The sequence below is a fragment of the Leuciscus leuciscus genome (assembly GCF_965113295.1).
Source record: "Leuciscus leuciscus genome assembly, chromosome: 2".
Lineage (NCBI taxonomy): Eukaryota > Metazoa > Chordata > Actinopteri > Cypriniformes > Leuciscidae > Leuciscus > Leuciscus leuciscus.
The window spans coordinates 25,708,875-25,823,567 of NC_138726.1; the positions used below are offsets into that span (position 1 = coordinate 25,708,875).

The 114,693-nt window shown below is 38.9% G+C and overlaps 1 protein-coding gene and 1 long non-coding RNA gene across 6 annotated transcripts; one reads left to right on the forward strand and one right to left on the reverse strand.

Annotated features, from left to right (window-relative positions):
- Window positions 1-977: 977 nt before the first annotated feature.
- Window positions 978-113,513, reverse strand: tcf12 (transcription factor 12). Of its 5 annotated transcripts, none has more exons than XM_082161870.1 (21): window positions 113,270-113,512; window positions 112,252-112,344; window positions 111,292-111,364; window positions 86,999-87,072; window positions 74,937-75,039; window positions 48,604-48,665; window positions 39,915-40,047; window positions 39,594-39,646; window positions 22,234-22,333; window positions 20,494-20,633; window positions 20,232-20,376; window positions 19,658-19,728; window positions 16,004-16,106; window positions 11,104-11,177; window positions 10,318-10,389; window positions 9,714-9,905; window positions 6,095-6,209; window positions 5,749-5,914; window positions 5,250-5,482; window positions 4,458-4,608; window positions 978-3,627 (listed from the first exon to the last, which is right to left on the reverse strand). In XM_082161870.1, exons 2-20 carry the CDS (start codon window positions 112,321-112,323, stop codon window positions 4,466-4,468), a joined length of 2,124 nt encoding a protein of 707 aa, XP_082017996.1. In that variant the 5' UTR covers window positions 112,324-112,344; window positions 113,270-113,512; the 3' UTR covers window positions 978-3,627; window positions 4,458-4,465. The 5 variants fall into 5 exon arrangements, with proteins under 5 accessions (XP_082017996.1, XP_082017995.1, XP_082017998.1 ...); XM_082161869.1 differs by having other exon boundaries at window positions 15,965-16,106; XM_082161872.1 differs by lacking the exon at window positions 112,252-112,344 and having other exon boundaries at window positions 15,965-16,106; window positions 113,270-113,513.
- LOC309492890 lies at window positions 48,680-55,023 on the forward strand. Its single transcript, XR_014203750.1, has 2 exons — window positions 48,680-52,888; window positions 53,057-55,023. It is a non-coding gene; the product is annotated as an uncharacterized lncRNA (long non-coding RNA).
- Window positions 113,514-114,693: the final 1,180 nt, after the last annotated feature.

Sequence of the window (114,693 nt, forward strand, 5' to 3'; positions counted from 1 at the left end):
AGTTTAGTCTTTTAATTGGACAGCCAGGACTGATGTCATTGCATAAAAATGTATGGATGAGATGAAAAATGAGAAATAAACAGAGCGAACTGTTATTAGAGTTTCATTAGGAAAGTTGCATTGTGAAGAAAGACTCTGGCCGTAAACCATTCACCACTACTGGGACAAAACAGGTGCTCCCATATTTCGTAACTGACATTTAATGGCAAAAACAAATCATTTAATTAGGAAGTAAAGTCAATTAACAGTGGGAATACGTGGGAATATGGACACACCCTGCAATGTAAGAGTGACAGTCAAGAGTCTTACACTCCAGTGTAATTTTCCCATGATCATTCACAAGAGACGCAAAGTATGTTTGTCTTTCAGTGAAGTTAAGACAGATGTTGAACTCCGATAACAGAAATATGAATTACTCTCAGAAGAAAAGGTTTTCATTCAGTGCAAAGACAATTCTTCTGAAACAAAAGGAAAAAAGCCAAATAGAGGCAAAATAATACTTTTTTTTGGTGTGTTTTCACACTAAATTGAAAATTAAAAAGGGCTCTGTAATGCTTTTGAAGAAAAACTGAAAATATGATAAGGAACACAGTGTTTGAATGGACTATTTCACCCAAAAATTATAATTCTTTCATAATTTACCCACCATCATGTTGTTCCAAAAGCTTCAGTTGCAGTTTATACTCAAACAATGGAAGTCAATGTTCTTTCAAGACACATTCTTGAAAATATCTTCTATGTTCCACAGAAGAAAGTAAGTTTTAGGTGAACTGAACCTATAAAGTTTGTACTGTATATGTATAAAATCCTTTGAAAGTCCCAGCACACTTATGCCAAGCTTTTGTTCAGTAATTTAGATATTGGTACAATTGATATATATATATATTTTTTTGTTATATTTTTATCCAGATTTGCTGCGTGAAGACAAATGCTGAGACGAATGCTGCAAAAGGGAAATAAAGGAACATACAATTGAGTTAAAAAAGATGGCACATTTATTGCTACATAAATGTTATATACATATTGTGTTTTCTGTTACAGAGACAGAAAAAAAAGAAAAAGAATTCAACTTCTTGCTGCTGGTTTTCTGATGTGCATTGACAATACCTTGAATTTTGACATGGGTACAAATCGTTCATCAACCAACAATGCAGACTCGAGACATCGAGCTCGTACAATACCCCATACGTACTAGACTGCGAGCTACAATCCTACTTATGTTCTTAAGATGCTATCGATAATCTTTTTTTTATAATAATGGACAGGTCATGGTAAATAACCGTACATTTTTTTTTACTATCTAATATAGTAAAATAAAGTAAGAAACTTTTTACTCAAAACTTTTGATTTCAAAAATCTAGAAAGAGTAATATTTAGAATTCAAGAAATGTTCTTACAATATTATTGTATAAAAGACTAACTATAGTGAAAAATAAGCCAAATGTTTTTTTTTTTATCCTTTTCATAGATTTTTTTTTTGTTATGAGGGAAAGCATCAGGGCATACAGCAAAATCTAACATATCCAACAGAGGAAAAACAGAACACAGAAAAAAAGAAAAGAAAAAGGAAAACAAAACAACAGACAAAGAGATGACTCAAAACCTCGATTCATTTTCAGCCGGCAAAAATACAAGCTCTTGAATACTGAAATGTATAACAAGGCCACAAAGACTAATGGATTTCACGATCATTTTGTTAAGGAAGGAAACTCTCCACAAAGCAAAGAAAGAGAAAAAAAAAAGAAAAAAAAACACAGAAGGAAAATAATGCTGATATTCTGAAACGTATATCTTTCCTTAAGTTTTTGTTCTTTTGACTTCGTCATGGAGAGAGTGATTCATATGAGAATGTGGCAGTCTAGTTTCAATGGCGTGAACGCATGGAAGACAACAGACAGGCTAGAAAAAGAAATCCAAAGCAAGAAAACAAAACATTTTTGGTCTTAAAGAAAAAACGCATACATTATAAAACAAAAGTGGTGAGTGACTGCTGCTCTCTTCAGATTTAAAAACAAAACGAATAACGGCAGAGAAAATCCTGATCCAAACCGGCTTTGTTCATCATTTCCACTGTTTGCTGATTTTGATGCTTCACAGCGTTTGAATTCATAGAGCTTCTCTTTTTCGAACAGACATTGCGCTCACATTCTGCTGATCAAGTATCAAGTACTTCAATGCATGAGGGGAAAGACAGAGCCATTCTAAGTAACTTAGAACATCCTTCTATTTTCACACGACAGAAATACGCTTTACTATGAAGCCTAGAGAGATGCTTTGTATACAATTACAAATAAACATATAACATGTGGTTACTTTGAGTACTTTTTTTTTCTCTTTTTTTTTAATTGTTAATGGTTTTAGAAAAACAAAAGAACATAAAACAAAACTTCAATTCAGGCCAGGTGAATTAATGGTCTTCGTTGTAAATCCAACAGTGCCATGTCTCGCGGTATAACAGAGATTCCTCAGTACAGATGCCCTCGGCATAACCACGGCTGTTCCACCAAATAATGTAATGTCTGAATACAAATCAACTGTATCGGAAATACGTCTTCCTCTTTACCCATAATAACACTATATGGCAAAGGAATCAAAAGGACGAGGCCGCGTCCCTTTTCCCGTTTAAGACACTAAGAAATATGCAGGGAATGCTGGGGTTTTGTAACGTTCTGCTTTCCGTATCTGCACTGCTCACGAATGAGTATAAACATGCCAGCTTGTGTTTGACCTTTGGCCTTTCAGTAAAGCCAGAGTTTGCCGTTCCACCATCGTCCTGGTCAAAAAAAACGCACAGGATGATCCCATCTCGCCTCACCCGTAACTTTCTGTCCGTGACGAGGACTCTGAGCTACACTATCAACATAGAATTAGGTAGTTTTGGTTTCTCATGCTGTCATTTGCGGAATGAATGTACGATAAATATAAATAATATATTACTTTTTTTTTAAAAACTTTTTCTTTTTTAGACACAGGGATCCTTGAGTCTTTGAACGTTCAAACACCATCAGATTCTTTTACAAAGGGCACGGAATTTGATCCGAATATATTAATCTCATGTTTGAGCCGAGCGGCCCATCCACAGAGCGACAGGAGAGAGGCTCACGACTCTGATGTGAAGGACAAACTGCAGATCTACTGAAACGCCACCAGATTCTCATAGCAATGTCAGAACTTTTCCCTTTAAACATAGACTTACAGCTCAGTAACATAATAAATAGGAAAAAAAACAAACAAACAAAGAAAAGAAAGAAAAATTGCTGTTACAATGCATTCGTCAATTCAGTTTAGGCACAAGGCAACTTCCACGTACAGGGTGGAGGGGGTGTCGACAGTCTCTGATTGTACAGCTGCGGCACACGGCTTGCAGACAGCGATATGTGCTGAGGGGATTTTATGCTTGATTTTGTTTTTTCTCTGGTGGGCAGAAAGTTGCTTATCGATATGGGATGTCTTCACAGGGAGCTGGGCACTTGCCAGTTTTCTTCTATCTCAGGATTGCTTAACGGTGGAATTTTGCTTCGAGTGGTCTGTCTTTTCAAATTTGTGTCACAAACTGTGAGTCCTGTCCGCCCGTGGAAAGCAAGGTCACCGACTCTGTCTAACACACGCCATCGGGATCCATTTGATCTGAAAAGTGAGGGAAAGTTAAGGACATTGCTTATGACGCACTGTGCTGACACTCAAATCGCATTCTCATGTGTATCGTGTATTAAAAAAGATATGTTTTCCAAAACTTAGGTTAAAGGGATAGTTCACCCCAAAATGAAAATTCTATCATCATTTTACTCACCCTCATGTCAATCCAAACCCATGAGACTTTCGTTCATCTTTGAAACACAAATGAAGAGATTTTTAATGAAGCCCTCCATTAAAAGTCTATTACGCCAAAACTTTAATGCTACAAAAAGTTTATAAAGACATCATAAACGTAATCCATGTGAATCAAGCAGCTTAATCCAAGTTTTCTGAAGAGACGTGATCGCTTTATATAGTGAACAGATCAACACTCATACATAGTGCACATCAAATATGCTTGAAGTGCCTTTTACTATTTTGGATGTTCTATATATATGTGTGTTGATCAGTGACTACTTTAACAATGTATTTAGGAACTTTTTGAAGTGTCAAAGTTTTGGTGGAATGGACTTTCAACAGAGGGACAAAAATCTCTCAGGTTTCATTAAAAATATCTTTGTGTTTTGAAAATAAACAAAAGTCTAACAGGTTTGGAGTCAATAATGACAGAATTTTCCTTTTTGGATGAACTAACCCTTTAAGACATCGGGTGCTTTCACAATATAAATACTGTTCCAAAAGGAAGGTAGGCAAGGATGCAGCTCACTAGGGTTTGGAACAGAGCTTGTGTCTAAGCAATAGCAAAGAAAAATCTTGCTTGTGGTGTCGTGTTTTAACCACCTGCCCGTTTTACATCTCTGTGTGGAGCTGATCGTGCTCACCTGGCTGTTCACAGATGGCCCATGGGGTTGGATGTGTCTGTGAGGCTCGGGTGCACAGGCGGGTGGGTTTGCTGGGGGTCACCTGAAACCCCTGACACCTTCTCCTCCTCCCTCCTCTTAAGGCAGGCTGCTTTGGGGTTTAGGTTCCTCTCTGCACACAGGAGAATTCAAATTTTTGTTGAGTTTGTAAAGCAATAATATGTAGCTTTTATTGCCTTATAAAACCAGCTATTCTGCTGAACTGATTAACATTATTTAGCACTGTTGCCAAGGGCCCAAGTAAAATATTACTGATAAATCCTTGTCTGACAGTGGAGATTACAGTGGAGAATCATTTCCCCTGATAATATTGAAGTAATCATGTCTTGTGTGTTTTCGATCAGATGTTTAAATGCCAGATTTGGATGATGAATGAGGTGGATATTTACAGTACCAACAATGCACTGTATGAAAAAAACAAAACTTGTCTTCAATCATTTGTCAACGATGAAGCAGCTCTTTATTGTGTGTGTAGCTTGTGAACAACTCTGTACTGCAGTTAAAGACAATATATCCACATATAATACTGTCAAAAAAAGTACCAAAATATGGGACACTTTTTTTGCTTCTGATAAAAGGCAAGAAATGCTCCTGGATGTTGTGTAGAATTAATTGCATTTGTTTAACGCTGTTGTATTTTTTTTACAGTTAATTTAGATGAATTTCCTAGATGAATCATGATTACGTATTTTAATTGACTGACAGGCCTTATATAAACATGACATAATTGCATTATGCAGGACGGCGTCTGACCTCTAACTTGCTGTTCGAGGCTGAGAATGACGGCGACGGCCTGGTGAAGAATGAGCAGTTTGGTCTGGGGCTTCTCGCTCTTCAAGTGCAGCTGACACATGCGGCCCAGCTCTTTGAACGCCTCGTTGATGTCCCGGACTCGCAGCCTCTCACGGGCGTTGTTGGCCATCCTCCGCTCGCGCTCGCGCTCCGCCTTCTGCTCGGGGTTCAGGTCCTCGTCTTCATTTACACTGCTGCAGAACAATTCACAGCTGTCAAGACGAGATGGCGGGAACAATGTGGCCTCAACACCTGAACACTGCGTGTTTGGTGTAACATTAAATTTAAAATCTTCAAGCATTAAGGAGTAAAACTTCAGGCATAAAAAGTAAATCTAAGTGGTGTTCTATACTAATATTTAATGACACTAGCTTATCTGAATATTCACTGTCTCTAAGGTCAATGCTGAAGTGTTGAAGGACACTTTTAGAGGGAGTGCTTTGATGAACGGTTGCCTTGCCTTGGTCGAGTGCTTCCCCGATTCTGTTTCATATCCCTTTTATCACTCTCGTCATCTGATTTGAGGTCGTCTGAGGATTGGTTATCGTTCATGTCATCCTTTTCTTGATTTTCAACCTTCAGGTCCAGAGAAGGGGCAATGTGAGCGGCCAGAGCGCTAGCGATTCCTGTCACACACACATGCACCGATTGGGTAAACACTTGTTTTAATACTTGTATATAAATCATAACTGAAGAAGCATAGATTCTGAAACTGGTAAATATGACCAATACATGTTAACGAGTGCCAAATGGACATTGAGCTGACAAAAACAAAACAATAAAGTGGTGCAAAAAAGCTTCCCAACCTCTGAACGTCTCTGCCTGGTGGTTGAGCTCCGAGCTGGAGGTGGGCCCAGCGCTGGCCTGCAGGCCGCCGTGGTTGTTGTTCAGGCTGACGGACTCTTCGCGGTGAACAGAGCCCTGTCAGAACAGATCGCCATAAATACATGAGGCAGAGAACAGAGCAAAACATCAAGAGTCCCTCTGATCATGAAGCCATCTGATCAGTGCCGAGAAAACAAAAGTGATTTACATTAAATCGGGGAAGAGACAGATCTTGGACTTCAAAGCTGAGAGAGTCTCTGTTCCTACTGTAGAGTGTGACCTCCCCTCTGAAGAACTGAGTGGTGTTCACACTACAAAGAATGACCTTCACAGCCCCAAATTTTTGCTCAGAGACACGAGGCACTTCAGTCCTGAGTTCTGAATCTGTTCCACCAAAAAACACTCTCATGTTGTTTTCAATTTGGAAGCGTGTGTCTATATACTTTGAGAGGCAGGTTGATTGTAACATAGCAGCGGACTGGATGCTGCACCATTTCAGACAAGATTTCATGGGTAGTGGTAGAAGGGAAGCGGCAAACGTCAGGTCATCAACATGAAGCACATACAGCATATGTATATTGTATACTCTATTGTTTTGAACACTGTTTGTATACACTGTTTTTATAGTATGCAATGTTTATAAAAAAATAATTAATTAATTTTAACTTTCTTTTTATAAAACAAAAACAATAAAAGTGGCATTCTGCTGGGATCTGAAGGTCAAGTTTTACACTTGACATGAACTAGCCATTTTCAAATCTATCATTATTTGCTATTATTGTTGTAAACAATTATTACATTAATATTTACTACATATTAAATTACTACTTTAACTATTGGCAAGAATTGAGGAAGGCTGCAAAACAGTACAACCGTAGCCTAAAACAATGTCTACACTACCATTTAAAAGTTTGGGTTTGAAAATACTTTTTTAAATGTTTTTGAAAGAAGTCTCTTATGCTTACCAAGGCGGCATTTATTTAATCAAATATGCATTAAAAAAGTAATATTGTGAAATTTCATTTCAATTTAAAATAATAAAATTTTCCATTTTAATACAAGTTAAAATGTAATTTAGAGATGGAATAATTTATTTTTTTAAATGGACACTCAACGAAATGGCTTATTCACATGTGGATATGGCAACAAACAATCTGCCCTTTCATGCTGAACATCAAATGACAGTTTGACCAGAATTCGTCACTGGTGGCTTCCAAACACATCTGGATTTGATCAACGTCTTGCCATGCGATTAGCGACGCAGTGGAGTTGAAACCGCCGCACCCCCCTCTAAATCTCTTCCTTCCACCCCTGCCACAGTAGGCAGGAGCACATGTTCGCCCACGATCTAGGATCCACGGGATTGGGAGTCATGGAGAAGGAAGAGAAAGGAGCAGGGTCTTTTCCTTCAGGAATGCGTTCCTAAGTCACTGTTGGCCTCTGTTAACCTCCATGCCAGGCCTGAACCCCTTCCCCCACTCTCTAATCTCAGCGCCACTCTCAACAGGTGTCCAAACAACTCTTTGTCTGTGGCAGAAGAGGGGCGGAGGAGGAGGGGTGCCACCCAAAGAAGGCGGCCATTTTCCTGTCTGGGCTTGATTACCATACAGCTGAGGAGCTCAGACACACACGACTAAAGCGTCAGATTTCCTGAGTTGTTAAGAAAGACGAGGGGAGGAAAAAGAAAAGAGGGGTGACAGAAAGAGAAAAGAGTGCGCCAAAATAAAGGCATGCTGGCTGTGCTGAATCAGGACCTTGTCTGGGTGTGTGTTTGGGTCGAGCCTGGAGCACAGAGCTCTGTTTGTGTGTGTATGAACACATAGTCCACTGACAGCAGTGTGACAGCTCCCGCGCAGACGAGAGGCTCTGTCACTCCGCTGCAATCTCCTCTCTGCCTGAATAAAACGCACCACTGTTCATCATGACTGAAAACATAAGCTGTGGCGAGCCAAAAATTTGTGAACATCACTTTTGTCACTGTTGCAAACGAGAGCAATGAATTACTGCTTTAAATGCATAGTTCACCCAAAATGTTTTATTCTGTCATCATTTACTCCCACTCATGTTATTCCAAACCTGTATGACTTTCTACTGTGGAACATAAAAGAAGATATTTTGAAAACCAAACCATTTTCGTGACCATTGACTTCCACTGTGACATTTCTCAAAATATCTTCTGTCATGTTCCACAGAACATCATACAGGTTTGGTCTAAATACAATTTTCAGTGACACACATTGAGTTTGAAACTGCTGCATGATGTGACGCAATCACAGGCACAGGATATCTGATGTTTAAAAATCCTTTTTATGAATTACCATTGTGTCACATTACCTTGTCAATGCAAAACTGTTGAATGACATGACGCAATTACAGTAAACAAGATGATGTCTGATGTTTAATGTACAGTTGGAGCTGGATTTTGGACCAATGAGATTTCACAGTGGGCATTGCTACTTCATTGCAGAAATCAAACTAACAACTGACAGCATGTCCTAAAGATTGTTACAATCAGCTTGTTACGACAAACTTTTTTTTTTTTTAAATGAATTTACATGGAAATATAGCTTTTATTGTTTTAAGCCACACTAGGTTAGGAACCAGTCTTGAAGTCTGTTTCATTTAGATTTTTTAAATGTGTTCCTTTTAGATTGGGGCTATGAAAAATGATTGGCACACATTGGGCTTGTGTGAAGAGGGGAAGAAACTATAAAAAAGTTATTTATACAAAATGATTTTTGAGCCATCAATAAACAGTTCAATAAAAGCTTCACTAACATGTGATACAGCATTCCAGACATTTAATGCCTGTTTGAAACATTAAATGAGAACAGTGGATTGCTCATCAGGAAATGTAAGATCTTCGTGGTCAACTGGCCAAGGCTAAACTTTCCACTGTAGTGGTGGTCATTCACGAAAACAGTTTTGAGTGTTGCTTTACTTTGGACAAAAACAAAGAGGTCAGTGTCAGTTCATTTGAAAGTTGAAAGAAAATCCAAATGTTGTTTTGAATGAAGAAAAAAAGGCCATGATTATTTCCTATTATTGGGAAACCATAGGGAAACGCCTCCCTCGCTTGTTCCGTCCATTACAGCTGTGTGCAAATCTTTCTGTGAAAAGTGAATGAATGCCGTGGGATGGTGGGGGAGATACAGAACGCTTTAGTTTCAGCGGGTCTCACATCACACAGGTCCCCACAGCCCCAGCGAGCCACGGTGCGGAAATGTCTTCCAGACCGGCACTGATCTACTAGATTCTTCTGTGACTGCTTTTCTCATTCAGCCTGAGGAACGCAGCTCGAGGATGGAGAACGAGCTTCGCTCCAGCCATTACGCTTATGGAAAGTATGTGGGTTTAAGTTAAACTGCTCTCAGTGGAAAATAGTTCAGTTTCAACACATGGTCAGGCCTTCATTTTAAACAGGTGGCTTAACTCTGTTTATTAGCCTATTTGGAGAGGCACAATGAAAAAACACATGCACTTCTCTCCCTACCTCCTGTAATAACTGTAAGAGACTTTGACCTCTTAAGAAATGAGACATTCAGGAAGGGTCTGAAACACATAAGCTAGTTTCCTTTGTGACAGTGAAGTTTTCTTTACCATTTGTGCTGTTCGGTTGGTGACCAATCCAGAAGCGGGGAAACTGGTGCCGAGGGCTGAAATTGGCCCGTTGTGCGCTTGTCCCAACAGGCTGTGGATGTCGCTAGACAGGGCGGCAGTGGAGCCCACAGCGTGATTCCGCAGGACATGGATCGCATCGTCCAGCCTGTCCAGCCGGTCCTCCATCCGAGACTGGAATGAGCAATAAAGAACAAGAAGAGAGGGAGAGAAAGAGAAAACAACATAAGGTTCAATGAAAACAAACATAAACATAGACTTTGATGACATTCTCTTAAAGCAAAGGAACATTCCAAAACAAAGTAAAAAGGAAAAGAAGTAAGAAATTAAGAGAAAAAGTGAAGGCTAAGACAGTTAAACAACATCTGTTGGAATAAACAAAAAACAAAAAAAATCAATGACAGTTTTCCACTAACTAACCGCAATATGGTGATTTTCATGTATCATTATAATCAAAAGATCAATAAAAGATGAAATGGCAAAACAACAAAAGCACAAAACAGAAAAAGCATGGCCGAATCAAAGGAAAGCTGATGACTGAAAGGAAGAAAAGGACAGGAGATGATTGTCTGAAGAGCGGGAATACCTCGCAGACATCCTTTAAGAAGGACATGGCATCCTGCAGATGCTCATGAAGCTGCTGGTGCACACGATTTTTCTACAATCACACAGGAAGAGGAGAGACACGTACAGTGAGAGATGAGACCGAAAGAGAAGCAAGCAGAGTTTACGAGAGATTGGCAGAGAAAACCGGCAGAGCATCGAAGTGCAGCTTCAAGTGCCGAGATCATGGTACTTGCTCATGTAACTAATTATGATGAACCATGGTTCACTCTGGCGATCACAGCTCATTTCCTGTTTCCTGGAGGTGCCGCTGCTCATGGACGGTCAATAAAAATGCACTTGCAGCTGGCATTCAAAGCATTAGAGTAAATATTTATCTACACTCCATTATGTGAATGTATGACGTGGGAAGGAAAGTGTGTGTTTCTGTAAACTGATCTCCTGTTGTGGCTCAGTTCCCCAGTCAGCCCTGGAATCCCGCGGCAGTGGTTGAACGCAGCAGCTGCCAGCAACCCACCCCCCATCACACACCCTAACCAATCCCTAACCACCCCACCTTCACACACCCCGGCCAATCTCCATCCACCCCGGACAAGAAAGGACAGATGGCAGGAGACACGCCCCAAGGGATGGGTATTGTTCGGTCCACACGGCCCCCTCCCCGTCCCGCTTCTGACATTTGTCAGCCAGGAATGTCCATGTAAAGCTACCCCCTGCCCTCCAGGAGCAAGTCATCTACTGACACAGTGTCCATTAAAAAGTGCTCAGTGCCAGGGGGAGGGGAGGAAGAGATGGAGGGCACTCTTACCAAAGAGTGGAGGGAGTTCTCGTAGTTCGGGGAGGAAGGTGCTTGTCCAGCCGCGCGGGGCCACTGAGTTGTACCTGTGGATGGAGGCAGAGGAGCTTTTTAGTCACATGACACATAACAACAAGCAGGCTTCATTACAACAGGTGAAAAATGATCGTCTGAAATGAACGAGCAATGAACCACAGTTTTTCATGCAACGCACATGGTCTTTACCAATAGAGTCTGATTAATGAACAAATGACTCGTGATTTGATTCTTTTAATGAATTCACAGGTTATCATTTGAGAAGCACTTTTGCTGTAACAAATGGCATTTAAATAAAATGCATGTTTTAGCATTTTGTCCATTTAGCATGTAGTGCACATGGTACAATGTACTGATGCACATTCACAATAGACTAAAACTCATTTCCTATCCTGGCTGATTCCAGCTATTCTCTATGTGAGCTGTTTTCCTCTAGGTCTCCAGACACATCATTTCCTATGACTGGGTCATATCCTGCAATGTGAGAAGGGTATGAGGACGACCCTTACACGCATACATACACAAACCAGTGCTGAGGGACATCTCCTACTTCCTCTTATTAATGAAGTCATGACTAAAAAAGCTTGGGAGAACAATGCAGGACCCCGATAAAGGCGATGACTTGGACCCCGAGTGTCTTCCCTTGACTCTAATACTGCATGAGCTCAACAGAGGAGCTCGATATTCTAGACGTAACAGGATGAGACTGTGACACTCTCTTAGATCTCAACTCACACAAACAAACTACCGGACGGTGAGCAGAGATGTGACCAATCTCATGTCAGATGGTGTCAGGGAAAAGAAAAAGCACTGCTTTGCCACATTACTCAAGTAGCAGCAAAAGATTTAATTTGGCTTGGCCACATTCTCAGCCCCAGACTCAATGTTTCACTTTTTTTCTTTCAAAATTCACTCCATCACTGGAAGAATTCAGTGAATGTGTTTTTGTTCTGTGGAAGTGTGTGTGAGGCTGGAAAGGACTATAATGAGGATGTAAATGACTCTGGTCTGGTCTCGGTCTAAATGTGCTGATTTTGACTGGCCATAAATCAACACCGTTTCAAAAGAATGCACATCTGCTAATCACAAATCAAAACTCTGGTAGTGGGGGTCGCCTTCACTCCCAAGTCTACTTCACTCCAACTGGCAAACAATGCACTGCAAAAAGTCTTGCGTGAAGGCTATGGTGTGCAATAAAACAGGTCAAGTACTCTTAATGTAGCATGACCCAAAGGAAGCCTTTTGGCTTATTTACATTAATCAGTTCAGGAAGGAGATCAGCGGTCTCCGTCCTTCAATCTGACTCCACCAGGAACAGACCCAACCATTGACCCTAGCTGTTTTGTTGACATCATCAGAGATTTCCTATTTTTCCGGTTGTTATACTGTAAGTGTTGCGATGGACCAGGTGTGGTCACATACGTCTGGCTCTGCCTGCGTTACGAAAATCTTCGAAAGTCAGTGAATGCAAAGATAATTTTACCTATTGTGTTACTGGAAGTTGTTTGGGTAAAGAATTTCCAACCATTCGTCCTCCCTAAAGCAGCTCTAATTTGAAGGAATTCGCTTAAAACTCTCAGAAGCAGACTTTCATTAAGGGCCTATTAAAAATGACTTTGTGGCTACGTGAAGAAATTGCAGCGTTTAATAAGGCTTCCTCACCGGCGGCCAGCTTGACAAATGAGCGTGGGCCTGTGCGGCACTCCACACGTGGTGCTGGGGTCTAATTGGCTGGTGTGGGCAGAAGAGACCCGGCTATGAGCGGGTCTAATGGCTGAGTTTAAGTTTAATCCGGAGAAACAGATGGATGTGCTTTGGCTTAATCATAACATCATGAAACAATGTGCACCAACGTCTAAGAACAGCCTAATCAAAAAACTTAAATCAAAAAATAAATAAAAGGCCCCAGATATCAAAGGGGACTTTGACTGCCTGCTTGTGAGTGTAAATCAACTTAATGATGTGATAAAACTGCAGGCAGAGAGAATGACAATAAGTGTGCCAAATGTGACTAAATACTACCAAAATACCTATATTTTGGCCAGGCCAATTAATCAGTAAATATCTGAGGCCAGTTGCATAACCTTAGCCACTATGTTAAGAATGTGTCTTAAGAACTAGTTTGACCAACTAGCAGTCAGTTGACCAATAAGCCATTTATGCATCTGGCCACTGGTGAATGTGTTATATAATTTTTTTTTTTTTTTTTTTAACAAATTTCATAGATTTCTAATACTGAGTAAAATAAATTTTACATTTCCATTTAAATTATTTTATAAATACACTACAAATCACTACAAAGTTTGGGGTTAGATTTTTAAAGTTAATTCTTTTATTCAGCATAAACACATTCAATTGATAAAAAGTGACACTAAAGACTTTTAAATTGTAAAAAAAAAAAAATCTTTCAAATAAATGTGTTCTTTTGAACTTACTTTTCAACAAAGACTTCAGAAAACATCTATCGGTTTCTACAAAAAATATTCGGCAGCAAAACTGTTGTCAAAACTGCTAAGAAATGTTACTTTTTCAGCATATTGGAATGATTTCTGAAGGATCATGTGAAACTGAAAACTGGAGTAATGATGCTGATAATTCAGCTTTGCCATCACAAGAATAAATTATATTTTAAAATATTAAAAACAGTTATTTTAAATTGTAATAATATTTCACAGTATTACAGTTTTTACTGTATATATGATCAAATAAATGCAGCCTTGGTGAGCATAAGAAACGTCTTTCAAAAGCATTAAAAAAAATCTTACCAACCCTAAACATTTGAACTGTAATGTACATTAATAAAAAAAATACTAATAAAAAAAAACACATTAAAACAAAAAACAAGCACATTATTTACATATATAAATGGACTACATGTATATTATAATTGTTTTTTGGCAAAATATTAAGCAATTCTTTAAATAATAAAGCATAAGATAAGGTGTGCTAGGATAAGAGGAAGTGACATTGTAAGGTACAGGCTGCTAAGTGGAGATGAAGGCTGTCTCTGAGCTGAGTCATCCTCTCTCTCCCTTCCTCTCAGTCAGTCATGCTAATAAATGAGGATCTCTGCAGGCCGGTCTGTCATGGGCAACAGCTGTGTGAGGAACAGGGCAACAGCTGAAGCTAAGGAGCGGGACAGACACCGACACAGCTGTGACCACTATATCAATGAACACACACAACTGCCCACTCTCTTGAACAACCGGCGGCGAAACTGCCATTTGTAACAACTAGTATCTCCGTCTGTCTCTCTGAGCTTAAACATTTAATTTTTTTTTAATGTAAAATGACTGTGCATCAGTCTTGTAAGACGCAGATAAAATCTTCACAGTAGTTGGTTATCTATCCACCCCTAACCACGACACAATCTTTAATCTCTGCAGCTGAGGGACGGTGTGTTTATACTCATTTACGTGAAGAGAACGGAGCTCGTCGTGTGTGTAGCTACACCGCGCCAGTGTGACATTGAGAGAGAGAAGGAGCTGACAGAATTAATTGTTTGATATGGTTTTTCTTACAGTGAAGAACAGACCACTATAATTGTTCATTAGACAAGGGCTTATTCCAGAATCTCAGATCAATGTTTTTTTAACAGATCATGTTTACATATGCAATGTTTACATATACAAGACTACACTATTATGGTTGTCCATAAATGAAATCGAAATGACGGCCTTCTAGCCTAAATGATAAACCAAACAACATGTTAAGAATGTGAATTGTGTTGAGGGTCTGTCTAAATGTGCGAAATGAGTTTCAGCCTGTGCAGTGGCCCCAAAAAGAATATGACTTTTTGATGGATGTTTTACATAAACCAACAATTAGATTAATTAATAACAATTAATAAAAGAGCAGACAGAATACAAGAATGTGCCCTGTGTGAACTGCCCATTAGTATAATTCAGACTGACTGACAAACTCGACTTGTAAAATGTATTGCTGTGTAGACTGTAGGTCAGTGATAAGATTATGTCCAATGATATGGAAATACAACACAATATATTAAATAAAACAATACTTTTATAATGTACACTACCATTCAAATGTTTGGGGTCGATAAGATTTTTAAATGTTTTTGAAAGAAGTCTCTTTTGTTCATTAAGGCTGCATTTATTTGATCAAACATTACAACAGTAAAAACAGTAATACTGTGAAATATTAGAACTATTTAAAATAACTGTTTTCTATTTTATTATATTTTAAAATGTAATTTATTGATAACTGTCATGTTTGAAAAATGTTATGCATCCTTTCTGAATAAAAGTATACATTTCTTACTTAAAAATCTTACTGACCCCAAACTTACCACAAGCAGCCACAATAATGTATTTGCATTATCCTCATTCGACGGCTTCTCTCAGTAAATATTAATAAATGCAATTATACTAGATTTGATAAATCTGCATATACCATGTAATTAAATCTATTCCTGTAAAGATTAATAGATTCACAGCCCTATTAAAATATATGAATGCATTAGATGGGGGAAAAAAATAGCAAAACAAATAAGCATTTACTTTTGAAAATGTAGCAAAAGGACACTTACCAGCACAAAAAAAACATTATAGGTTTCAAATGATAAAACAAATTTATATTGTTGGTCAAATTATAATTACTGGTCAAATTTAATGGAAAATGTCCATTCTTGCTTTAAGACTAATTAAATGACAAGGAAATTACAAAAGTGATTTCAAGCACCAATTTGCTCACATATATTTTGTTATACGATCCACACATTCATACATTTTGAGGGTCACTGTGTGACGGCCCAGTGAGGGTGTGGTGTATGGAGTGGATGTGTGTGTGGGGTCAGAGAGGCAGACTGGTGCTCTACCTGCCCTTCCTGTGGGGCCGCTGGCTGTCACCACTGTACCTGCTGTGGCAGAGCCCGCCTGAGCCGTCAGAGGAGAGGGAGAGCCCACTGGAGTGGAGGGGTTTGAGGGGAAGCTACTGCTGGTGTGGTCAGGAGAATAAATCTGCAAACAAGAGCGAGAGAAAGAAAGAAAGAGATCAGTCTGTGAGGTAGCACACTCAACCTTTTAAACATGCAACCTGTCGTTTCCCTCTGCGGCTTTATGGCTGCGGTTAGCATCCCTCAGTCTGTGCTCAGCCAAAATGGGCTCATCAATTCTGCTGATTTTACAAGCAGAGCAGCAGTAAAAAAACAGAATACTCACAGAATACATATGGGCTTTTAACAGCCTATGCCTCCCTTTACAATGTCTGCAGAAAAAAACAACCCCTCCTGCACTATAAATGCTGTGTGACACCTGCAGTCCAGCCTGCGTTCTCTGGCTTTCTGACACATCTGTGGTTGTTATTAAGTCAAAGCCTGGGCCCACGCCACACACCCGCTGCATGTCGCACATCAAAAGTGAAACCACATGAGCACACAAGATCAGAAACCCTGCAAGAGAGCGGGAAAAACGGCTAAACAAACAGTGGTGGTAATAATTCACATTAGAGGTAGGCAAAATGTCCAAGCTCTTACAGCACTGTGACAGTATATCACAATTGTTTTATATCAAATGTTTTATATTTTACATAACCATGTAGTAATGTTTTATTTCATTATTTTTAACTTTATTTATACCTGAAATAAACCAAAACAGTGAGAGTATATGTCACAATAGTTTTATATCAAATGTTTTATTCATAACATAACCACGTAGTAACGTCTGTTTTATTATTTTATTTTATTTAATAATTGTACTGATATATAACTGGGTTGCAGATGTATACCAAAAGATAATATGATTCAGAAATTAGTTCTGTCTTTAAAAAATGCTTCACATTATGTCACACCTGCGTTAACAGATTCAAAGCAGTTGCATTAACACAAATCATGACTGGACGAGCAACATTAGAAGCCGTTGTAAAATCTGATATATAAAACATTGGTTAACACATTTCTATGAGAATACACTATCATACAGCCAGGCCCTAATTCAGATCACCCTCAAATTCTGCTTACATGGCGCCCGTAACGTCACTTCTTATACATAATAGGGAGGAGATGGAATAGAGAAAAGCAGCTGGATGATGCAGAGAAAGAGAGAGAAAAGACATGGTCATTAATCTCTCTTTTTGGAGCTCATTAGAGTGAATGAGTCTGGCCCGTGGCTGTGTGGAAAAGGGCGTCTCAGGCTCATCTTCAGTTATGGATGAGAGGTAATAAAGCCGCTCCCTGCCTGCCCAATAAACAGCGGCTGAGACGGGCACAGTCCTGCCCACATCACAATAAACTAACCGATGCCTTCGCCTCATTGTGCAACACTGCCGGTAGTTTTTCCACCCCCCACCTGACTGATGTTGTTTGAGCGAGCATCCTATCTTTTTCAGATATTTTTGTCTGAAAAGGGATTTTTTGGTTAAGCCAAATGTCAAATGAAAGTAAACATTCAAGCCATGCTCTGCATTCTGCTAAAATGGTTTTTGGTCCCATAATGGAAACCACTATGAAATATTCCGAGTTTTGATCCCAATTATCTGGAAGGATTTGAGAAAAACAGCTATAAAGTTGTGGGCCATCACTTGCTGGGGATCATGAAGTCCATTTGACTTAAAAACACATCAAAATGCGGATACTATCATTATTAATCTTCTTATTAAATCCTGAATGCCACACTTTTGTGTTTCAATCAACTCTGCAAATCCTGCCTGGGGCTTTAGTACATTCATCTCTCAGAGTAGACAGAGAGAGAGAAAGAGACAGAGGGGGCAAGTGATTATAGAGTGAGAGTGATATACAGAGAGATACAAAGAAAGAAATACTCTGTGATATTAACAGATATTGAAGATTCAAATGTGTGTAATATACAATGCTTTTACATAGCATTTTTATTATTCAGAGCACATTTATTCTTCACAAATTAAATGATCAGCATAATAATTTTAGTGAAAAGTTGACTAGGAAATGAATATGAATTTCATAATGTCTTCGTATTTGATTTGTCTATCTTCCACTTGAGCAGCATAAACACAAGTTAATTTAAAACCTGATGATCATGTTCTGCGTCTGCACAAAGAGTCACATGATCAGTGTCAAAAATGTACTTATTTAATTAGTGCCGCAGTGTTGAAACTGAAATATTAGCATTGCTTTGTTTTTAAGCTGTCAAAATCCTAAACTTTTTTTCCCCCATGTTATCTCTAGACTTTTGGATCAAACTGTATGTTTCATGAGAGTTGTGTCTAGATTATTCTTAACTGTTCACCAGTAAAACACAGAATCTGATCCATCATAATCGTGCCAGGCAAGCGTCCGTCCCCTCCTCCCTCGTGCTTCAAGACCTCTTACGGTTGCTGACCTAATGAGTGAAAGCGAGCCATTTGGAGTGTCCTGGCTGACTGCTGTATCTCTAGTGTAACACCACTCATTTTACAAACAACAAACGGATCTCCGCCCCCTCATCAGTCACGCTGCTCTCCGCCAGCGGGGGCCCAATGAGCACAAACCATCCAAAAGGAACCTAAACAAAAGTGGCACAATGGACGGCCTGCAGAGCTGAGCCGCAGCAGTTAGGTCGTTTCCCCCTCCCCTCGTCCCTCCACCCCAGCCCGACCGTGTCCGTTTCACCGCAGCTTTATCATGCTAATAGAATTGAGTCTGCAAATACAAAAAGACTTAATTTGTGATTATCTTTCAGCCGCACTGTCTTGTGTTTGTTTGTGTACCAGAGTGTGCTCTCGTAGCCTCACCCACGGTATCTTATTACATTTTTTCTTCTTTTCTTTCTTTTACCCAATCAAAGAGCAGCGATTTCAGGCATCTAATTCCACAGAAGATGAGGGCGCTATAACCGTTCCAACATTAAAAGGTTATAAAAAGCTCGTCCTTGTCCTCAGCCGAGAGGTGAGTCTACGGCTCCCGTCCAAAACAGTGCTGAATCAGTCCAGATGTGTTCCTACTTTTAAAAAAAGTCTTGTTGTGACTTACTGTAGGATAAGCAAGTCTGCAGGATTTTTAGGAGCTAAATAAGTCTTTAAGTTAAGCTCGGCAAGTTTTAGAGGTTATTGTAAGCTCCAGTTTCAGGGACACATTAGGAACTCGCACGAACGCCAGCACTCATTATCCAAACCAATGAATAATCCACAGGCTTTTATGTACAGCTCCTTTTCTTGTATACTGTGAGATTAAGAGCACAATTATCCGGGCTTAGGTCCAGAAACATCCACAAACAGATCCTCTGACCTTATTCAATCTCTTAACCTTCTGCACTGCTACTAATACCCAGCCTAAGAGCACAAGTCCTGTCCTTTAAAGAATTAACTGCACCATTATGTCGGGTAATCTCGCCCACGTCTACAACACGAAGATCCCGAAAGCAAGTTGGACAGCATGGGGTATGTTTACGATGCCTGAAACCGTATACCACTCAGTAGTTAAAACAATAACGCAATGTCTTTAATCCATTCCTCAGTCTGTGAAAGACGGAGGGATGTATATGGAGGGAAGGAAATCCCTGTTCTCTGAAATGGTTAATGCATGGATTAATCGGTCTGGTTGTATGGAGAAGGATCTCACCGAAGCCAGGGCTTTTCCCAGCGCGTCTCCAGTCTGAGAGCTTCCAGTGGCATTCCCTCGGTTGGCAGCAGCTACAAAGACCACACAGAGATACGGCATTCACATCAGAACAGAGCTGACAGAGACATTAGTGTCATGCATTCTTTATAGGCGAGTAGCAGCTGGTGCTAGGTGTGTGACCTGATCGATCTAAAAAAGTGCTGATATAAATAAGTGATAAATAACTTTTCAACAATCTTTGGGGATATTTCAAAAATATTTGGGTGAAGAAAATGACTGATGTAATGATGGCAAAAAAAAAAATATATATATATATATACACATATATATATACATACACACACACACACACACACATACACACACATATATGTATGTATGTATGTATATATGTTTTTTTATATATATATATATATATATATATATATATATATATATAGACACACAAGGATGCTTTTTTTGTGCAAAAGCAGAAATATTGTGAAATAAAAAGTAAATTATTCCTGTGAAATATTTCCTAAGAATGATAAATCAAGAGTAAAACTATAATTGTGATGTGTGCAGGACAACGTACCCATGACTCCCTCTGCGGTGTTGACAGGTGGGGTGTGAGACGCGGTGACGAAGGGTGAGCTGCTGGCACTGCTGCGGTGGAAGCTGGACATGGGTGGCAGGCTAGCGTTGATGTCTGTGGGAGACACCGAGTGTGACGGGTAGTTCTGTGACAGAGAGAGAACATGGGAACTTCAGAGGAAGAGCAACTTTTTTAGCTTTATGAACACGATTATACCACATAAAAGGGTTGCATTTGATCTGAACCCATAAAGCGTTCTCACCAGGCGGTCGTGTGAGTGCAGGTTGGTGTAGTTTCCAGACTGTGGCATGTGAGATGAAGATCCTCCCAGCATTCCCCCATAGCCTGGCTGGCTGATCCCATTGGACGAGTTCCAAGGGTCAGGGGAATTGTGGGTCCCATCTGATTATGCAACAAACGATCAAATTTGAACATTTTATCCCAATATCTTCGTTTTCTAGTTTTAATATGAGTTACTTTGTAACTTCTTGCTGAGGAAGGTTTAAACTGTGAGCGAGACCGAGGTGACAGTAATGTAATAAATAATGCTGATAAACAAGGACAAACACAACACACAGTTTGATATGTGAGCCGAAGCCTGACCCCCACACTCCTTATTTTGGATAGAGGATGTCAAACAGACCGGCCTCTCTTTAAGTCTGCTTTTACACTTGAATCTGAGCCAAGCGCTGAGCGCAGCTGAGATAACATTCAGCCAGCCGCTGCTCACTTGCTTCCGCCTCAATTTTTAAAGGAGAAATTCCTCACAGTCCGAAGCACACGGCTGGAAATGGCCACATAATTTTTATCTGTCCTGATTGGCAAAGCTGGAATACGCATGGTTGGTTTACTATTTAAGTCTGTGAAGTCAGTAGCATGATAGGCAGTGACTGAAATGTAAAGAGAAGGCTTCCCAATTGTGAAAAATAATAATAGAAATAAAAAAAATCAAGGTTTAATGTGTGGGTTAGAGGAAGGAACGTACCAGAAGTTGTTTAGTGTTTGAAAATATTATTGATAAAACTAAAGTAGACTGGAAGAAGATTTGGCGTGCGAGAATTACATATACGTGCGAGACCTGTTAATGAACTCAGTCCATATTACAACTCTGCATGACTAGAATACTATTTTCTAGGATGCATAGGATGCTCTAGTTTCTGTGACATCCTAGAAACTAGTCAATGTTTATTACAATTTTTTAATAAGGTTTATTCAGTCTTTGGCAAGAATACTCTATGCAAGTACATGAACGTAAATGCATCTAGCTATGAAAGCTCAATTTCATGCGTTATGAAATATGTCAGACCACAATGTAATGCTTTAGTGAGAATATCATTTCGTATTCTCTTTCAGTTCTCCTGCACCTGAAATATGCCTATTTCCCTACTATACAGTAGGTGAAAAACAATACATAAAAAGAGTAGTATGTCTGAATTCACAGTATTCATAAAACAGAAGGCAAAAGTACCTAGATCATGTACTATTTCCGCTGAGATTCTGAAGTGCGCATGTATTGAACACTTTACGATCCCAGTAAAGTGACGCTGTAGGTCACATGACAAAGCCAACATGGCAGATGTAGTACGTTCGAATTTCATTCATACTATATAGAACATAATTTTATGTTTGTTCCTCATCAAATGTAATATCTATTTAGACACAGTATGCAATTGTAGACACGCTGTTCAATTAAATGATGATAAAACAGTTTGTTAACAAGTTAGTTAAAATCAATATATGTATAGCTAGCAACCTGAATGATAACACAACTAGTTTGACAGCAAACACACATTTGAGGGTATCTCTATTGCCCACTTGGGGTTAATTACCGCCACAGTAATGCAAGAATGCATGCGATATACAACAAAACTGTGTGTTTGCAATGCTTTGGCCAAGCATTCATGTATGTACTTGCATATTTGTATAAAGTTTCTGGCCTTAAAAACAAACAAAAAAAGACTTCCTTAACAAAATCAAAACAAAGTAAATGATCGTGACTGACCGAAGAAAGTGCTTGCGAACATACTGCCGGGGGGTTTGGGGGACGGGTAGGATGGAGAGTCTCTGTTGAAGTCTTCTGAGCTGGGAGATGGTGCATACACCTGCAAAAAGCAAAACAAAATCAGGCATAATGACCGAGAACAACTGCTTACAGACAGGTGTGAGGGAACGAGGGCTGCTGTTTTCATATCTACTATAAACAGAGCGACTACCGTACAGACAAGCTCATGTCATGAAGCGTATCCTCATATCCTCGGCCTAATTCACACATACCACGAAACCTGACTGCATAATACAACACAAACAATGCGATGCAACGCAACGCATATGGCCAATTTACAAATTCTTTGTAGTAACAGATGGCTAATTTAGAAGTCTTCTAAAAAAAGGGAGGATTATCTGCTGTGTAGTGCGCGCTTCAGCGCTTAATTGTAATATAATGACGACGACATGCACGCCCGCCGAACAAAAGCATCAAAACAAATGAATTAATATGCAAGGGCGTTAGGGTGCATATGTGTTTGTGTTTACGCAAGTGTATTTTAGGAGCTTTGGGGTTGGACAGGGTCGGGCCAGCGGGGCAGTGGTTACAGCTGCAGAAGTGCCCATTCCAGCAGAGGAGGATCAAAGACATGAGGCTACAGCCCAGTAATGTGGCTCTCCCAGTTCATCTGCACCAGATGGGACAAAACCTCTCAGAGGGAGAGAGAAAACACTAGCATGTATGACATGGAAAAGAACGCTAGGTAAACATGTTGAAGAGAGTCTCGCTCATTGTCAGTCATTGAGTGAGACAGACTCTCTCAGGTCTTTACTGTCAGGTGTCCTCGTCACCTGCCGTTTAAATTCTGCACTGTCACGTCTGTAAGAACCAATCCTCGTAACGAAGAGCAGATGTGCAGCCCAATGTGTTTCAAGTTACTTCAAGTTAAACACAATCTCTCAACATCACAGCAACTTTTACTTTAAATAGAATAAAATCACACCACATGATATAATGTTAAAGCTCTGTAAGAAAGACTAGATCTTTTAAACAACGCAAAGAGGCGTAAAGTAAATTTATAAATATATAGGAAAATATAAAAATATTTGTTCTGACAATATAGTTGTATTACAATTTTTTACTAAATGACATAATACATAAAAACGTGAAATGAGTCTAAATTAGTTTAACTCATCTTTAATAATTAATTCATAATTAATTCATAATTATTTACACCAAATCCAATCAATGTGACTTTTATCTTTGTTGATGCTCACAGCATCTAACATTTAATAATTAAATCATAATCTGTGTGCCAAGATATAAATACAACTCTTTACTAAATGACATAATACATCATACAATCTGAAATTTGTCTAAATTCATTTTGATTTGATTACATTTATTTATTTATTATTTATTCATAATTAGTTACACTCTAGTTAAATATTGACCAAAACAACAGAATTCATTCTGATATTCATTCATTTATTCATTATTTTTATTAATTCATAATTATTTACCAAAACAACAGAATGGTAAATTAACCTGTACATTCATGACAACAAATTTGAATAAAAAATGTGCAATAATGTACTAACTTTATTAAGAAGTAAGAAATGAACATGAAATACACTGGAAATTATTGTAGGAGTAATTATAATCAAATATTAATTGCATTGAATTTCCATTGTCAGATCCCCCTACTCATTAATATTTCAGATGTACGCAAAGATCCCCTTCATCACACACACAAACACACGGCTGCAGCATGTCATGACACACTCTGCATTACGATCAACATCTAAAGCCTTTCAGTCAGCTTAGCCAGCTGTGTGCGGCCGGGCACCTTGCTGAGGCGGCAGTACGGGCCCATGTGATTGGCAGTGAGTGTGTTCATAAGCTGCGACGGGCTCCCGTGGGTGTGCAGGCGCACACATGTGACCCGGGTGCTGGAAGTCCCCTGGTGATCTCAGGTTAGGGCGGCGTGGGAGAGGGCCCTTTGTCTCCGCCTCACGGCTCAATGGGCAGCATATGGCAGCGGATAATGCTAATTGTCCGCTTTACCCCGAGCTAACCAGCCGACCCGTTAATAAACCTTCCAAAACACCGGCGCCCCGCTCCACCACCAGGATCGAGAATGAAAGAAAGCACGAGAGAAAGAGCAAAGGAAACGCTTCCTTTGACCAGAGCTTTAATTAGGAAGCTGTCAGTTATTCACGACCCTCTGATCTAAACACCCACGTTTACATCTTTTCCCTCACCGTACTTATTTTTTAAATACTGAACATGGAATTAAACAGTGGAAATAAATTAGTTAATAGAGGTGTATATTTGGAGTTCCCATACTTTATAGAAGACTATATTCACTTTTACATGACTCTATTTTTAAATTAATTATGTAGGGCAGGAACCCTGTATACATTTCCAAAATCACTGAATTCATTTTCATCTGTCATTAAAATGTAGTCACGAACAAAAAGCAATATAAATAGTTTTTTTTTTCAATTCCTGTGTGAGTAAATGGAGACGAAGGCTCACGCTGATGAGTGAAATGAGTTTTTCCTCTCCTTTCTTGCCTGTCACACCTTCCTTTGATCTGAAAACCACATCCATCACAACAACACACGGAAAAACCACTAAACTGTCAACATATGGATAAGCCCAATGACAACAGTGAGAGAGGCAGGGAATAGAGAGAAAGAGAGAAAGAAATGATTATAGAGGGAGGAAAAAAAGGCAGAACAACAGAATAACCCACAAGGACGGGTTCAGAGCAGAGGGACCGCGAGTGACAAGAAAATATCCTGCCTCTGCATGTCATTTGTTTGGAGTCGGATCGCAGCCCGAGGGCCTTCCTTTTCAACTCCCATCTAACACACTTATCAAGGCGAAAAGGCACGCTACTCGTGCACAATGAGCCCCTATTGAACACAGCAGCTCTGTCCTGAAGGGACACGTTTTGACTTTTAAAGCCAAGTCTGTCTACAAAGAGCAGACGGTAAAAGTTTGAAACTTAAAAGCATTTTGTTCCTTACAGATACAGGTGGAAGCCTTTCGAGAGGAGAAAAACAACACGATGGTCTGCTTTGAACAACTACAGACGGTGCTGACTCATTATGCAAACTTTCAACCAGAACAAAACCTTCAAAAAGGCGTAAGGAGTATGTATCTGGAAGAAAAAAAAGAGCACTAAGCACTTTTTTCAGCAGAAGGCCCTATAAATCTTAAAGGAAAAGCTACCACCTTAGACAAACACTTAGAAATACGTAAATTAAAGCGAGAACAGCAGAGAGGAAATAAAATACTTCACACGTCATAAAACTGACCCAATCAAAGCCGGGGAGGCCGCTTGCCCTCCAGGGCCCGGCCATAAAATTATTGGTACCAGCCTGACATTCAAACAAATGACTTTTATCTTTGTTGATGCTCACAGCATCTGACATTTAATAAATAAATGATATCTGTGTGCCAAAATATAAATAAAGCAACACAAGGAAGGGTTTATTGGGCATTTACCCACTGCTTTGGATCATAAAGCTCAACTCTGACCCGAGTGAGCCACATGCTCCTCATTTTCTCTTTCCTCCCAGCCTGCATTACAAGGCTGGAAATACTTAATATAAAAAGATCAAAGTGAGCTTTGTGGTGCAGGAACAAAGAGATCTGTCATAATGGCCTACGAGGAAAGCTAACTCTGGACTCTGTCAGGTGACCTCAAAAGAAGTGAAAACACAAGCTGGGGTCTCACTTTGTCCCCGGAAACGAGATTGGAAATTTAAGAAAGTTGTGCAAACATGATTGCTGCCGCCCTTGTGAAAAGCAGCATGAATAATGAGAACAACATCAAAAATTTAATAAGCAAGCTCTTATGAAGCGGGTAACGGATCATTCTTAAATCCAGCAAACAGATGGAGAAATCTCCAGAGCCCCACACAGACAGAGAGAGAAAGACATCAGGGAAATCTACTGGAAACTTTTTCCTCTCTACTTTGCATTGTCTGGGGAGAAGCGACTCACTTTTAAGGAACTAGGTAGAGCATTCTACCCCCCCCCCCCCCCCCCCCCCCCCCCCCACACTCATGTTTACTTGGCCATCTAAATAAGGGCACACCATAGATATTGTTTTCATATAGCTAATTATCTACTACAATCTGACCATAACCTGAATAATAATAAGAATTATTATTATTAAAAATACAATAATATTTAAATAATATTATTATAAATTATATAATAATAATAACAATAATAAAAGTAAAAAATAAAAATTTTTCCCCAAACGAGTAAATCCCCAAAAAGTTGTTTTTTTGTCATTTTTATCTATCATATTGGAATAAATTTGTCCCCAAACTATGTCCTATAAACTATAACTAAACCCACCCACACATCGTGTTATCTAGCTAAGCAAGGTCATACCAGACTTTCTTACAAATTATACAATTTTCTTTTTTTTATATACATTTCGAATTATTCTCATTCATTTTCTTGGGAGGTCATTCCTAAAGGTAAGCTTTATCAGATTTTGCCATCTTTTCAGAAACTATTTAAGGAAAGCCAGTCGTGAGAAACAAGTGCAGGTTCAAGTGTAACATCTCTTCTTTCTCGTTCACATTCACAGCTAGTGATAATTGATGTAGTTTTTCTAATTATATGTATCATTTTTACCTTTCAGGTCATTCCCAAAGAAAAGTTTAATCAGGTTTTTCTATCCTTTCCGAAACTATTCAAGTAAACCCAAACGCCCACTCATGAGGCACAAGTGCAGGTTCGAGTCGCCACCTCCTCTGTCTCATGAGCCCGTACCACCAATCCAATCATCAAGCACCTGACAAACGCTCAGCACATATGCACACGAGCGTTCACACGGACAGCCACACGCAGACAGGCAAACAGGCATCGTGAGAGGCACACAGAAATCAAAGGGCCTGTGGTGGAGAGCTTTAGGAGTCCCATCAGGATTCCTGTATTGAGAAGAATGCCTGGCTGATTAAAAACAGATGGAGGAACAGCGATGCTGCTGCTCTGAGCTCAATCTGCAAACAGGAAAGTCAAACCTCAACAGACAGACTCTCTTCCTTAATCACTCCCAGACTCCCACTTGTTATTATTGTGAGCCCGTCTCAGCGCTCAGCAAAGCGGACGCTCAGAGCTGACGGTGAGACACAAGCTCAGCATCAGTCACACACAACTTGCCAACACCAAATAATCTTCCAAAATAAGTGCTTTTTTATCAAGAAAATAGAGACTTGCTGATGTGACAGTTTGTCACTAAAACATTTATATTTCAGATACTCAGTCTATTTTTTAAACTCTCTATAGCAGTTAAAATCAGGGTAACAACTCACACTTCTTAAACAGCAAATGAAAGTAAATGTTGACCTAGCTCAGACTGAGGTAATGGAAACACAGTCACACACACACATACACGGGCAAAGCCGAGAGCAACGAGACCCTCAACTCAGTTTCAACACACTGAACTGACACGGCTCACCACTCCATTAAACCCGACAGCCCACCGTGCACATGAAAAACATGTTTACTTGCTCACATTTCCTCTAGGGAGAGAAGGCACTCACCGATTTTCCGTTGTAGTAATACATGCTGCCCATTCCAGGCACGGGGTAGGCGCAATACATGATAAAAGCCTCAGAGATGCTGGGAAAGACGTGGAGCCAGATACAGAGGATCTCTTTTCACCAACCCGCTCAGTGCACATACATCCACTCGCTGCACAAGGGACTAATTCCTTCAGTGCTGGCCCCCTACACATGGATCTACTCACAGACAACTTATGCAAAGCAGGACCGTACCAACTCAGCCGGCAGAGAGGGGGAAGGGCTTATGGGAAGAGGAGGAGGAGGAGGACAACGGACCAATACCCAGAGCTCGGCTCCCCTAAAGCCTCATAAGTGCTGAGGCTAAGAGAGGAGGGGGAGATGGAGGATAAAGAGCGAGGGAGGGCCAGAAAACAAATGAGTAAGTGGATTGACTTGTACTTTAAAAAAAGAGACAGAAAGGAAATTAGAATGGTGGATTTTTCGTGCGAATAAGGGCCGAGCAAAACACTGAAATGACTAGTTATGTTCATTTACCTGTTGATTCTTGTCTGTTCTTTTACAGAAAATGAAATAAAAAAACTAAACTGATATACTTTAGAGGTGCACACAAACACAGAAACAGAAACACACACTGGTTTAAATCCCTAGCTGATTAATCTTTTGTTTAGTGATTATTGTTTTTATTTTATGGAGGGGGTAGGATTGAGGATATGGAGAGGATTTCCACACTACATCAATAATCTTGTAAATGAAAAAAAAAAAGACGTTTTAGGGATAACCGTTTAATATAATATAATATATAAATATATATATTAATACTTAATACCATAAAAAGTGACAGTCCTGAAAAATGTATAACGGTTTCCACATATATTAAGCAGCACTGTTTTCTACTTTGATAATAATAAGAAATTCAGCTTTGCCATCACAGGAATAAATTGCATTTGAGTAGATAAGTTACAATAAATTGTAATAATATTTCAAAATATTACTGTATTTTCAATCAAATAAATGCAGCATTGGAGCATACGTGACTTTCACACAAAAAATCTTAATGACACCATACTTTTCAACAGTAAGTTTTATCTTATTCATCATAATATATTATATACTGATATTAATGTATGCTTTTGAGTTTCACGCCACGCACTTGTTTGCCCTTAACCAAGTCTGGTGCTGAAAGTTGCGACCTGTGGCTGTTGTTTTAATAGTCCCCCACAGTGGCGTGACAGCAAACACAGAGAGCTGTTGAACACATCCAACAGCTGCAGAGGGGCCGAGCCTGACGTCAAGACCCGAGAGCAATGACGCTCCATTTCCTCAGACGTCCCCTCCTCTCGCTCGCATTGTACCCAGCGCTCCCCTTCACGGGCCTCTTGCCCATAGACCAAGGCGGCGGTAGGGTACACAACCCAAATGACAGGCGCACTGGGGGTGGAAGAAGAAAATGAGGGGAAGGAAGGGAAATGCAAGGGTGGAAGTGGAAGGGAGGCAAAAGCAAAAGGCTGGACACAGTCATTGAGAATGAATGGACAGGGGTGCAAAAATAGACGGGGAGGCCAAGGTCGTCCACGTGCTGTGAACACGCTGACCTGTACTGGCATCGGTCTCTTTAAAGCCCACTCCACCACGGGCCCTTTCATGTCTGTCACTGCAGGCTTCCCAGTCCAAACACCATCCTCCATCGGACCATCCACAACATTATTGTTATGGAAAGATGAAAGCCTTCCCAGAAAACGATACTTTATTATGCTTTCCCCTCTAATTCTATTATTATTTATTCTCTTTTCTTCTCTGAGTGAGACTCTTTTAAATGTGTGCAAGGTGGTTGAGATCGACAGGCTGTTACCACTTTAAACCTGGAGCCGTTTCAATTCGATTCTTTAGGAGAGAGACGGCCATGATGGAGGAATGCTTGAAGGCTCCATAAAACAAATCCAGATAAAGAATGCACTGCTGGGAGGTAAAGATCACGGAAAAAATAATGAAAGAGACAAATGAAAAGGGACAGAAATGAAATCACAAATCACGGACACATGTCCGGAGAGTTCACAACGCATGTTTGCTTTGTTCTCACAAGATTTCCACACAGCTGCCACACATAACTTCATTATGGTCATCACCACTGTGAATATAACCAATCACGGGTGAGTTTCGTTGGACATTTACTTGAACATGGTTGGTCACGTTTAGTTACTAAGGCAAAGCGACTTTTGCCTTAACCAGCCAGAAGCGCAACAGGATGTCTTTGTCAGCCCTTATTTCAGTTTATATATAAATGTAAAAATAATACATATATATATATATATATATATATATATATATATAAACATTTTCATTATTTGTACATTTATTTGTTAAAAAAACCTACTTTAATCAATTAATTCAAGATAAACACTATCAAAAATACAGTATAAACAGCAACACTGTAAAATACTTACAATTTTAAATAACTGTTTTTCTATTTTAATATATTTTAAAATGTAATTTATTCCTATGATGGCAAAGCTGAATTTTCAGCATCTTTACTCCAGTCTTCAGTCTCACATGATCCTTCAGAAATCATTCTAATATGCTGATTTGATGCTCAAGAAACATTTCTTATTATTATCAATGTTGAAAACAGTTGTGCAGTTTAACAATGAAACCACAATACAATGTAAATGTCTTTACTGTCACTTTTGACCAATTTAATGCATCCATGCTGAGTAAAAGTATTAATTTCTTTCAGAAAAAAAAATCACGAAACAGTAGTGTATGTATTTTTCACTTGAAAATAATACAAAAATACTGATGAAACACACTTAAGAATATTTCTGCAGTATTTTTCTTTTAGGAAGGGCATAAAACTTACTGCTGGAAACTTAATGTATTACACTGATCTGTCAAGTCGCACCTGGTTGGGACATTGTTGAGCCAACCCAGTTCTTCAACACACTGTAGACGCAGGAGGTCTGGGATTCACCTGCACTGATTGTGTGGGATTACGGAGTTTAAATGTAATAGGTGCTGCAGACAGCCTGTCCCACTAATAAATCTGTAAACTAGACACTTCCACATCAACATCCCCACACACATCCCACGCCTGCAAATTAGAAACATGCAGAAAGCTCATCTCAGCCCATACAAGCTAATTTAACATCTTTGTGTTTCTATAAGGCCATTCATCACAACACATTAGGAGGAAAATATCTCTCCATGGGTCTCGTGGGCTTATGAGCATTCGGTTATGTGCTTGTAATGATTAATGTTTCCCTGCCTGAGGATAGCGCCTAGACAAAACACGCAAAAAAACGGCATAAACATTATATATGGAATAACACCAGTATTTAGCGAGCATCTCCTCCAGACATGATAAATCCACCAAGGCCCTTTCATCAAGGTTCAGGAGAGAGATTCAGGTTTAGAAGCCTTTTTGCATGTCTGGGCCACACACTAGTTGAGCAACAGGTCTTCATCCAATTACGATGTGCGTGACATCAATCGACAAGAAAGCGGCTCACCCACTTACCTGGCTTGCACCAACAGCCACAGCCCACAGTGAACACCTTCTCTACATGTGACATCTGCTGTCTACTGACCTACAACCAGCGTGTCTGGGGCTCACGTGCCGGCTTCACTCCAGCCAGGTAAATCACGGCAGTGCGGCTCAGATTAGCTGTGCTTTACACATCACATCTTAAGATAATCAGCTCTGACTGTTGACAGAGCACACTCTTAAAGGGACCACGGCTGCAAAATACAAACAAAATCTATTTAAGGATATCTGAAATCTGAATGCGCGTCGAACATATTCCTATGCGGTGTTCTTGCACTCTAACTGGAGTTGAAAGGCACACATGTATCTGCTGTTTGTGCTCTTCATGTTTAAGGGCTCTGAAGTCTGAGGAAACTTTCAGCAGCCCAAACAGATAAAGAGACTCGTTCCCTCGTCCTAAACTGATAAAGAGGTGGGCACGTCTCTGTTCAGCATCAGACACAAACCAGGAGCATCTATCTAATCACTTATCTGATGAGCTCATATCCTTTCAGACACACAAACACACACACACACACACACACACACACACACACACACACACACACACACACACACACACACACACACACACACACACACACACAACACACACACACACACGTTTACCAACCTATTTAAATGACATACTGTAGACAACTACTCTTTATTTATATGACTACAATTATGACTAATTTTGACAAAAGTCGATACTAAAATTAAGGTAATGATAGCAAAATATAAAAATTGCATGTATTTATGAGGTATACAGTAAATGCAATTTAAGTTAATGTATAAAATAATAAAATAAAATACAAATATTGTATCTGTGCTAAACATGCAATGCTAATGCACCCTATTGAACTGATGCTGTCATTATTAATCAAACATTTAATAATCAAACATAAATTTTTAAACTGATCAATCAAATAATAATCGAATCAAATAATATTGACGAGAAAAAATAAATCATTTATCATTTATTTGTCCATCATTTTATTAAAAGCTTTTTATTAAAGGCTTCCCTGGATAATTATTAGCAAAATAACTGAATGCTATAAGCCATTTGTTTTTTTTAATTTTTAAGATAAAAGTTATCAAACATATTATGTTCAATAGCATATTAGTTTTTGCTGTGGTACTGAAATTGTGAAATTGTTATTGTGACATTTCACTACTCAAATATTGTTATCGTGAAAACCCGTCTCCAAACACAATCCTCTATAAGATTTTTTTGGGGGGAATTTGTCTGGTTAAAAATGATTTCATTTTTTACAAATATTTATTTTATTCCTTTTTATCTGAGGACTACCAAAAGAGAGCTTTCAGATGCAGTTAATTTCTTCCAGTCAATTTTGTTCCTAAAGTACAGCTTACTAAACACAGACACAAAACATGAACACACACACACACACACACACACACACACACACACACACACACACACACACACACACACACACACACACACACACACACACACACACACACACACACACACACACACACACACACACTGACCCAGTGCACTGCCCTCTGGTGGCAGGATTATGGCCTGATGACCCAGAGGACAAACCTCAGACAGCCACATGGTTACAAGTGGGACATAATGAGCCTAAATATAAGATAAGTTTGGGAGGAAGTAGAATGTCTGAAGATCAAGAGAGCTATTAAAAGCCACAGGATTGTGTGGGTCTGATACCGTCTGATTGTATGGGTCATGTGAGAATACAGAATGACCCAGAATGAGAGCACAAGACTGTAAGCTCAGAGATCTCAAACCAAATATACATTTTAATCAATACATCTATCTGTAGAATATGCTCTTTAAAACAGAGATGTGAGACCATAAAAACCCAGCGCTGAGGAAACACAAAAGAAAAAGAGAACAGAGATTTTCTCCAGAACAAAGAGCAGTGGCCACATGAAAGACCTACATCAAACTGTACTGTTATTCTTTACAGGGCTTTAGTGGGCCTTTTATCCCAAGGCATGTCCAACTACACAGGGTCTTCACTGCCAGGTTGAGGTTGTGACCTTGCATTAGAGGCAGGGGGTTCAAAGAGAGTAGGGGAAAAAAGGAGATGGAAACAACCCAAAAGAACCACAAACTAAAAGCTCACTGTGGCATCGGTGACCTGCTTTAGCTTGCATGGCCTGTAGATGGCTGTCTAGTCAAAAATGCATGATGCATCTTCTGAATGGAGAAGCTCTAGTCAAGATGACATCCTCCAAGCTTTGGGCGCTAGTCTCGTGTCCTTGTCGGCACAGTGGATCATAACCGTCTTCTCACTTCTCTCCTGGTGCTCGTTTCCTCGCTAAGTGCAACTTCTGCCCGAGCGAGGGTGCCTGAGCGATCTGTCAAGAGCAAATGACAATCTTTTTTGTCATTCACAGCCAGTGTTCTCGCATGCAAAAGGCCCCGAAGGAAGGCGAATGCTCCCTGCTGCTTTCTCTCCTTGCCTCTCTCTCTCTCCTCCGATCATCTCTTCTGGGCTGAACATCGGCGCCCCGGTGCAGCCATTGTCACATCAAACAGTCGTGCCTGTGACAAGGGTGTTTAAAAAAAGCCTGGCTATTTACACACATAGGCTGCAGCTCCAGGCTCTTAGCCAAGTATAAATCTCCCACAAGACGTAGTTACTCGCCCAAAGTCATAGGGCCATCCATGACTCTTTTCTTTCTTTTTCTCCCGCAGTACAAGAACGGCTGTCAGGAGGGCTGGGGTCCTTCAGCAGGTGCCCACACAGCTGCCTGAAAGCATCGCTGCTCTGCTGCGCCAAACACACATGCAGAACACGCGTCTGCCACGCTCTTAGCTGCGAGCCGAGCACCCCACCTTCATCTGTGAGCAGAGATTCCTGAAAACACCACCAGCCAATAAAACAACTAGTTAACAAGGCATCATGTGGTAAAACTGCTAAGAATCGCATCCACAGGGGACCGTCTAGGGGTTGAACGATTAATTGAAATAAAATCGAAAGACAAAATCGAAAGACAAATTTTCTGTACTAAAATAACTAAAACTAAATAAACTAAAACTATATAGACATTTAAAAAAAAGACAAAAATTACTAAAAATTACAAAACACAACAATAATTAGCTAAAATGAAAAGAATTTATAAAAATATAATCTAATTCAAAATATTAAGAAAAACTATAATAGCATTTCAATGATACTAAAATAACACTGACGTACGCTGCACATTTTACAGTGAAGCGTGGCTATACGTAAACAGCTCATGATAACAGTGTTTTTAGTGTCCTAGAGTGGCTTGGTTCACAGTAAATGCTGATCCACACAAACTGCATCTGCTCTGAGTTTGGGTCGCTTATAACATGAATTTGGGAACGTGACGTATGCCACCCATTTCACTACATTGGTAATGATGAGAAGCATTTATAAACGTAGTCAACAAAGGAGAAGATTTAAAGGACAAGTTTGGTATTTTACACTTAAAGCCCTGTTTTCAGATCGTTTCTGATGCTTTCCAACAGGTTTTATCGTAGTTTTTCATCCAATACAAGTCAATGGAGTTGGACAAAAACTATGATAAAACCTGTTGGAAAGCATCTTTTGCAGCGATTTTTGTGTGAGCATATCAGTGAACACCGCTGACCACTCGGTGAGTTTCACGTCTTTGTAAACAAAAGTTTAATGCGTTTTAGGAAGGATTATTCCAGTGCACCTATGCAACCATTGTGGAGGTGGGGGGGGGTGCTGCCACAGAAACCTAAAATTCTCGGGCCAGCAGCATTTGTCCAAATTTCAATCTTAACCGTTCTATTTCATCAGAAACAATCTGAAAACAGGGCTTTAAGTGTAAAATACCGAACTTGTCCTTTAAGGTCTCCCTGCAGTTATCCGCCAAAATAAAAGTTTCATGGTTTAACATATAAAAAAAAAAAAAAAATTGAGATGAAAATATTAGGATTGTGTATTTTTTTTTATTGTGCAGTAAAATAAAATTATTCATTTTATTAAATGCTTGATTTTTTTATTTTACAATGAAATATTATTATTATAATAGTAATGTATGTAATGATAATCATAACAATTATTATTATTATATAAATCACAATATGATTTTTTTAGGCCAAATCTTATTTTAAACCCATTTAAACTCATTTTTTAAGCAACAAAATAAAAAATGCAGACCTATTTATGTCTAATCTCCAAGTGTTTAAAGGGATAGTTCACTTTGAAATTAATTTTTGGTATGTTTTAGCTTTGTGTGAGAAAACGAACAGTATTTATATCGTTTTTATCACTTATACACAGCCATGTCCAAGTGATCTGATCTGACGTGTGCGCAGACTGGTGCATAGACATATACACACTAGATGTCGCCTTGTCTACGGCAGTTCATTGGAACGAATGTCTTTAAGGCGACATCTAGTGTATATATCTATGCACCAGTCTGCGTACACGTCAGATCAGATCACTTGGACGTGGCTGTGTATAAGTGGTAAAAACGATATAAATACTGTTCGTTTTCTCACACAAACCGCTCGTTTCGTGTCTTAGGCCATCAATGTGTACTTACGATGGGGAATTGTTTAATTTGGACGACGGGGAATTGTTTTAATTTGGACTCTGTGCTTGTGTTTTGAGGTGGTGACCATAGACCTGCATTTTATGACTGACAGACAAGAACGGTTTGACCTAAAAATATCAAAATTGAAACTACTGCGGAAAAAAAGACACCTACATCTTGGATGCCCTTGAGGTAAGCTAAAACATACCAAAAATTAATTTCAAAGTGAACTATCCCTTTAAAGACTGTATAATAAACATCCGCTATCTTTCTTTAAACCATTTCCTGCAGTTCAAGGGTTAACAAGGTTTCCCTCAAGTACACAAATCAAACACGGTTATAAATATTTGTACGTCCTCAATCTGCTGCCATGTCTTCTTCTATGTTTTTCCATAAATATTTACAATCCATACATAAACTAGGCCGATCCATCAGTCGTGTTGCGTTTAAAAAAAAAGAAAAAAAGATGAGCTGGTAAGAGGTAAATAGTTAAAGTATTTTTAGGTGAGTTGGGGGTTGTATTCCCTGCAGAGGGTCTGATGATGGGAAGCATTGTGTTCATTTTGTTTATCAAGCAGCTCTACAGGCCTCTAGTGGGGCTCGTCTGCTTACACAAGCAAAAGCTTTCAGAGGCATCTGCAGCTGCAAGCCCACTGTACAGGTACCCTGCACACACACACACACACACACACACACACACACACACACACACACACACACACAGCTGCCCCAGCAACCCTACGTGGCTCTGCAGGTGCACCTGTGCCGCCGTGGCTACCAGAGCCCACATTTACAACTTTGGTTTTACGACTAGCCCTTCAACATCTCTCGACCAATGATGACTATTGTCACCAAAAGCACTACACTAAGCGGGTTAGATTTACATGAAAAAGTCAAGTGGCTGTGTTATATCTACAATAACTGGGTTTCTATCCATTTTAGTAGGGTATTGCATAAAAGCACATGAAAATCACAATAAACTCCATCATGCGGATCAAAAAATTCACTTACATTACTACTACTACTATTCGCTGTCTTTTTCAAGCCCAAAGTACACTCTGGTTGTTACACACACTTCAGAGGATGTGTACAGTGCCTGTGACACACATTTTATCATCAGAATAGAATGTGCATATTGTACGAATGCATCTACAATTTTTTTAACCGCCTGTACTCAGTACGCACCTGCGCCTTGAATTTTTCTGCACAAATTAGTTTGTCCACAAGGTAACAACACTGCCCTGCCCCATTGTTTTACAGTCGAAAAAGAAAATGATAAAACGGAACAATAACTATAACAAACTACTGGAGATTCAACAACATAGGTGCTTGTGTGAGGGGATTCGTTTTTCGGATTCGGACGAGTTTTTATCGTTTATAACTTCTGGAGAGAAATAGCGCAGACACTAGACAAGTATGAAACTTTCTATTGAGCGTGTGTTTGTGAACGCTATCAAATGGATTATTGAAAGGTTTTGCATTCGGCTTTACTCGTATGCTAAGCCCTCGGGTCAAAACTGAAGAGCACTTTGGCCACAAATTACTAATAAAGTTTTAATCCAGTTTATAAAACTCCTGACCAAATAAAAAAAAAGTCTAATGAAAAAAAATTGTTTTTTCTATGTGCTCTAAATCCATTACATTTAGTGCCTGTTTACACCTGGTTTTAAGATCAGTTTTGGTCGATTAGGTCACAAGTAGAGGAGGAAGACACCCGTTTACATCTGGTGTTTTAGTCCATCTCTTTTGTCCATTTTCAAACATTTCTGTCCTGATTTCTTTGAGGGGAGGGTCTAAGGGTGGATAAATGTACGGGCTTTTTCAGATCTTTCGATCTAATGGACAAAATAAGCTTGTGCAATTTACATATGAACGCAACCGGAGACGATGGAAAAATACGAAGCATCAGCTTTCGTTATTGCTCTGATAGTTGCAAGATCAAGCAAATGCTGTGAGTGCATGTTAGAGGAATGGCGAGAGAACATTGTGCTTGGTACGTTGTTTTTCGTCTTCAAACTTAAATTTGGATCTTCAGCCAACAAAGTTTAAATCCCATCTGGCTAGCGCACTTCCCATAATGTTAACGCATTAAGTCGGAGAGAAGGCATCCTTTTGTGGCTATACTACGATAGCAATCCGGTCGAATGCATTTTTGACTACTTCTTGAAGTGGTCGAAAGTGGAAAAGCTCAAAACATTTTAGACCCCGTTTCCACCTGTATTTAGCGTCGTCCACTTGTGATCCGATTGGCCAAAATGCAACTTACTGTAATACCAGGTGTTTAGGCCATAGAGGTTTCCACAGTAATTATAATTTACATTTCTGTTTTGCGTCAATTCCCCAAAAAGTGACGTTTTGTTCTCTTGAACACATGAGATGGAAAAGCTGCAAATTCGTGAAAATTCACAAATTATTTTTGCGATATTCAGATACAAGAGTACTGACATACAGGTTCATCTGCTGTGAGTGTGATTTTGAAGAGAATCCAGCCTTTTCTTACAAGAGCAGATTTCTATATTCCCGGTGCTCTTCCCTGCGCTGAATTGAGCTGCTTCGAGTTATGAGTCACACAAGTGCACCTGCGGCCATGTGTTAAGTAGTGACAAATAAAAGCCCTATGTCCATTTACACAACAAAGAGATGTACCCCACGAGGCCACCAATCTTTCCTCAACCCCCTTACCACCCCACCTCTCCATCTTTTTCTGTCTTCCCTCGTTTTTTCCTCTGGCATTAGTAGCTAAAAGTATCTTGCTCCCCATTACCCCCCCCCCCCCCCCCCGAGTCTCGTATCAACTGGAGCGACTCTGTTCCAGACAAGCAACGATTCAAACACAAATTTAAAGACAAAAGTGCGTTGCGCGACTTCTTATTCATGCCTCGTGGAAGAGTCGCGCTTGATTTCTCGCCTGCGTTGCGTGCGATTATTGAGAGCTCACGAAGACTAATCCTGCTGCCACGCGGCCCTCAAAGGCCTCGTTTTGTTCTGCGGGAGGAATCCGAATCCTGTTGTATTAACGTGAGGGGATCTCTGTGCTAAAGCTGCTGCATCTGGGGATGCATTCATTGCAGCCAGCACTGTGGTTTGAGGGCAAATCTAAAAGGAGGCTTTCACTATCTGCCCTCCGTTTTCCCACAATGACTGTTCGAATGTGCGATTTATGCATATAGAAAGGGTGGGAGGGAGTTGGGCGACCGGGGGTCACAGGCGGAGTCAAGCTGAGCTCCACACTTCCTCCGAATCCTAATGTCTGGTGCTCCACCGGGATTATCGCCCATGGAAATTTACCACCAATTCCACGTTATTAATCTCTGTCTGTCCTCCTGTTCTGGCTACATAATGACTAATTAAACATCAAAAGAGCTGTGGCGGGGATGCGGCATGACAGCTCATGTCCCTGAGCCCTTGTTCCCGCGGGAGAGGGGAGGAGAGGGAGGCGAGCGCTGACGGGGCGGCCTCACAAATCAATCAACCATCGTTACCGTGCACCTACACTCGCCGTGCTCCAAACGGTGGATTCGCAAATACAACAGAGCTGATTTGTGAGGCAGGTTTAGCCTCCCGTGTACATGCGCTTGACATGCGCACAGGTTCACTGTGCCACCATGTCAGAGGACGGCTTTGATAAGATGAAATTCAAAAATGAGTTTGCCACCGTACCAACGGCTTTCATTAAATGCCTCTGTTGGTGTCTGTTTGTGCGCTAGCATCTATTTTTAAAGCAAAGCGATGGCAGGAAGATGAAATGATGCTGTACTCACAGATGTAGGCAGGCCAGGAGGGGGCTTGCGCACTTTCTTTGTTTGCACAGGATCTGTGGAGAGGATACAAAAACAACTTTGAGACATTTGAGGGGGGAAAAGAATAAACAAGCATGAGGAGGCACTCAGTCAGATGTCTTTTTGATTACAGGTTTACAAATACAAATATGAGAGCATTGGTGTGGCAGAAATCGAGGAATTCTTAAATTCAGCATAATAAAAAATTATATTTCCATTATTGTCTGTTAGTGTTTATTATAAAAACATAATAATGACGCTTTAGTCATGCTTTTTCATTGAGGGCATTAGACAGGCACTGACCCAGTGAAGCCGAGTCCTGAAGGGAGCGTCTTCGTGGATTGGAGCCAGTAAAAGAGTAGAACGGAGTGGGCGACTTCCCAGAGGTGGTGACAGGCCCTGGGCTCGCCAGACCCATGTCCGACCTCAGACTGGGCTGTAGAGACAAAAGAAGACAGTTCAGGGCTGAAAGCCAACAGTAAATACACTAATGTAAATGAACAAAAAAGTCAATGTGTGCGTGCAAAACATAAACACTTTTAAATATAAAAAACAAACAAACAGTAATCAACTCTTTCCAATGGGAGGGAAGCATTGTCTCAAAAATGATGGAAATTTACCAATGTTAAAATTCTGTCAATACAGAAAAGATCATTATTTTCACATGAATGACAACCTATAAATAGCCAATATTAAAATTCTATACTATTTTGTCAAATAAGCTGAATAAAATAGCAAAAACTAAAATAATGTGCAGTATAAAAAAATATATATTTTAGCTATATACAAACATACATACACACACACGCACGCATATATACATGTACACACTGTATATAAATCATGGTTCTACATTTTATTTATATATCCAGTTGTCTTCTGTGCGATTTTAGTTTGTCTTGTGTGAAGTGGTGCAGTATAGTAGTCAACAACCGCTCTAATGCATGCTGGGTCTCCCAGTACGAGTCCTGTTACCTGATTCCTTCTATTCTCCGTCACGCTTTCATCCCCTCCACACACTGCTCTTTAACTCAGCAGACGATTAGGCTAATTGGGCTTTTTCTCTAATTGGCCTCTTAACCCAGTTTTCTGGGATGAGCAACAAGAGTGGATGTTGGTCAAGGGTGCGATAGCCTCCGGGAAAACCATTTATAAACCTGAAGCCTACGCTAATCTCCCGGTCATCAGAGGCGGGTTTTGGGGCCACTGTCTCTGCTCTCTCCTCACGTAATTGGCTGTCGGTCCACAGGCTAGTGGCCCTGTCGACTTCATGGGCTCTATACCGGGTGTTTTGTCAAGTTAAGCCGGCACAGTTTTTTTACAGGGTAGCTGACAGTTCCTGAGATCAGACAGATGGTTTAATGAGGCTTGAGCCGGCCACTATCGTATACCCCCCCCCTCCCCTGTTGGATCTCTCATCCTTCACTCTCCTGGGTCCGCTGCTCCTTTAAGTGAGGATGTGTCCCTGGCTGTGTGTGGATATGCCCTGGGGCCGTGATCAGGCCTGATCAATAGCAGTTCACCGTGAGCAGAAGGGGAGGGAATCACTAGGTCAGACTGATTGGATCGATTTCTCCTTGGACTTCACTGAGCTGCTGGCACTCTCACATCAATAACTGCACAATTGTGTTCAGTAAAGAGAGGAAAAAGGAGAAAAACTCTCAGGTTGTTTCTTTTTCTGTAACGAGGTCTGATTGTGTCCTTCTGTGAAGCAAAACCTCATTCATGGGCCACACAATATCTGAAATGATCATACATATTTTAATCTGTGATGCTTTTTTTCTTTTTAAATTTGACGGTACAAAAGTCCCCATAATAAAGAAGGCTTGTACGTAGCATTTTTGTAATTCAGTAATATTTTTCATTACAAATTATAAACAGTGTAGGGTCAAGGGCTTTTAGTTATGCTGCCCCTCATTTGTGGAACTCCCTTCCCCAGGACATTCGTAACAGCGTCAGTCTTGACACTTTTAAATCTCGTCTTAAAACTCTTTATATAAACAGGCTTATTTATGATTGCACATTGAGCAATATCTTATTCTTCAGTGTCTAATGTATATTATAATATGGTTTGTCTATTGTTGTCATATTGATGTTTTTAGGAAGATTTGTAAGGTGACCTTGAGTGTTGTGTTCTTGTGTAAGGTGCCTATAAATAAAATGTATATATAGTGGTGGACCGTCAGGGCCACCAAGGCCTTCTCTGCTGGCCTAAACACTATCAGAATCATTGACTTGTGCTTTAATATATTTTTTCCATTAATGTGTATTAAATTATTCCCAATAGTACATTCTCTTAATTCCATAGCTTTTCTCTTGGTTGTGCTGCTTCCAGTAGTGTATATTTATGTTAGAGCTTTTATCCAATCATATTTCAGCCATCATGTGTTGCCAGGGTCAAAGAAATCTGCCTTGAGGCCTTCAGAATTAATAGTGCGGGCGCCTGTAGCTTAAAATGAATGGTAATGAAACTGTTGCTTTAACCAATCAAATAATCAGTCAGATTTAATCAGCCAATCAGATTTCGATTTGACTGCACCGGGGCCATCTAGCAGGCGTACAATAACATCGGCATTTTCACATCCTTTGATTGGATGGTCAGAGCGTGAACTATTACTGGTAGTCAGAGCTAGCAAACCGCATCTATAGCGAACTGCATAAACTAAAATATATCCCTGTAGATTTAATAGTTTTTCAACCCACAAATGAATGTTTCTCTCCCTCCTTGACCCCCAGCAGTTTCAAACCTACCGGGGAAAAAATCCAGCTTAACGCAGAGTCACGGAACACTATTCGATCTGTCCCGGGTAAAAACAGAATTAACTGACTGTAATGTATGCCGTCTGATTTTGAAGGCAAAAGTCAAAAACTCATTGTTGGAACTGAAACGCACAGATAACCTGTACAAACAGAGTAATTGAAGTCTTCTTGAGGAAAGAAATAAGGATGGATTTTGTGTAAAAATAATCAGTAGTTTTGATGAGTATAATGCTTATTTTAGTCCTCGTTTTTTCCGTGCTGAATATGATTTTCTTCTTAATTTTTCTTGTAAATTTATGATCGAAGCTTTTTTTTTTCAAACATTCATACTTTTGTAACGTCTGAAGAACGACAGACAAGGGAGGCTTCATTTCTGAACTTTTTAATCGGAACGCAAAACAACATGAATTCACCAGCCTAACTTACTCGTTTCTCTCTTTCGAACTCACCGCATTAACCCTATAACTGCCGGTGCACAATAAAACAGCAATTTCACAATTATAAAGAGTCTGTGCGCTATTAAAAGCGTATTAAGAGGTGGATTAATTCAGGTACGACACCACTGAAGGCCTGTGTGAAATGCATTGCCCGTCACTGATATAGATATATTAACACTGATATATCATATTAATCGTTTGTGTGATTTTAGTTTGTATTATTTTTTATTTAGAATTACTTAAGTCGTTTTAAATATTATTTTAGGTTTTTATAAATTGAAAACAACAAACAGTGCACTTATTTTTTATTGGTCAGATCACTCTGTTTTGTATAGTTCTTAAAAATGAACACATTGTACACAGGAAATTTAACCGGTATCAAAGTCGGATAGAAGTCATAATCAAAGCCCTGGTCGTGGCTACAGAAGAAAGCAAAAATAGCTGCTACTCCTTAAATTTAGCCTATTAAAACAAGGGCCATCAGATCGTGTGAAAATCAGGTTGGCTTCTCCTTTACTGCAGGAGGAATGAGGGGGGACACGAGCTCTCCAAAGTGACAGGCTGTCAGGGAGGTGGCATCATTGACATTGACATGGCAAAACAGACTGACTAGTGTTGCCTTTGTTCAATGATATGAAATCCTCACAGCAATATTATCTTCTTAGTTTTTAGCCGCAATGCAAAAACAAGACGGGGGAAGCGCTGGGGTCAGATGAAAGAGCGATAGAATACTAATTTACTACTCGGGAGAGAGTGACTTTAAGGGGGATTTACTGTGGTTTATTATAGTGATGTGAAATTAGTTGAATCCTATTTAAAGATTACATTCAGAGAACTGGTGGTTCCATGAAACGAAAGGGGATTAGAGAGATCTTTGTTAAATTGAATATAGAATGAATGAGAAATGTGCATTTTCTGAAGAAAAATGCCAGGCCGTTGCTACATAAAAAAAAAAAAACGTAGTAATTTTCTGGTTTCTAGATAGGTCTCGGGTCTATGAGATATTTTTTCATCTGCCAAGTCTGATTGCTTAGAAAAGTAATAATACACCTCTCGTCAACAAACCACATAATTTGAGGTATCATTCATGTCCATTTTGGGATGAGTTACACATCAACGTTTAATACTTACGATTTGGACTGTGTTCAAATCCCTAATACTAAGTATGAGCGATATACTGACAAAAGCCCTGTTCACCTCCCGCCAGGGTATAAGTGTTTGTATGAACATGGCCGTGTGTTAGCGGGTGAGAGGAAAAAAACTGCCCACCACGGTTTAGCCTTTAAAACAAGTACTCAGCTTACATGACAGTCTGGTCAATCTTGCGGATACTGAGAAGTAGTGTTCATTATAAGAGCACTTGACAGAATCACAGGGGCTTCTGAGCCCGCTCACATCTGAACAATCATCTTCCTGAGTGAAATGTCAGGCAGATTGGTGGAGATAATAGCAGTCATCTGTCAACCGCATCCTGCCGCAACAATCAGAATAATCCTCCACACAGGGGACGGGCGCAGAGCTTACCTACAGCCATCGTGCCGCTGAACGCAGATCTCTACCGCTCACTTCTTATCGCTTCACTATTTTCACATTTCTCATGTTTGGATCATGGCATTTCCTGCTGCAAGGTTAAAGATGGCAACAGTAGTGCAGAGATATTGCAAAGCAAAGGCAAGCAAAGAATGAATCAAATTGATTATTTTAGGATGTATAATGTAAAAAACTGTTTAATGGTCAATAAAGCTTCTTTTTCCTAAGAAGAGATGCATACATTTGTATGAAGTGGGAAAAAGCATATTCCCTAGGACTACACTGGTCACGCAGTCCGGTTTTGATTCACCAAAAAGAATTGGCTTGTAATTAGTCAATCACTAAAAAAATTGTAATTTCTTCAAGAATCAAACTACACTGTTTTTAAAAATTAAAACTCTATGATTGTATACTTTACAGCTAAACACAAAACTTGATATTTTGAATAATATTGATAACCAAATAGATAAACCAATAAATGATGACAGAATTTTAGTATTTGGGTGAACTATTCCTTTTAGAGTCATTTGTTCGGGTATCTTGGTAGCACTGAATGGTTTTGATTCACTAAAAAACTGGTTCATAAGAGTCATTTGTTCGGGAAAAAAGCGACACGGTTTGAGCTGTATGTTTATGATATACTACAACAACAAAAAACGACTCGTAAAAGTCATTCGTTCGAAAATTGAACTACATAGGTTGCATTGTATGGTTTTGATTTACTAAAAAAAGCTGGTTCACATTTGTTTGGGAATCTGACTACGATATTCATAATGTATGTTTGTATTTAATAAGAAGAGAAACTGGTTCTTAAGAGTCACTTGTTTTGAAATCTACACTGGTTGTCATGTACGTTGTGCTGTAGATTAAGTATTAGTGTTGCGAAGCCACTGTATACTATTGCAAAAAAACACTGTCCGAATATGTTGTATGGTGTTTGGTCCACATCAGTGCAATAATGCACGTGCGAGAATTGTTAATGGTTCTAAACAAGCTTTTCTCGCTTCCCGAGCCAATGTGAAATCCACAGTTTTTTCAAAGAATTACTTGATGTAAAAGAAAGCAGCCAATGAGATGCTTGGCAGGCAGAGATACAGGGGCCACAGCTGGCTGAGACAGTTTGAATATTTAACTCAATAAAAGGTGTACAGTTCCACATCAGGTTCAAATGATGCAATAATACCTTGCTGAGGGAGAGGTTTAGCCTGCAAATGATGACAAACCTCATAAAAAGACAGGCTGTTTGCTTTTGTGAAAATCCTGTAACCGCTTCCCATCACTGCCAAACACTTGATAGATTACTACTGCAGATATTTCCATTCTTGGCACTCGCTGAACAAATAGGGCCTTTTATTAGGTTCCACAATGTGCATTGCTCAATTTTCGAAGCAGACTGGGTTATTAGGCGCCCGATTCGCGTATTAAAAACACTGCTTCTCCGATAATCTCTGCACCTGATAGTCATCTGTTTATATGCGCGCGGCAGACGCGATGGCCGTATTAACACGAGGGGTGCAGAATATTAATGCAGCCACCCTGCAGCCCGCATTCTTCCCACATTCGCTCAGGAACCGAACGGCTTTTTCACTCTTCCTGTTTTTCTTCGGCGACTAGACAAACTGAGTCTCTGCCAGGCTCTGATCTGTGCAGCTGCAGGCCAGCATAAATTCCCCAGTTCCCACACAAAATGTCTGAACTGGCATTCCCTTTCAGAAAGCTCTTTTATGAATGAGCGAACGCGCCAGAGAGCCAGCCGTGTTTTCATTCGTTCTGACTAGCGCTATTCACTGCTCGCAAAAAGCACGGTGCTTTAAAAGGTGTGCTTGTGTGTTTCTCTTCTCCTGAGGTGGACGCAGCGCTCAGAGGCCGAGGTTATTAAAGGGTCGTTCGGGTCGAGGGCTGCGCTGACCTCACACTTAAGCTGGAGAGGTAGTCTTCCTCTAATATCCTATTTTAGCCATGGCATTAATTCTAATCTAAGCCAAGACCCTGCATGCTAACTAAATCCTTCTGTTAATGACCATACACTGTAAAAAATGACTAATTTTAACTGTAAAAGACTGCTACGTTAAAAACTGTAATAGATCTAATCTGACATTTAATGTAATTTTACATTAAAATGTTACATTCTGATTTTCTCATAATTCCCTGTGTGACACTTCAAATTTGATGGTTTTCCATTTTAATTATAATGTTTTTTCTTAGATTTTGTTATTAGTTATGTAGATTTTATGTTATATCTTTTCCAACGTCTGGCTAAACATCGTCAGTTGTTGCCTGATGCATTTGAGTTTACAGACGGTATGTGATGTAAATAGCGACTGCGTTATGGATTTTTTATTTGTGTTTACGTCGCTCAAATTGCGCGCTTGGGCAGATACCGAGAAACTGATAGCCAGGCAACAGACAAGTGACCAATCCTGAGTGGCGACGTCACTCAACCGTGCTGAGACTTCCAGGCCGAGAACGGGTTGTAATCGTGCCGTGCAGAACCAAGCTCAAGTGGAAATATAACTGGAAGCATTCCTGACCATTCTTAGGACTATTCGGCCCGATGGTGAAAAAAACGGCTAATGTTTATTGCATTATTTTAGTGTTGTGATTTACCATGATGGTGTTTTGTACTTGTGTGCACCTTCTATTTATTAGTATTTCCCTCAGATTGTAGAAAAAGCTCATTGCGATGAACTTTGAATCCTCATGTGACTTTCTCTTAACCCAGTCTTATTGTGGTGGTTGTCAGTACAGTGTTTACAAAAAGAAAAGAAAAAATTTTTAGTAGCAGTATAGCCTTGCTAATTCAGCAGAAAAGGGCTGTTGGATTTTCCTGTTTAAAATGTTTTTTGTTTTTTTTTATGTGTGAAAAATAAGGTTGTTCTGTAAATATATTTACATTTTTACTAAATTACTCGGCAACCACAGCTGCCAAAAAATGTTCTATAAATACGACAGGATTTATTTTTTTCCAGTGTAAGTATAGCACTAATACGCAACACAATCTATCGAAGATTGCACTAGCATGGAAAAGAGTTTATTTCTTGGTTTCCCAGTAGTCATTACAACAGGTTGGAGAGGGGGGCGAACAAAATATAATCAGAGCAAAAGCGCAAGCCACAGACGATGTAGAGGTAAAAAAGGGTGGGGGGGTCTTCAAGTATATTCTCTCTGACTGACTGACGTCAACCGTGTCAGAGAGAATGAACGGGCAGGAGAGAGGGAGAGCGGGAGCGGGGTGGTGTGCTCACACAATCCTGTCTTTGTTTGGAACATCTGTGTGGCTGAGGGAGGAGAGCAGGGCTGGGCACTGTGACCCTGCTTTAATGGAAGTGCTGAAAGTCATGTTTCTGTGTGCTGAAGGCATGCTCCCTACACACAACACATTCATAAACTCTCCCTCTAAATCACAGAGCTGAGTCATATTAAAAGCTATTAAAAAGCATTCAGATTAAAAGCATCCAGACTCCACAAAACACTCTTTCAACATTGTCTGATGTGAAAAACTGACCAGAAACTATAAAACATGGTTCCCGTATCTTTAGACCAATGGATTTCTCAGAATCTTTGATGACTTTTCCCAGTTATTTGAGATTAGTAGATGATTTTTGGTACCGCTTTATACTTTTTTGTTAACATGCATTAGGTATCGCAAATTTAATACAATAACTAATACTTGTTTAAACTAAATTTATATAAATTTTTACAAATGTATTAGTATACACCACTGTTCAAAAGTTCAAAAGTGACAGTAAAAGCATTATCATGTGACAAAATATTTCTATTTCGAATAAATGCTGTTCTAAATGCTGTCTTTTGTATCCTGAATTTTTTTTATCACGGTTTAAAAAATATTAAGCAGTCTGTTTTCAACATTGATAAATAAGAAATGATATTTCAGCAGCAAATCAGCATATTAGAATGATTTCTGAAGGATCATGTGACACTGAAGACTGGAGTAATGATGCTGAAAATTCAGCTTTGCCATCACAGGAATATATTACATTTTAAAATATATTATTACAAATATATTATAAGATATATTTTACATTTTAATAGTATTTCACAACATTTTTACTGTATTTTATTATCTAAATATAGCCTTAAGATCTTAAGATTCACAACCAATTAGCCATGTGTTGGAGTATTTGGCATGTTCACTTTCAGCACTTTGGTAGTTGTGATGAATCAGGGTCTAAGTGAGAAACCTGCAAGATTCACACAAAAGCAAAAACTACATAAAACATGTTAATAAAAGTTGTGGTTGTTACCTGGCATCCAGAGACGCCTGGCTCTCTCCCATAGCCAGAGAATGGAGGCCTCTCAGACTTGCCTATGGATAAACAAAGACACAAACAATAAGAAAAGCACCATACGCATTAAACAAAAACATTAATCATGTGAAAAACAGGATAACTGAAACAATAACTGCCAAAACTCACACATTCTGTGAGAGTTTTGGCACTTGAAGGTCAGGAAAGCCTAACTTATATTTCATATTTCATCAATAAGGTGTGATTTATTTCTGTGTGTACGTTCTCTAGCTGCCCGTCAGGCAGGGCATGTCTAACAGTAAACTACAGGGTCATTCGGGTCTCAGTCAACGATACTAATCCATCTTGATCCTTTTCCTATCGCAGAAACGGCCCGTGAGCTTCCAAGGGGCAAATAAAAGTGCACAGCGCACAGCCGTATGAATCATGCACTTCACAATATCTAAACTCAGCAGTTTCAAACTCTCTGCGAGAAAAAAACACGAGACTCCTAAAGGAAAATGATAAACAACTCTAAAAACATCATATATTATCCTTGTCAGACTTTCAAACATTAGAACAAACACAGCAGTGAAGCTAAATTCTGTTTACTCCAGGGAAAAGGTAAATATTTTCGTAACTTAAATTGGAATGCCGAAAAGTATTTGTTACACCTTTAGGCTTACGCGCTTCAGGTTCGGTTCTGCTGCGCTCAGGCGCACACGAGGCCATGTGTTTTTGAGCGTGCGAGTTCCTGCGCTGGCGTAGCCTCCAGAGACAGCAGTAATCAGGTACAGTGGTTTAACTGAAAAACACTGCTTCCCCTGTGGTGTAAACTGATCTCAATCGGTGTGATATAACATTTGAGAGTTTGCACTCCTGCAAAGGAAGAGGGAGTATAGTTGTGGGTAAACTATTGTGTTCCCTCCCCCTCAGTCACCACAAAAGAATAAAACATCTGTCTTTCAGCGACTTTAAAGGTTAGGAGGCTTTTTCGCCTCATCCTGACTTCTTGGGGCTGCTACTCAAGTTAAGTTTAGGTTTCTGAGTTTGTGGCGTACACAAACTCGCACACAGACAAGTCTTTCCTCTACAGATGTATTCGTGTCCAGCATTGAAATATTCATTTACAGCATGTGTTTTGTCACACACTCTCTGTCCACGCTGAATAATTTATAAGACCGTGTTGTTGTTTTAGATCCTGGCAGAGCTGGAAGCGCTACTCATGAAAAACATCCTCCCTTGGTCTGGGTCTCTCTGATGCAGCGAGCAGTTGCACGCATGGTTTGGCATGCTCTCGTGCAGCGTAACCCAGCCATGCGCTGTAACATGTCGAGGGACCTTAATGCGATCAGTGCCGTAACCACTAAGGAGGAGTCCCAGAGGATCTAAACGGTAAACATGCATTTAACTGTCTAGCATGCCAGAGTGAAAGGCCGATCTGCGCTAACAGCAATGGCAGAGCCGAACAAAGAGAAGCACCTATTCACCTGACTGCACACATACACCCACATTCTGTCAGAGTCATAAATTATAACACACGTCAATGAGCTTTAATTGTCACCCACATACATCTCTATAAAATATAACTGCTATTATCAGTAAAAAAAAAAAAAAAAAAGACAGGACAGGACAGGTGAAAATTAAAGTTTGTGTTTACATAATATATGTGTGTTACTGTGTACTGTGTACAAAATAATTATTTTGTATATATAAATACACACACATGCATGTGTATATTTAAGATAATATAATATAAATGATGTATAAATATATATATACAGTATATACATGCAAATATTTCTTAAATATATACATGCATGTTTGTTTTTACATATACAAAACAGTACACAGTACACACACATATTATGTAAACACAAACTTTTATTTTGGATGCGATTAATCGTTGCCCAGCACTACTGTATTTATATATTTTTATCCAGATAAAATAAGAATAATTTTAACCAATAAAACAATAAAATAGTGTATTAAAAATGCTGTATTATTTTAAATCATGACAAACATCAATGAGCTAACATAGCGCTATAAAGGACAACACACACACATATATGTATGCTGTTATATGTATGTGTGTGTGTATATGTTATATAAATTATACATATAAAAAATAAATATTATTTCCTTATTTTAATTTATTTTTAACTCATTTGTTTCATAACTACATATATGAATATATTACATACATACACATATAAAGTGTGTGTGTGTGTTTGTGTGTGTGTGTATATGAGATGTGATGTAGGACGAGCGGTTGAAGATAAGTGTGAAAAAATGAACCGGATGAGGGGAACAGAAAAATTAAGAATGACTCTGAGAGCTGTGGAGGAAGAGGAGACCCACGGGGGCCTGATATTCAGAGAGAAAGTGAGAGAACGAGAGCGAGTTCTGCAAAATTATTGGGCGTGCATTCAAAACACGGAGCGTTCCAAAAGCTGAAAGCATCCAAAGGCGAAGAAGGGGGGGGGGGGAGGGGGTCTCTCGGAATGTTAAAAATCAACAATGTAAGACAGCTCTTCCACTGCTATAGCAATTTGTTTAAGTGTTACTGGTGAGTGTTTGTGCCAAGCGGGCTGCTGGCTGCGGCGATGATGTTTGAGGAAGCAGTGCCAGCTAGCGCAGCTGTGAGGCCACTGCCCCCACCCTCAAACACACACCCCTTCCTTTCCTATACACTCTCGGCCAAGACACTCTTGGAGACAGAAAGAGAGAGAGAGAGAGTTCAGAGAATATGCGAGACAGCAGGTGAGAGGAGAGTGTGTGACTGTGAGAGGAAGTGACAGTGAGTACATGTGTGAGGAGGGGTCACTAGGGGGAATCTCTCCAAAAATGAACTGCAAGAAGTGGGAGTCAAAGCTGACGATTAGCCACGTCCTCTACAGCCCTCCTCCTCTTAGCTGGAGCGTTGACAGACGGATGAAGGGGGGGTTGGCCTGATCAATACCCGCCTCGCTGCTTCTACCCGGCCTCCCCTCTCTGCCGCCTACTCCTTTACCGCGACACATCATACATTATAGAAGCGGGATCTGACTGCGGATGATGAATGTTCCGGCCTCGCCGGGCTTTAAGGGAAGGGGTGGTGCCGGGGTGGCTGACGCGGGGGGACGGGAGAAGCACCACCGCACGGGGAAGTGTGGAGGTTAGCCACCGTGCAATAGGTTATCAATGCCCCTGCTGAATCACAGCTAATGAGTGTTCTAGTCACACAATCTATCAAACAGGTGACTGGGGAGCCCGGAGGAGCAGGGGATGTTTACAGGGACCAGCCGTAACAGAAGGAACCTGATGAGGTTATGAAGTTTGATGAGAAAAGGCTATGCCAGGAAAATCATTGGATCACTGAAGATTGAAGACAAGTCAGCTAGAGATGTGTTTAATGTCTGGGGAAGTAGCTGGTATAATAAGGATCAGTGCTGCTGAAGCAAGCAGTCCGCTCATTTACATTCGAAAAACGAGGAAAGTTTGAGCATGTGACCTTGTCAGTCAGCAGGGGAGCGTTAACGGCCCCACCAACTCGACTCCCTGCTGAGATAACAGCTCCTGCAACTCTACACATGCCCTCTGGGAACAACAAATAGCCTGCAACTTCTTGGTACTCTATATTGGTGTCATATTAGTGATATTAAGATATTGGATATGTGCAGTGTTGGGGAGGATACTTTGGAAATGTAATAGGTTACAGACTACAAGTTACCCCCTTTAAAATATAACAAATAGTGTAACTATTTCAATTACTTTATTAATGTAACTGATTACATTTGATTACTTTTTTCTAAACATTTGACTACTTTTTTCAACTGTTAATCATTTTCAAACATTCAAACCAGGCAGGGTTAACCTTACAGTAGCACTCAACACTCAACACTGGTTACTGTCAGACTTTCAAAATCCTTCATCACTTGAATTAAGATTATAATAATACAATTTTAAAGCACAGCCACCACAAAACCAGACTTTTGCAATTTTTTGGACTTTGAGATCATTCTGAGGTTAAATACAGATTTCTGGATGAAATGATTTTTTCATTTCCAGCACTGGAACAACAAATTCATATTATTCAACATATTCAGATGTAACGCCTTTGTAATCGTTGAGATTTTCATTAATTAAAAAAAAATTCTCAGTAACTGTATTGGATTACAGTTACATTTATTTTAAAATAGAATTACGTAACGCTGTTACACTGGATATATATATATACATCCCACTAGGATTACGCGGGACTATTTGGAGGATTTTTGCAGCCTAAAAATACAATTTGCAGTGGCTTTTCTCAAAATTTGCAGTGAAAATACACCTCAGACAACATTCTTCTAACATTTTTTAGTACTTTTCTGACCTCAAGAACCAGTGGGCTCAGTATTTTCTAAAAACATTTAATTTCACATGTAACACCAAGTAAAACAAATATCTCCCACAGGATTTTATGAAACTGTGGGGGTATGGTTGTCAGGGCCCTCTAGATGTTTGATCATAAAACTAAGGATTTAAATATAATCTTACTAAGACATATTATTGGGCGATATAATTTATGCAAGTATTCTGCTATACTGTAATAAAATTCTCATTTAAAATGTTGCCATATAAATAGCAACAGCACAAATATATGCAATAGAGCATATAGTTTTCAGGTACAGAAACTGAATAAAGTAATCAAATATAAAACAACACTGCATTTAATCTTCACTGTAGAAATTAAATAAAAAATTATCATTATTAAACTTACAAGTACTATTCAGTCAAGAGCAGTGAGTGATTTCCTTGTCTTTTGTTGTTTGATTAACATTAAAAACAGACAGCAGCAGGAATATTAGGCTGCTGTCACTTTAAGACAATGCACAGAGCCAGTACACTGATACTGTACACATGCATTGTCTTTCTCGACTGTTTATGTTCAGTTAAGACATAGCCTAAACCTACTATGTTTGCTAGGATACTCGCCAAGACGGGCATGTTGACATAATTTTTGTGTGAATTTGTCTGTTCAAACAAGACTTAAAAGAGAATTCAATATTTGTGCAGATTTACCGCAAGAAACATGTTTGTACCATGCCTTGAGACAGAACTATTTTGTCAAGTGGGTAACAAAAGATAATCAGAAAAGGGTTATTTGTAGTAACAGTACAGCATTTTCCACACCATACAATATATGTTGAAATTAAGCTTAATCAGCTTTTTTTTTAATGATTTTCTAATATCGAACTAGCTTACTGCAGTGTGAAACAAGTGTCTAATACCAGCCTCGTAGCGAAAGCACAGAGTAAAGTTAACATAACTTTCAACACACTCAAGCATATTATAGTATGGTTGTTTTGACCAAGTAAAACAGCGCTACATTAACTTACCCCACAATTTGAATTTTTCAAATAAAGTGACCTGTATGAGTAATAATTCAGCACTTGAGTTTGTTTCATTAGAATGAAAGAAAATAATGTGAATTTAAGTCATCAAATGTAACTGCAACAAAGTTCAAGGAAGAAGGAAGGGCACGTTAAACATAACTTTAATCATAAAATAAACATAAACAACAAAATGAAAGGAGAGGCAGCAGCCGACTGCGGCATATAAGCATAATAAAATAATAAAATATAAGGTCTCTGCCTCGCCCTGCTTCATACCACAGTAGCGATTATAAACTTTACCACATTAGCTCATCCATGAACATGATTTCTGCCTTGAGTCCTGTCGGATTGCTTTCCATCCTTTGTGGAGGTGAAGACGAAAACTCCCATGATTCTTTGTTATTGTTTTGAATAAGCAACCTCTAGTGGCGAAACTTACATACTGTGCCTTTAATGCAGTGCACCTGTTCTTATATAAATGGATAGTTCATCCAAAAAGTTAAAATTCTGTCATAATTTACTTATCCTCATGTTGTTTCAGACCATTGACTTGCATCGAATGAAAGAAGAAAAAAAGCAAAATATAGTATTTTGTGTCCCACAGAAGAAATTCATAAAGGTTTGGGGAAAATTTAGGGTAAGTAAATGATGACACAATTTACATTTTTGGTGAACTATCCCTTTAAATGAGTTTCATGTTGATTTTGCTCTATTGCAACACATGAAAGCGTGAGAAATGTCAGAGGCAGTTGTTTGACTGATCACACCTCTACCATTTTTGAGTGTGAAATACCATGCAAGTGAAGATTTCAATTTCAACAACAACAGTCAGTAGAAATGAAATGCCCAACTGTTATCGAGATGTTTTGAGTTAGTAAGTGAACAGCTGGCTTAACAGTTGCAGCTCTTGTCTTGTAGGCCAATCAAGACACTAGACACAGACTAGTTCTGTCACCAATATGTCATTAAACAAGGCACCGAACTAGAGGATTGTCCAGATGCACTCTCCTTGATTCTTGAAATACTCCCCGTTCATGCTTCTGACGCCTATGAGCTTTCAAAGATTTCACACTCACAACCTGTCCAAAAAAAAAAAAAAAAAAAAGTTTAAACTAACACTCCAACCTTTTCAAACTAATAGTTTGAAGACCAAGAGAACAATATACACTGGAAAAAGAAAAAAATTCTTCTCCAGTTATGACAACGTCTTCTGTTGGCTATCTCTCACCACAGGCCTGTGTTATCGCAACCAAACTCTTAACACAGTCTTCATATCAGCCCTCCTTGATTTGCGCTGAGTAGAGAGAGAGAGAAAATAAAGCAATACAAAAATGAGTGTAACTTTAACTGTAAAATATTGTAAAAACACTATGGAAAAAAACTGTTAATAGGTTAACAGTAAGTTCCCGTACTTTATACAGGGGAAAACTGTAAAAGATGTAACCAGACATTTCATGACATTTTTACAGTAAAATTTCTAAACATTTTTAGAAGTAAAAATGGCAAATCAAATTATAATTTACAGTGAAAAAAATGTAACTGACATTCCCTGTGTGACACTCCACATTTGGAAGTATTTTGTTTAAATAATTATGTTTCTTAATAGTTTTTGTTATGAGTTATGCACATTTGGGTTTTATGTTACATCCTCTGTTGTTTAATAAATGTTTATTTGTGTTCATGTGTGTTACAATGATGGTGTTTAGTGTTTGCGTGAATTACTCTGTGCACCTTATATACTAGTATAATTCAGCTTATGGAAAAGCTACTTGTGATGAACTTCGTCATGATTCTTCATGTGGCTTCCTCTTTTACCACCTGTATTATTACGCTGATTTCAGTATATATTAAAGGTATCAAATAGATTTTAGTAGCAATGTGCGTTGTTGGATTTACCGGTTTGTAAATTACAGTTTTATACTCTAAAATTGACAGGTTCTTCTGTAGGTATCTTTACATTTTACAGTTTTTTTTACAGAATTATTCTGGCAACCACAGCTGCCAGGATTTTTTTTTACAGTCTAGTCTTCTGCAGCATCACCGGCAATGCTTGTCAGCAACGGTGTTTTTTCACCCTCAGGGGAAAACAGGGGCTGTACTGGAGAAGTGATGGATGGAAGCGAAAATGAATTCATCAATTTCCCCGTGAGGAACTGCGAGAAGCAACAAGGAGACGTCCAGGTGTTGACATGCATGTCCATGTTGTGCGCGCCTGACATCACATGTGTTTATGCACACACACCTGTAGAGTACATGTTGCAGACCGCGACGTAACACAAATGCAGTAGCTTATTACAGTGGTAAAAATGCTCTAAATAGTTGCAGTTGGGGGGGGTTGTGCACAAAAAGTATTCTCGTCGCTTTATACCACTAAGGGTTGAACCACTGTAGTCACATGGACTATTTTAAAGATGGCTTTACTACCTTTCTGGGCCTTGAAAGTGATAATACCATTGCAGTCTATGGGGGGAAGGGGGGTCAGAGAGCTCTCAGATTTCCTCAAAAATATCTTACTTTGTGTTTCGAAGATGAACGAAGGACTTGCGGGTTTGGAACGACATGAGGGTGATTAATGACAGAATTATACATTTTGGGTGAACTAACCCTTTAATGAACAGTTTTGAAGCTCTTGACCGAACCCCCTGCAAATCAGTATGTTTTAACACCACATCAACTCTGAATAAACCAGCCCAGAGATTTGTTTAACAGTCACTGGAGTATGTAAATACCATTGAGTACTTTCACAAGTGCCAACACAAGCGAGGGGCACGTCGAGTCCTGTCGAGGGGGTTAATAAGGGATGTATAAATAGGCCGGCAATATTAAATATTGAGATTACATTCAGAGGCATGGAACAATTAAAATGTGACCGTGTAGAGAGGCTCCCGGGGAGGCTCCCTATTGATCACAGCTCTGCCAGGCAAGACCAGAGCTCTTGTTTTGATACTCAGATAGGTAGTGATCTAAGCATCTCAAGGGATCAATTGAAAAGCGCAGCCACAAAAACAGCCAATTAGTAGCCACACTCCACAGCCTCCCTCTCTTTATCTCTCTCCACCCCTCCCGCTCACTCTCTTCCTCTCGTTCTGGTGCATTCCGCAGGCCTCGCTTGTTTATTTTACAAACTCACCGAGATACTTTTATACAGTGCACAACAAGGAGCTCGATACCTTGTACCGAGTAACGCCAAATGCAAATGAACCACTCATGCCCTTCTTTTCCTGCAAGTACATCCACGTTCCCCTGTCTGAATATCATGTTCTGAGTTCTGGAACCCCGGTGTAATTCATTATCCTTGTCAAGTTAATGTTCCGTGTTGAGCCATATGGCGAGGCTAACACGCGCAATAAAGGAAATTCCTTCAACTTGTTATAATCAGCACATTGGGCTGTCCAAAATCTGACATAAACAGCTTTATTGTGTTTGCTGCATTTTCTCTTAAAATTCCTGACAAAAACAGGAAAGCAAGTAGGAAAGGAGGGGGTGGGGGGAGCTGGGGCTAAACTTGGAGACCAGCAAAAGGAGGGAGGGAGGGTGAGGTAAAGAAAAAGAAAACTCTACAGCCGTCTAAAGTTTGTGTCGGTAAGAACCTTGAGCTATCAGTGTAGAGTCCTGAACGCTTGATGCCCACACACGAACAAGCAAACACACACAAACACTTACAGACATCACAATGCCAAACAAAGCAGCACACCCACTCGCTCACTGGCTCTGTGGCTTTTAAATGGATCCTTTTGTTTCCTCATCTGGAGTGTTTGTGTATCTCTCTGTTGTTTTTTGAGGCTTTTGATGTTATGACGAGTTCTGTTTGACAGTCGGCGTAAACGGGGCCGAATCCAAGGGGCCCCGCCCACCCTCTCCGGGCCCTCCTTCGCACGATGCCACCCGAGCAGGTAGAAAGGGGGTGGATGGGTCTGTTCTTTGCCATCGAAATGCACAGAGGGGCGCAATCTCAAACACACACTACCCCTGAGCTCAGCATCAATTTCTGTTAATTACAGTCTTGTCAGCAGTGGCATTATTCAAACAGCTAGCGCAAATGTTAATGAGCTCTTATTTGCATATTTATTTTTTTCTTTGTTGAAATGTCATTGATTATTATGTTCTACGATGATGAATGCCTCTGCTGATGCACTCTGATATGTAATTAGTCATTAGATGGAATGAATAGATCAATTAAAAGGAGGGAGAAAGGACGGGATTTAGGACGAATCAGAAGAAAGATGGAAGATTGAAGAGGATTATGGGAGTGGAGAACGAAGCTGTCATCTTAAGGTGAGTCGTCTCACTAAAATAGGAGGGTTTCTCATCAGTGGACCGACTCTGGTGTCTCGTACATTTAAGACAAGGGTTTTCAATCTCTTTTATGACCAGGACCCCCTTGCAAAGATAGAGCAGATGCCCAGCATTACATAGACCTAGCACATAATAACATATACACTTTGAAAATCAATCCTCAATAATAATTCAAGTATAGAGATATACTTAAATATTTAAAATTTTACTTAACATTATCTTCTTTGATCAATTATAGCATAAAGATGACCTTTGAGGAACCCACAAGTAAACATCCTTGCTTTGACTCATTCCCTTCTTGTTGAGAACAGTCCATCCAGAATCTCACAGGTTTGCAGGATCTCCTGACTCACCAGATGGGAAAGAGGGGCCGGTGTGTAGACTTGTCAACAAACACAGCAGCTGGATTTGTCCTAAACACCCCCACCTCAGAAAGTCAATGGGACGACCAGGTCTGTGCAATGTGATTAGCTGTTGTTACTGAGGGGGGAAAAAGAGGGGAAAATGTTTTCTTTTGACCTCTGCGGTCCCAAACTTAGCCACCCTCTCCAGCCAATGCCCGCTACTCCCTGATATGAGACGGCGAGAGAGAGAGAGAGAGAGAGAGAGAGAGAGAAATGCATTACTGCAGACCAGATGGGAACATTCCACATGACCAAACCAATCAATCACCTTGGTGGGACGCAGGTGCGCCACAGCCGTGCAGCAACACACCATTTCACAGTCTATCGGCCACAAACACATGGTCACCAATCAATGGCCCCCTGAGGATGCGCGCTTCTCCCCAACCCCACTGGTTCATGGCTGATGACTTCATAATCACACATCCCTCTCCCTCTCCTTCCTCCTCTTCTCGCTCTCCCCCCTCGGCGGAGGAGTGTGATGAGCTATCTAATAACCCTTTCTTTCACGCACCCACCGCAGATCTCGCCGCGTTGGACGATGACTCCCCTCAAGCTAACCCACACAGACTCACGTGTGTGCGAGATGGTCGCTTGTGGCCGGAGCCGATGCCGTGCGTTGAGAATGCGATGGAAAAACGGGAGGGCGGGGCCCAGGATGGATATCGCATCATCTGAGCCACATCAAAGGCACTGAAGCCGGCTGGTATCAAATGCCAAGCAACTGTTAAACAATGGGGCCTCACTTGGAAGGATGGAGAAGGATGAATGCAGGAGGGGAATTTTGATCCCACTCGGGCGGCGCTGCCGGCATACTCTCAAACTCACACGCAACCATGCCAAAATCCTGTTTTAAGACACATTTGGGAAGCTGAGAGACTTAGATATCAGAGAACAGGCATATGTCAGAAGCAATGAAAGAGTTGTCAGTATTAAAACATTTCTCTATTCATACTGCAGAAGTGTTTAGTAACACTTCTCAAGGTTCTGTCAGAGAGAAATCGTGTCACAGAGAAGGAAGCGTGTGAAAACAATTCACTCTGTATGTGTGAAAGTGAGTCCAGGGCTTGGACGCACCAACCTACAGGGATATTTTAATACTGCTGGTGGAGTTAACACTGTACTCAACTAATTCTGCAACACTATGGGTGCTATGCAGTGACATGAACAAAATGTCCAATCAGAAGCCAGGACTGGTACTGTCCATTTTATAATATTCAGCACACTGTTCAAAAGTTTGGGGTCAGTAAGATTTTTTTTAAGGAAATTAATATATATTTTTTAATATATATATAATAGTTTTTTTTATAGGTTTTTTTTTCTTTAAGTTAATCAAAAGTGACAGTAAATAAAATTTGAACTGTACCAAACAAAATTGTATTTCAAATAATGCTGTTGTTTTGAACCTTCTATCATCAAATAATTTTGAAAAAAAATCTATAAGGGTTTCCATAAAAATATTAAACTGTTTTCAACACCGATAATAAGAAATGTTTTTTTGAGCAGCAAATCAGCATTTTAGAATGATTTCTGAAGCATCATGTGACACTGAAGACGAGTAAAATTCAGCTTTACCATCAAGGAATATTACATTTTAAAATATATCAAATTTGTTTTACATTTTATTAATATCTCACAATATTATTGTTTTCACTTATTTTTTATCAAATAAATGCAGCCTTGGTGAGCATAGTACGTGCACTTTCAATGTACTTACAGTGTACTTACCAACGAAAATACGGAGTAATGTGAGGTAACATCATGGGTTAAGGTTAGGTTTAGGGGTAGGTTCAGGGTTAGTACCTAGTTATTACCCAGTTAGTGCCATTACTACAATAAGTACATAGTATGTAAATGCGAAACAGGACTATAAAACAAAGTGCTACCAAAAAGTCTTACAGACCCCACACATTTAAATAGTAGTGTACTTTTATGCTAGCAATTAGGATACAACTAAAAGTAATTAAACATTTAACATGAAATTAAATGAACATTATACAATATGTATGAACATTTTATTTTTTAATATTTTAAAACAGAAAATGCTAAAAATGTTTAAAAACTGTCATATTTATCGGCCTGACTGATATTTATGTCTATTATTACTCCTAATGTAATACATCCAGTACTTTTCTGCCTTATTAAAGGCAATTAAAGGATGTTGTCAGTGCAAGTCATGGTGTCCGAGCATTAGTAGGCTTATTTGGTACATAGTAATATATAATTATTATATAAGAGGCATGGACATTCGATTAATGGACAACAATATAAATAAAAACAACAATTAAATTATTATAAACAATAGTTCAAAACAAGACGTCTGTAGTACTGATTATTGCTGTCCATTAATCGAAACTTCCATGCCTCTTATAGTATATAATATTATGTACCAATTAGGCTACTAATGCTGGGGCACACTCGGTCTCTCTCGCGCGCAGATACATTCCGTCTCTCGCGCACTGTCGCTCGCGCACGCAGACACACTCGGACACAATGCAAATACCTTTGCGAATAAATTGGAATTTAAGTTTTTGTCTGCTGAGTTATCAATATAATGTGATACACATACCAGAATACCTCAGGTGGTACATAACAAGTTGTATATTCAGCTCTTTTTTTTTTTTTTTTTACATTTTTGATTTTAAAAAAAGTATTGCAATATATCGCAAAATGTATCGTATTGTATCGTATCGTGATATATTGTGTCGTTACCCATGTATCGTGATATGTATCGTATCGTGAGGCCCTTGCCAATACCCAGCCCTACTCTCTACAATGCGAGTAAATCACTCGCATATGCGAGTAACGTTACATTTCACTCTGAGCGACTAAAGAATGTCTATTATTAGCCATTGGCTAATAAATTCTTAGATTTTACTCGCCAGTGTGTGTGTTAGATGCCAATGATAAGTTTAGCATAGATATATTTTCACTCGCTGAACTCTGACTGAGGGCTCGAGAGTTTCGCTCTCCGTCAAGCGATCTGTACTATGTGTACTAGTATTTCAAATTCATCTCAGCGTACCTGTATTTGACATAGAGTTTACTGTATGTGAAGGCGCATAACTCGCCGTCGCGTTTCTCACACACACGCAAAAAGAGGGACAACAAGAGCGAGAGTCATACATACCACGCAAAATCAACGCGCTACATGTAAACGATATTCTTGTTTGTATTTTCTGTCAAAAATACCAGTCAATCTGTCAAATAATTCCAGAGTTCATCTGGAATTATTCAGCTTTTAAGAACAAGCAGAAGACATGCCGGTTTCTCCGGTAGTGGGTGGAACTAATGCGCACACGGCAATTTCATTGGATGGCACTCATCCCTGTTTTAAATTCAGCAAATCAGAGCGAACGCTGACAACGTAATTAACATTCATGAACCCAGCAGCTCATGTGTTGTATATTGTCAATATTGGTAGTAGAATTAGTAGTAGGATTATCTTTTAAGTTCTATCATTAAATAATGCGTGATTATCATAATATAATAATTATCATATAAATAATAGTATATCAGTCTGGCAAAAATTTACTAGCCAATGGCGATTTACTGCCAAGGTGTGTGTAGAGGGTTGAAAGGGCAAATGATGTGAAGCTGAAGGATATCTTAATAAAAGAGTATTATAGCATCTATAGTGCTGTATATACAGTACATGTGTGTTTAATATGAAGATTTAAAGCTGAAGGTAGAATTTGTTTTCCTTCACAAACAATGATAGACCTTTGGATTCTATGTGTATGTGTAGAAAATGTTGGAGCGCTTCTGCATTGAGAGTCTTACACAGGCACTCATTCAGAGGATTCGTCTCTCCTCTCTGGATTAGATGTGGGGGAGGATGGGTTATTTCTAGGCAGACTGACTGCACGCTCACCACCTGAGACCCCGAGCCAGGTGTGTGTGTACATGTAAGTGTGTGTATATGTAAGAGCAGCACCTGTGGGGCACAGCAGGAGCTCGGCTACACACAGGTGGGAACCAGAAGCCCTAATGTCCATCCCATGAGCCCCCTCTCATTTCAACAGGTCGTTCAGTAATTATACTCAACACAGCCCATTAGCCATCAGCCTTCAGAAGTACATATGCTCCGACATCGCTCCACACCGCATGCCTACGCGTGAAAGACTGTGGGGGAGATCGTCTTCCAATGGACACGGTGCCTGAAAATACCTCTAAACTGCTTTTTCTTCACTGAAATGTTCAGTATCTGTGATATGGTGAATGGATGTAAATATTCACAAATTAATAAGGAAAAAAACATATTACATTTCTGGGTAATATAGACATGGCAATAATTATTCATAAAACTCATAAATCTCTGATATTAAAAATCTACATTATTTTAAAAAAAAGAAAAGAAAAAAAGCCAGAAATACAATTATTACTTTAAAAGTAAATGTAAGCATTACAACAGTATAATGAAATCCAATTTAGACTGATATGATAAATAAAAAAAGAATCTGTAATATCAGATAATAATAATCAATATGGTAATGATATATTATTGTTTGCATCAGTTTGCATCATATATCTGCAGGTTCACTTAAATTTTGAGCAAAGCAGCTTTTCAGAGTTTGTTATGAAAAAAATAACAAAAATATATTTTTCAAGGAATAATGTTACCCTACTGTGAATAATACTACTAAGAAAGATTTCACTTACTGAATTTATTTGATTGTTTTTATTGCATTTATATTTATACAACCATTACTGGCACCTTTTTTCACTATTCTTCTATTTGTATTGATGCTTTGGCAGCATGTTGTGTCAAACAATCATTCCAATAAAGTACTTTGAAACTGAAAGCTGAAAGAGTGCGAGACGGAGAGAGAGAGAGAGAGAGAGAGAGAGAGAGAGAGAGAGAGAGAGAGAGAGAGAGAAACAGAAGTCTGGTAAAGTCATTGACAGAAGCAGGGTGCTCTGGGTCCAGACTGCATTTGTTTCACTGGCAGAATTCTTTCCTAATGAATCACTGCCCTTCAACTTTGCATTTTCATTTAACTATCACTAACATTTTCATTGCCATGAGATGCTGCTAAATACCAAGGGATAAAACTGGGGAGGAGAGGTGGAAAAAATGCAAAAGGAAAAAAAAAGCAAAAGGTGCAAAAAAAGCAAGACAGAGAGATTGGTGATAGAAGAGTGGAAAAGAGGGGGTTAATGAGAGGAGGGGACATGAGAAAGGATGATGGGTGGAGTAATTGAGAATACAGGAAAATGCGAGCAATGTACCGAGAGAAGAGACTAAATGGAGGAAAGCAGCAAAGAAAACATGAAGGAGAGAGAAAGAAAGCCCAGAATCATGCATACACACTCCAATAAAGAATGAAAGCAGATTTGGGAGGTTTTTTTGTTCAGGCTTCAAAATTATGCATGTAACGGGATTGGATTAAATAATGCCAGCTAATGATACAGTCATCAAAGCTCAAAGTGCCACATGCTGTTTGTGTTACTGAGTAAATCCAACTGTGCTGCACATGGATGCAGAATGTAGGCGTCGCATTTTCATGTGTCATTACGCATTATTGAGATATCTGGAACATTTCTGGACACCATCATGAGTATTGGGCAACACGATATTAAAGATAAAAGAATCAAACTATTTTAAGGCCTGAAACATTTTCTACACAAGTACGTGGAATTACACACTTACAGCTACATGAGCTTAAGTTTCATGCATTGCATTCTTCTGAAATGTGTCAGAACGTAAGTATGGGTTGCATTCTTATGGACTTTAGATATACAAAGACGCTGCACTCATATTACTTATGAATGGGAGAAAGTGCAATGTGCAATATGGCAGAATAAGTACCGGTTTCTAAATAAAAGAGCCAATCGCGTCACTGCAGATGCCATTAGAAGCTCTGGTTGCTATAGAAACAGTCAGTATTTTGAGGTACGAGCTCAGGACTGCACATGCGCATGGTGGTTCTAGCCTGAAAAATAGCTTTTTAAACACTATTTGAACATAAGAAACAATTTATGGGACAGTTCATTTCAGATTTTGTTGCTGATTTTAAGTATGTTATTTAATTGGGAGTTGGTCAAGCAGTTTTTGACATTTCAGGACTCCCTTTTCAAGTGGATAGGACTTTGTCTTGGATGCCCGAAATAGCTGCCCCGAGACGTTGCAAATATGGCCGCTGAGTGAACAGACTTTCCTTGAAAGTGCCTTTGGCGCAATACCCGGGGACAGAACAATTACAGGGTTCCCACACCATTTGACCGATGAATTTCCATGAATTTTCCAGTCGTTCGTGATGACAGGATAATGTTTTTTAAAAATTGCTTTTATAGAGATTGAACTCAAGAAGGGCAATATTTAAAAAACATATAATATTTATTAAAAAACAGAAATAATGTAAAATACTATAGCAATAAAAAAACGTTTTCTAGTTCTATACATTTACATTTTTTATTTATTCCTATGATACCAAAGCTGAATTTCAGAAGTCATTACTCCAGTGTCACATTGGAAATCATTCTAATATGATGATTTGCTGCTCAAGAAACATTTCTTATTATTATCACAGATCAAAATGGTTGTGCTGGTTGATTTTTAAGGGAAACAGTGATGCCTTTTTTCAGGATTCTTTGATGAATACAAAGTTAAAAAGAACAACAATTATTTGAAATAGATTTTTTTTTTTGTCACAATGTGAAAGTCTTTAGTGTCATTTTTGATCAATTTAACACATCATTTCTGAAAAGAATTATTGATTTAAAAAAACCTTACTGAACCCAAACTTTTTAATTTTATAAATATATTCATATAAACAAATATATATTAAATACTAACACAATCAATATAAATCATAAAAATACATGAAAATGTTAGGCTATATTAACTACAGAAATGTCAAATTCTTGGGATTTGGTTCATTTCTATGACTTTTCCAGCCCTTGAAAACAATTTTAAGATTCTCTGATATTTCCAGGTTTTGACATGCTTACAGCAAGCAACCTGAATAATAACACTAATACACTGGCTTTAACTGCACAGATATGCACAGTAGAGCATGTACAACAGAAGCACATACTAGCAATTAGATGGCTGAGAATTTGAAGCGCTACTTGCATATATACTTCAGGCTTAAGCTTTCAGTGTGCCATTCATATTTTGTTGATTTTGTTGTCATGATTTTTTTTCCCCTGCTTTTGCGTTTGATAACATAACTCGTTGTAGACAGATTAGCTCAGGCTGCAATTTCGGTTGCCCCCAGTGGCCTGTGACAGCAAGCTCCCAGGACCTCTCTATCAGCAGGGCTCTATCAGCTCTGCCGCCTCCCCTGAAGTCTCTGAACTCTCCTGGCCCTCTGCGAACAGCCCTGCAGACATGAGCGCACCAGGCCCCAGCTGATCTCTGCAGCTGGCCGGCCCGCTCACCTCACCCCCTCCACACAGAGGCCCGGGCCTGGGGAAGCCAGGGCGGATGACGGGTGGATGGAAGGGAGGAGGGGCGCTGGTAGAAGTAGAAGCGGAGGAGAGGGATTTGTGGCCTTTCAGGCCGTCTTGGGCTCTTCACGCTTGGTTGAGCGCAGTAACAGATAAGCGCACCCTGGAGCTCTGCATAATGACCAGCTACATCCACTACACTTCACACTAGTGCCACCAGACTCCCACACCACTACAGATGTCTGCTCTGAGCCTGTGTCAGCACACATTGCTTCCAGCATCATAAACACTCCTGTGTGTGAGTGGCTAAAGTCGAGGCTGCTCAAATGTCATGTACAGTGCCTTCTTTAAGTATTCACAACCTTGACTAATTCACAAGAGCCGTTCACAAAGGATGCGTTCTTGCATTCAAAAACAGCTTAATGCAGGGCAGTAAAATCATCTTAAAAATCAGTGCTCATGGTGTGAGATGCTGAAAAACAGCGAGTTGGTCTTTACAGTGCATGTTTGTATATAGGCCTGCAATAACTAATCAACAAAAAACGATAAAAATCAGTAATGGAAATATTAATCGACAACAAATGTGATTATCGATTAATCGCACCAAAATATCCACCATTCATGTCACTTTACAGCAGTGAATAATGCATTTTTATGGACAAAACACATCTGGAAAACAATGGAGGACACAGAGTGGGCTAATGTGGGAAAAGAGCACGAACCTAGTTGTCAATTTGACATTCAAAAGTGACAATAAAAACTTTGATAATGTTACAAAAGATTCTTTCAAATAAATGCTGTTCTTCTGAACGTTCTATTCATCAGCCATTACTCAAATCAGCCATCATCAGCAATTGCTGCTAAAAAAAAATTAAAAACAGCTTTGCCATCACAGGAATAGATTATATTTTTAAAATACATTCAAATGCAAAACTATTTTTTAGAAAAAAAATATATTCTGAAATAAATTAATAAATAAAACTTTATAATATTACTGTTTTTACTTAAATTTTTGATCAAATAAATTCTGCCTAGGTGAGAATAAGAGACAAAAACATTTTTTTTTTTATCTTACCGACACCAAACTTTTGCTTGGTAGTGTAAGTGAACACAAATGGAAGGACACGATGACATAATTGGACGATTAGGTGGAAGACAGACACGCTAAAGAGAGTGCATTAGTGAGCAAATGAGTGACTGGCAGGAGGAGGATAAAATGGAGGTATACAGGGAGGAGGTGGAGAGAGAGTGTTCTTGACTGCACCTGCGGCCCTGCTGTGTTGTGTAGCCGCTCTACGGGATCGTGCACCTGAGCAGCACCTGGTCACAATCAGAGGATCGGAGGCCCTCAGAGGCCCCACACACACACCTGCCTCCAACGCTACACACCAGGGAGCCAGAACACAGCATACATGCTCAGCCTTAAGGAATAATTAAAAAGCAAATAAATAAATAAATCACATGCGGTACGAGATACGAACAGACAAGCCGAGCGCTGGGACAAATCTTTTTTTCCTTTCCCTCGGCTGAACAAAAGGATAGCGAGATGCATCTTGGCATCACTGTGTTCTGCTTCTCTTGTGCACACAGAAAAAAACACAGCTGGGGTACCAAACGCTCTGCACACTTTGCATTGTCACTAAATGACTGCGTAATTTCATTTCCTGGAAAGCCATTAGGTTTCATCAAAGGAGATGAGAAACAGATGAGAACAATTCTCTTATGCATGGAGAATTCATTTAGCGGCGCGGCATGCACGGGAGCGCCACGCTAGCACCACACGCACTGCCGGCAGAAAGTTGGGATGCAAATTTCAGAAATTAGTGTGCCGTTCCACAATTATTTTGCACATAGCGTAAGTGCACCGAGAGAGATTAAATGACTGCAAACCACCTGTGTGACACACTCAAAACAATGAGCTAATCCAGGCATGCGGTCAAAACTGCAGTAGGCTATACTGTATAGAGTGATATGAACCGAATACATCATTCCACTAAAGGAAATGGACTGCCTAAAAGCTATACTGTGGCTTTAGACACAAACTTTTGCACAATAAAAGGTTGTGATTGAGATTGAAGGTTGATTTTCCTTCATTCAAAAATGTATCAAAATCTTCTGAATGATACTGATAAACTGATAAAAGTCATACACCAATAAATGTCTGAGATACTATTTTGAATAATGAATAAAACACTAAAAATTACAATCAATCATTATTAATGCTACAAGTAAATCTAGGCATCACAACATTAATATCATAACAGTATGAAAAATGCATATTCATTTTGAGATTTGTTATAGATTAAATTTACCAGTATTATTAAATCATTAGTAAATTTAAACAAAAAACAAACAAACAAAAATCCCTAAAAGCAGCCACTAACCAATATGGTACCAATATTGTAATGATGCTGAAAATTCAGCTTTGCTGAAATTAATATATTTTAAAATATATTATACAATTATTAAAGCTGTAATAATATTTCAAACTATTACTGTTTTTACTGTATGTATAATCAAATAGATGCAGCCTTGGCGAGAATAAAATCCTTCTTTAAAAAACACTGACAAATCTTACTGACCACAAACAGCTTGAACAGCAATTATTTTCTTACTATGTGATTACTGAATGCTATTACTGAAATTAAAACATTTTACACAATATTTATTCAAAATGATTTGAAAACAAGAACTGAGCAATTTAAAGAGTTATTTTGGTGTGATAGCCATCACTTGTAAAGCAGTCTGAGAATCTGAGATGCCTTTCACACAGTTCACCTTTGCGTTATGTTGCTAAGGCTACACCATTTGGGAAGGCGAGAACAACAGCAACATACTGCCGTCTTCGTACAGCGAGAGGACCGTTTAGGTGCCAGACCAGCCATGATCTTCTCTGGAGAAGAGACAGAAATAGAGATTTCACCTGGGGGAGCGTTGGTGAACCTTCTAATGTCCCAGGTGAGGAACACAAGCTCATGGGTTACATTTAGACCAACTAATAGATTTTATCTAGCAGGTGATATCACACGGATGCAATCACTAGACGTGTCTTCTGAGACCAGCTCTGACGTACACAGCTAAATAAAGATGAGTACAGAAGACAAAGTCTTACTGAATCACTTCAGTAGTGAGCAGGGCTGTGTGTGTGTGTGTGTGTGTGTGTGTGTGTGTGTGTGTGTGTGTGTGTGTGTGTGTGTGTGTGTGTGTGTGTGTGTGTGTGTGTGTGTGTGTGTGTTGATGTTGCTAATGATAAGCAGATTAAAACAGAGAGGATGTGCGGCAGGCCACAGGAACGTGAGTGCATCCACAAGACAGTCAGCATTGTTAAAAATATAGACAGGCACATGGATTGAAATGCTGGCGAGTGACAAACACACAGTCATTTGCGCTAACACACACACACACACACACACACACACACACACACACACACACACACACACACACACAGAGAGAGAGAGAGAGAGAGAGAGAGAGAGACTCGCTTATGGTAATTAAATAAAACAAACTAATCTAAACCAGCTGAAATCTTTCTTGAGTTGCTTGCGGAAGAACAGAACAGCAAAAAGAGAATTTCTCAGATACAAGGAAGTCCGGAAATGTCCTTGTAATATCTTCTGTCTCTCTTTGATTCTCAGCCATCAGTGTGAATAAAAGCAGAAATGCAGAATTCCACAAAGAGATGGTAACTTCACTGACTTCATCCAACGTCCTCTTCTCTCTCATCTCAAACTTTCATCTCATCAGAGAGTGTGTAAAGTCAAATATTCAATCCATGTCATCTTGAAATAAAATCAAGAGGCTTGATGAAAAAAAAGCAGTAAAAAAGACCCCAAATGCTAAAGATGAATGTAATAGCTGCACGAGGGCGCTTGACTGGTTGAGGTAAAGTGAGATCATTATGAAGGGTCACCAAGCTAAATATTGATGATTCCTGTCCAATCTGTTTTTGTCCAATCAGATTATCTTTAGAATAAGAATGTTCGTCCCCAAACAAGAAGCAAATCATAGTCCATGGATGTAAGAATATTACAAATGCATCCTGTTTTGTCAAGACGCAGGAATACAGGAAAATGCACTTGTAAAATAATTTCATGAGGTCTTCAAACATGATAATCTAATCTCAAAGTACTACACTCATATTGCTATGTGAAAAAATGTAGTGAAGCGTCAAAATAAATCTTTCACCTCAACCGAAATGAAAGTTTTCATTGAGCCTCTTTCTTTTCATTGGGTAGGCTAATTGAACTCAATATGCTGTTCAGGGTGTCATGTTTTTAGGTGATAAATAAAACCAGTAGTAGTAAAGTTCTTCGGCAACAAGACATATCTCATTTCTCCATATTTCAACTGAACAATTTTTACATATTACTACTTTAGCATCCTTTTTGGCTACGATGAAGTGCATCCACCCTTCTGAGATGTTCACCTGTTGTAGCTTATCTAAGTTATGTGCATGAAATAGACATGCTGACATGATCATAACGCACCATCGGAGAAGCACTTATTATTAAATGTTTTCGTCACTGTTTTGTCGATGGTTTTATCAATGGTTCTTGCCCTCTAAAACCAATTCATATATATTTTGTTAATTTTACTGCATCACTAAAACATTTTCAAAGTAGTCAAAATGCGGACGGAAAGAAGACAACTGTTTTTTTAATTCTGCAGGTTTCCATGTAGTTATGCAGCCGCAGATTCCGCTTGGCCCAGTCTTTGACCATTTAACAGCATGCTTTGGGAAAAAAAGGTTGGCTGGAAATGAGCGTGACCTGACAGACCAGCACTAAACTCCAGCGGAGGTGAGAGTTTTGCCAGGAAACACAGCTTCCTGAGACCATGTATGCGCGTTATTCCCATCTAATGCAAATCACAAGATTCCCCTGAGCTTCAGAGCAACAAGCTTCACCTTAGACTTCAGGAAGTTTACAGCAAAACACATGTACAACTGATTGCAGCGTTTTTTTCCCCATGAACATTCAATTTAAAACTCATGTACCGTGTTTTGTTGTCGACCGTTTCATCAAGTCTAAAGCCAGGCCAGCTCTGTCTGTGCCAACTGTTACACATGGAGTTTGGAATGTCAACAAAGTACTAAACTAATTTGTCTTTTGTGATGGTAATCTGTTTGACCAGTAAATACTGGCTGCGCTGAAGAAGCAGGATTCTCTACGTGCATGCAGATTTCTTCTTAATCTAAAGCTGCATTAAGCCTTATTAAATATTGCTTAAAACTTCAACATAGAGTCATCATTATGCAACAGCGCTCCATCCTCACATTACAAGCGGACACACACGAACGCACACAGACGGTGCGCTACAGTTGGCGGATCAATGTTATTTCAATTGATTATAGGGTTAAATTTTGGGACAAATTATATTTAGGCTTCTGAAAACGGAACAGAAATAGTTTATATGTTGTGCAGAACTGAATTTATATTGGACAATGTTTGTGATTATGCATTACTCGATGTCTTCAGCTGCCACGTCAGAGGATTGTGTACAGCGCAGGACGGTTTTAGCCGTCACAGTGTGGGTGCCACGTGCATGCCGAGAGACGAGGAGGATGCTGGGTAAGAGGATTGGAACAGGGCGCCGGCACGTGCGCCCCAGACTGACTGACCTCTGACCTCGACACTGACACAGACCCTCCCATGGGCTTTCTTCAAGCATACACACAGACACATGGGGAAATACACACCTACACATTCACTCACCCCAGGGGTCTAAATGCGCCATATATAAAGATGATGCAACAAAGTGAAATATCTATCCATTCAGACACAAACCTCTAAGGAAATGCACAGTAAAGGCGGATGCCGGATAGGAATCACATTTTGCACCTAACATCTGATATGTAGTTCATACATAAGCTCAAATCCAATACAAACGCAGCAGAACAGAGTGTGACCTTTAAAATGGATCTCCATTATTCAGAACAAGCAGCGGTTACTCTAATTAAAATGTTATGTCAAATAAACAGTCATTACCAGCCATCTGCCTAGCGCTATAAACTGTAACATGTTCATTATCATACACAATAGCTGACCCCAGGTAACCCCAAGCTGCTCTCAACATGTCATACTTCACTTAGAGAGAGCATGGAACCAGGTCAACGCATTCAGCCCCCACAGGCATATTTAAGACTACTAAATGAAGCATTCAAATTAAACTGCTTAATGTGATAATGGTTTATTAAAGCAAATCTGAGGCGTTTCTTACATTAACGGCCAAACAAGATTGTATACGCGTTAAGATTCCACCGTTTAAATTAAGCTACATTTATGTGTCTGATTTAAAAAGCAAGATCCGAGAAGGTTTTATCAGCCGCAAACAGTTTGAAAAGGTAAACAAACAAGTTCCAGCCTACGATTTCTATTTCCTTCAAGAAACTGCAGACCACCGGGATTTGTCTCGAGATAATCCACTTAGATTACCACGGCTCTGTTTTTAAACGGCACACGCAGGAAAAAAATGGGTCACATAAACCCACGAGTAACTCATAGGCCAGGGTTCCCTCAGAAATGCCATTTGTGTGATGGTAATGCTTAATTGTATTACATTCACATTCGAATGTAATGTGCCTTTTTCATTGGTGAGTAATAACCTTTCAGAGATGATTTAATGAGGTTGCTCCGGAATGGGTAATTCCATGTAAATCCCAGATATTACTGCTGAAATTCAATTTGATAAGACTCTGCCTTCTCGTCCAATCCCAGCAAGATAGCGCAGGCAATTTAGCCGTGCAATCAGATTGTCTAATTCCCTGACACATCATTGTTCCAGATCATTTCCATATTTTGCTAGTTATAGGCATAATTAGTGCTGCATCAACAGGACAGAGGAAAACCAAACATCCTCCCTACTTCCACCACCCACAAACACACGCACCCGCACAAGACACACACACGCAGATCAATTGGAATAGAGATAACATTTTGTTTCGGTGGGCTTCGTGCAATAGCACCCATCCGTAAACTTGCCACCTTACATGGAAACCGGTCTCCAGGGTGATGCTACAAAGAGCCGGGGTTCAACAGCCCATAAAGCTGTCATGTGCGTGCACATCACAATAGCGACAGACACAGAGACCTCAGATATAACAACATCCATCAATCACGTTCAAGGGATAAAGAGTCCATTGTGACTCTAATCAAGCCATTTCACCTGATAAATATCTAAGAAAGTGCTACTACAGATTTTTATAATTAACAATAATTTCTTAAATGTTAATATATATATATATATATATAAATAATGTACAATTTAAAGGCTAGATCACCTCAACTGTCATGAAAAAGTCTGCACAAATAAATAAACAAATGACACCCGGCTTATTAAAAATAAAATGCGTTTCGTAAAATACCTGTAATATACTGACTTTTAGAAGGATAGCACTATAACAGAAAATAGTTATATATACAGTAATAGATGCAAAAAAAAAAAGTTGCACTTCACAATGACAAAATAATCCACAACATCAACATGTTCCAAAATTACACAACAGAAATAAGCGTGTGCAACTTTCAGAATCTGCACTGCACGTCATCTTGATGCTGAATAATGTGTATTATGCTTTGTGTCTGTGGAGTCAGCAAACAAGCAGTGAAAACAAGGGGCCAAACAAGCACAAACTGATACAGATGGAAAATTATTTGAAACATTTATGGAAGCAAAAGAGGAAGTGGAGCGAGTTCAGTAGAGTTTCACACACCTCTTCGGAAAGAGGGGAGAGATTTGAGAGAGCCCGTGGCTGATCTTTGGCCCATCTGTTTGTTTCACTACCACCCCTGAAACCCCTCCTTCTCTCTCTCTCTCTCTCTCTCTCTCTCTCTCTCTCTCTCTCTCTCTCTCTCTCTCTCTCCCTTCCCTTCTCTTCCCTTCCCTTCTCACTCTACTCTGCAAAAATGCAGTGTGCCATTGGAAGAAGCCAGTGGCTTTTCTGCTAGCTAGAAGACAGTCTTTTGTGATGGAAAACTGTACTGATGGTGTGACTTCCACCCTGGGGGAGGGTCAACTCCTGAAGACAGTCACACCACAGGAAGATTCAGAAATTGGGGACAGATGTGAGAGCAGCAGCAGCAGCAAAAAAAATATATATATATAAAAAATGTATAAAAATATTAACTTAATATTATATACAATTAATTATGTATAATATATAATATTACATTATTATATATGAATATTATTGGTCTGTGTAGTTGTGTAGTCAATTCATGAACAAATGACAAAAAAAGACTGAACTCACTAAACGACAAGTCATCATGATTTTCATTTTTAACTCAAAAAGAACCATGAATATTTTCTTATATAATAAATAATATTAAATATTTTTTGATTATATAAAAAAAAGAATACTTTTATTCAGCAAGGACGCCTTTAATTATTGAAAAGTGACATTAAAGACATTTATAATGTTACAAAAAAAAATCTATGTAAAATAAATGCTGTTCTTTTGACGTTTCTTTCATCATAGAATCCTGAAAAAAATGTATCAGTGTTTCCACAAAAATATTAGGCAGCACAACTGTTTTCCACATTGATTATAATAAGAAATGTTTCTTGAGCATCAAATCAGCGTATTGGAATGATCTTTAAAGGGTCACGTGACACTGAAGACGAGTAATGATGCTGAAAATTCAGCTTATACCATAACAGGAATAAATTACAATTTTAAATATACACTTAAAAATACAGTTTTTACTGTATTTTTGATCAAATGAATGCAGCTTTAAGAGCATTCATTAGCATAAGAGACAATATACATTTATTAAATACACGACAACACTTCCTGTGGTGACTGCCTTCAGAGAGAAGCGTCTGATCGGTCCACACATTGCTAAATGGATTGATGACAGAAAGACGGGTGTGAAAGAGAAACGGGTTGGATACTCACCCATTATGCTGGAGCTCATGAAAGGTGTTGGGGACAATCCTTCATGGGACACTAATCGACTGTCACTCAAGTGATCAGCATAATGAGTGCTGTCTCCAAACCCCTGGGGGAAAGAGATCACAGCATTAAACACATTATTAGCTGGACCTGCTAATTGAGTGCTATGACACTACTCTAATTACTGGGGGAAAAGAGGGGAGCACAAATGGTCAACTGTCCCCCGAAACGATCAATATTTCTCCACTCTCCTCATTAAAAAACACTTTCTTCAAAGTCTTTGATGAATTTCATTAAAAGGGCAAACAAAAGAACTGAAGAGAAGATAGCGCTTGTGCTGCGATTGTGTAATTGTAATACATTTAATGGGGCACAAACAACAACAACAACAACAAAAAACAGCTATTGAAACATTTGCATTTATCAACAAAATTCATGTCACATTAAAATGGTTTATTTGATCCCATTTCCTTTAATGTGAACACACTGCCATTCTATATAGTGATATAACAATAATTCAGGCATTATTTTTATTAGTTTTCTAAGCATTAAAAATGATTGAGTGCATTGTGTTTTGATTATTATTAAGATCAGTGTCACTGCTAGCGTACATCTTTAGAGATGCTGCTAGAAGTTTCTAGCTCGGTTGTGAATGCCGTTGCTAGGCAACATTTTGGTTGTGTGTCGCAATCCTACTTTTTGTCGCACTTCATTCATTATGATATTTCTATGTTGTAGACTGGTAAGGATTTGGGTGCATGCAAAACGGTGGTATGATGCATCAGAAAATGCCATAAAACTGATGAAGTGAGGCGTTTACTAGAGCTCGACACAGATCAGGTCTTTATGCCAAAAGCCTGCTTGTATTTAAAAAAGTAGAATAAATAAGTCAGGTTTCTCTCCTCGGCAGCTGAGGTCTGCCCTTTCATGACCGTTATCAGCTTTGGGGGGCTTAGGTCTAAATATCGGTCACAGTGTGGGCCTTTAAAACTCAGAGTCCCCCCCAATAAAGATACTCTGTGGCTGTGTTAATCCTGGAGCCGGTGAAAATCCGCCTGGCGCTACAGTCAAATGTGTCCCCCAAACCATATTAACTCTCTCCTGAGGGGCCTACAGCTGCCGGCCGTCCATTACTCTGGGCTTTTCCTTCTCCGCTTTCAAAAAAAAAAATATATCATGGACTATTACTGTGTCTGTTTTCCAAACGGATAAAGGTTGAGTAATTTCAAAGGCAGTGGAGTGTTGTGTGGGGCAGAATCGATTCGGAGAGGTTCCCTATCGTGTCCCTGCCGTTTGTGTTAATAACGCTATGAACTGCCTGACTAATAGCTTCTCCCCTGAAGAGACACAGTGGGAGGGGGTGGGAGGCAAAAAACAAGCCCCAGAACCGCACTGTGCTCCCCAGCAATTTGGTAAGCACGATTTAGTAAGCTTTCCAACTAAAGGAGCACAGTGCACAAATACAATTAAAAGGATAGCTCACCAAAAAAAACTAAAAAATCTGTCATCAGTAACTGGCCCTCATGTTGTTCCTCATCTTTAGAACACAAATTAAGATATTGTTTATGAAACCTGAGAGATTACTGTCCCTTCATTTAAAGTCCATACCACCAAAATGTTCAAGCTTCAAAAAGTTCATAAAGACTTTGTGAATATTATCCATACAAATCGAGCAGTTTAAACCAAGTAGAGTTGGGGAATGCGACCAAAATTTTATTTCGGGACATGAGAAATTTTGTTTCACAATAAAGACATACAGTATATCACGATATAGTCATTACTGTTACTTTGTTTAAGTTTTGTTATTAAAAATAAGAACAAAGAAGCAAATTACAAACAATAGGACAAATAAAATAGAAAAAGATACAAATAAAAAAACTAAGCTTTTCAGGTACAGTAGGTTTATTTAATTTAGTCATTAATACTTGAGATGTTAATTCAGTTTTTTTTTGTTTTTTTTTACTGACAACCAACAAGATTGTTAAATTAGAATTAAATTCAATTAGAATGAATAAGTGTCTATGACCCATTAAAATATCAGGGATCTGTTTTCAAGGGTTTAGTTTTACATGTGCAAATAGCAGCATAAACAAGAGAACATGAGGTTTCACACATCGTCACGTAACGTTCTGTGAACGGAGAAAAACTGAATAAAATCATATATATAAAAGGAATAAATATATTCCACTTAAATAATTAATAGATTAAAAAAAAAAAAAAAACTGTGCTACAAGTAGTAGACTATAATTATGCTGAGTTTCGGTTCATTTTTGTGACGCCCACCAAAAACAAGTTCATGGAAAGGAAACCTTTTATTTTTAGTTCTTGTTCAGTTCTGAATACCGTTAAATTGAAAGGATTTATTGTGGAGTGAGGGGAAATAAAATAGCCTATAGCTATGTTTATAGTACTTATAATGTTTGGAAACATTTCAATTTATTTACCGTTAATGTACATTAATGTAATACTAAAATGCAACTTCTATGCAAATGATCTGTTTTTTCCCCCTTTTAAAAACCCTTTTTAAAAAAATCATGTATAGCCTAGTGTTTTTTTAAAAAAACATGCAGCAAGGGTTTTCAAAAAATCTTGAAAAATTGCTTTTTAAACTATTTAACCAATAGTATTAATTGGTCAAAATTCACACAGTTGGTTAACAGGTAACCAGTTTATTATGAGCATCCATCCCTAATTAATACTACAGAAATTGAACGTGCAAGCACCACATTGAGATCACGGCTTTTTGCACTTCATAACTAACATCATGCATGTCTTGATTTAAATGTTCTTATTCATGCAAGCTTCTTTATCACTCTGAGTCAATAACTTCAAATAGTATTGTGCTATGCAGAAATATTTACATATTACAATATTTACAATATTTAGTGCGATATCAACGATATAGCTCTCTAACCATAGACCCTCTCTATGCCACCCATGCGTAAATCCAAGTCTTGTTTTATATTATTAACAGATTTAATTTAGGCTTTTATTCACATAAAAGCACTGATCAATGTTCATAGAGCTCATCAAATATGGTAAACACAGAAGTTTAACTACTTGCTTATCGTGCGAGAACAAACCTCACTGGTTTTTGTGGAAGCTCAATTGTGTTTATACATTTGGAATGATATGAGGGTAAATACATTTTTGGTCGAACTATCCCTTTAACCTCTTTATTATCCATATTTTCCTTCCTGGCCTTTCGAGAATGCCCAATCTCATCTGCCAGAGTGTCGGTAAAGGACAGTGGATGGGAAGATGAGACGTTGAGGCGATCAGTGAGAGCATTAGATCATCAATCACTGCTGCCTTGTGATCTCTGAATGCACGGCTTGTTGTGCAAGCTCTCGCTGTCACCGGCGAATGGTTAGTCTGTTTTAAATAGCTAGCACGTTGCAAACCAGCACTCCGTTCAAGAAAAAAAAATATCTCAGATGCTCCTTCGCATCCCAGGTGAATGCCCTGGTGCCGTTTTAAGGCGTTGGGGACGGGTGATAGTGGCGTGATGGACGGGAGCGAGGCATTACGGGACAGCGGGGTGCGCGGCAGAGGTGGTTGGGCTGTCAGATGGGAGGCCTGAAGCCACGGCTGCCCAGGATGTGATGCCTGGCTGTGGGCCAAGGTCAGCTAGCCGGGGCTCCAGTCTGTTCACAGTCCACTAATCACACGCGTACAGAGAGGGAGAAGGAGGGAGAGAGAGTCGCTTTTGTGAAAAAGAGCCTGCTTAAAATGGTTCACAGTTTCCGTGCGAGAGAACAAGGAAAACGCTAGCCGATAGGATACTGCGTTCTTTGCAGGAAACACAGAAATACAGAAAAGCCGTAGCCTCTATTTAGTTATCGGATAGGACATCTGAGTGCAGCAAGACTGTGAAAAAGTAATGGGACGGATGAAGACGCAGATTAAATCTTTAGCAGGCACTTCACAGCAACCAGCTGCAGCTCTGTTGAAGCTCTTGTGGCTTTTTAAGGGTAAACCACAAAAATAGTGTGCAATAGATTCTCACGATAAGATCAAACCTCAGACAATAGCTTTCTAACTTTGTTGTTAGGCATGAGCAATGGACACTTCTGCGATTCAATTAATATCAAGAAGTAAGTCTGAACAGTAACTTGTGACCGTTACAGCTAGAATACACTACACAACTTTTAAAATCTGTTCAGATTTTAAACGCAAGTCATCATACACTTGCTGTCTTTGTAAATGGTTACTTAAAATCCATGTAAAGGCAAAAAAAAAAAAAATCTAAACACATTATAAATGTTAGAAATGTATTGCTAAAACACATTACAAAGATTGTGAACTGTGAAGTACTGAATTGTGGAGTTAAACAGCTTTTCACCATTGCTGTGTTCAGGATTTTTTGGAGGGAAAAAATCCACCCCTACTGTCGATGAGGCACTGGAGTCGCTGAGCTCCTGGCCCCGCCCCTACTGTCGATGAGGCACTGGAGTCGCTGAGCTCCTGGCCCCGCCCCTACTGTCGATGACGCACTGGAGTCGCTGAGCTCCTGGCCCCGCCCCTACTGTCGATGAGGCACTGGAGCCGCTGAGCTCCTGGCCCCGCCCCTACTGTCGATGACGCACTGGAGTCGCTGAGCTCCTGGCCCCGCCCCTACTGTCGATGACGCACTGGAGTCGCTGAGCTCCTGGCCCCGCCCCTACTGTCGATGACGCACTGGAGCCGCTGAGCTTCTGGCCCCGCCCCTACTGTCGATGACGCACTGGAGCCGCTGAGCTCCTGGCCCCGCCCCTACTGTCGATGAGGCACTGGAGTCGCTGAGCTCCTGGCCCCGCCCCTACTGTCGATGAGGCACTGGAGCCGCTGAGCTCCTGGCCCCGCCCCTACTGTCGATGACGCACTGGAGCCGCTGAGCTCCTGGCCCCGCCCCTACTGTCGATGACGCACTGGAGTCGCTGAGCTCCTGGCCCCGCCCCTACTGTCGATGAGGCACTGGAGCCGCTGAGCTCCTGGCCCCGCCCCTACTGTCGATGACGCACTGGAGCCGCTGAGCTCCTGGCCCTGCCCCTACTGTCGATGAGGCACTGGAGCCGCTGAGCTCCTGGCCCCGCCCCTACTGTCGATGACGCACTGGAGCCGATGAGCTCCTGGCCCCGCCCCTACTGTCGATGACGCACTGGAGTCGCTGAGCTCCTGGCCCCGCCCCTACTGTCGATGAGGCACTGGAGTCGCTGAGCTCCTGGCCCCGCCCCTACTGTCGATGAGGCACTGGAGTCGCTGAGCTCCTGGCCCCGCCCCTACTGTCGATGACGTACTGGAGCCGCTAAGCTCCTGGCCCCGCCCCTACTGTCGATGAGGCACTGGAGTCGCTGAGCTCCTGGCCCCGCCCCTACTGTCGATGAGGCACTGGAGTCGCTGAGCTCCTGGCCCCGCCCCTACTGTCGATGAGGCACTGGAGTCGCTGAGCTCCTGGCCCCGCCCCTACTGTCGATGACGCACTGGAGCCGCTGAGCTCCTGGCCCCGCCCCTACTGTCAATGACGCACTCGAGCCGCTGAGCTCCTGGCCCCGCCCCTACTGTCGATGACGCACTGGAGCCGCTGAGCTCCTGGCCCCGCCCCTACTGTCAATGACGCACTCGAGCCGCTGAGGCTGCAGCCTACAGCTTGCTAGCTAGCTATGCCTTAGTCACGGAAATGCGTATTACCTGGATGCGATTACTTACAAAACAGATCGGTGTCCTTATTTAAATTTCCGAAAAACGATCATATCAAGAAGAGGTGGATTAATTTTGTGAAGAGCCACCTTGATGGAGAGCTGAGGATCACCACCAACACCCGCCTATGTAGTGATAATTTTACACAGGATAGTTTTATAAACTTTCGTCGGAGACAACTGGGATTCACTGATAATCCGCTGTTACTGGTGAATGGGGCCGAACCGACTATCTCCCGCCTCAGCCTTCCTCCTCCTGTCCCGCCGACAACTGGTGCCATCATCGGCAGTGCATGCCCGCGAGTGGGCGTGGTTTCGGCACAGCCAGCGGACACGCCCCCAGCGCCCCCAGCAGAGAATACTGCTCCTTTTTTTATCAAAGATTTTGATAGCTAATTTTATTTACTTGGCCGCTTTTTTATCATTCAAATTTGGCTGGGGGGCTAACACATTTTTCTGTGGTGTGACAAACTCAGAACACATACTTAATTTTGACTTTACAGGGACTTTAACAACTTAATGACTGAGGGTCACACCAGACTTTAAAGTTGTTCCGAACACAACAAACTCACTCAAAAACATGCACTTTGTTTCTAAGAGACATGTGACAAATGAAAACAATATGTATTCTAAAATCGGCTCAGCTCGAGTCTGTGCCCATCATACAACGTGATTTTCTGGCTCTGACTTTGAGAGCAACTAGCACAGACACGTCCAGATTGAAAATCTGAGCAAAGTTCTAGGCAAAAGTTGTATTGTAAAAGTAAATTCTATAACTGTTTAACAAACAGACTTTGAAGACATCGGTGTTTTTCTTAAATACTCTCTCTAAAAAAATATGTAGCAAATTACCTGCTGGTTTTTGTCTAACTCTGGGGTCCTGTGAGAAATCTAATCATGTCCGGATAGGAACGTCTATGATTACCGTATAGAATTTTTTCACAGTGCTTTTCCTCATTTAATTTGACCTTCGTCAAAAACCATAACTAAACAAAAATGTCTCGTTGCGCTGCCTGGTGCACATTCATTATGCATTGAATGTGAGTAAAACAACAGTTGGTGGTCTGAGTACTGCTGACATCCAAAAAAGTTTTTTATTTATTTTATTTTTTATCCCGAGTCTGATCATGAACAGAACAGTTCAGAGTGGCCACTATATACAGGAATGATTTTATTACATTCCCTTTAATACCTTCTCTTAATTAGTCTGCAAGATGTAAATGTTTCTGGAATGACTCACCAAGGCTGAACTTATTTGATCAAAAATGCAATAAAAACAGAAACATTGTGATTATTGTATTATTAAAATGTAACTCTTTTCTATTTGAAAACTTGTTAAAATGTAATTTAGTCCAGTGATGGTAAAGCTGAATTTTCAGCATCATTACTACAGTCGTCAGTGTCACATGATCCTTCAGAAATCATTCTGATTTGCTGTTCAATAAACATTTCTTATTATTGTCAATGATCAAAACCTTTGGGTGAAACAATGATACATTTTTTTAATATAATCTTATTGACCCCAAACTTTTGAACGGTGGTGTTATTTATTTCAACAGGATTTGTGATGCATGTACATGATGAAATAACAGATGAACTTTGAAAATGTGCCATCCAGCATTGGACACGGATTCATCACTATAAGGGAGAAAGTTATGGCCATTTGTGCAAATAAGTGAGGCAAATTTTCTTTGCTGAAGGCACTGGCTTGGAAATTATGATGATTAAATTGTAGGTTAAATGCTTAGTAAATGATAAACACTTATGCCAATTTCTCTTTGGAAAAGCAAGCACTCAGACACGCACAGTATTTTAGTATAGTTAAACACTTAGATTGTGTTTATCTGATGCGTGCGTGTGTGTGTGTGTGTGTGTGTGTGTGTGTGTGTGTGTGTGTGTGTGTGGAGGTGCAAACAGCTGTCTTCTGATCCCATCTCCAGCAATGTCACAACTACTAATTTCCATGCTCCTAGAGCAAAGATATCTCATGCGTCTCCGTCTTATAATTCAAATCAGGCCATGGGCGCAGCCATCGCCTATAGAAGTGCTGAGGGGAAGGGCATCGGAAATAAACAAGACAATGTGGTGTGAGAGCCTCTGACATTTGACTGATTTCTGATAGGAAGTGACAGGAGATTGACATGAAATGAAATTCATACAGGGCACCCTGAACACACCACCGTGGAAAAGACAAACAAACAAATAGGAAGCGAGATCTCTGCACTGGGGTTGCACCGTTTTTCTTCTTATTTTGATGAGGTGAATTTCATTTGCATGCATGAAAATCAATCTGATTCTGAGCTTATGGAATGAAATGCATCAATGCTTCCTGCACCAACTGGGTTCAGCCACACACGCCGAGCATGGAAAAACTTCAACCATTTGTTATTTGTCATGAGTACTACTAACATATAATCATAACGTCAAGTAGGCTGCATGTGCACTTTCATCTGTCTCTTCAAACAAACCGAATGAACAAAAACATTTCCTTTTTTGATTTTGCAGGACAAAAATATATTTTCTTTAGTGTGTTCTTTGAGTGGAGCAGCTGCTCTATAATGCTTCTCAATAGTCATTAAGAATAAATAAATAAAAGCCGGAGAACATTTTACAGAATGGCACTAAGGAAATGGGGGCAAATGAAAAACAAGAACTTTGTTATGAGTGAATTGCTTCCAATTCGGGCATCTCTCAGGCAACTTTTTGTTATAAAAAATTGTTGTTTGCTAGGGTTGGGCGACATGGCCAAATGGATCATTTATTTTTATATCAGTTGATATCAATAATTATAACGATAAATGTCAAAAGGCAGTTTAAAGTTAGATTTTTGCTCCTGAGTGAAAGCTGTAGAAACCAGACCGTCAATTGTGGTTTTAAAATTTCTTTTCAGAACATCATGACAAAAACTTGCCAAACAGGTGAACATTTTATAAATCTGTGGTAGAATATTCAAAACATTTATAATGATAAAAAAAAAAATCTACGTCAAAAATATGCATGAGTAAACTTAAGTAAAATGCTTTTCAGTTTCAAGTCCGCCTGTGGTGAAATCAAGTTTTTAATTTTGTTTATATGTCTATGTGGTGTTTTTAATATGCTTTAAGACAAACATTGTGCAAATTCATCTGTATTTTCTCCTTAAAACCGCAATGAACCAAAGAAAGTACCAAAAACGCGTGTTTCTGACATCACAAACTACCTTGTAGCCAATCAAGTCAACGTGTGAACGTCAACGAGTGGATCTCTGAGCTGGTGTGAGTGAGTGGAGGCAGGGCTAATTTGCATATTCATAGAACCACGTATACTAAATGAGGCACGGTTACATTCAGGCTATTTTAAGGCATGATGATTTTTTTTCAAGGAAAAAAGGTTTAAATATGTAATTTTGGTGATCAAAGATGAGTTTTGAGGGACAAATTATTGACTACAGGAAGACTTAGTTTCAGCATGTTAACGGGTGATTCAAATTCTGAAACAGGTTTGTGTTGCCTGACTTTGATGGCATGTACAGGGCTGGTCAGAATTATTTGCCCCATTGGTAAATATGATCAAAGATAGCTATAAAAAATAAATCTGCATTGTTTATCCTTTTGATATTTTATTTTTTAAAAATGCAAAAATCGAAACTTTTATTTAATTAAAAGAATTGAAAGTGGGAGGAAATCACATTATGAAATAAATGTTTTTCTCCAAAACACATTGGGAATAATTATTTGCCCCCTTTTATTAAATACTTTTTGCAACCTCCTTTTTCCTTTTTTTTGTTTTTGTGCTCAGTTTTTGTGCTCAGATTTTGATGTTTGTTTTTGGATCACTGTCCTGTTGGAAGATCCAAACATGGCCCATTATAAGATTTCTAGCAGAGGTTGTCAGGTTTAGATTTTTTATCTGTTGGTATTTGATTGAATCCATGATGCCATGTATCTGAAGATGCAGAAAATTAGGCCCACGGCATTAAAGATACAGCAGAGTATTTCATTTTACACATGGGGTACTTTTTTATCCCTGTATGAACCATATTAAGTGTTTGCTGCCAAAAAGCTCTTCTTTTTTTTTTTTTCATAGAACGTTTAAAAAGTAACTGACACGACTGGAACTTTAAACGGGACGGGTTTTATGGTCAGATGAAATTTTTTTTTTTGCTTTTTTGGCAGCAAACACTTAAGATGGGTTTGGTTCATACAGGAAGAGAAGAGAAGAAGCACCAACATGGATCTGGGAATCTGAAGGATCTGGAGAGATTCTGTATGGAGGAATGGTCTCTGATCTTTTGTCAGTTGTTCTCTAAACTCATCAGGCATTATAGAAGAAGACTCAGAGCTGTTATATTGGAAAAGTAAGTTGCAAAAAGGGAGCAAATATTTCATAATGTGATTTTCCCCCCATTTTCAATTCTTTTACTTCAATGAAAGTTTAGATTTTTGCTAATTTTTTTAATAAAATATCAAAAGGATTAACAATGCAGATTTATTTTTTACAGCCATCTTTGATCATATTTATCAATGGGGCAAATAATTCTGACCAGCACTGTATGTTTGGCACAGTTTGCATTGCAGGGTGCAAAATATAACATATTATGTCTCTTAGAAATGAACATTTGACATTAGCTAGATATCATACATTTAGATCATTATAACCATATGTAAAACCACACATATGGCACCTCACTAGTACTATAGTAAAATGTAACTACATGGTATTTGTTTCCGAAAAACAGTAGCCTAAATTCATTTAGTATAAATACAAAAGGCACAAATGCTAAAGCTTAAAAAATAATAATACTGTAATTATATTCTATTACTCATTCAATACATTTAATACATCTACATTTATAATATAATACATTATATTAATCTACATAATATAATACAATTTGATATGAATATCCAACAGTTAGTGTTACTACAGTAAATCCATGTCCATTTAAATAATCCACAAGTGATTTGTAGATTGAAAAGCCTTCTGACTGTATCGTTCATGGCACAATGTTTTTTGTGTTTGTCAGAGGTTTTTCATCTGGTTTTAATCTGTTTCAATCACAGAGACAATAGTGTTCTTCGCTGAATTCAAGCGCTTCTCACTGGATCTCACAGCGCTGTTTAGTGGTCGTGTGATCGAGACTGATCAGCGAGTAAACGCATCTGCTCTCGTAAGCTTGAGCTGTGCTGTGGTTTGAGTCGAGCTGATAAATGTTCTGTGTGGCACAGATCAAACGAGTAGCGCTGGTCCGTTCCACTTTTGGTACAAAAACATTATATTGAGCATTTATTGAACTTTTGTTATAATTTTATCGAGGGAATTTTTTTTGCGATAATTATAGTTATATCGACCAGCCCTACTATTGAATATTACATAAAGTCCTCATCACTGTTATTGTGAAATATATGGCAAAAATACAATCAATTTAATATGACAATACATGTCGTTTAATTTTTAAAATTAAGTTATAAAAGATGGTTTTTATAAATATGAATTACTTTATAATTTATGGTGAAAATACACCGTCCAAAAGCTAGGGGGTTTATTTTAAATAAAAAAATAATGAATACATTTATTCAGCAAAGATCGTTAGATTGATAACCGACTGCAAAGAAACTGATACAAAAAAAATTCTATTTCAAATAAATGCTTTCTATTTTCAACATTGATAATATATATATATATATATATATATATATATATATATATATATATATAAAATCTTAAGCAGCAAATCAGCATATTAGAACGATTTCTGAAGGATCATGTGACACTGAAGACTGGAGTAATGATGCTTAGCCATCAGAGGAATGAATTAGATTTTAAAATATATTCAAATAGAGAAATAGATTATTTAAATTTGCAACAATATTTCACAATATTACTGTTTTCAAAATAATTGCAGCCTGGGTAAGCATAAGAGACTTCTTTAACAAAACATTACAGCTTACAGTCCCCAAACTTTTGAACGGTAGTTTTCAACATTATGGTATCTTACTAAGTACATGTATTGTCTTGTTAAGTAAAAACACAAGTTACCTTAAAATTTACGGTGAAAAATGTTCCCAGAAGACCCTGTGTGAAACATCTTCACAGTTTATTATATTTTATTAAAACGATTATGTTTCTTCTTATCAGTATGTAAAGTGAGCGCATCTACCATCATAAGCCTACAGATGTGGTGTCTTTATAAAATAATTGGACTCATCTCTCAGTAGTGATATTATGGTAATCGAAAGCCTGTAAGCAAATCAGACACTAATGTTTAATTTTGCTGAGGACAGATAACTCTGAACTGGACAAATGGAAATGCACCGTAGTGTTGTCATCGCATTAGCTGTCGTGTGTGTGTGTGTGTATGTGGCGAGTGAGTTGAGGTGAAGCGAGACGAGGCAAGACCGGTCTTACCCTAGAGGACTCATAGGACGGGCTGGACTGGCCACCTGAGGCCCATGATGCTTGGCTTGTCCTTTCATCCATACCTGTCCAAAAAACAGATTCACAACTCCATCAATGCCCACCCAATACAACCTTAACACAGCGACAACCACAGACATCAATAAAAAAAATTATTGTTCATCAGGTTGCTTCAAATAAAAATAAATTATTTCATATTATTATTTGGGCTGTTGATACACCATTAATTTAGTATATTATATAATAAAAAAAAATGCAATAAGAACTAAATCAATCAAGTACACGGATCCATATGTCTGTGTGAACATATATGAATTATAGTTGGAAACGCATATAAACGGTTGGTTGGGGGGGGGGGGAGGGGCTCTGTCACTTCAGTTAATAAATAGAGAGTTTCGGTATTTTTAGAAAGAAAAACATGCCTCAAAAATAACAGATTTATTGAAAAATCTAAACTTGAAAATTAGAAAATGTTTCCTTGGCAACTAAATTAAATAAATAGGTTTAAGCTGGAGTATTCAAATTACAAAAAAATCTGAAATAAAAGTAAATGAAGGCTATTAAAAAATAGCAGCAGAAGAAAGAAACTCATACAGGTTTGGAACAACTTTATTTAGTTTTTGGGTGAACTATCCCTTTAATTAAAGGCACTATGTTCCCTCACAGTAAACCAACACTACAGTGCATATGACGCATTACTGATGACTGTATTTATGAGACTGATCAACATCAGCAAACTTCCGAGTTTAAATCTAATGAAACACTAGAAAAGAATCCACCTGGTGAAACTTTAAATGGTCCCAGTGCAGCGTTCTGCTGTATTCTGCTGCATTTTAGTGGAACTAAATGATCTCATATATTATTTACTAATGCATTCACTGACTGACAATTAAATTGCATGTATTTTCTTAAAAGAAAATGGGGGAGGGGTCAGTACTTCCCATCATCATTCTCTGCTGGACTTATGAAAACGCTTTCCAGGGCCAATGGTTGACACTACAGTCCACGTGAGGAGTGGAAATGTTGAGCTCATGGCGCGTGGTCGTGTCCAGCATGGCTCTCTTGGCAGGAGTAAAGAAAGAGAGCAGCGGAGCCGTTAATCCGCTACGCTTCCATTCAAACGCTGCACTTTACAAGCCGGGCCATGGCGCGTCATTTATTTTGCTACACATAAATCACTTTCAAAAAACGCATCGCTCCCTTTCCCGCGCTGACGAGCCAGTGCCGGTGCAGCCGGGCCGCTCGGAGATGTCAGTGATGTATTGCCGAAGCTCATCAAAATAGCTGAGCGCTGAAAGTTTGATAAACCTCATATTTTAAAATGTCTCTCGTTTCAAAAGACAGCCGCAGAAAACACAGAAACGGATAAATAAATAAAAACGTAAAGTTGACGCAATTGACTTGATTCAACATCTGGTATGTGATGAACAAAAACAATATCTGGCTTTGAAAATTAAATTTGGCTGAGGCTGTTGGGTAAAGATATATGATTTCTGGCTTCTTCAGGCTGTTTGTGCCAATATTATTGTGCAGGTAACAACATTCCGCTCTTCAGTCTCGTGTACGAGCCTCAAAATTGCAGAGGAAGAAAACATCAATATCTCTCTACACTATTGATAATCCATGTTTGTCATTTCAACAATTCTTTTTTATCTGATTCCAGCCCATTATAACATGGATCAAATGCAAGTAAACAATCGGGAGGAATTATGGTGATCTTAAACACTGACGCTGAGCAGAGGGTTAAAAAAGCATATCAATGTGTAAATGTGTAGTGTTATTTTCATAATAATGTCGACCATATGCAAAACTGTAAGTGATCTTTGCAGTGCACGGCTGAGCGTGATATAAACTGAAATCACTATCAAATCAACATTTGCATAAAGTAAATAACAAATTATTTACACACACACACACACAAACACACACACACACACAGAGAAAGTTTGATTGCTGTTTACTAATCTATTTATACGTCCGTCCGTCCGTCCGTCCATACATACTTCCCTTTCTCTCCTATCCATTCAGCTGTCATTTATTTTTTATCATCCTTTTTCTTTCCTTACATCTATAATTTCTTTTTCCTACCATCACTCGTTCTCTCTCTCTCTCTCTCTCTCTCTCTCTCTCTCTCTCTCTCTCTCTCTCTCTCTTTCTTTCTCCCATCATCAATTCACCCATCTATCCTTTCTTCTTACTATATCTATCCTTTTTCCATTCATCCATATTTTATCTCTTTTCTTACATCCATCCATGTATCCTTCCTGCATTCTATGCACTCATCCATCCTTCTTTCTTTCCCTTTCTTTTAATTAATCCACTCATCTTTCTTTTTTATATCCATCCTTCCTTATTTCTATCATCCATTATTTATTTTATTTTCTTTGAATACATCCATATTTATTTATTTTTATTCAACCATCCATCCTTCCTTCTTTCTTTTCACTCATCAATACTTCTCTTTCCAATTCTTTCAATCCATCCACCCACCCATATTTTTGTATCCACCATTCCTTATTTCTCATCCATCCATCTCTTTTGTTTCTATCTATTCTTCCTTATTTCTTTCTTTCCCTTTCTTCCAATCCTTTTCCATCCATCTATCTTTCTATCTGTCCTTCTTTCTTTCTCTTTCTATCGATTTATCCATCCAATATAGGCCTATCTTATACACAATTTCTGCCCTCACATGATTAAAAGAGGCACATAAATAGCTTCAAGTTAAAAAAGGCGCGCGCGTGTGTGTGTGTGTGTGTATGTGTGTGTGGTCTGATCTAATGCCAGAGACAGTGTACACAGACCAGAGTCGTGTGTGTAGCAGAGCAGGGCAGTCACCACAGGGGCCTTTTAAACTCAGACAAGGGTTTTTCTCTCATTTAACACATGAGAGTGTGTACAGAGAAAAATGTGTACAGTACTTCAATAAAATAGCATGTTTCTGGATAGTGTTTTGGTAATATGAAGGAGAATATTTCTGACACAATATTACGTAAACAGAGTCATATTTTAGGTCACATATTAAGACTTATAATCAGAGCACAAGAAAAAAATACTAAATAAATGGGAAACAAGAGCAAACATTAGATTACGAGGCAGATATGAGGCTGAGAGGTGTAATTCATTCAGTGTCAGAGCTGGAATGTGTAAAAGGGGAGACATGTGTTTAGTATTTTAAACAGAGGAAATTACCTCATAGGGAAGTTCCTCTCTGAGGACCATTGAGGAATTTCGTATATATATTTATGACTATCCATCAGTTTTATTCCTGCAAAAATTATCAAATCAGCATGTCTAATATAAATATCAAATAAACAAATAATCTTGCTCATATGAGAAGCGTTGGGTATAACAAGCTAACTCTGACAGGTTTCATACAGAGAAACAGAAAGAGAGTGTGTGTGTGTGTGTGTGTGTGTGTGTGTGTGTGTGTGTGTGTGTGAGAGAGAGAGAGAGAGAGAGAGAGAGAGAGAGAGAGAGAGAGAAACAGCCTCCTCCTTTCTGTGGTTTAGTGTGTTATGAGTCAGCTGCTCAATTTAACCATCTGCCAAATCACTGAGGACCGATGTCATGAGATGTTCTACGTCAAGGTCGGTGATTGAAAAACTTGCCATTTCCCGAATGGCTTATTTACAACTGTTCTTTTTACTTGAGCCAGTCTAGCAGTGCAGAGCTTCACCTGCCTCTATAGCTTTCCTTAACAGCCATTCATCACTTTTATACCAGTAGTCTGCCCTACAGTCCATGTGTGAGAGGTTTATAAAACATACACTCTTCCCACTCGCCTAGTGTGAAACATTACTGCTGCAGAGCCCGTGGCCAAATCACAGCAGCTCACACAACCAATATGCTCACGTATTCCCAATTCCCATTCCCCAGCTGAACATACAGTACGATTTCCTTTAAATGATTTGCTGAAGGCCAAAAATTCAGAAACGCCTTTGAACATGTTTAAAAGTGTGTAGTGTAGTGAGGATAGCTTACTATCTAGTGAACATGACAGTAAAATTATTTGACTAATCAAATTGGCTTTTACCCTTTTAGCTGATGCTGAAAAGATATACCTATTTATAGTCATGAAAAGGAAGTTGTGATTTTCTTTTCTTCCCTATTGTGATGTATATGAATGAAACGGCGTCTTATGAGAAAATAAATGTGATGCGTTTTGCTTCACTCAATGAGAAATAGCTGTGCTAATGCCAGTATTGACACAGTCTCTTCTAATTTGTTTCATTCCATATGTTACATGTAATAATAATAATAATAATAATAATACGCATAATTATATTTAGCACACTAACATATTGCTGCTAGTTATTATTTAACATAGGAACTTAAATCTATTAAGTTGGTTCAACAAAACATTATTTGTTCAAATGAACTTGTTTTAGTCTTGCTGTACGGATCTTATCTAATTGCGTGGAAAAGTTTTCCTTAATTAAGTTCATTGAACAAACTACTTTTTTGAGTGCAGAATCTGTTATAAGCTACCAACATCAGATCCTGCTTCATCTGGAGTCTTCAGCAGGGTATTCACTAATTGCACAAGTATAATCAAACTCCAAGAAAATCAAGGCTCTCAGCTCGCTCTTCCCCAGCATCGGCAGCTATACGTGCATCATATAGCTCATCTTTATAATTATTTCTGAGGCGTAATTTTTTATGCTTAATTATGAAAATTAGCTCCAAAATAAATGCAAATTATGCACGCATAGGCATCCCGACCTAACTGCCGTGGATTCTGCGCTCGAGCACGATGCCAAAGAGCATTCATTTACATGCAGCTCCCGTCCAGAGAAGGATTTAAATATGGATTTAACTTGGCAGTGGCTCTGCCTTGTGAGCAAATCTTTGTCTTTCCTGTTTTAGCGTCTGCCAACCATGAGAGATTCTTCTTTAACATTGTTTTACTTCTGCATTTCTAGACTAATCAAGACTTTTTCTCTCATTTGCTTTCATGGAATTACTGGGGATTTTAAGAGTGTCTTTTGTCCTGTGTGTCAGCTTTAATGAGGGAAAAAAGCATGCATGATGAAAACCGTCAGTAATGCACAGCGGTGTTAATAACAAAAAGACTAGTCGAGTGAGCGGTTTTGCAAATTTGGGGCAAAAAGGAATAGTGGCTATACAGTTGGGAAGGGAGTGCTGGTATTTACACGCAGGGATATAAAACCCATCGGAGGCTAAACGGCCAAAATATTTGAGAAGTTTTGCATTATAATCTTAAGCATGTATAATAAGCAAGAAGAGATATGTATAAGAGAATGCATAACTACACCTTTAAATATCATGAGTCAATAAAAAATAAGCTTGTTCATGATTAAAAAAAATCAAGTTTTGTAAAAAAAAACGAATAATTATATATAAAATAATAATAGAACATTTTGCTACTTTTTTCACAAAAATGACTTTTAATGATTTTTTTTCATTATGATATCAGGACAGTTGTATCACCCTGCAATATATTTTATTTTATATCCCCCAAATATTTTATTTTAAAAATATTTAACAATATATTTTAAAAACATGCTCATTATGCAAGAGATATAATTAAGTTGTTGTATGTCTGTGAATTGCTTTTTCCGTGCATTTCTGAAATAAATAGATTCAGATTCCTTTCATTAACCCATGTGCATAATTATTTTTGCACAGTTATTGGACGCCCATGTTAAGATGCCCGTATGTCCTTCATATCAACAGCATCTACATGAAATGTGCTTAACAAGGTGAACGAAATGCAAATCATGAACGTGAACTGAACTGATCGCCAATCACATCAAATGCAGCACATATGAACACAACCTTCACTAAGAGGCAAATATTTCTCTTGGCACAGCCTGACTCTCTTCTGGATTTTAATTGTTGAACAGGTGTCCACACTGCTCCACAACAGATGCACAGTGAGGGGGGGGGGGTAGAAACAAAGGCAATGTACCAATTGTTCCAGAAGCAAGTGGCTCACTTATGTGCTCTGGCAACGAGATGGCCGGAAAAAAAAGAAACGCATTCATTACTTCAATTGACCGTTGCCTACCACTGCTGCGAAAACAAGCGCCCCAGACGTGACATCACAAAGCCCGAGGTCTGAGTCGTTCGGTGGAATTTGCTTCATGCCAGATTTCCACGGAAACCAAACATTCCCCTCACAGGCCCAGACGGCCACTGCATCGGGGTTCAGCGGTGAAGCTGTAATCGTGGTGAGGAAGCGCACAGCGGATAAATGTTGTGAGCGCAGGCTGCTTGAGAGGAACATCTTCCCTCACTGGTCTCATCAGGAGGGGCAATGAAATCCCAGGACTGAGTCATGCTCTGGAGAGAGAGATGACCGCTCAGCTCTCATTAGTGTGACTGATACCATACACTCACTCACCTGAAATAAGATAAGACCAACCGACGGGTGCCACAACTATAGGAGGTGGCTAGAAAAATATTCAGAGGAAAAGAAAACAATTATAAAACCTCAAAGCTTGATAAATCTCCAAAACCTTGATATGCAAAATTGCATGGGTGTAGATTTGGCTATGAACGGACAGGATATATATCCACCATCTGATTTGTATTGTGGAAATTTAGCAAGATAAGAATTGGATCAGAGGTCTGGTTACACCAGGGGTCTCTTCAGAAACTAATACAGTGCAGAATCAACTTTATGCTGCTTTAAATGTAAACATTTGGGAGTAAAACAAAAGGGAGAACAGGAAATTTACATATAACTATAGTCAAACTCTTCCATCTTTTAGATGCCACAAACCCTCAAAAGACATCTTCATATTTTCATATATAAAGAACTGATTTATTGACTGATTGATTTTAATCCATTTGCGTATTTAAATAAATTGTCTTTTTATTTGTACATTTTTTTTGTGGATTTTTTTTTTTCAATAAATGTATCTGTGGACCCCTAACACTCCCCTGCAGTCCCCTGTACACTTTCAACGAACCTTTTTTAGATATACAAAAAATATAGGCTATTACCAAAACTGCAAGCTAACAGGATTGCCGTAATTTGAAAATTTTATAATTCCAGTTCCTGATAGCATGTGAAGGAAGCATTAGATGCCACACAACAAATAAGTGTTTACTTGCCCTGCTACAGTAAAATATTATGAATATATAATAAATAATGTATTTACTATTATTTTAAATTATTAATCTTATTATCTTTTTAATTTAACTTGCCATTTAATTTAATTTTCCTCAAATCATCCCACCGGATGGCACCCACAGGCTGTGTGTTTGACACCCCTGCATTACAGAAACAACTGGTGAAGAAAACTTGCAGAATCAGGTATTTGTGTGTCTATTCTAGGGCTGCCCTAATAGTGACTTAGACAAAAAAAGGCTTGGTTGACTAAATATGAATCAGTCAGCTAGTCTGAGAAGTCACGCAGTGACAGATCGCTAACACGGCTGATCCATGCGGTAATATGTCAGGCAGAGAATCCAAAGTGTGGGAACATTTTCGAGAGGGTAAAGAATGACCAGAAAAAGATGACGTGCGACCTCAAACATGACTTGCAATTTAAAACATGTTCAACTTAACTTCCACGTCGTCGGAGTGCATCTTCTCGAGGGCCAGTGTTACGGCTTCATTGTAAGCAAGACACTTCTCCCCAACAACATCGTGTTCCTTTCTCATAATATGAGAAGACAGAGATTGAAAGGAAAAAAAAGTGACGGTGTGTCACGTATAGCCTAATTTTCCATATTAGGGATGTTATTAATGTCCAAAAATGAATGCTTTTAGACTTGCTGACATATTAGAAGTGCTCTATTTTCAAACATCTACCCTATAATATCATATATATCTCAAACAAGCCCAAATACAACATAAGACAGTGCGTAAATAACGGAGTGAAATGATATGCTGATTGGCTACAGATATAGGACTTTCGGGATCCGAACGCATCATTATCATGGCGCAGTGTTTTCCAATGTCATTTGAAAGATCAACCAATGGAAACTGGATCTTGGGTATAGTGGGTGGGGATAGTGGGTAGGGACAATCAGACACGGTTTTACAGCTGGAGAGTGCTTGGATTGGTTTGATCGCTTAGATTGACAGGTCTTGATTTACAAAGTGCCACTAAATAGGAGCGCTTAGCTAAAACAGCGCCGGAAGATCATCACTCATCAACCAAGATCTTATTACTTGTTTATTCCATTTATTTTAATTGTGGCGTTTACACAAGTAAGTAGTTCTTATGTTCAGTAAAATTACTTGTTTGGAGGGTTTTTAGACGCTTGGTTAATTAAGTTTTGAAATAAATGGCTAGCCTGTCTAATCCATTGCATGGCTTGAAGACATTAACACGTTTAGAATACATAACTATGGTGTGCTCCCTTCATTTTTCCTCATCATGTGTCTGCTGCACATGAATGAAGTTTGTGTGGTTTCTTCTTTGTCCACTATGTTGCTTGATGGGTGGGTTTAGGAAAAGGAATCTAACCCCAAACCTTTCCCTAAACCCACCCGTAACTTATTAAACTTAACTTTACAAAATGTTTCTTTTAATTTTAAAGAACCCAAAAGACATGTCGGAATGCTGTTGCTAGCTAGACAACCAATTGAAGTCAAGATGCACGTAGATGCACGTAAAGGAAAACTTTACATGTAGAGAGTACTCCAAATAGATACGCAGTGCCAGGAGATCGGGATGTCTGATCTCAGAAGAGTTCATGCAATGTTTGCTGGTGTCGCTGCGGCAAGCTTTATGTGTGTGCTGGAGTGCTTAATTTATATTTTAAATGCTCGTTATTATGATTTAGTATTTCTCCCCCAATTAATCGACTAATGGCTTACAGTCGACTAGGGAAATCTTTAGTCGTGGGCAGCCTTAGTGCATTCCCATGTGCGTATATCATTTTAAAATGCCCCCACCACTGTTAAAACCAAACCAACACTGTTGCATTTGGGGATATGCTGCAGTTTGACAACATAAGAGAAATGTTGGTTGCGTAAAAGGCAGTATGAAGCACAGTGGTAGTGACAAGGGAGTTTGTCATGGCTGGAAAAGCGTCTTCATTAGACCGGCCTCCTCGCTTCCAACTGCAGAGAGTCATATCACGCTGTCTGTCACACATGGAGGACACTGAAGAATCACACCAAAGTGTGTACATGTCTCTGTACACAACAACGTGTCACTAAATATCTCACATACACACACACACTTCTGACACATTCAGTTTAATGATTAAGAGGAGATAGAGAGATCAACACGAGAATGGGTCACGCCAGCTTGAAATTAAAATTTAAAACATTGTGAAAGTGCCAGGGCTCGTTTTCCTACATGCAAACAAGGAGCTGTTTTGAGATTTTCAACAATCTGGTTATGTGCATCAAAGAGAGACTATTTGACTCTCAAAATAGCCCAACCCCTGATTGGAAGGAGAGTGTCAGTGAGGTAGATGCCCTGCCCCTGCCTATATATTATCTACATCTCATAGAATATGTCCACTTTAGAATAGTGCTAATTTTAACACACAAGTGAAGTATGTGTGTGTGTTAAAGTTTTTATTATTATGATTATAAAATAAAAAAAAGATTACACTATTGTTCAAAAGTTTGGGGTCAGTGAGATTTTTCCAAAAGAATTGAATTGTTTTTATTCAGAAAGGACACATTAAACATGATCTTCAAACAAAGCCCAAAGGATTTTACATTGTTACAAAAAATTATACAATAAATGCTGTTCTTTTGAACTTTATATTAATCCAAGGATCCTGCTAAAAAAGTATAACGGTATTTACAGGAATAAATTACATTTTTAAAATATATTAAAACATATATATTTTTTCATTTGCAATAATATTCCTGTTTGATAAATCACAGTTCAGTTCAGATGTTGAATCAGTGATTCAGTGAGTTTTTTTGACTGAGGGATTTGTTAGACTTTCTCAAACTTGGGAGTCTTTCCGATTCATTAAAAAGAACTAGGATGAGTAAATTAAGACAGAATTTTGCGGTGAACTATCCCCTTAGTAAAAGACTAAACCTGATGTCTTACAATTTACTGTTTTGTCCTTTGAACACTAATACACTTTAAAATCTAGGCTGGATGAAAGCAGCAAGGGGACTCGTATGAAGCAAATTACACCCCAGTTACTCATTTGCTCCAAAATGCCAATTACCGATTTGGACTGACTCATTTGTGGCCTACATTAGTTTGCATATTCCTAGTCACATACACCGAGTGCCGACAACCAGCACTTATTCTGGCATGCCCTTCAGCACAGATAGCACATGTTATATGAGATCTAGCCAAACAGAGAAAGGCTACGGAAAATCATCATCAGCCAGATATTTAAAGGAGTGCTTGATCCCTTTTTGTCTAAAGAATCCCAGATATTAAAAGAGCCTGTGAGCACTCCTATAGGTGTGAATGAACGAATATATACAGTATATAACTCCTACTGTTCTGTGTTAGCCACTCTATCTGTCGCTGCTTGGCTACCTCATTTACCCAGCATGCCCGCTGAGCACACTTCACTCCACCCCTCAAATTCCTATCAATAAAGAGTGCTACAGCTCATAATGCAGTGCCTTTGAAAAAAGGCAGGGGTTTAAATGTTCCTTTACCTATCTCTCCCTTCCCCCTCCGTTCCATCCAACCGAGGGGCCGTTAAGGGGTCCGGGCAGCACGGTTGTGCTGGATTTGTCTGGCCATGCCCAGTTCAGATGCATTAATCTAAACTCTCATTCTCTGCAATTTCCACACTTCCTTCCTGCGCTGCGCTGCGCCCCGCACCATATGTTCCCAATCGCAAACGGAGGAAAGGTGCTTCTTCCTCCAACCTTGAGCCTCCTCCGAGGAACTAAGGCACACAAGCCAAATAGATGAGAAATTTATCTTCCTCATAAAAAAGGGCCAGACTGCTGTGGGGCTTGCGGAGTAAATCCAAGAGATTTCCCTTCCTCTAACACATAATTAAATTGAGTTGTGTTAGAGCACACATTAAACGGCATATCTCTCCCACTTCCCCCTCCTTGCGTTTCATAGGACAATGTGTGGCATTAACTTAACTGAACTGTCTTCTCAAAGGAGCCTGATAACAAATCAAAACCATGATGCTTCACCTCAGGGCTAGGCGGTAAGACGTTATAGAAATCTGTCGATCAGTTGAGAATTTTGCATTTGTGGTCAACAGATTTGTTTTTTGTTTTTTATGGCCAATGCTGATAACTAGAGAACTTGGTAGCCAATGGCCAATGCGTATAATAATAAAATTTAATGGTGGCAAATAATTGCTTAAATTAAGTAAACTTGGATTTTACACAACATTTACAAAATATTTGAGAGAAGAGAGAACTGAATTGGAGAACTGAAATGGACTCAACATATATGTGTATCACTTATTTTATAAGGTTTTGGTTTTGTTTCAAGTGTTATTTAATCCGGTTGTGTAACGTACAAAACATGTTTAATAACAAACAAAACATTTTTAACTCTTTTCTCGTCACTGACGGAATTTTCAGGATTTTCATGTTTTCACTGTTATACGGTAGGGGGCGCTATTACACATTTTCTGAAAGACAACAGAATCTCCTGAGCAAACCACAGGCTGGAAGAAGCAGAAACAAGGGATAGCATATGTAAGCAGATGTATATGTAAAATAACACGATCATCAACATCAAACATCATATAAATCAGAACTGCCAAACTTTACTGAATGAAACGTCGACCCATGACGAGGTATAGGACTGTCGATGGACTCAATCTACTTAATCTACGTTTTGATCCTTTTTCTGAATCTGATCCGGAAGGCGGGGAAAGAGTGATATCTGATATCTGAAGAGTGACTGGCGGGGAAAGAGCTAAAATGAAAAGTCCAGCAAAACAACTACACTACCGTTCAAAAGACGAGGGTCGGTAACATTATTAATATTTTTGAAAGCGCTGTATTCATTTGACTAAATATCAACTAAAAACATTACTACAATTTAAAATAACTGTTTTTATACAGTCTGTAATATATTTTAAAATATAATTTATTCCTGTGATGGCAAAGCTGAATTTTCAGCATCATTACTGTCACATGATCCTTCAGAAATCATTTTGATATGCTGATTTGCTGCTCAAGAAACATTAAACTTTAATCTGTGTTGAAAACAGTTTTGCTGATTTATAATATTTTTCTGGAAAACATGATACAATTTTTCAGGATTCTTTGATGAACTGAAAGTTTAAAAGAGCAGTATTTATTTGAAATAGTAATTTTTTTAATGATTTATTAAAAAATGACTCATTCCATGATATGCCTACCCCAAGCACATAAAAAGGGAATGAAAGAATGAGAAAGACAGAGGGCCGTATGTAAAGCGCTATTTTATCAGTTGAGATGTGCCTATGATTACTGCTGATTCTCAAGCATGCGCTGGATGCGTCCAACACGCTGTGCACAAAAGGATTACGCTGTCACACCCCCGGGTGCTTGCAATCAAGGCGGTGTTTATTGCATCAGGAAGATTTATTTTTATTGAGCTGCTCATTAGCAGGGTTTAATCAGAGCCCTATCTTATGACTGTTCTAACACTGATATCGCATCGCTCATCAGCCGGGCCCGAGAAAAAGCAAACAAACTCGATCTTTCCCGCACGGCAACTCTCAGCCTCCTCTCTATCACATACAAGGACGACACCATGAATATGAATGAATCATATGCAACGGCATGTGAATATTACCGGCAAACACACTCCACAAATGCAGCAGATGCAGGCATGTGCTTCGACGCCACAAGGCCATTACTGAGGGAATGTAAACATAGGCTTATTGGAAAACGTGCCTCTACCTAAATTTTTGCAAAACTCCAAAAAAATGTGCATAAAATTCACTGCAGTTGCCAGCTGAAAAGACCATTAGTGACAGTAAAACGTCTAAAACTTTAATTCCTTTTCACACAAATCACGATTACGGGGCCAGATTATCAATTAATAAAGACTTATTTTCTTGCACAATACTATGTTATGGCATCAAAACACTTTTACCATAGTGCATGATTTGTAATTCATTTTGATGTTTGCATGACTTAACCAGTATGGCTACTCAGATGTAGTAGCCTAAACTTGCTTAGTAGCTCACCAGGTACAGCATTGCATGTGTGATACAGAGCACTCGGTTACTAGTCCAGCGAAACACAATAAAAGAGCTCACCGATATCACTTTTCCACTGAAGTGGTTCGCGTTCCTGTGCCGAACCCGGCTCTCGGCCGCGTGTTTCCATTGACTTGAGGAAGGAGCAATGATGTAACACTACTATGTGTTGTTTACCTGACTATGACCAGTCCAAAAATGTGCGTCCCGGTGTATGCACAGGCAGAGCGGTTTTGTTGTTCACAGTTCTCACATAAGCCCGAACCGGAACTGTGTCAGTGAAAAAGGGGTAAAGCCCAATTTATACTTCTGCGTCAAACTCACGCCGTAGCTACGTCGTAGGCTGTGTGTAGCGCGCGTACCCTTCGGCGTACACTCTACAACTCTACGCGGACGCAAGCGCTGTGATTGGTCTGCTAGGACCGCTCCCTCTGGTTTCACATGCTCCCTCTGCAAGTGTAATTGCGCGTCAACGCGGACAACGACGCAGAAGTATAAATGAAAACCAACGCGTTGCCTACAGCGTAGAGGCTCCGGCGTAGGTCCGACGCAGAAGTATAAATCAGCCTTAAGACTTGTAGAAGCAAGCTAAAATTATATGGTTGCTTCAGCAATGCATTTTTATGTCAAGTTTGCTTTTGTTAACACTATCGGTTAGGTTTAGTGTAGGTGGTACGTTATCAAATGCAATAGACCATTAACCTTTTAGCGCCACTCACCGGAAACTTCGTTTCCGCAGTGTTGCTATACGTACAACAGTCAACACAATAAAACGTTGCCAAATTCATGTTCATCTGCTTCAGATGGACATGTCACGAAACGTACAAGACGAGCACATTGACACATTTCTCAATGAGCTTGGAGTTGGGGAATATGCTTCGTAATGGCAATAATTAAAGTGAATCAGTAAAATCCTCATTCTCGCACCATGGATCAGGATAAGCCGTCACAGAAGGGCACTCAGACGTCATTCTCCCCTGGGGTCCGCTGGAGGAGCACAGGGTTCTGCTAGGGCTGGCAGGACAGGGGAGCTCACGCACAGCAGCCAAGCCTAACAGACAGCACGGCCAAACCAGAAGAGCGGCCTCATACCTCTTCTGTCTTCCACAAGAAAACCACCATCCCTGGTCATCCTTCTTAATGGCAGGACAGAGTCAAGGGTGTTCCGACATAAAGAAAAACACTTATCCTCCCATGAAGAGGAGTAAAAGGAAACGACAGCGCGATATTAATGATGTAATAAACTGATTGATAGCCAATAGGAGCTTATGACCGCTGCCCTCAGAGATCCCATCTGTCACTGGGAGAACCGAGCCAAAATGACACGGGCTACATAACACATGCTAGCTTTCTATCGATTAACTCTCTCTGGCCCTGGGCGGGGGGAAAACACACTGACACTTAATCGCAAGGTAAAGAGAAGTGTCTCAACACTGCCAAGAGCGACTCGGCCTACTATCACAATCTTTCCCCGACAACCACGAACACATGGAGCATTTATCATCATTATGACTGGAAGCCGTGGCTTTTAAAGCCGAATCAAGTGTCGGTTTCGAAGTACAGCCCGAAATAAGGCTAAAGCAGAAATCCACAAACAGACTAACATTATTATAGTTCATTTGATTTGACACTAGGACTTGTAAATGTGACAATTTTCATACATTAAAGGAGAACAATGTCATCACAGTAATTACCATGGTAGCAAACAAGCACAAGGCTCCACAATGCAAATCGGAGAGCTTTGCAGAAGCTTTAGCCGGAGTACATCATCTTTAATTTATTACTCCAAATCCTTCAAAAGACAAATTAAAAACGAGGAACAAATCAGTGGTACACACTAATCCTCAAGTCTTTTTCAAGAGAAGAGATTGAACTTCAATTTGATTGGTATTTTGCACAGTAGGATAGAGAGGAGGAAAAAATCATTTCAGACTCCAGTCCTAAAAATACCAGGCCACGTTAAGTGCAAATGTGCTCGCGACTCAATCTATACATAGAGGGAGGCTGAGCTGGCTACTACAGAGGATTAGGACCCACACTACAATGTTCTTGCCATCAGCGTTTTGTGTATCTAAAATGGAAATCCTGATAGAAGCATCAGGGCACGGGTCACGTACAGCCCAGTACTCGTTCGCTGACTCTGCCTGTCACACGCAGCGAGTTTGGAGTGTATATTGGTGACCCCATCAACAGCGCTATGTTCTTTACATGACGAACTAGTTGTTTATTGGCCGAGTGCGAGTCAGCGTGAAGGAGCATCTTATTTTGGCCCACTTCACCACCTGCGCAGCAGGGCTGGACCCGGCCGAACCGCTCGAACCTGACTCTTATCGCTCAAAGTGGTGAAAGTTTTTCAGTGAACATGCGAGGGATGGAGAAGTGATGTTTAATGAACAGAGGAGATAGACAGATAGCAGCCTTGAACACAACAGAAGCCTTTTGCACTCTGAACGACAGGGATACAGAAGGCATATCTGACATGTTTGAGAGATTGATCAAATCTTTTTATACAGAAGTATATGAGTAATGGTGCGGACAGTCATAAATATAGTTTTTAAAGGGATAGTTCACACAAAAACTAAAATTATTTACTCACCCTCATGCCGTTGCAAACCTGTATGACTGTCTTTCTTCTGCAGAACAGAAATTTGAAGAACGTTGGTAACCAAACAGTTTAGGTGACCACTGACTACCATTTGTATAAAAAAAATTAAAAAAAATAATTCTCAAAATATTTTTATGTTCATACAGGTTTGGAAGGACATTTCCATTATAATGACTATTTCTATCTATCTATCTATCTATCTATCTATCTATCTATCTATCTATAAAATTTAAATTTTATGAAAAAAAAAAGTATTCTTTTTTAACTAAAAATAATAATAGAATAGATTACTAGAAAGTAATTTTGCATTAACTGCATGAGCATCACAGCTCAACATCTAACTGCTTTGCCACCAGTCTGAAATTAAATGGACAAAAAAGATTTGATACTCTCTCAATTTTAATAAGGTTTTTTTTATATTCAAAGAGGACACATAACTTCAATCCCTGTGGATCATGCTGAGTGGACCAAATGGGCCAGTTCTTACGGTCCGCGCTGTGCCATCTCCTCGGAGAGCTCAGAAAACCACAGGGACACTGAGAGATCAAAAAGGTCATTATGCACCCACTCATGCCAAATATCTGCTCTCTTATTCCCAGTTGAAGTCTGCTCACTCTCAGAAACAGTCCTGCTGGTGCGCACCGGGGCCAGGCGGAGTGTGAACGGCTGCAGGCTGTTGGGGCATCACAGCAAGATGACCCTCAGAACAGGTTTGTGGGGTTAAAAGAACAAAAACTTGGCAATTTAGAGCATTAACTCTAAAAATTCAGTGGCTTTTTAAATACTACAATAATAAAAGCTATACTACCTTAAAAGCTCTGAATTTGACTTGGAATGAATATGCTCGAACTGGTCAGAGCAAAATAAATGGCAAAAAAATCAACAGTTAACAGTTAACTCTTCCAAAAAAAAAAAAATAAAAAAAAAAATTACATTTATTTCTTAGATGATTTGAGTTACCTTAACTTGTTGGTAGGGCTGGGCGGTATGCCGATATATATCATTACCAAGGGATAAAATGTCTATCGATAGAGATTTTGCTATAGAGTGTATGTAAATATATATTCATTTAAGTTTGGTAAAGTAAACTTAAAGTAACAGCAACCTAATATACCAACCTCCTGCTCTGTATCATTAATGTGAACCAAACAAAAGAAAAAATAACTTACTGCTCTTGACTGAATACATTTTTATTAGCTTTAATAAGAATTCATTTCTATTTAATTCATACAATGAAGACTATCCAATATTTAATTTTTACATTTGATTATTACATTTCTGTACTAATTCTAACTACATGTCAAATAAACCTATTGTACATGAAAAACATATTTTTGTTATATTGTATTTGTCTTATTGTTCGTAATTTGCTTTTTAATAACAGGAACTAGATAAAATAACAAAATATAACTATCGTGATGTATATCATTGCTGTGAAATAAAATGTCTCATATCGTGAAATAAGAATTTGGTCACATCGCCCATATTGTTGGGTATTTGTCATGGTACTAAATGTAGTTATTCAGATCTACTTCAATTTTTTATCGACATTTACATAATTCATAAGGTATCCTATATTTCAATGAATTCACAACTTTTAAATATTTTAAAAGTGTAAAATTTGAGCACATCATAATTTAAGTTCTTAGACTGTACTAGACATACATAATTGAATGAGTGACAAACAGTGAAAAGAAAAAAGATAATGAGATTACCAATGATTCATATCATGGACAAGCATCATGATTCTGAAATAACTGCTGTTTTGATTAGTACTGATGGGCATGTTGGGAGACATTATGGATGCACCTGCAAAATGTTTCTGGTGCCTCCCTGAGTCCTGGGCGAATACTTTAAAATTGAATTCTGAGGTACGGTTTAAGCTCTCAGCACCCTAATCTTGTTTCCACATACAGTAGGACTTGGGTCAGATATGTAATGAAATTGGAATGTGATGGAAAGTTGATCTCTCATAAAGAAAGGATGATGTGGCTCCGCCCACAGCCCTTCAGCTCCGACAGGGATTAATAACTCCAGGGATTTCCCCCTCCAACTCTCAATATCAAAACCCCCTTTCACAGTTACTCATCTCTGCCCAAATAAAACAGAATTTCACAACCTGGCCTCTTGCTGACTATAACAGTTGTTGAAGTGCAAGCCTTTTAATTTGCTATAGCCATAAATAGGCTATTATGAGTTTTCCGCATCTGTCGAAGATGATGAAAGAAGACGGGAAGGGTACGGTTAAAGATGTCTTCCGCTAAGACTCTCAGCATCAGCTCAACTGCTGCTAGAACACTGACATTAGTGCGAGTTCGGCCTGAGGCTAAATCACTGGTGGATGCAGCCACAACTGTCAACATGCATTTACTAACACACAAAAAGGAAAAACACAAATAATGAAAAAATGTTTGTCTACATAATCGTAATTAAAAATGCAATAACTTGCTCTTCCTCGGAAATGACTTTCCTTTTCCACTCTGAGGACAATAGCCAAACATGTTTCAACGGCTCTCTTCCAACCACCCGTCTGCTGCTAGCTGTGACCATCAAAACATTGCCTGAATTATTACAAAAAATTTGAGGCAACAGGAAACAAACTTTGCGCAAATATTTAATACTACTAGTGTTGTCAAAAAAACGGTACTTCACCAAGTTGGTACTAAAATTTAAAAAAATTAACTACCAGTATACAGCAAAACAATCCAGTATCCACTATGGCTGCTAAAAAACACGCCCATACACGCCCTGTGAAAAGCATTAATGCATTAGCATTAACATTTTTATTTACGACTTGATGAGCAGATGAATGCAATCCAAGTGTTGAAGTTATTCAGAACTTGCTCAATACCACTCAAAATGCCAGAGATTTTGTTCAGCGTGAGCTTATCGACTGAGTGCTTGTGAATCTTTTCATTAGAACCGGCAACAAAGTATAAACACAATGTAAATAAGAGATTGAATGTGCAATGTAGAAAGATTCACTGATTTTAATGGGAGTTTTCACAAGAGTGCAGAACTCGATTATTGAGCTCACGCTGAACTGAGGTGATTTACAGCTTCAGTGATTATTAAGGAAGTGATATTGACTAGCTTTCAGTATATGCAGCTCATTCACAATTTGAATAAAAGTTTTATTTTTCATGCTGCTAAGTACACACACTACAAAGTTTCGGGAGTATCAACAGTATTTAAATGCAGGTTTTAATCCAAAACCACAAAGATTGACATTGCTAGTGAAAAAAAAACTATACCAAAATGTATTTAAAATACATTTATTTCATACTAAGTATAGTACGAATCTATTAACATATTTACCTAAATATCACTTGAGGCTTACTGATATAAATATTATAATTAAACTTTATTTGAGTACTTCTCTTCTGCACAAGGCACATTTCTTAATATTAAGCCTAAAATGTGTTTAATATCACTATTAGTACGGATAGTACGATCACTGTATAATATCTGTCTTTCAAGATATTTAAAGTGTACCTTAAGAATACTTGCAATAGTTACACTTTAGCACATTAAAATATACTTAAATAAATCTTTAGTTGGACCTCAGCACTATTTCTGGATAACTAAAGTGCATTATGTACAAAATTGGGGGGGGGGGGGTTATTAGCAGATTAGATTATTGTTTGCAGATTATTAGACCTGCCACTTGTTCTTTGTTCTTCATTTTATTACTACCTTTTCACTTGACCTTTTTACAGCAACATTTACTTAATTAAAAAATGTTGAACGCTGCATGCTGTTTTAAATTTACTTGTAATTATTTCTAGCAATTCATTGGGCCCGAATTCCCTCCCAAAATTGGAAAAACTGCAAAAATATGCAAACAGAATTGGCGAATCAAATGGCCTAAGTGACTTTAGCTGGTTTTCCAGGCATCTAAGGTTAGTTGAAAACCACAGAGAATCTTTAACAGAACTTACTATTGCTTCTGGATAAACATGAAAGCATGAAGGGACTTATAAATGTTAATAAAAAATCTTATTTTTTACTCGTCACAAAGCAGAAAAGAAACCCGAGATCCTGTGTATTGTTTTCCCGTTGTCATTATTTTGTTTCACTTACAATGACACACCTGAGACATCCAGCAAACTGCTCCAGAACAGATGTGAAAGTTTACAGCATCTCTTCCTTGTTTCAAACACAGCTGTCCTCCACAAGACACTTATTTATTTATCACAGCCAGAATAAACTCAGCTTTTTCAAATATATTGAAAGAATAACCATAATCTAAATATGCCCTAGTTTAATTTCCATTCTTTGAACTCACATCAAAGTTGTTGACCCCCCCCGCCCCGCCCCAAAATCCAAATCAATCACCAAAAACACCAACAAATCCGCTGTTGGGGGGAGATTTGCTGAAACGCTGGAAAAGATGCGCATGCCGTGCCAAGTAACCTGCCTTCAAAAGGGCCTTGATCGCTATGGCAACAGCATGATCTTCCATAACCAAGCCATGAGGTGACCTGAGGTACATAAAAGAGATGTCCAAAAACCCTCCCAGAATTCTCCCTGCCAGAGGAAGCTGACGGCATCACATGCGCAACATGGCCCAATGGTTCACAGAGCAAGCAGCAGGTTAGCTAAAAATAAACAGCCTCCTGTCAGAGAGAAGGGGTCCTTTACTTAAACACACTATGGTTTTTTAAAGAGCACAACAATAAGTTGTTTTTGCATAATAATAACATATTTTCCCACAGTTGATATAATGTCAGATTTCCTACACGTCAGAAAAATGTTGAAACAGTTTCCGTTAAATCCAGCAAGCTTGGTGTTAAGACTAAATGTTTCTGAAAGTGCAAGGGTGGATTAAAATGAATAAGAAAAAAAGAAAAAAAGAGAGATATGAATATAGAAACATCAAAAACAGAAGCTAGCTGAGGGAGTCTCAGGAGACAATGCCTTCCGGAGTTCAGAAACATAACAGGTTTGTTTCTTAACCAGAAACTACTGCAAACCCGTTTGGTGGTTATAGATGTGAAACGTATTTGTAATAATAATCCATTCTGAAACAAACGCATGCTTAAACGGGAGAGACTCCCGTCATTGTTTTAAACAAAACTCACAAATCCGCGGAGAAGCCTTTGATGATAAGCTGTGCTCAAGTGAGGTTTTGTCACCTTTAATATCTTCATTATACAGCAGGGCAGTTTTATTTTTCTTGCCTGAAATTATCTTAATATTTGAGGCTCTTTCGGAGTTCAGAGACTTTTTACGGAGAGGATATAAAACTGTGAATGCTAATCATACAGATTCTTCCCCTCTCATTAATTATTAATCAGCAGATAAAGCCTTTTACTAATCCACAGACAATAAGGGGAGTGATGTCTGAGGTCTGCTCTCGGCTCACTCTCTGAGGATGACTTCAGGTACAAGTTCAAAAGCTCAAAGCCAAGCCAAACTCCAGATATCAGAGGGAAGAAAAACTATCTGGGAATCTAAAATATAAATAAATAAATGCATCCAGAATTTTTCTCTCATTTTTTATTAACAACATATTGTAAAGAAGAAGTAGAGAATTCTGATTATAATAATGTGAAATATTATTGCAATTTAAAATAACTGTTTTAAAATATTTTTAAATGTAATTTATTCCTGTGACGGCAAAGCTGAATTTTCAGCATTAATCCAGTCTTCAGTGTCGCATGATCCTTCAGAAATTATTCTAATATGCAGATTTGCTGCTCAAGAAACATTTCTTATGACCAATGATGCTGAAAACAAATATGCAGTTTTTCTTTGAACAGTCTTTTTTTCTTCTTTTTTTTGTAAACTTTGATGAATAGAAAGTTCAAAAGAACAGCATTTATTTGAAGTATAAATATTTTGTGACATTATAAACGTCTTTACTGTCAATTTGAACCAATTTAATGTGTCCTCGCTGAATAAATTTTTTTTTAATTTTTTTTTTTATTGTACTGACCCCAAACTTTTGAATGGTAGTATATATATTTGCAACCATTAAATACAATTTATGAACTGATTTGACCTGCAATTAGTTGATGTTTTGCCTCCCACATGAAGAGGCGCTGGGTGAGGTCTAACAGAGGAAGAGTTGTGTTTGCAGAAATATCCTCTGATGGCACTATTCCACTATTGTTTTAAATGCTTCTTGGTGGGTCTGTTTCAACAGCTATTTTTCTGGAAAAAGCAAAGGACATTTATCTTTGCACAATGCAGCATGCCTGTATCACACAGCGGCTACGACATGAGAAATAACAGTGTTGGAGACAACAAAAGAGAATTTTGTTATCAGACAGGTGATACATGCCTCTCCGAGCTGTGGATGAAACAGAGGGCATATCACAGCATTCCCACACAAGGGCTGCTCTTTACAAAGGTCTACAAAGGGACAGATTAGCGAGAAACATGACCAAACCCTTACTGCACATTTACACTATCAAGCTCTCTTATGCCAATTACTGATATGGACATTTCAAAGGAATAGTCAATACGGGTTCAATACAAGTTGAGCTTAATTGGCATAATGTTTTGCTTTGTTAAAAGGTTACAGCAAAGTAGTTACAATGAAATAGGTTTTTAGGAGTATTTAAATTATTTTCTTTGAATTATCTTCTGAACACTATAAAACTATTATTTGAGCTGTGATTACAACAAAGTTGAAAAACTGGATATAACTTTACACAATAAGAGTTTTTTTCCATTCCAAAACGCAACTTTTCCATTGATTTTCTACGTAAACGCGCTAGACGGACACGTATAACCGTTAGCTCGCGTCTTAAAAACGCGGCGCTCAAGTTCAAATTAGTTTAACTTTTCAACTTTTAAAAAACGCATCTCAAGACCTTGCGCTATTTCCCCGTTCCACTGCCCGCGTCTCGCGTTCATATTTAAAGCAAAAATGCGTTCTGTGTGAACGGCCCTTAGTAAGTGATTTTTTCACACTAAAATCATGTTATAGTGTTCATGTTTTGTTGCTATAACTATAGAAACAGTAAGTATTTGTACGCTTACAAATTGGCCCAATTCCCTTCAATTGTAAGTGCCTGCCGGTAAGTTAAAATAATTTTTGTGTTAATCAACATTGTGCCACAAATGCTGTTCTGGACTGGAAATATTCTTTTAAATTCTTTACTCTAATGAACTCTACTCTTACTAGCCTGCCTATCTACCTTATTTTTCAACGTGGAAGTAAGCTGTTTTCTGTGAGTGTGCGTGACTTTTGATTCATTAGCCACTATAGAGAAATAGCAAGAAAAGTAACAAAACAGTAAAAATACAGACCAGTGTGTTTATAATCAAGAAAATACATTAAAATAATATGGTAAGAAATAGCAGTTTGCAATATTAAGCAGCATATTGTTCAGCTAAAAATAACTGCTCGCGGATGACACTGGAAGCCAGAAACATTCAATTAACAAATGCTTTTACGTGAAAAATAAGGTGTATATTTCACATTATATAGTTTACCTGATAATCAGGAATGCCAAGTTATATTGAATTATCTAGCATATAGATGGATACAGCAAAATGGCTTCTCTCTACTATCTTGATGCTTCACAAACACAGATATCTGACAGTGCTTGAAATAACGCCCCACAGCGTTTCCAAACCGTCTCTGAAACACTGCTGTTTTGAGTAAGTTGTGTCAGGAGCAACAAACAAACGAGATGTTTTTATCCCTTAAAAAACATCACAGCACATCAGAGCCAAAGACTGATTACAAGATCACATGTACGTAAACTTTTCATTTATTAAAAGGTTTACAAAAGCATCTTGCAGTCTCGGCTGTGCTGCTATTCAGTAATCCGCTAAAAGTGTGTCCTCGATAGCAGATGAGTGTAACAAGGGCTCTGCTTTGTTGCTTTACATAAAACAGGCATTGAGACTGAATAATGCTTGATTGTTTCCTCCTTCTACGGCACATTAGACAATAGATGATCTTTACAGCAACGTTTAGTCACCTATGACAGGATATATATAAACAGACTATCACATACATGCATCTGAACCTATAGAAAAGCTAGTAATCTGTCTGCTTAACTGTGTATATACACACACACACACACACACATATATAGAGAGAGAGAGATGTATGTATGTATAAGTTAGCTGCTCTATAAAGGCTTAAAACAACTGAGCACTTAGTTAGGTAATGTGTGTAGGAGGCTGAAGAAGATATCACACTCATAATAAACTAAAAAAAAGAATTAAAAAAACACACATTTTGGTCAGCTTCAAACTGCGTTTCACCTTTCATTCACAAGACGGTCAGAATTGAATGTGGAGTCCAAGGAGACAAAAACAAAAATCTATGCAATTTAAAAAAAGCAAAAAACTGAACTACCAGCCATGACAAGTTAACAACAGTGGTGCCTTTCATTTCAGTGTAATTATAACAGTGGATGTATCTGATTTCAAAGACCATTACTGAACCCTTCTCTTACCTGCTTCTTATTAATCAAGACAAATCAAAATCAAAAACACCTTGGGATGAAATTCACCCCTATAATCAACAGCAACAAGACTTTACTGAGATTCAAGAGGAGGTGACTGGACAGTGTGAGAGGAAGACAATCTTTCATTAAAGGATTTCCACGGGAAGTCCTACCTGATGTGCTGAACTGGCTGCTCCCAAGAGTGGTCGGCCTGTTTTTCCCACTGTTTACAGGTGGAGAAAACATCTATGGGAAGACACATAAAAATGAAGTGGTATTAAAATTGCACAGAGTGTTTCATGTTTTAATGAATAAAGAATTTTATAGAATATAAAATATAAATATTTTATTGCTCCCAAAGTAGCAATGTAATTCATGTGCAAATAACCAGGAGAATGTATATGTGTGTGTGTGTGCGTGCATGCATGTATATATATATATATATATATATATAGCCTATTGGTCGACCGATATATGCCAAAGCCGATATATCGGCTGTGCATTTGTAGCCTGCATAAACGCGTTATTACTGCGAGTGACGGTCGGTCCGTGCGAAGTGAGTGAATGCGAACAGAAGATCAGCTTCACAGGAGACGTCCTTAATTTTAAAATATGCTGTGCTATATCCAGTTGCCCACTGTGTCATATTCATATCGATTTCACTGTGTGCTGAATGTAAAAATAGCGTTACCTTGTCTTTATTTGAAAAAAATATGATTACCATTGCGCACGAAATTACCAGATGACTGAAATTGCCCTGTTACAGTGTTTACTTCCTTTTTATTCACATATTCATATATTTTTAAACAATTACTTTATTTATGAAAAATACTGTAATAGGATTGCAGATTCAAGAAGTTGCCATCTAAAGTATAAGCATGTTTATTTCAAGGATTTGTTTCCTAATTTATTTCTAATTTATTCAATATTGATTAAAATAAATATAAAGTATATATATGCAAAAACTTGTAAAAAGTTGATTTTTATTTAATTTGGTGGAAAAATAGAAATATACATATAGGCTTTAGCTATGTATAAAAAGTAATACTTGATATCTAATCATGCATATCTTAGAAGTGAGTGACTGAACGAATGGCAAAAGTTAGAAGGAAAATCATTGCTGAGTGTCTTACCGCGCTAAAATCCAGCAGATCACTCAGCTCCTTATCCGTCCCGATAGCGGCAATCCGCTGCTGAGGGTTCATCCTTACGATCCTTTACTAAATCTACAAAACACAAACATCATTCCCCTCAATCTGAGAGCCTGATGTGTGCTGAAGCTTCATGCTAGCCAGCACAGCTTATGCAAATGACATCGGCGAACATCCGCAGCTTGACATTTGCTAAACATCTCCACCTCCAGTCTTTAGCATAACTTTGCGCTCTTCCAACACCTTGGTACCAGGGCAATCGAAGGACCTGGTTGTCCTTGAATAAAACCCTATGTGTTATTCAAATAAATAGTAATAAAAAGCTCCTGAAGACAGTCCCAAGACCTCCTTTCCCCAGCTTCGTATTATTGACAGCTTTAGACGAGGTTACGGCATTTCTGTCTGTTAATAATAGCAAGCGCATGACATGAGGTGACACGGTGAAAAGAGGTTATATTTTAATTTAATAGAGCAGGCCTGATAAGGTTTATAGGATGACCAAACGTGGACATGTTGAGAAAGACGCCGCTCGATGGTGTCACACACACACACACACACACACACAGAGAGAGACACACACACACATGGACCCGCAGCATCATTTTTCAACTGCATGCGTTTGATTCCTCAATGCTATCAAAAGTCACGAGCTCATAATGAACGCACACGCGCTGTCAAAACATATGCCGATACACACTTTTGTTGTTGTTGTGTTAAAGGAGAATGGTTACTTTATAAACAACGCTGCTGGCTGCTGTTGTTGTTTGCAAATTGCCAGTTACCTATTCAATGGTGTGACCATGAAAAGATTAAGCGAAAATCGACCATAAGCACTGACAAAACACTAATTTTAACACGGACAATTAACTGTGCGATGTCAAGCTGAAGTGTTTAAGCGAATGCCAACCCCGTTCCCTTCATATCGGCTCCCGTTTTTTCTGCTATTCCAACTTCTTTCACCCAGTCCAAAACCCCTCGGAAAGTCCGTGCAATATTTTACCTTTTCTGCTGTCAAAATTCCAACTAGGGCGATCGGGTGTGCCGATGACGGCGAAGGTTTCCTTGTTTCGGGTCGGAAAGATAATGAAATCGGTATCTTTTGCGATTAAATTTGGCAAATATCCACTATGTAACTTGCGAGTTTCCCTTAGGCAGACATTTTTGCTTGGCGATAACCGAATCACAACAATGACGTTCGAAATTGTATCCTTCCACCAGAGCCGTAGACTTGAGCGTTCTTCAACGGTGCGGATGAATATCGTGTGTGGCGAATCATACAACCTTGCTAGGGGAGTAAAGGACCACTGGAACACCTCCTAAAATCAGTTTGGTTTACCACACAACTCCCTTCACATAAATGTCGGCTTTGTTTGGTGTGTGTATTATTAGTATTAGGAGAAATTTAGTATATTTGAAATATGGAATACATAATTCCAGCTGCATTAAGTCAAGTGTTCTGCAGGAAAAAGTATGCTGAGGAGACCATTTGAACTTGTGCTCACTTTTCCAAAACTATGTCGACATATGGACATTGCTATTCCCCCTTTCAAACCTTATATAACTAGACCTAACTTTGATCACCACAATTTTTTTCTTCTATTCTTTATCATCTGAATTGTAATTCTATATGTGCCACAGCAGGCACAAGAACAACACAGTCAGCCACAATACAGTACTGGAACATCAAGAATAGGCTATAGAAGAGCAACAACATAAGAAACTTATAAATAATACTGCAAGTGTAAAATATAGTATATATGTGTTTGTTTGTGTTAAGTATGATAAGTTATGATGTGAAAAGTTATGGAAAAACAAAAAGATATGAGAAATGATAAAAAGTATGATGTTTGCAATAATATTATTATTGCTGTTTTTGTTGTTATTATTAATTTTTGGACTAGTCTGTTTTCTCAAATAGACTCTAAATAACTCTAATATTCTAATTTTCATTTTTAAAAATAAATTTATAAAATTTTTCCAACCATAATTGACTATTTAATACTGTTGTTTACATGTGAGAAGAAGAGGCATATTCAATCTGAGTAAATATGTAAAAGGAAAAAAAACAGTCTTTCTGAGTTGTCAATATAAGAGTATAGCCTAATTAAACGCTATAGAAAATGTGCTGTAAAACAAACAGCAACTTACTGCAGATAAACGGCAGATTCCTCAGTACTAACAGTGCATGACTTGAACTACAATAAATTATGATAGCTGTTTGTATGCTCTAAATTACAATGTGTTTAATATTTATTGCAAAATAATAATGGGATATTCACTGATATGCCTATCCAAAATATTGATATTGAGTAAAACTAGAAAGTATAGGCTACTTCATAGAGAACAGGGGAAAATTGTTTACGCCATTACGTACATCCAAACATTAACCAATTTTAATCAAGTTCATTCACAGATATTTAACTA

What these genes read in the sequence shown, in the direction of transcription:
- tcf12 (XM_082161869.1), bottom strand. Translation starts at nt 112,323, where the DNA reads ATGAACCCTCAGCAGCGGATTGCCGCTATCGGGACGGATAAGGAGCTG. An exon ending in CATGAGCTCCAGCATAATGG is followed by an intron (nt 48,666 to 74,936) that starts GTGAGTATCCAA and finishes GTTTATCCATAG; the next exon opens with GCAAGTCTGAGAGGCCTCCA. An exon ending in CCTCGAACAGCAAGTTAGAG is followed by an intron (nt 4,609 to 5,249) that starts GTCAGACGCCGT and finishes TCCTGTGTGCAG; the next exon opens with AGAGGAACCTAAACCCCAAA.